The sequence below is a fragment of the Thermobia domestica genome, chromosome 9 (assembly GCF_964235325.1).
Source record: "Thermobia domestica chromosome 9, izTheDome1.hap1.1, whole genome shotgun sequence".
NCBI classification, from domain to species: domain Eukaryota; kingdom Metazoa; phylum Arthropoda; class Insecta; order Zygentoma; family Lepismatidae; genus Thermobia; species Thermobia domestica.
In genome coordinates this window covers 212,888,069-213,016,794 of record NC_137462.1, presented here as the reverse complement: position 1 = coordinate 213,016,794, position 128,726 = coordinate 212,888,069, and the positions used below count along the sequence as shown (strand labels likewise).

General features: G+C 34.7%; 2 protein-coding genes across 6 annotated transcripts; one reads left to right on the top strand and one right to left on the bottom strand.

The window, feature by feature from the left end:
• Positions 1-19,489: 19,489 nt before the first annotated feature.
• On the top strand, positions 19,490-55,573 carry Pex6 (peroxisomal biogenesis factor 6). 3 transcript variants are annotated; one of them, XM_081725829.1, is made up of 12 exons: positions 19,491-19,636; positions 23,556-24,404; positions 27,455-28,773; positions 29,591-29,931; positions 33,353-33,462; positions 36,261-36,425; positions 37,807-37,953; positions 40,182-40,290; positions 46,670-46,786; positions 51,058-51,135; positions 53,574-53,713; positions 54,356-54,542. In XM_081725829.1, exons 3-12 carry the CDS (start codon positions 27,496-27,498, stop codon positions 54,496-54,498), a joined length of 2,628 nt encoding a protein of 875 aa, XP_081581955.1. In that variant the 5' UTR covers positions 19,491-19,636; positions 23,556-24,404; positions 27,455-27,495; the 3' UTR covers positions 54,499-54,542. The 3 variants fall into 3 exon arrangements, with proteins under 3 accessions (XP_081581957.1, XP_081581954.1, XP_081581955.1); XM_081725831.1 differs by lacking the exons at positions 23,556-24,404; positions 54,356-54,542 and adding an exon at positions 55,437-55,573 and having other exon boundaries at positions 19,490-19,636; XM_081725828.1 differs by lacking the exon at positions 23,556-24,404 and having other exon boundaries at positions 19,490-19,636.
• Positions 55,574-55,790: 217 nt separating this feature from the next.
• Positions 55,791-97,697, bottom strand: IFT46 (intraflagellar transport 46). 3 transcript variants are annotated; one of them, XM_081725833.1, is made up of 8 exons: positions 97,369-97,529; positions 92,489-92,671; positions 89,781-89,941; positions 86,612-86,686; positions 81,165-81,393; positions 79,421-79,533; positions 71,445-71,572; positions 55,791-55,926 (listed from the first exon to the last, which is right to left on the bottom strand). In XM_081725833.1, the coding sequence occupies exons 1-8, from the start codon at positions 97,408-97,410 to the stop codon at positions 55,901-55,903; spliced, it is 957 nt and encodes a 318-aa protein (XP_081581959.1). In that variant the 5' UTR covers positions 97,411-97,529; the 3' UTR covers positions 55,791-55,900. The 3 variants fall into 3 exon arrangements, with proteins under 3 accessions (XP_081581959.1, XP_081581960.1, XP_081581958.1); XM_081725834.1 differs by lacking the exons at positions 55,791-55,926; positions 97,369-97,529 and adding exons at positions 59,519-59,827; positions 97,552-97,697; XM_081725832.1 differs by lacking the exon at positions 55,791-55,926 and adding an exon at positions 59,519-59,827 and having other exon boundaries at positions 97,369-97,525.
• Positions 97,698-128,726: the final 31,029 nt, after the last annotated feature.

Genomic DNA, 128,726 nt, shown 5'->3' with positions numbered 1-128,726 from the left:
CGAGGATAAGGTGTCATAATTTATATTTTAATATTATATTATGACGTACTGTTTACACACGAACTCGGAGATGATTGATTTGTTCCTCGTTCTATATATATTTTTTCATATATGGCCATAATACTGTTTTGGTTTATTGGTCACGTTGAAATAGAGGCGCCTTTGGTTTCTTTACGATACATAGCGAAGATGATAACTGTTTTTTCTTTTAATTTGCGGCCTCTGTTGTACTTTCCACGTGCGAGAAAAGTTTCATCTACTTCCACGTTTGTTCGGGGTCTTCCTATTTGGATGTTTTTAAAAAGTAAATTTTAAAAAGAACACTTTCTTAATTTGGACTCTTGAAAGAGGGAGAGGAGGAGTGTTCTAGAACTTTATCTATTCTGGTTTCATGTTACAGAGCCATGCATTACACTGGTATAAAATAATAATTGAGACTTTTTGTTTCAATTTTTCAGCCGACTTCAGAGCTGGAACTGTAACAACACTGATCATGACAGAGGATATAGTAAACAGAATCTATCAACACTGGTAGGACCTCTCCGATATATTTTTCTAGATCCTATTTACACTGTTGAAACAAAGAAGGGGTAAAAATCAAGTGAACTTATTTAAACACTAGGCAATTAGAAATAATATATTTTTACTGTAAATTGTAAAAATAGAAAAATCAAGTGAATTCTTGAGTCAAACATCAGACAATTGGATTGCCAGATTGTCACTATATCTTTTTAAAATATTTATAAAACATGTTTTCCGGAGAATACCATGGAAATTTACTTTGATTATCTGGCGGCTTTAATTCCATGATATTCCATCAAAAACACCAGAAATTTTAATAGTGTGCTAGTTGTATATAATATCTCACCAGAGGCATAAATAAGAAAAAAGAGCCTAGTTCTCGTAAATTTGTTAGGCCAGAAAAAGAATAGAGATCAGTTCTATTTAATTTCGAAAATCAGAATATAAAATTTCTCTTCGGTGCTGAGAACAACTTACCATGCAAAAGCATCCGGTATAGAATTTGTATCCAGCACTAAAGTTGAAAATTTAATTTTCCAGTTTCCGAATTTCAATTCAACGAAATTTGATCCTGCTTCAGATTTCCAGAATTGAACGCCTTCCAAGTTTTATTGAAATTCTATAATTATAAAATGAAATTCGCACCTTTAGTGCTGAAAACAAATTATAAAACAAAAAAAAGATTGTGTGCGTTCTATATTGATTTGGAAAGGCCTTCGTCAGGAAATATGAAGATACCTGAAGAAGTGTCAAAGAAATGCGTAAGGATAATCCAAGATTTGTATATAGAAGCTACAACCCATGTAAGAAGTGATCTGGAATTATCATCTCATATTCCTGTTAGGGTTGGATGACACCAGGACTCGTACCTCTTCAACGTTGCCATTTGTTATAACTCCAGATGTGAGGGATGTAGTAACTTGGTGTTTAATAATTGGCGACGATATTGTACTACGCCATAAAAAGAAGGAAGGAGTAGAAAGGAAGGTAGAGGGTTCGAAGAAGTCTTTGTAAGATCATCATCAGCATCATCATCATAGGTGTTCTCCCATTATTGGCAGGTCATTTGCTGCAGCTCAGAAGTTTCCATGCTCCACTGTCTTCCGCTAACCTCTTCGTCTTCACGTACGATTTTTCTGATTTGATATCGTCCATTAATTGTAGCCTCCTTCGCCTCCTCCCTCTCTTTCCTGCCACCATATTCTCTGGCAAGTCCCTCATGATACAGTTCCTTCTTATCCGATCTCCCAACTAGTTTATCTTCCTCTTTTTAATAATATCTAAGATTGTTCTTTTCTCCCCTACCATTTCTAAAACCCTCTCATTCGTTTTCCGTTCGACCCAGCTAATTTGCCCCATTCTTCTCCACACTCACATTTCGAAAGCTTCTAGTCGTTTTTCATCACTTTTGCTTAATGTCCATGTTTCTAAACCATACAGTACAATACTCCATACGAATCATTTTATGGGTCTTTTCCTCAACTCTTTAGGCCTAAAAATAAGGAGAAAGAAAACTAAATGTCTAGAGTTCAACAAAGAAGAACATGTAGAAGTAAGGCTACAAGAAGAACGATTAAATGAAGTGAAACATTTTAAGTGTTTACGCTCATTTGTTGATAAGAATGGTGCTGTATACGTGAAAATAACACACAGGACGCAAGAGGGATGGAGGAAGTATGTGACGTTCTGTGTGGCTACAGAATCACTGTAAAGAATAAAGAGATGAGTTACGAATCAATAATTATACCAACAACGACATACGAAGCAGAAACGTGACCAATAAAGAAAGCACAGGAAAAAGATTGAATGTTATCGAAATGAGAATGCTGCTCTGGATGTGTGGGATAGCAAGAATAGAAAGAATAAGAAATGTGACAGATAAAAGAAACAACCAAGATTGTAAAGATATTTAACAAGACGCAAGAAAGAAAACTGCAATGGTATGGCCATTTAATCAAAAGAACAAACGATTATGTTGTCAGAAGAATGGTGGACATGGAAGTAGATATAAGAGAGAAGTAAAGGGAGCCCATACGGAAATGGACAGATCTAATTAAGAATGACTTCAGGAGAAAGATCTAATAGTGGAAAAATTCTTGGACAATGTCTTATGGAGATGACTCATCAGAAACTTCGACCCCATATAAGGGGAGGAAAAACGGAGAGATAAAAAAATTATAATTATACCCGTATCATTTTAATGGAAACACCTCATATATCTAGGTTGGAAACGATCAGGCGGCTACCGCAGCGCCGGACTGTTGGTGGTAGTGTGTTAGGGCAAACTTCGTACTAAATGAGGGACAATAGAACGGCAGTGGGCAGTGAACTGAGCAGACAGTGATAATGTAGAATGACCAACCCTTCTGATATCCAAAGATAGAACATTGTTGTCGCTCGGTTAGCTGGTGCAAACGTGATCAAAGTGAAAAAGTGTGTTGGTTATGTGACAACGGACAATATCCAAGGTAATGATGGTCTATAAAACTCAGAGCAAAACCACATCGGCAACAAAGAGAAAAAGTATCCTGCTTAACGTTAAAGCGGATTGCCACTCTGAATCGTCATGTGACTGCAGTGCAAGTGACGAAGGATATGAAGCAGTACTTTCCACTCTCTGTATTGACAATCACAGTGCTCCACGAGTTACAGTCATGGACATACGGATCCGGGTTGCAGGGATAAAACTGCTGATAAAGAACCATAACGCTTTAGGATGGTGCCAACAGTGCCGTGGATACAACATGGACCGTTGATGAATGGAAACGTATAGTATGGTCAGATGCGTCATTCAAATCACGATCAATACTTGGGCATAACAGAATCCCAAAGATCCGTATGCTCCATATATCTCCGCCCAACCGTGAAACATGACAATGACTCTGTGGGCCGCAACATCCTGGTTCTCAGTAGGCCCTTTGCTGACGCTTAGAGCTAGCGTCACTGCTTGTGATTATGTAGCCTTTGGAGACCATGTGCACCCTATGGTCTAAATGTTTCCGGGGAACGATGTAATGTTCTAGGATAATAATGCGTCTGCTCACACAGCTAGAATTGTCGCGTCGTCGTCGTCTTCCCTGTCCCGTCCGATCCCCAGATCTGAACGTAATTGAACATCTGTGATAAATTTCGGAGACACTAATCCTGTGGATATTTCCACCTCCACCCTCTTTCACGAAATTGAATAATGCACCGCACAATGAATGCTGTAATATTCCACTTGCTATTATTTACAATGTCTATAACTCCATTCCACGTATGAAAGCTGACCTGAGGGCGAAAAGTGATCCAATATCATAATAATATAGAAAGTTGCATCTTTTCAGGTATTTCCATTAAACTGATAAGTGTTCATATATATAAAATTCAACTGGTAAGATTTTGCTACGTATCTGAAAGGGAAAAAATATATCTCGAATTAGTGATTTAGTTTTCCTGTTGCAATCTCTAATAAATAGTATTATGATTCAAGTGTTATAATGGACTTGAGACAACTCCGGCCACTATAAATATTTATTGAACTTCTTTAAATGTTTCTACACGATATAATTGAAGCCAGCTTATATCATTTGTGGTAATTGCGTATATATCTGTAAATCTATTTGTTCTACGATCATTTTCGTAATTTCTTCAGTTTTAATACAATTTGGTATGTGCCTTCCTCCAAATTTAAGAAATAAATATATTGTTTGGAATTGAAATCCATCAAGAACACGGAGGGACTGTACATACTGTAGCCTACGTACTGTGATAAGAACCCAATTTTTCAGCATAATCTATGTAAAAAATCATTCATTTTTTTTAACAATCTAATGTATAGTTTTAGTGCATGTAATTTAGTGTGAATATTCTGACTATTTCATTCCTCGCTGTCGAATTCGCTCAAGGACAAGAAAGTAAGTCAGGTAAGTTCTCCCAAACTTTGTGCATAAGATGAGTTTTCTCAGATAGCCCTTGGCAAAATTATTCTATTTTGATGTATCATAGCATATATTTCTTTGAGGCTTCCCAACCTAAATCTGTCCAGAATGAAAGAGTAAATTCATCTCTCCTCGATTGTAAAAATATGTTCAACACTAATTTTTCAATTTAATATAATATGGTACATATTTTCTTTAAGAATTTCAAATTATTTCAATTCTATGGAATCAAAACCCATCAAAAATGAGGATGTCAATTTACCATTCCTCAATTTTCTAACAAGGAACGTCTGCGAACCGTGACAGCTAGATATTTATGAAAATTGGTACTCTGACTAATTGTGTGTCGCTAATCATCGTGGTGATATTTGGTGCAGAAATGGCTTGTTTACCCGCTATGTATAATACATATACCAAGCAGTGATCGGGTGAGTCTGTGCCGAGTCATATCCCAAAAACGCCAAGAAAAGGCAGAAAATGAAAAATGTGTGCAGGTAACCTAATACTTACACATGACCAAGAACACGGCAGCAGCGTTGCCACCCCAACACAAACTTAGTATTTTCAAATAGAACGCATACTATTTTATGCCATTAAAAAGATTAGCATAAAACGCGAAAGAAAATAAGCAAAAGATGGATTATCAGTGTTGCCAAAGAAGGGAGATATGAGGCTCTAAATTTGAGAAATTATGGTGCCCGTACAAAGAATCGAAGAAATGTACAAGAATACAAGAGTTTAGAGAGAACAAATGTACAATAAGAAGTAAACCACATCATGTACAGCATCCAGTGACTAATGGTCTTGATACAGAAGTCACTCAAAAATGAACACATGTTAGAGTAGCCGTAGAAAGAAGTTCTGTGTGACATAATGCGGAAATGTGAACAACAAGTTTTCCTGTAGCGCAGCAATTCTAAAGATATTTGTGTGTAATCGATGTCTCAAACCTTTCCCGAGAGCTATAAAATGAAATGTCGTGGAGTTGCAATACTGCATAAAATTCTGCATGCCTTCAACCAACGGAAACGACGGCACAGAGCCTGAAAAGAATACAGAAAAGCTGTGGCACGAAAGGTAACAAATCTGTTACAAGAAAGTACGTCAAAATCGATTCAAGTTTCTGACAACTACACATGATAATCTCTAAACAAGTCTTGGGAATATCTTCGAGTGTTTTCAAAACTGGCTTCAGAATTTGGTCCTCCAAGGAAGGGCGCCGATCCTGGGGGGCCCGGGCCCCCCAAAGCTCATATGGGCCCCCATATTGTATTTATTAATATACAATATTTGGCATAATTTGAATGCAATTTGTCTTAAAATCCTCATATATATACCTTCTGCATCTGGATGGGCCTCCCCAAATTTACAGTGTAATCGGCGCCCTTGCCTCCAAGTACCATCTGGAGTCTTCTGGCCTTGGTAGATCGATCTTACGCTTATCAGCGTTTCCCAAATTGCTATTTGGTAATGGGATCTCTTTATATGTTGTTTCAGAGCATCACTAGTTGGAAGTAATCTCTCCAGGCTGAATTTTCCTAAAAATAGGAGCCTAGACCATACGTTGATAATGCATTGCTGGAACCTTTTCGAGATATAAGAGTGGCATAACATTATTGAGAACTAATTCTAAAAAACAAATAATTTATTCTCTTGTGTAGAGATTTCTTAAGCATATGGTTTCCTTCTATTACGTTTCTTATTATAGATTTATTGTATTTAGCAACTGTACACAATCTTAATAACAGCCAAGTGTTTCTTCTGTAAATAAGATTTAACCGTTTGAAACAGGCATATGTTATTTTATGCTTTTCACTTACCGCCAGGCCCGTGCTGGCCCACCGGGACACCGGGACGTGTCCCGGTGCGCCCTCCGAAACATAACAGTATAAATAAATGTACAAGGTTTAGTAATAAATTCTTACAATTTTATTGGTAAAGAACCCGTGAAAGGTGCAGTGGCCCTTTACATTAGGCGCCCTTGCGAGTCCACATCAAAGGTGAACGATTTTATTTACTCTTCTGTATATCAGAGTTCTGTACAATAAATACATAGTTACTATTGGTAAAGAATTCGTGAAAGGTACAGTGCGCCTTCTACATAAGGCGCCCTACGAAACATCACATTATAGATGTGTGGTTTTAGTTATCTTGTATACGAGCTTTGTATAATAAATTCAAATAGTGATTTTTAATAAAGAAGCTGTAAGAAGACAAGGCGCCCTCTACATGAGATGCCCTGCGAAATATCACATTTTTTAAATTTTTTTTTTAAATATTCTTCTGTATTCCAGTTTTGTATTATAAATGCATACAGTTGCTATCGGCAGAGAACAGGTAAAGAGTATAATCACTTGAAAAAATATTATAAAGTTATGTAGCTATAAAACGAAACAATGTAATACCTCAAGAATAGTTCGGATAGTCAAACGTAAGAAGCATTCATGAAATACTACATTGACACTAGTCTCTAATTTACGATTTTTACGGCATCGAAGCTTGCACAGTCTTAATATGCATCCATATATCCGAACATATTGATTGTTCCTGTGTGTTTTAAAGCAGTGTTCGGATAATCAGCACCTATTGTATTTCTAAGATCTGTGAAATGTGGTCTTCCTGTCACCACGGCATGGTGCGTCCTCAGGTTGTGGATCGAGGAGAAGGCCTCTAGATATAGAGGTTAGCTGCGAATATACTGAAGAAGTAATCGCGGACAGACAAGGGGTGATCCTCCAGCTTGGGGATTTGGTGTGGCGCTAACAACTCATCCTGTAGAAAAAAAGCTGGTTCAGATATATTCGCAGAATCCTCGGATCAGAACTGATAACTTGGCAGGAACTCAGAAAAGTAAAATCGACATGAGAATTGGAACATGGATGATAAGAAGTCTCTATAAAGCAGGCGCGTTAAAATGTGTAACGAATGAGTTTAGAAATGGGACCTAGTGGGATATCAGAAAGTTAGATGAGAAGGAAATGGAGGAGTCAAGTCAGGAAATTTTACGTTCTTTTACGGGGAACGAATTAAAAATTTCCAATTAGGTTCAGGGTTTTTCGTTCACAAATATCAGCAATATATAATACGTAATATCAGCAATTACATGGGTTGAATTTGTTAATGATAGATTTTCTTTTACTTCTCTTAAGGGTCGGTGGTGTAATATTATTGTTTTAAATGTACATACCCCAACAGAAAATAAGGATGACAATAAAAAAAAGCGTTTATGAAAGAATATAACGGTTATTTGATCATCTCATGCAATACCATATGAAAATTCTGTTAGGTATTTTCAATGCAAAGGTAGGACGAGAGAGTATTTTCAAACCGATTATAGGGAATAAATGTCTGCATAAGGAAGGTTGTGAAAACGGCGTTAGACTCGTGAACTTTGCAAATCCAGAAACATTATCGTGATGATTACAAAATTCCCACATCGCGACGTTCATAAATATACTTGGACCTCACCAGACGGGAAAACACATAATCAAATTGATCACGTTTTAGTAGATAGAAGAAAACAGTCTAGCACAACTGATGTTCGGTCGTTCAGAGGAGTTTATTATAATAAGAGAGACTATTGTTGAATAAGGGAAATATTCAATATCTGAAAACGGAGCGGTTTAATTTAAAGAAATTAGAGGAGAGTCAGGTGAGAGGGGAGCCAGATTGAAGTGTCGAATAGATTCTCGGTTTTAGAAGGTTCGGAGTGCACTAGTGTTCAGGATACTTGGTAGAAATTAGAGATAACATTAAGATTTCAGCAAAAGAAATATTGGAACACGCAGAAATACGTAGAACAAAGCATGGTTCAACCAGGAATGCACTAAAGTAGCAGAAAAGAGAAAACAGAAGAAATAGCGTTGGCTACAAAATCCGAACGAAACAACTACATAAAATTACACTGTCATCTGGCGGAAGACTTCCAAAACTTTTAGAACAAAGAAACTCGATTTTTGAAGGCTAAAATTAATTAACTTGAAAATAATAGTAAAAATAAAAAACATTCGGGACATGTATAAATGCATTAACGGACTTCAGAAATTCTATCAATTTCGTGCTTATATATTAAATAAAGCTCAAGGAACAGTTTTCACTGATCAGGATAGCATCTTAAATAGATGGAAAGATTTCTTTGACGATTTGCTTAACACATAACCAAAAACTAATGTGCATGGAGAAAGTGAAATGCACACAGCATAACCGTATATTCCGGAACCTAACTAGACAGAAATAGAAATCGCTATTTGAAAAATAAAGAAACACTCATCTCCGGGTGTAGACGAAATTCTGGTTGACTTAATTTCAGCTGGAGGAGAAAAATTGTAGAGCAAGATACACAAACTCATTCTCCTTATTTGGAACAAGGAGGAATTACCACAAGAGTGAAAAAAATCAATCATTGTTCCAGTTTAAAAGAAAAGCAACAAAACTGATTTAATAATTATTGAGGCATTTCTCTTCTGTCAACATCCAATAAATCCTCTTAAACATGCTATTAGCAAGATTAACTCCATACAGAGATGTAATTATTGGAGAATTTCAGAGCGGATGTAGGTAAAATTGACCAACTATCAACCAGATATTTACCATTCGACAATACTTGAAAAGAAATGGGAATCAATATCCTGGCAAATCAATTACTGACTAGACTCGAGTAGGAGGGAAACATTGTACAACATTTGGAATACCGAAAAAGGTAGATTAATTAAGATGTGTTTAAATGAATCCAAAAGTGAGGTTCGAGTAGAGAAATTCTTGTTCACGAGCTTTCACGTTGAGAATGGCCTGACACAAGGAGATGCGTTGTTGCCATTATTATTTAACTCTGTTCTGGAGAACACCAAGGAAAATCAAAGACAGCAATCAGGTCTTAGAGCTAAATTGTATTTACCAGGTTATGGTGTATGCTGATGAGGTAAATTTAATAGGGATGATAGAACAATAGAAAGGAATGTAGAAATCTTAATTAAGCTTGCAGGGATATGGGCTTAGAAGTAAATGCAGAGAAAACTAAATAAATGGTAGTTTGTCGGGATTGTAATACTGCATTTTATGAATGCGTTAAAATACCAAATAATATTTTCTTTCGACAAAGTGGATACTTTCAAATATCCAGAATCATTATTAATAGACCAAAACCATAATCACTAGAAAATTTGGTGTCAACTGAAAGCAGGGATTTCGTGATATTATTCAGTTAAAAATCTTTTGTTGTCGCGAATTCTGTTGAGGAAAATTTGTAGCTTAAAATTTAAAACGATAATCATGCCTGTTGTGCTGTATGATTGCGAAACATGGTCTGAGGGAAAATCGCAGACTCTGAGGGACTCTGAGGGAAAACCGCAGACTGAAAGCATTTGAAAACAAGATTCTTAAACCAGTATTCAAACTCTAAGAGAAACTGCAATGGGAAATGGCGGAAACTTCATAACGAGAAACTGCATAACTTTATACCGTTTACAAAAACATTGTTAGGGTCATCAAGTCTAGGAGGCTGAAATGGGCAAGTTATGTAGCCAGAATGGAGGAAATTAGAAACGCTTTCAAAGAAATTAGAAACTGGAAATCCAAATAGGAAAACGAAAATTAGAAAGACCGAGGCGCAGATGGGAGGACAATATTAAAATGGTTTTCCCAGAGATTGAAATATAAAGTAGAAACTGGGTCCAGTAAGAGAGCTTTTGTAAACGCGGCACTGAACCTCCTGTGTCCATAGGCCATAGAGCTATATTAAGTTGTTGATACATTTAGCTTCTTTTTATTTGAGAGAAATGTTATTAGGGGAACTAAAAAGTTTTTCTCTAGTAAAGAGACTTTCGATTCAAGGTGACCACAAATTAGCTATTTACGTTAATACGAAAACAAATTTGGTGGTGATTTTGATATAGAAAGGCATCCACACTTTCTTTCAAAGTATATATATGACAGGGGCTGACAAAAAAATCTACAAACACTTCATACAGGACACGTAAGTTTGGCCCTCCACTGTACAACACGTGTTGCGGTTGCCGATCGTTTGTTGTTTTCAATGTGTCATGTGGACCTTCCTCCTCCGTCAGCAGTAACCAGTTTACGTGTGAGTGTCGTGGTGTGAAAGTGGTGCGGTAAAATGGGCGACCTGACAGACTTCCAAAGAGGCATGATCGTTGGTGCCCGTCTGGTTGGAGCTTCAGTGGCAACAGTGGCGAACATTGTGGGGGTATCAAAAGGCACTGAGTCCAATGTCACGAGGGCATACACAATTCATGGGCAAACGACGTCTGCAAAGCACAACAGTGGTCGAAACACAATCCTGTCAGATAGGGACCGGAGGGTATTAAAATGGATTGTAGCAGCTAAAAAGAAGACCACTGCAATGAAAACTACGTCTGAACTCAATTCCGGCCTACAGAACCCGGTTTCATCGAAAAGAGTACGACGGAAACTTCATAAAATGAAAACTCATGGCAAAGCCGCTATCGCCAAACCCCTGGTCACAGCAGTAAATGCGAAGAGACGTATCCAGTGGTACAAGGACCACAAGGCATGGACTCATGAGCAGTGGAAACACGTAATGGGTCCGATGAATAGACCTTCACCTTGTTTTCAACAACCGGTCGTGTTTACGTGTGGAGAGCACCGTCGAAGGCCTATGATACAGACTGTCTGCTCCCAACTGTAAAGCATGAGGATGGTTCTGTTACAGTATGGACAATCATATCGTGGTTTTCTGCAGGTCCATCAAAGCCCTGCATGGAATGATGAATGCTAAGTCTTATGAGGCCATTTAGGGGAACAAGTTCTACCCATGGCCCAAATATTGTTCCCTGATGGTGATGGCATCTACCAAGATGATTTGGCACCCTGTTACGCTGCAAAAACGGTGAAATCATGGTTTGAGGATCATGACCAGGAGCTATTACACCTCCCCTGGGTCCCACAATCACCAGATCTGAACATCATTGAGGCATTGTGGTCTGAGTTAGAAAGGCGTGTTCGGTCTCAGTACCCTCCATCAGCATCCCTTAAGAAACTGGAGCATGTTTTGAAGGAACAATGGTACAAAATTCCACACACCACGATTCAGGAGCTGTATACGTCCATTCCACGTCAGATCCAAGCTGTTTTGGACGCAAAAGGAGGCCCCACACCATACTAGGTCTGATTTTCACACTTTTGCAAACGTTTAAGATTTTTGTCTAACCCCTTTATATATATATATATACAGGGTGCGAATTACCGGGGGGATGAGGGGGATTTCCCCCCTCAATCACATTTTGTTCCCCCCCAAAGAAGTCAGCTGAAGTATCCCCACCGGGGATGCTCGCTTTCCCCCTCAAACTATGCTTAGTATAACTCCAAATTTCACTGATTTTTGTTATTTCTTGTAAATTTAATCTTCTAGCTGTATTTCGAAATGATCGATGTAAACTGTTCAGTTTTGGTCATTTCTACTTACCACCTAATTACCCACTATTTTCAACGTTGTTTAGTAGAACTATATTATTATGACTATGGTTGTTACTTGCAACTGTACCTTCGTACCCTTCAGTTCGTCATCGTTTGTGAATTTGAATGTACTAATTTCGTATAACAAAGCCACATATAGATTTATAAATGTTCTTAGCGGTTGGCCAAGAAGAAGTAAACAAATAGCTTCTTCTACCATACTTGGCGAAGTTCGGATATGGCATATTCATCCTCTATATTTGTATCGATTATCATCTTATTTTAATTTTTGTTATAACATGTTATTTCATTTTCCAGCGTACTCTTTGTTAGCACATGGTTTTCATTCCCTAGTAGGTTGTGTGTATGCAACTCAAAAGTTGCATTTAATTTGTGATAATTAGCATAGTAATCACTGCTTTTACAGTTTACGGAAATGAACTTTTGAAACTGTACTCAAAATCTGAAATATAGGTATTCTCTCGTAAGTATATGTTAACGTACACGCTGGGGGATACGCTCTTAGTGAGCAGACATGTTAATGAAGGTGATTTTTAGGTGAATAAGTGAATAATTCAAGATTTCTTTCAGCATTTGTTAATACGATTGGTTCTCCGTGTCATTGTCCGTGTCTGTGTAAGCATTTCAATTGGAGCGGGTTTTTTAAAGTTAACTCTTAATTTTTCCATCTTTTTGCTGTACAGTTTGCTGTCCACGCAATTAATGTTGTCTGAAAAACTTCAGTGTAATGTTTTACTTTATTTGAATAACGTAGCCCATAGTGAATCAACTCATCTTCAACCTAACAGTAAAGTAATTTTTAAGTGTTGACTTTCCGTGCCCATCACGGAATCGATATTTGGAGAAAAAAAAAGTCGTGATGAGCACAGCTTTAGGGGGAAGTAGAAGCACAAGCTCGAAATTTGAATTGAGAGATTTTAAATATTTGGCCTTCGATTTGACCTTGATGTGAGAAATCGGGACCAGCAACAATCCATTTCTTATTTGATAGGCTAATATCTAGATTTTCTTTAAAAAAAAAAAAAAAAATGTCCGGTTTAACTGATAATTTTAGTGGTTTTCACAAGACTGAAGTAGGTTTCTTTTCGCAACCTGTATGTATTAATGCAAAGTGGAAGCTTTCAATATGAGTGGAAAAATTAACATATGCTTGTGATCATGGTTATCGCTCGAGCCAAATTATTAACTAAATAAACCTTAGAGAGCTACGGGGACAAGAGTGAGTACAACATTAAAACACGTTCAGAAAGGTTTAGTGGGGTGTGTGTATGTCAGACAATATATATGTGCATAGTTATTGTCGGTAAATTTATTAAATTAATAAATCTCTTATTTATTACAGATGTCACACACACACACACACACATACATATATATATGGGGGGGGTAAGGCATTTATTGTCTCATTTTGAAATTTGAACCTTCAGACTATGTCCTTTGGCCTAATTTTATCCCCCCCAATATAGATTATCTAATTCGCACACTGTATATATATATATATATATATATATATATATATATATATATATATATATATATATATATATATATATATATATATATATATATATATATATATATATATTCCCGTTTGTATTGGCGCCCTTTTAGTAGAGTTGTCCACCGCCCTCATTAGTATCCCAGCACGGCCCTGCTTACCGCTACAGTAAAATTATTAAGAGGGAAAGGTGGTAATATATATATAAAGAGGATTTATTCATAATTCTCTCTTGAAGGCAATTTTGAAATTTAGTTCCTGCTCTATTTCGTTCAATACAGTACATAAATCGAAGGACTTGTAGAAAAAAAAAAGATTTTTGTCAAAACAGGATTTTTTTTTCAGAAAAATGAGTAGAAAGCCGCGTGTTTGTGATATTTTACAAGGTATCAGAGACACGCATAAAGAAACAGATTTGCAGAATTTCTCATACTGTGTACTAGAGAAAACTCTCTTTTCATTCTTCAGAGAAATGTGTTTAGACAAGGGTTGTTTTTCAAAATGGATATTTTTAATTAGATTGTAGACGGAGCTGCAAATATCTACCGTTTGTGGGAAGGTAACTCTTGGGCCGCCCCCGTGAGGTGATCAGTTTCGCACACGACAGAATAAAGTCGCTTATAACTCAGGCACTGTTAGTCCTATTTACAGGCACTATTTACACTAATGTAGATATACATGTTTTGAAAGAGTATAAAATAACGAAAAACTTTTAGAGGAAACATTTTTCCGAATTCGATCTTGTAAAGAATCTGTGGCTAAAAAGCTGACGTCACGCGGAACCAATACTGAGTAAATATGAAAATAACAAGAAAACCATTATGTTTAGCTCAAAATTGCACTAAACTTAAATTGCAGAAGATAGACAAACAAACTAAAAAAATGGGATGTTCTAGCTCGAATGGTTACTGATGTATAGTGAATAACAGAAACGCTAATATATCGGCTTAGTAGTAGCCAAAATATTAGTCGTTTTCCTCCTCCCCCTCCACTCCCGTGAGGTGTTTTTTTTCTGGCATCCGGCATTTTTGTGATCAATAGAGTCCAGATTTTTATGTAATATCAACCCCCTAAATATGTACATAAACATGTAACAAAATCGCTTAAAAATGTAAGAAATATGTAATATTATATATGTTTCTACATACTCTTTTTTAATAGTGTACAAATTTTACAATATCGGCATTTGAAAGCATCTGTTTACATTCATGTAAATAAGTTAATCCAATAATCGAGATTTGAAAGCAATTAGATACAACCATAAGTAATTACATAAGAATTGTAAAATAACAATGATTATTAAAAAAACTGTTATAATGAAAATTTCAAATGAAACAGTAAATATCTATTCTTCGGTACTTTGTTCCCATGATGTTCGGCAGGTACTACTAAATCTTCTGCTTTCAAAGGCTCCAACCTGTCATGTTATGTCACTGTCTTGACGTACGGTACAGCATTCATGCTGTTTTATATATATATATATATATATATATATATATATATATATATATATATATATATATATATATATAAACTTATGGACTGTGAGCTGTCTCTTCATACTCCTTGCTCGGTTGCTACATAAATGTTACATATTTATGAAAACGTAATATTAACACGCGTATGAGTATGAGTATGCAATATTTAAACGAATTATGAAAATAAAAAGGAAAATCTACTACACTTTATCCTGCATAATGCAAGTCCCCCAATGAAGTGAAATGCTTGTAACAGCTGAGACAGCCATACGTCACTGACGTGACTGATTGTAGGATAATAAAAATCAGACGCGAATGAAGGAAGATGTGAATCGGCTAGAGAGAAACAGGAAAGCCCCGAGAAAAGCAATGCATACGGCATTTGTACATAAGAAATCTCATGTAATGTGGTGTGGTCCCGTTTCAAATCGAGAACCTTTTACACTAAATGTGCATCCATCACTACGGCCTAATCTTGAAATTAATTATACGCAATATACAAATTTAAATACTAAGAGCAACTTAAGTCGAAATGTATTGTTTTATATATATTTATTTCATGCAGGGTAAAGCAGTCCTATATCTTTTTAACAATACCAGCTGAACTAAGATTGAAGAATATTTCCACTAATGAACATTTTTAATTTGAAAAAAAAAAGTACTTCATGTGCCTGCAGTTCAACTATGTGTTGTTGCACAAGGGGTTACAAGGTACATTTCCAAATGATCAGAAGTAAAATTTTATCGGCGATCGGATAAAATATTCTTGTATGCAGAGAATGATCTTTCCACATCACATGAGGTAACAGGAGCGTATTTCAACAGGGGGATGTAGTTGGGGGAAATATCTTCAGGGGGTTCTTGTTTCACCACTGAGAATCTCACACACTGCCAATAGGCTGTCGTAACCCGGGTTTCTTTCCAGCACTGCATTTAGTTTCTTTCGAACTTTTTCTACTACATCTCCACACACACCTTGCAGCAGTCTCTTTGCATCCTCTATGATTTCCATGGATTCCGGAAGAGGCCGTCCAACAGTCTCTAGCTTTTTAATGATTGTAGGTAGCCAACCAAAATTGCTGTCTATGTATGCGATATCACACGCTACTTTTGAGTCATTAAACAGTTTCTGAGCAATGCCAACTGATACAGCAGACTCCGATGGAAATGAATGAACAACAGGCTTATTTTTTTGAAAATGTTCATTGTAGAAATGAACTGCCTGTTTCCAAGTGCCCCATCGCGTTAGCACAGGCTCCGGAGGAAGTGGCACGCCTGACAGTTGATCTCTGTAAACTTGAACACGTTGTGGCGCCTTAACAAACATTTTTTTTCGTGAAAGTTACTAGTTGATCAGCAACACGCTGAAGAGCATGGGCCATACAGGTGAAATGAATTAAGTGAGGGTAAAAAAAAACTGTAAGTGCTCTAGCCGCTTTTAACATGTACGCTGCGCTGTCTGTATAGAGAACAAGGACTTTTTCTTCCTGAACTACTCCCGGCCACAACACTTTAAGACCATCGTTTACAAAGCAAGCAATCGTGGAATGATTCGTGCGTTCCAGCAATTTAATCACAATAAGATAGGATTTAGATGGAGAACCTTCACTTAACTTTCCAATCACTAAATTTGCTACATAACGTTCCAAAACGTCTGTTGTTTCGTCTACAGAAATCCAAATATATGAACTACCTATTTCTGCCCTAATGGTATCTATATCTTCCGTATAACAAACTTTGAGATAACACTTTTGAAGAGTGGATTCATCAGGATTTCGACGCCCGCAATACTTCTCCAGAAAAGCACGGTATTTTGGCACTTGAACTTTGTTCCAAGGAATGTTTGATACTATCATTGCTTGGCACAAGTCTTTAAAAAACTCACTCACTGAAGTATCTTGATGCATTTGTGTCAAGAGTACTTGTTTTTTGGAACATCCAATTTCTTTTTATCACACACTTGGCACAACACCACTTTACTGTCCTTAGTAAACGCATCATCGATAGTTACCCACAACCGCAATTTCGCGGATAAAGTTGAGGCAACCGGGGCCATTTCTAACTTCGACGGTCAATACAGAACACGTGGGTTTTGCAACTGCAATACTAGAGTACTGTCCTCCTGTCATTCAGTTGAACAAGCAAAGTTCTTTGAAAGCTTAGGTTATCTGCTATGATATTGCCATTGTCGCCAGCTTCTTGGAACGAACTCTTGCAGTAAATTCCTGGAAACACACTAGTATACAGTTTTAACTTGAATTGCAGGATTTGCTTTCATCTTTTTTTCCGTCCGACCTCCGATAACAATCAAATAGACTTCATTTTAGGAATTTCCTAGCCAGACGCCTGATCTGTCTTCCTCCAGAGTTAAGAATAAAGGGCGCTGCTAATGTACCCCGGAGAGAGGATTTTTACTTGTTTCTTCTTATATTTATTTTGTTATCGGCGAAATTTCTGCGAAACATGGTTTAACAAATAAAAAAAGAGAGAGATATTTCTCTTTTGTTAAAGAAACGAAAAGATAGACATGACAACATTGAATCTATATGCAAACCTTGCCCAGTTGGAGAGTTTATTATTTTTATTTTAAATTAAAATTTCAGTAAACGCAAAATTTTAAGACAGTTTTATGTAAAATAAAAATATGTAGAAACCATAGAAATATGTAATATGAAACTTGAGTTGAAGCACCCTACAGGTGTGAGTCACAAACATTTAACCCTTTCGGCATCTTATCGTACAATTTGTACGATACGGGTGTTTCATGGTACATTGCGTTATAACTCTCCTATTTGAGCTTTTTCGTCCGTTTTTTTTTTTCAAGTCCACAGGCATTGTAGAAGACGTTACGTATGGTTTCACACCTTCCTGCGTCGAGACATAGGAGGTGATGACGTCATAATTTTAAACAATATATTTTCTTTTATTAAGCCTTTGTTCATTATTTTTTGGCGGGCTTATTTTTGCACGTAGAAGATTGAAATTTTGCACAAATATTCAGTCCACCCAGTAGTATTTATCAATTTTCTTCAGATTTCTGCGTTAGCAGAAGGGGAGCCCAGGGGGACAAAAAGGTAATATATATATATATATATATATATATATATATATATATATATATATATATATATATATATATATAACCAAAAAACCCTTTTTCATTATTTTTACGCCTCAGATACATGATGGAGACACGTAAATGGTACCGTCTGAAAGGCAGTTCTATTCTGAAGAGAATGATGTGCAAACCATGATCCTAGGATAATTAGGGATGCCTCGGGGAATTTTTTCAAAATATCCTTCTGTATACAGGAATATGGGACATTGCTGGTATATATATATTTTTTGGCGGGCTTACTTTTGCACCTAGAAGATTGAAATTGTGCACAAACATTCAGTCCACCGAGTAGCATTTAACATATTTTTCTCAGATCCCTGTGTTAAAACAGGGGGGTCCAGAGGGGCAAAAAGTTGAAAAAGGGATATTTTTACAAAAATCCCTTTCTTCGGGATTTTCCTGCCTTAGATACATGACGGAGACATGTGAATGGTACCGTCTGAAAGGCAGTTCTATTCTGAAGAGAATGATTGGCGGATTATAGTCCTAGGATAAATAGAGATGTCTCGGGAAATTTTTTACCTGAGATCATGGTGTTTTACGGTAATTTGGGGCATTGTGGGGATTCTTGATAAAATTTCTCCCGCCCTTACTATTCAAGACAGAAACTTGAAATTTGGCACACACAGTCAGCCTACCGAGTACTATTTATCAGATTTTTGAAATCTCTACGTTCACACAGGGCCGTTCCAGAGGGCCTCAAAGTGTGAAAAAATTCCCGCCCGAAATTTTCCCTTTGACATCACTTTTCCCTCTCCAGGTATATGATATGGGCATGTAAGTGATATTGAAAGCCTGCTCCATTCTGAAGAGATTGAGGTATGAACCATGATACTAGGATAAATAGTGACGATGCAGTAGCTTGACTGAAAGTCTAAAAAATACCCAAAAAACCCAAGATCCAGAAAGAGTTAAGGATTTGACGAACCTACATATGAAGGATAAATATGTAATTACAGACAAATCCGGACATTAGTGTTCAGTAATGGGCATATCTTGAAAAAATATCGGATGACACCGATTCCTAGACTAATATATTTCATATGTAATTATATGACTATGCCTTTGTTCCTCTGTCAATGAAGTTTAGCTCTGTAGAGGACTATTAGAAATAAATAGATAAACACTAATAAGAATTTTTTTCTCTTCGATTCTAGATTCTTTTCTTTTTTGAGGTACGCTACTCTCAAACTTACGTCTACATTGCAGTCTCTTTTAAAAGCTAAATTTCGCTCTTTTTTTTAATGTTTATATTGTGCATTTCAAAATAATTTAATATTTTAAAATAATAAAACTAATCCATGACCATATTTCTTATCGTACTTTGAAAAAATTGCTGACAGCGTAATACAGTAAAAAGCTGAAAACAAAAGCCAAATATCGCAAATTAAGAGCTAAGATTTGTAGCGTTGACGCAAACCACATGGAATGAAACGCAAGGTATGTAATAATTCTCCGCGAAGTACGGTAAATTTTATGCTTGTATTCGATCCTCCCGGTGTTAATAATTTCCAACCCTGGCATGACTTTCATCCCAGAGCAGTGCAAGGCAAAACCAAATTCAAAGAGTGCAAATGATCAAAATGAACTCCGTAGTTACGTCTGTCGTATATTAAGCTTAAAGACATCTCAGTTAGAGAAGTTACAGGTAAGATAGATACTCAGCGCCAAAACACACATTTATAAGGAATAATTTCCATAACTATAATATATAGAAGTACCGTAATCATGAAATACTAAGAAAGAGAATAATTAGTAAATTTACGCGATATTTCACAGAAGAATAGATACCATCCATTCAAGTGTTACACTCAATCGGTAGAGACGAAGGGTATTATTTACTTTCTCCCCCAAATTGCTTGGTAATGATTCTGGCTCACTTGGTAGTGATTATGGTTCGTTATTTGAAACTGTGATTTATATAAACACAATGTGGACGTATGGCATAAAAACTACAATTCATAAACCACGAACCAACTTGTGTTAGGTTTCTACTAAAAAGTACGAATCCTATCTAAACCAAGTCAGGGCAGGAGCGCGGCAGGGTGAGCCTAAGCGTAAGCGAGACGGTGCGTCCCTATGGAGCAGGCGCGACAGTGGGTATATGCATAAAGGAGAACAGTGGAAGAACACTTCATGGTAATAGTTAAGAACAGCTACTTCTCATCTCCCGTGCACGAGGATACATATTACTGTTGCACTACCTAAACACTCTAAGTACAAGGGCAAGAACTCAGTATATTACCTACTTTTTAACATCCTAGATAGTCAATGAATAATTCCTGAAAGTATGGCGTTTCTCGTCCTTCCCTAAATGGGAAGTACGTCTCCTTAACTATAACCCACTTCATGTGTCTTAAAATGCATTGTTAATGTCTTACACAGCTTTGGTGCAGATACTAAGTGTCATACGTCCACACTGTAATTCGAACAACAATGACTGAGCCAGAGTCATAACCTAATATTTTGGGGAAGAAACTAAATAATATTTCTTAGGAATATTATTTAATGGAAACGAATTGAAACTACAGAAAAGAACAGAAACATATAACCAAACCTAATCAAATCTAATCTAATTTAGTGCCTTTTGGTACTTTTTGATGGCATTTAGTATCTCCTCCAAAGCTGTGCAACACATAAGCTATGCATCTTATATATAGTTTTTCCACTATCTTCGTTTATGCATATATCCACCAGCGCTGACGCGCCTGCTCCCTAAGGACGCATCTCCTGGATTTCACTTGGGGCCCCCTACTGCGCTCCTACCTGACTCGGTTAGATAGCATTCATGGTTTTTAGTGGTCACCTAGCACAAGTTGGTTTATGATTTATGCACTAGTTTTTATGGCATAGTTCACATTGTATTTGGAATAATAATGACTACCAAGTGAGCCAGGGTTACAAGCTAGTACTCTGGGGAGAAACTAATTTTTTTTCTTCGATTTTTGTGTGGTCCGGTGATACAGCAGTAATGTGAAAAATGTACACCAACCTGTAGTATATGAACTAACTAACTTTAAGGCCTATGGAACCCGGAGGTTCAATGCCGCGTTCACGAAAGCTCTCCACTGGCTTCTATTCTTAGCCAACTGGATCCAGTTTCTATTTTGTATTCCTATCTGCGAGATCCATCTTAATATTATCCTCCCATCTGCACCTAGGTCTTTCTAATGATCGTTTTCCTGTTGGTTTTCCAGTTAAGACTTTGAAAGCGTTTCAACTTCCTTCTCTTCTCACTACATGACCTGCCCACCTAAGCCTCCTAGACTTGATGACCCTAACAATGTTTGGTAAACCGTATAAATTATGTAGTTTCCGCCATTCCCCATTCCCGGTTCTCTTGGGCCTGAATATTCGTCTCATGATCTTATTAAATAATTTCAGTCTATGTTCTTCCTTCCGAGTAAGCGACCATGTTTCGCAACCTTACAGAACATCAGGCTTCATTTTAGTTTTATATGTTTTAAGCTTCAAATTCCTCGACAGACGGCTTCAAATTCCTCCAGAATTCGCGACGATAAGAGACTTTGAACTAAATAATAACATGAATTCGCTTCTTTTAGTCGACATGTAATTTCTTCGTGAATATGGTTTTCGTGTGTTAATATTGATCCTAGATATTTGAAAGTATCCACTTGATCAAAAGTATTATTCGATATTTCAACGCATCCATAATTTGCCGTATTATGATTCCGACGAACTTCCATGTATTTAGTTTTCTCTGCATTCACTTTTAAACCCATGTCCCTGCAAGCGTTTAATAAGACTTGTGCAGTTACTTCTATTGTTGTATCCTGATGAACCCCATTCAATTCTAGGCCCTGGTTGCTATCTTTAATTTTCCTTATAGCATATTCCAGAACAAAGTTGAATAATAATGGCGACAATGCATCTCCTTGTTGCAGGCCATTCCCGACGTGAAGGCTCGTGAACAAAATTTAACTATCCGGGCTTTGCTTTGGGATTCATTTAAACGTATCTTAATTAATTAATTAGCTTTCTCAGTATTCCAAGTTCTGTAAGAATGTTGTACAATGCTTCTCTCCTAACCGAGTCGTAAGCTTTTCTAAAATCAATAAATAGTTGATGTACCGGAATATTGTATTCCCAATTCTTTTCGAGTATTTGTCGAATAGTAAATATTTGGTCGATAGTTGATCGATTTCGTTTAAATCAGCACTGATAATCTCCAATAATTTCATGTGCGTATGGGGTTAATCTTGCTAATAGAATGTTCGGAAGGATTTTATAGGACGTTGGCAAAAGAGAAATGCCTCGATAATTATTACAGTCAGTTTTGTCGCCTTTCTTGTGAATTGGAACAATGATAGATTCTTTCCATTCTTGTGGCAATTCTTCCTTGTTCCATATAAGGAGAATGAGTTTGTGTATATTGTTCCACAATTTGTGCCTCCAGCTAAAATTAACTCGGCCGAAGTTTTTTTTTTAATTTCTTTATACCGATTTCTACTTCTATTCAGTTAGGATCTGGGATATACGGTTCTACGGTGTGTATTTCCCTTTCTGCACCCACACTAGTTTTTGGCTGCGTGTTAAGCAATTCGTCAAACAAATCTTTCCATCTATTTAAGATGATATCTGTGTCAGTGAGAACTGTTCCGTCAGCTTTCTTTAATATATAAGCACGAGGTTGATAGCGTTTCTTTAATTCTTTGATCCCTTATACATGTCCCAAATGTTTTTATTTTTACTATTATCTTCAAGTTCCTTAATTTTAGCTTTCAGAAAATCGCGTTTCTTTGTTCTAAAAGTTTTGGAAGTTTCCCTCCTGATATCTGCGAAATTTTGTGTAGTCATTTCATTCGGATTTTGTAGCCAGTGTAATTTTTCCTGTTTTCTCTTCTCTGCTAGTTTAATGCATTCTTGGTCGAACCATGGTTTGTTCCTACGTATTTCCGCGTGTCCCAATTTTTCTTTTGCTGAAATTTTAATGCTATCTCTAATTTCAATCCAGGTATCCTCAACGCTAGTGCACTCCGAATCTTCTAAAGCCGAGAATCTATTTGAAACTTCAATCTGGCATTCCTCTCTTACCTAGCTCTCTTCTAATTTCTTTAAATTAAATCTTTCCGTTTTCGGACAACAGCCCTTCTAAACGACCGGACATCAATTATGCTAGATTGCCTTCTTCTATCTACTAAAACGTGATCAATTTGATTAGTGTTTTTCCGTCTGGTGCTGTCCAAGTGTATTTATGAACGTCGCGATGTGGGAATTTTGTACTCTTCTGGATTAGGTTTTTGGATGTTGCAAAATTCACGAGTCGAAAACCATTGTCATTGCTTTCCTTATGTAGACTTTCGTTTCCTATAATCGGTTTGAAAATATCCTCTCGTTCTACCTTCGCATTGAAATCTCCTAATAGGGTTTTCATATGGTATAGCGGGAGTTGGTCAAGTATCCGTTCCACTTCTTCGTAAAAACTGTCTTTTATATCGTCATCCTTCTCTTCTATTGAAGCATGTACATTTAGAACAATAATATCACACCACCGACCCTTAAGGGTAGTATATGGCCACTACAAAATAATATTGCATCTATTTCAGCTTAGAACAGTTCAAATCAGTAAGGCCGTGCAGCAGCACAGAGGTGAATCTTACGTTGGAGAGCAGGCGCATTAGCAACGATGGATATGCGTGTAAAGGAAGACAAGTGAGAAAACCATGCATCAACCTGTTCTAGGTAGTGACTAAAAGTGAACATTGCATCTCTTCCAGTTCAGAGCAGGGCAAAGTTAGTATACCCGCGCGAGGTGTGCATTGTCCGCTCGCCACAAGAAAATCTGTGACGCAGTTATATCATGTTTTCGAGCTGTCAATTTTACTCGTACAGGACATCATGTAATGAACATGCTAGTTTCGAAGCAGGTTCCGGGTTGGCAGTGTATGAATAGTTATTAAGATTAAAAAAAAAAAAAAAAGAAAGAAACTAAGGTTAAGTTCCTCAGATTGCCCTCCAAAATTGATAGAACTATACGATATCTAAGCATCAGACAAACTAAAGGCACTGATTACTTTTTGTTTAATTTTTAAATATTAAATGTTAGTGCGTGTTGTGAAGTATGTGATCCTTATTTCATTAAAATAATTTTTAAACTGTAATTGCATTCAGTACTTGGAGTGGCCTTGTCGTATGTATATGTGGACACTGATCGAGCTTATCAGTGTCTTAATCCGAAGTGTGTTAAGTAGAAAAGAAAATTCCAAAACTATTTAGTGCGACGACTAGGCGTGGTAAATTGAGATCGAAACTGGCAGATGGGATTTTTATGCGTATTACAGTTTGTGACGGGTGCGAAATTAGTGAAAATAAGACAGACAGCTAAGGAAGTGGTACTTTGACATTACTACAAAATCATGGAGTGCTTCCACTAGGGAAATTGTGTAAATCTTGTGGTAAGGAAGGTGCTTTCTTAATAGAAAGGAATGGGTTTCTTTGCCAGGGTAAGGTTGCTTAAGGGTATGACAAAGTAGAGTAGGGATATCTTAGTTTCTCTCCCAATCTTAGTAGTAGAAGTAGTAGTGGTGGTGTATGTATGTACACTCATGTTAAAAATGATTGTCGCACATCTATATCTGTAATCTTGTAAGAACATAGTTTGATAATGATTTTACAGGGTACTTTTAATACTGATACTATGTTTATAATCAGGAAATGTATATTTGTAGTAAATTTCATAGGAAAAGAATTATAAATATGGAAATTAGAGTGAGTAAAACAAAATGTTGCTAAATGGTCAAGAAAGTGTTATTTTCGTTTTATTGTTCTTGTTTACTGCTTTTTTGACACGAAATTTGCTACATACATGTCTTTGCCGATTATACACATACTAACATTATAAGAAATACCGGGCGAATTCATTATCAAATTATATTCCTACAACAACATATTTATGGACATGTGACAATAATTTTGGACATGAGTGTACGTGTGGAGATTTCATATCGTTGTGCTATTTGTATTCTTGGTTCCTTATTTTGTGGGAGGGAGTAACTTCGTACATTGTTGGTTGCCAACACGTCATGTTACCACTTTTTCATAATAAGGTACCGATAATACATATACCACAACGATATGGGATCTCCACATATGCTACAATAGCTACACCAGCGTTGTAAAGTAGGAGTATTACCTAATTTATTATAAAAGTCAGGTGATTTAAGTCTTGATTTTAATCGTGATTTAAATCAGACTGATATAAGTCAATCCACCCTGGCTGTAATATTTTGTATCAACCTTACATGTGCAAAATTTTAGAATAACTTATGCCAATCTTTTTTGTGCTGAATTACAGAAGCATTTCCATATGCTAAAAGTCTGTTTTAATATATTTTATGATTTAATCTTTGTTACCGTAATAATATTATCCCGGTTGAAACGGTGAAACTACAAAGGTCTTCTTTTAGCAAATTATCAGTCAATGCAATTGCAATGTAAACGCAGTCAAGATTCAGCCAATTTTGGCCTTACACAATTGCAGTGATAACCGAAATTAAATTGGCTTCCCTGCCTATTTGTTTTCTTTACCCCACAAATTCACGTAACACTACATATCATAACTCAAAGCATCGGATACATCATGCTTCTTTACTTCCTTTCATTTTATAAAAGGTCACAAAACGTAATTCACTATTAAATACTTGATTAAATTACATAAACATATTTTCTCTGTAAAGAAAACCGTAACTAGTAACTACATTATCCCTCAGTTACGTAAGCAACAATCAAGATTTCCATTTTCTTATTTTTCCGGCAGTTACTATTTTAGTTGACGCTTTCCGCCATTCATCTATATAATTCACATTCCCAACACCAGTTCCCATCTAGGCTTCTTTTTTTTCTTTCTTCCGTAATTGAAGCCGGAATATATTAGATATCGTCTTTATACAAAGAAGAAGCGATTGTTAATGTCCATAATTTTGATAAAGTTAACCTATAAATATAGAGTATTAATTTATATTGACTTAAATTGTGCACTTTTAATTCATTTATAAGTAAACAAGAACCAGATATAGTGTATACTGGGTACTTTTTATAGTGAGTTTTCACTATTTGTTTAATTACTGGAATACATAGATTCTTATAATTAATTCATTGCCACTAAATACTATATCGTATTCTGTGATTAGCTAAACACATAACACAGTTTAAAAAACATCCTGAAAGGCAATCGATGATTTTGCCTGAAGTATCAATAGACATTTAAGGGTAAATATTAATAATCACAAGAACACGTCCTGACGAGGTTAATATTGTGTTTCTTGTGTGTAATTGTCATTTATGAACTGATCTTAGTTTTAGCTGAAATGCTTACTGTTATGGTTACCAGCTATCCAAATTTGTTATCTTCTCTATGAATATTCAAGTTTTAAATTATGTTAAAGTAAGTTATCTTTCTTTTTCTAATTTTACATTAAATTTTATCTTTAGATCTATGTTGTTTAACTTCTCTAGGGAACATATAATTGTTATTAACATGTCGGAAATTATTAGTGTGATTTATTTCTTCTGTATGTAGTATTTGAGATTCGAAATGCTTTGCCAAAAATGTTGATCATCAGAGGAGACAAGGGACTGCTGCTAGCCATTGATAATTTCTCTTGCTGTTTATAATACGACCTCAATAATAAAGTATTTGGTTTCCAGACATAATTCTGAAAGTTTTGTGGTTTCATATACAGTACTTATAACTCTGAAAATTTGTTGAATTTTAATGAATTTTTGTACAATACATTGCCAGATTCTTATGCACAAACTTATACATATCAATAATCTCGGAGGGAGAGGGGGGGGGGGGCATCTTGACATTATTTTAATAAGTAAGCAAGTTCATTTGTTTTACTCATGGCGAACTACAACCTACAACCGTATGTTTAAACTTCTTTGTGTTAATTGTATTATATTTTGCTATTAACTATTTGGTCAAGGATACTTGGGATAACTTTTACGAAAAGTAATGGGCATTAAAGGTTCTCTTATGTTATGTATTTTAAGCAAACCATAAATATTGGGTAATGAGGATGTTACGTATCTGTAAATGTTTTGCTGCTTCTCTTCTATCAACCAGGATTCTTCAATAACTATTTCCTAATAATTTTCGATAACAGATCTTGATTGTCTTGATATGTTCCTTTCAACCTTTGACAACAGTTTGTCTTTAGGTGTTTCTAATCATAATAGTAAATTTATTGCTTTTCATTTGAAATATCAACCTTCATTTTGAGGTAATAAATAGCCATAATGCACTAGTCCAGATGAATGTCCGCACGAATCTGAAATTAGAGTACTTTCAGGAAATAATGCCCACTTCGTTGGATCACTTATAGATAAGTAATACATTTGAATTTGAATTATGTACGAGTTCTCTGTAGTCTCAGTCTAATTTTTATGATCCTGTTGTTGAGTAATAAAAATTAATTACTGGTATTTTTTTTTATTTCTCCAGCTAAAGTGACTAAACCTGAATGGATTATGTTGTGAGTCACAATGGAAAGTAACAATAAATCCTGCTCTCTCGCTACAACAGAAAATGACTGTTGTTGTATGGTAAAACATTTACTTGGAACATTGAACTTTACAACTAAAGTGGTATATCGAAGATTTTCTCAAATGTTTTTCGCTATGTTCTCTCTGTACTTATCGGCAAATTATTGTCGCAGAAGCCGAAGAGTCAGACTTAAAATTCGGTGTGTGCCAGAAGATATTCTGTTTCATTTGTTAGAACACTCCAGTGTAAAAAATGGTGAAATAATTGATGTGCAAAATACAATTGCAGTGAATAAAAAAGTTATTCATTACCTATCTGTGTTAGACTATACGTGGGTAAGGATAAGTGCGTCTGATGGTAAAGACAATTGTGAACAGAGTAGAGTTCAAGGACCAAATAGCTTTGTAATAGTTAAGGTTGTCGGAATTGCAGACTTGGCAGAGAACGTTGCTGTTCTAAGTGACGGTTTGTTTCATAATATGAGGAAATCGATTTTTAATAGCAGTGAGATAAATAACGATTTTCAGGTTGCAATTTCTGCGGTGCCTGCTTCAGAAGTTGACAATAAAATTACATCTTTTATTCCACAAGTTGCAACTAGGTGTACTGTATCTTTACTTCCGGTAGTTCATAATGTTTATAGTGAAATAACGGATTTAATACTTCATAAGTATTTTGAACAACCACGATACGTGTGTTTAGATTATTTATATTATATGGATGTGGAACGCGATGTTCCTGAGGTGTTCTATGCAAGTTGGAACAAGAATGTAACAAAGATATACTTCAAAGTAACTAATATTGAAGGACTTCCATATAATTGGAGAAAACTCACTGCTGGTTATTTTGTTCAAAAGGGATTAACAACATTGTTTCAAGTTGATCGTACTCAGGACTACAAGCCATCACGTTTGTATCTAAGTGTTGGAAAGCTTTCATTTTTATGTGGTCAAAATATTGAAAACTTTATGCTGAGAACATGTCCTACTGGGCTGGAGTGCACTCACAAAGAACTTGTAACATCTATAGAACCATTTGTTAAGCAAACTAGACGTAGTTCACACCTGAAACCTTTTTTTATTGTGTGTGGACCTAAAGGGTGTGGAAAGTACTTGCTAGTGGAGAGCATTGCTCTAGAATTTGGATTTAATTTATGGGCTGTGAACTGTTTGGAACTGATTGGTGACACGAGTGGCTATTGTGAAGCGAAAGTAAAATATATTCTACACAAACTTCCACACTATGCGCCTTGTATACTTTTGCTGAAAAACTTGGAGGTAAGTTTTTAAATAAATGATAATATTTATTTAAGTTAAACAGATTTACTGGTAATACGTCTACTAAATCTTATCCTAAATGTTTTCGACAGAAACGCCTGTTTTCTTCTGTACGCCAAAGTTACGTTCTAAAGGCTCGTGATTCTCACATCTTTAGTATATGTAATAACATCTTGTAATTAATTACAGGCACTCAGGACTGTTGTAAGATGGAAACAGCAACTTTGACCTATTGAAAAAGAAAGGCAGTTTTTCGAAACCGTTTAGGACAAGTTCAAGAAGACGCAATTCTGACAAGTGTGTCTATTTAATTAACAATATACGTAAATGCTTTTCGTTAAATAATTATTCGTTTAAATTTACGAACCCCGTAAATAAATAAATAAAAAGAAAAGAAAAACGAAAACCTAATAATTCAGTTTTGTAAACATTTTTACTGTAAACACGTAGAATGTGCCAATAAATGCGTACCTTAAAATGCATAATCGTGTATTTCAGCAGTCCACCCATCTGGTGCGTACTCGACTAAACTATAATGAAATAGAGAAACACGTGCTTCTAGAATTCATATAAAGATCAATTTAATTCTCTTGTCGTAAAATAGTGAAAAAGAAAGAAAGAAAGAAAAAGGAAACACTAAAAGCAACATATTTAAAACAGGTGACTATTTACAGAAACATTTGTAAACTATTTAGTGAAGTGTTTCTGCTAGCTGCTGTAATTCATAAAATAATTATTCATTGCTGTGTTTTTGAAGATTGCTTTTATGTTGTGATTATCCCCTGTTTTTAAGGAGAAAATGAACATTTCTTTGTAGTTTTTGGGCAGAGATAAAGATGGTCATGAAGACAGCAGAGTAATATCATCATTTGAAGAAGAATTGTTGAAGTTATATTCTAATATAAAAGCAAGCCCTCCAGTCATAATTGTAGGCAGCACGACAAAAGAACGTCAAGTTGTCGCTTCATTAGTCAACTTGTCCGTTCATACTATAAGGATTAACAAGCCCAATGAAGAGGAAAGAAGCCAACTTTTGAACTGGGTTATTAAATTTAGAGGACTAAAAATAAGCACAGATGTTTCCATTAGTTTTTTGGCACAACAAACTTCTGGCTTTGTATTGGGTGATATGCAGGCGTTAGTTTCTCATGCATTGAGGTAAGTATCCAGCACAATATACCATATTAATGATATAACCTGTGACAAGAAATACTTTGTATCTGGAGTACAGAAGTAACTGTAATTTATAAGCTAAGTTAACCTTACATTGGTGTTTATTTACAATAGTTTATTCCATTTACAATAGTCATTTCCATTTAATATCATTTGCATTCGATGTATTTTAAGATTAGTTTCAAATTCTGCCAGTAGTCAGGTCATTTCTTTGTTAAGCTATACATTAATTACTTGTTTTTAGTGTTGCAAAAGCTCGCATTGAAAACGAATTAGTTCAGTTCAAACTCACTTTTCGTTTTTTTTTTTTTTTTTTTTTTTTTTTTTTTTTTTTTTTTGTTTTTTTAAAGTGACCTGATGTGATATGAACATCTGAACTAAGAGTTGGTGGACAATATTGAACGATTAACTTTTATTTCTACTTCAGAAAATGAAGTCCAAATCGTATGATATGTTGATATCGTCTCTTCTTGTACTGGTATCGTTCAGATACTCTGTTCTTGATCTTCATCCATGTTTTGAACTTTTGTATTATATTTGACAAATTGAAAAAACAACTGATTTTATATCACACCAACTCCACTATAGACGCAAATTTGATGATATACAAAAAATGAAAAATGCAGGATTAGATGGAAATTTGAACATGAGTCTCCGGTCATGTATTGTTCCATTCTTGATGTAGGTGCTCAGTTACTCAGAGCACATGGACTGCACCACAACTGTTGTACTTAGGTAACTCAGTGCCCATATGTAGAACACCACCAACATCAAGAGTGGAAGAATGTATGACTATTCAGCGAGCGGACTTGTAGTGTAGAGGTTAACACATCGGCATGGTAAGCTAGAGACCCAGGTTCAAATTTCGATTCAGCCGTGTATTCTTCTCTCTTTGTAGGTATATATTTTAATTCACTTCCTATAGAGGAATTATGAAATTCGTTATTTCCTCAAACTTATTAACTGTAGGAGCCGCGGTGGATCAGAGGTAGGACATTCACCTCTGGTGCGTGGGGTCCTTGGTTCGATCCCAGCTCGCACCAAGTGAACTATGTGGTTCATGGGTTTTCTCGGGGTTCTCCCGTTTCTTCTCACTTTCTTCATTCTACCCTTTCATTCATTTCTCATCATCACCTTCTCCTTTAGCCCACCCGGCATAATCGTGGGACATGTAACTCAAAGATTTCATTTCATTTATATATATATATATATATATATATATATATATATATATATTATTAACTGTAATATAAATTCAGCCGTCAAAGGTGTTCCGTGTACAACAGGAGTTGTGGTCTGAATGGCTGGAGACGAACACCAAGCGTGGAACAAAGTATGGCTATTCGAGAGCGAGTTGGGTAGTGTAGTGGTAAGCCGGAGACCAGGATTCGTTTCCCGGTCTAGTCGTGCACTTTTCACTCTTTTTACATTTGTGAATTTCTGCTCCTAGAAATATTCTCTCTATTTTGGTTCGTTCTAAGTGATAAGTTAAATCTTACCTCTCTCTCTCTAATGTGAACATAATGCATTGGTTTTCGTTGGCTTCGTTTAATACATTTGTGTTTTTTTCTTTTTTTCCTTGAAATTGTATAGATAGCAGTGTTTTGCAATACGCACCCTAAAGCGTTTAAATTCATATTTTTGAAAGTGTATATTTTTGATCCAGATTGTGTACTGCTATTGATACGCTCTTTGATCTGAGTGATCCTTTCATTGTATAATACATGCCTAGTTTGCATATCTTTCGTAGTTTCACTTCTATCATCCGGGAATATCGTGCTTGACAAATATCTAAATGACTTCAATTTTTATTTGTCTCAATAGGAGAGAATTTTTGTTATACCTGTCCGTGTCTACGGTTCGTTGATTTGGAGACTAGCATCCACTTGACCACTGAGGCTTGTGAGATATGGGACTACCATGTAAGTTCCTAATGGGAATCGAATTTAGGTCTTTTGTGCCGAAACTGAAGAAGATATAATGAAATTATTAGGATGTTTACATAGATGATAGGTAATGTATTCTAGATTTACAGTCAAATAAGAGAATTTTTCTTTCACCATTTTTTTTAGATGTTGTAATATTTAATTCGAAGATTTTAACACCCATCCCTCCCTCGTTTTTCCCTTCGAGGTAACATTATATATATATATATATATATATATATATATATATATATATATATATATATATATATATATATATAACTCTCTCTCTCTCTCTCTCTCTATATATATATATATATATATATATATATATATATATATATATATATATACATAGATAGATAGATAGATAGATATAGATATATAATTCACAATTTATATGCAAAGATTGCTAAAGAAATTACAATTTGCATTGCCAAAGAAACTGAAATTAAAAATTCAGGGCAAACTTCCTGGACTTTCAAGTTTATCGGAAAGAAAGAAATTTCATACATGACTTTACAGGAATGGATGATACACAATACGTAGATTTCTTTGCTCACTTAATAAATCAACACTAACATTGCAAAATCGATCAAGACCAAAATTACATGAAAAGTTCTTTGATGCTTATCACATTGTAGAAAATTATTTCAACAAATAAAAATATCAGTTTACTAAGGGCCGCGGTGGCTCAGGGGTAGAGCATTCACCTCTGGTGCATGGGGTCCCGGGTTCAAACCCTGCTCCCGCCAGGTGAACTTTGTGGTGGACAAACACCGTGTGCGTGGGTTTTCCCGGGGTTCTCCCGTTTTCTCACACTTTTTTCTTTCCACCATTCCATTCATTGCTCATCATCACCGTCTCCTTTAGCCTAGCCGGCATAACCGTGGGACGTAAACTTTAACTTCCAAATTCCATCATTAGTTTACTCTTAAACTTGATAAGGAAGGCAAAAGTTGGAATGATTATCTTACGTAGCATTACTAATGTGTTATATAAACTATACAAAGAGTATTGACATCAAACTAGATACAATACATCAAAATACTGAGAAGAGTTTCACAAATTATAGATAATCATTCAGTGAATACAGCAGGTGAATCAGCCACTTACGGTTGTTGTTGATCTAAAGCGGAAAGAAATATGGCAGAATTCAAGAACGGAAAGGAAAGTTAAATAGAATAATCCCTTATTTCTGAATTATCTAAACATTATGAAGAAAGAAAATATTCGTAAACAAACGGAAATTACGTCGTCACTAGAATTAATTGTCGACCTTTTACGTTGTTGTGTGCTGTATTTTACTTGAGTTACAATGATAAAAAGGTTTTTATTTACTATTTATTATTTTTCTTCTATTTCTTCTGGTTTATTATATTTCTGAAAAATATTCCAGTGATAAAATTTTTCTTGTGCTGAGGATTAGTAAAGTATCGTTATATAATGTATTATATAATATTAGTTGATTTTGTTTCCAGGAATAGATTCAAAACTGCACGGTCGTGTTGTGAGGAAAAATGCAGAAGCAATTTGTTAACATTTGAAACTGAATTCTATGTAACGATGAAGGATTTTGAAAATTCCCTTGGTAAGTAACGGTGTACATAACATATATCAGATTTTTAAACTAGTGTAATTTCTGTTAGTTGCTGTATAAAAGAAAATGCAAGAATGTACGAAACAGAAGAGTAAGTCTGTAGGCTTTTATAAAACCAACTTCAAACATCTCACATATACTACGTGGGTAAAGTGATCAGTGTGAGAACGTTTATGTGACACACATGCAGTTGGTATTTGAGTGCCTCCCACACTCTGGACATCATTTCGATATAATTGATGTAATAGGTGCAGCAATCTTCTTCAAGTGAGATAACCTCTAGATAGCGATCCGAGGACACATGATCTTGTGCATTGTCTCACGAAAGAAATGGGATGGAGTGATCGAAGGACCTTGGAATCACAGAAACAGAGCCATTGTTCGGACCCTGACAATGAGAAATTTAATTCGATCATTTCAAACCAACCAATGGAAATATATATATCATGTTGCCGAAAAATGTTCCGTCCCTCCTGGAGAATATCAAAGTATGCATGTCTTGTCACAGTTTCTTCTTCAGAAAGAATGACATACAAACTTCCTGATTGGATATTACAAAGAAGACGTAACTTTTGGAGAGTTTGTTTAGTATTGCATTGTTTCATGTACCTTTTCTATCCTCCAAATACAGACATTATATGTGTCCATTTTACTGGGGAAGTGTTGATTAATTACGAAAACTAATACAGTACAGAAAATCTATTATTTGTTGCTCGTTCCTGCATTTCGACAGCAAAGTTGGTGTGTAGCACATCATCTTCAAGTCCGCAACACCTGTAGAAAAAACGGCTTCATGTACGATTGCTTTCTTAACACCTTTCATAATGTTGGGGTGTCGTTGTTAATTCACGGCTAGCCCGTCGTGCTAAGTTTTTAGGGCGCTCGTAAGACTGACTCGTTTGACTATATCGTCTATCATAACCGATCCTTCCATAGTTTTGCCTTTACACAAGCATACTACCACTTAATGTTGTCATATGGTGGATTACTTCCAAATTCAAACCGGAACTCTGTTTGACCTGTAACAATCGGTTTGTTTTTCGGAAACTACAGTATACAGAAAGCTTTCTGCTTATGAGCTGCATGACGTTGTCGCGTGGCAGGATGAGGAGATAACTATTTTAACTTATACCGAATTAGAAACATATTGTATAATTTGTACAGCATAAATTTAAAGAGAGATTGCAGACAGACAGAATTTGAATTTAAATTTCAGGTTTACCTGTGTGTGTATTCATACTGCCAAATAATATCGGTTACATATGCTTGTACGAAAGGAATAGCGGATAGTCTTTTTTTTTTAAATAATAATAATAATAATAATCGGCTTGTGTTTTTCGCGAGAATTCAGCGAAGATGCTTAGATTCAGTCCTATTTGAACAGTTGCTGTGGTGAATTGTGAAGTTCTAGCTTGAACTATGTTGATGAAAAGAGCACTTGGAATGAATACAAATACAATATAATTATAACACATTCACATGAAGACTATCATTGTGATGTGTGACTTCGAAAATGAGTGGTACTGTTCTATGAATTTTTGCGTTTTATATATATATATTTTTTTTCGTTTTATGAATTTTCTCCATTAGTATAGGAGTGTTATGCAACGTTATAAGCGTACTTCGTGGATAATTTGCATTTGGCGGAAAAGCTGTTAGTTCATACAAAGAGGGCAAGAATATATTTTTATTTATCGGATCATATCGAATATTTTCACATCAGATATCGTGTATATCAATGTAAAGTTATATCTACTGAATGCTAATTTTAGTTCTTCAAATAGAAAATGTACAAAAATTTCTCATATGGAGAAAGAAATTCCAGTTGGTCTGAAAAACTGAAGATATGGGCATTCCAGTTATGCTTCTTGGTTTGTTGTTATATTTCTTAATTTTTATTCATGTATTAGCAGCAAATCTGTTTGTTTCGTGAGAAAAGGCAAATGTATATATGGCTTAAAGTATCCATCCTTAATTGATTGATATGTAGCTGAACTACCATATAGATAAGTTGATGTGCCTATATATAAAGTTAATAGCAAATACTGACGGCCGGGCTCACCAAGTCTATTAGTGCATAGCCGGCTGCGAGACGGTCTCAACAATTGATGGCTTTTTCTTTTGATTATAGATTTCCGTCAAATAAAATAACTTAGAAAGCTGAAGAAACAATCTTTCGAGTGCTATATTATACATATATGTTGTAAAAATAGTGTGTCACTCTGTTAATGTTATATCTATTGTGTTGCCAAAATGTCTTGTGCCGTGGCAAAAATGCGAACTAAAGTTCACACCCACGCGTTGAGCCAATAAGGGTTCAGCTGTTAGTAACCGAGAGAAAGGGAGTGGAATTTCGTCAGCCGATAGCAGCGCTTACAATGGAAGATTACGGATCAAGTCAATGTGGTATATCTTTAACAAAAGTACTGTGTATAAACCTTATTACCATACTTTCCATGGCTATAACTCTGTAAGGATGAGTTTGTCAACTTGTTTAAATGTTAAATTTTTGTCTTATTGTTATGTAAAGAAATTGTGAAACCTAATAAATTCGATTAATTATATTTTTATTTCAATGTCAATATATAGATCTTATTCCAATCTCGTGTTTGCTTAATAACTGTAAAACTTATTTTGAATGGCTGAATCAGAGAAAAAGTAGAGTTTATTTATACATATATTTTACAAATGTTTTAGATCCCTTGTTACATATCATTTCGTGAATATGAATAAAGACTTGGTAGTGATGATGCAATCTCGCATTGATTTCTGTAATATTTTATTTGTAGATATAATGCACGCTTCGTATTCAGATGCCATTGGTGCACCCAGGATACCTAAAGTATCTTGGAGCGATGTGGGGGGTCTGCAGAGAGTTAAAGAAGAAATTTTACGCACAATTTACATGCCATTGCAATATCCAGAATTAGCAGAAAGTGGATTAAAGAGATCAGGTAAATATATTAATACATTTTGTAAGCATTGAATATATTCGCGCTCAGTGGTAAGTTCGAAACTAAATTATCTAGTTAAGTTTAAAACAGGAAACAAGTATGAATTGATACAACATACTTTTATTTTAATATGTGGGAGAATATTACGTTAAATATAAATATGTTGATTAGAAGGGCTTACCCCTATATATTACAGTCAATTTGGATTACTTTGTTCTTCATCTCCGGAAACATAGTTATAAATGCGGAAGTCAGCAAAAGAAAGCAACAATATATAACAGCATTGTTGAGATATAATTATAGTGAAGATCTATATAGATGATAAAATGTTAAAAACGTTAACATGTGTATATGGTCTTACTTCTCATTCCAACTTTCTGAGAGGATATAAGGATGATTATGAAAAATAGGTACTTACGGAACTAACGAAGAGGGTTCCGGAAAAATCAATAGAGTTGTACGCTCTTTTGCATTCCAAAACAGCGCAATTTTACAGAAATAACAAAAAATTTGAGGAATACTATGAAGATACATGAAGATTTTTTTTTACATAATTGACAATAGATTTACTTTGGATATCTCTTGGGATAAAATGTATGATGAACTTTGATGTAAAAGAAGAAGTAGGAAATAATAATCGTAAATATTTTTGATAAAAACGTAATGTACTGAAGGCTTTGAAGCCTACTATAACTAGAGGTTCAGTATGATCCAATACAAAGAGCTAGGTATCAGTATGACATTACTAGCACGATAACTCGCAGGATGTTTTCCTCAGTGCTTCCTATCTCTTCAAAAGATCTAGACGATATTGTAGTCAAGAGCACGAAACAATGAGTTGCATATAAACAAGTCATGACGGTAATGAGGCCAGGCCAAGGTAATGATTTGATTGATTACTTAAAGTAAGATGTTCTCTGCCTTCACTTTTCTTTTAAGATATTTATAATGGAAGTATCATTTATCGTGAATATAGAAGTTATTGATGCAAAAAATTATGTTTGAGGAGAAAGAAAACCTGTTTTAATTCGACTCATATTATTTAAAACAAATTCTTACTTTCCTTGTAGCCACGAAGTATCATTCTTAGGTAAAGTGCATGAAGGAACCATAGTTTGTTTCCTTTCAAAACTTTATTCTAACAGCGTTCCATCTATAGGGATAAGTAAACTTTTTAAAATAAAGTAAAGTACTGGTATTTACAATTTTTCTGTATAAAATTCATTTGCTTCATCGTAAATATAACAAGTGAATACTTTCGTATGTTAATGGAAAAAAAAAAAGTAACTTGTGAGTAATTTTTGAAGATCTTTGTCATCAGTCTTCAAACGCTATGTAAACTGTTGTGTAAATATTCGTTTATATTATACTTTCTGCATAGGTATTCTCTTATTTGGCCCCCCTGGAACAGGGAAAACTTTATTAGCGAAAGCTGTTGCTACAGAATGCGGATTGAATTTCTTATCTGTCAAAGGACCTGAACTTCTTAATATGTATGTAGGACAGAGTGAAGAAAATGTCAGGGAAGGTAAGTGAGATTCCTTTTGCAATAATATTTACGTAGGTTTCAGCTTATCCATCCTCATTCCAACTGCAGTTTTGGAAATGAAAATTTACTTCTTTGCCTTTCAAACCTTGAAACAAAGTTTTAACATGTTTTAACTTAGTGTGTGAGTCACCATTCAGAGTCAAAGAAGGATAAGGGATAACAGATGATGGAAAATTATGTGCAGTTAAAATCAATAGAAAGAACAAAAAGATAAACGCAAGATTGAAATCTGCAACTACATATTATTATTGTCAATAAATAAGAAGGTAAAAAGAACTGCTCTCGTGGTTGCCCGAGCGGTGGACGCTCGGGACTCAGGTTCAATTTCCGGTGGGAGCTTATGTAGTTCGAATTCCAAGCTATAGGTCCACGTCCCATATAGCCTCGGTGCTGAAAGGGACATTAAACTCCAATCCAACCAAAGAAGATAAAGATCAATTTCAGCAGCGATAAAATAAAATTTTCAACCATTAACAATGCACATGTTTAATTCTGAATATCGTTTACTGACATGTAAATTATACTGTGTAATCAATTACATATTTTATGCATTTTCTGAATTGTCCTTATGGGCGCACTCGATGCCGCAGCAGTTGGAATATATAATGCCGTCGTTTAAAACTAATAATGCAATAAAATGAAATATTTAGACGAAGGTCCCATGGGTATCCCCTGTGGGCTAAAGGAGGCAAATTATAGTTGCAGTTAGATGATTATAGAGGTATTGGTGGAATGAGATACGGGCGGAAGCTGGATAACTCCAAGAAAACTCATCACAAACCCGCATCGTCTGAAATTTAATCAGTATCCCCTCGCACCACAGATTGACTTTGTAGTACTAAGATATTGTGGCCTTTAGTGTTGAGTTGAAATATGTAAGTTTCATGCAAATGATTTTGTACTGAAATTCAAGTGTGTCTGGCGCCTGAAAACTCTGAAATTATGCTTAAATTCTTCATTGGATGTTGGAAACTTATTAGTTATTTGGATTTGCAATACTCAGTATCCAAATCATTGAATGAAAATTAATTGTATTTATAGTATGATCGAATCCAGAACCTTAAAGTAAATGTTCTAGACATAGACAGCGAGGCAACCAGGCTAGTTGTCGCCCGGGGCAAGAACTCGCCTTAGCGCCCCCTCTCCTGACCAACCAAACCAAAACGCTCACCGAACACACCTGATATTGGCATCACAGTAATTCTCCTATTCCATTTTTTCTTCAAGTGACAAAGCTTGATTTCAAAATTCCAGTACATAATTTAATTTTTAGTACAAGAGAAAACACCAAATTAATTAGTGTTTGATTACCAAATAATTTGAGATTAGCATGCTTGACATATTCTTATAATCTTATCATAATAACTACAAATCACGATGTTTTTGGAATTGTATCGGGATATGCATATGTGTAGAATGAATCAACAATCTGTTGCTTTAGAATAGAATATTTAATTATGACAAATAGTCAAGCTGTTGTCTCGAGTATTATACTCGAACATTTCGCAAATCTCTTAAAACGATAAAAACAGGCTGGAACTAAAATTTAACTTTGCAGGCTCTTTCGGCTGCAAAGCTTTTTACAATGTCCTCAAAAGATATTTTAAAGCTAACTTATGCTCTATGGATATGATCCTAAGGTTTGTGAGTCGTTGTTGTCCTGTTAAGTTTCTGAGGTATTTTATATGATCTTTAGTTTGCTAAAACTCTTTTCGTTGTCTTATAGTGAAAATAAATATTTGCTCAGTTTTGCGTCCTCCAATCCGGCGCCCGGGGCACAAGCTCCGTTTGCCCCCTTCCCCCCGCACTTCGTTACGTCATAGATATAGGTCAAAATTGTATTGTCTGGAATATATTTTAAAAAATAAAATATTTACATATTATTTATTTATTCATTTATTTAGTATTTATACTAAAATTTAATCAATGATGTTTCAGTACTTATTGTTAAAATGTTAGGTGTATTTTGTCAGGATTTTCAAAGGTTTTAATGATAATGATTATTATTTTGTTTTTATATGAGTATTAATACATTTATTTGAATGTATTGCTTATTTTTTACTGTTTATTTGGAATTTATTTTTCTTACGTTTCCTTTACCTAAGTTTAAAGGTGAATAGTCAGTCGGGATGCTTATGTTAATGTTCTTTTCTGTGTATTCTATACTTTCGAGTGTTTCAGTGTGTGTTACGTTTCCTCTTTTCTAGTTTTCGAAAGATCACGAAGTGCAGCACCATGTGTTATTTTCTTCGACGAGTTGGACTCCTTAGCACCCAATCGTGGAAAAAGTGGTGATTCTGGTGGAGTAATGGATAGGTAATTCTCACGTGTAATGAATATGAAGTAAAAGGTTATTTAAAAGATACCCATAAACAAAGTTGCGTCCGTTTTGTTGATGTAATTTTTTATGTTTATTTTGAGGCCAAAAAGTAGTATTCAGCCTAGTTAAAGAATCAAATGAACACCTCTTTTTTGATCTGTTCTGTGTTCATTGAATTGCACTCTGTAGTTGTGTTTTCTTTTTCAAGCATTTAATACATGATCATATGTTCAATTGTCATGCTTAAACATGCGGCTACAATTGCTTATTTCATTAGATTTGCCAGTTTGTAGTCATTTAATTTCATCACATACATGATTATCATGTATAGTCTACGAAAATGTGGAGATATCTGAAACAAGGATTTGTAACGTTTTTCGTAAGATACACGTTTACATCTCTAAATACGGATCTTGGAGTTTGATTAAAAATGGATGAGTATAATTTATTCATTCAGAAACAGTTTTGAAAAGAGTTAAAACTGTTTCAAAATAATTCCATACAACGAAAGAAAAATATTATCAGAAACAAATGAAGAGTAGAAAATAATAGTAATCATCATCAGTATTCTTCCATCATTGGCAGGTCGCTTACTGCAAATCTGAGGCTGTTGAAATTTACGCCTCTTTGCTTTTATATGGGAAAGTATTGTCTATAATATCAATCAGACTGATTATAGGAACGAGATCTAATCAGTATCCCCTCGCACCACAGATTGACGCTATATAACTGAGACATCGTGGTCTTTAATGTTGAGTTGAAATATGTAAGTTTCGCGCAAATGATTTTGTAGTAAAATTCAAATGTGTCTGGTGTCTGAAAACTCTGAAGTTAGGTGTAAATTCTTCATTGGATGTTGGAAACCTATTAGTTGTTGGAATTCGCAGTACTTACTTTTCTTTGAAATGAACTGAATTTTTGGATTTTACTGATCTCTTCTTGAAAGCTATTTAAATGCTCCATACTTCGTGAAAATTAAATTCTGGGACATAGAATGTTAATATTTATAATCTAAATTTAATTTAAGTAATACTAAATTATATATAAGCAGCTGTAATCATCCGTCGTTGCCAGGTTTTAATTCAGAATCTGAATAGAAAGAGAGGAAGAAGAATGTCCCCACAATCATTCTATTGCCCAGGTATTTATCTTCTGCTATTGTATAAGCCAGCATAACTAATCTGTAATGTTGGTGACTTACAGGCCAAGCATTCGTAGAAACAACCAGAAACGTACATACATTTTAACTCCCAGTAAATACCACTTCCCTGAGCTGAAAATTGAAGAGAGAAAAGAGCGGCTTCGTACGCGATTAAATTTGGTGAGGATCTAGCAGTGTTCAAAATTTGATGGCTTTAAGTGACTCCTTTCTATCACGAAAGTTGATGACAGACACACATGTTATATATATATATATATACTTTTTATTTATTTTTATTTTTATTTTTATTTTTTTTGTTTTGTTTTGGCCCACCACAACAAAACGAACTTTGTATCGTATTTTCAGCAGCGAAGAACAACATTACTGTTGTTATTATTAGTTAGTTACTTTTATTTTATTCTTTTATAGGAAATAATAAGACTTTTTGTGTGTGTGTGTATAACAAATAAGTATAAACATGAAAAGTAAAGTAAGGAATAAATAATATCAATTATATTTTTAAAAAGTTGTAACTGTGGCATTCTACAGGTTGTTTTAGCTCGTAGTTGCTTGTGAATGTGTCCATATGAAGTTTCTATTTTTAATATTTTTTATTTAGCATTGAATCCAGAGCGACTTCAAGAAACGGGAAACTGAAATTATGCAGTCCACGAAGTGAACCTCCATTGTTACGATGAAAACAAAATAGGTTTAATTTTACGCACATGTTCGTTTCCTATTCGTACCCAATTGTACTCTGATATAGTTCGTTTTCCATTTTTCAAACTTTGTACAGCTAACACTAATTTTCTTTCGACATTTCAATGTAAAATAGGAGAGTGTTACAAACTGCATTATATTTCTGGGTCAATGCTATAAAACAAATACGAAAAATAGGAGGGCAGAAAAGAGTTCTGCTAAGGCTACGTGTTTTAGCTAATATTCTAGTTTGCGGAAAGTGAGCTCGAGTTTTGGATTTCGAGAGTCCATCTAGTCACTTTCTTTGCAGATAGAATTGTCGTAGAAATATGACTTCTGTCGTTTAATCTCCAGCCAGTTTCAAATAATTTAGTTTGTAGTCCGTAGTATATTGTGTCCTTGAGAATCTAACAGACACCTAAAGAAACTCGTTTTCGAGGGGATTAATCTGTACTTAAGTGTATGTAATATCGAAAGAAAGGGTCTGTTATAAAGTAAAGACAATGCTATAGTGTGTTCTATTCCAAAAATAGCCCATTTCGGTAATAAATTATGATCATATATGCATCGTGTTTTCCGATACAATTTTTCGTTCGCATCGCAATTCTAGGATCTTGTGCAGCAAAGTGCAGTTCGATACCGCTTAAATAAACTGCAAAGCATACAATGGCGGCGATTGGATGTTAAAAGTGGAGGGGGGCAAGACATAATCTGAATATTTGTATATCAATGTTAGTTTTCCTGGTTGTTTCTCACACTTTGTTTGACGAAAGGTTGTATGACTAATAGAATACCATATTTTTCAGTTAAAATACCGTATATCATATTTCATATTTTAAGTAAATTGACAAGAGCAACGCAAGTTGGTACAAGCCCTTTATACTCGTAAATAACGAAAATGTAAGAACAGATTTGATTCCTTTCTCATGAACGGCTTAAAATTCTGTCCGGAAAATTGTGTGATAAGATTATTTAATAAATTTGCAAAACAAATAAATAGAAAAGATAATATTAATCATAGCAATGAATAATGAGGCATGTTTTGTAGACGTTATATTGAAACTGGGGATTAATGAACAACTTATTTTTTTTAATTCCACACATGCAACTAGTGGATGTTATTACTCTTAGAAAATGAAAGACATTAAATACTACAAGCATATGCTACAACATTTAAAGAAATACGCAATTGCAATATTCATTGATTTGATTTGCAATTTAAACACAATTCCTGTAGCTTTTTTAACTTCACGAAAAGACAAATGACCAATACGTACTCACGCAATGGCAAATATTAAATAGCTCAATCTTTTCTATGAACCAATAATTCATACAAGAACTGTACATTTTTCAAATAAAACTATATACATTAGGGGGTCACTTCAAAAAAAGTGGGGGCAGCTGTCCCCTCTTGCCTCTCGTAATCGCCGCCACTCTAAGCATAGATGGAAATTCCAGGAAACTCACATTAAAATTCCAGTACATTTGAGATCATCTAAAAAAAAAAAAGTATTTTCCCCATATAAATCGCTGGGGCAAAAACAAAGCTGGCACGGTATTCAATACTCTTTAAGAGCTTCCACGCACTGCAGTTCTTTGCTAATGTCTTCGTTTTGACGTAAGAATTATCTCCTTTAATATCATCCATCAGTCACAAACGTATTTCGCATCCCCTTTTCTTAAGTCATCTATTAATCCTCCCTGTATGTTCCTAATAGAAGCAAGCTTTTCTCAGATAATATCCTGACCAGATTTTCTCGTTTTAACTCTAATATTGTTGTTTCTCTAACCCCTGCTAAGACTTTCTCATTGGTGTCCCCTCGTGCTCAAGTGCTTAACGCTTGTGTTTGTTACGTGCTTGGTTCCGGGTTTGATCTCTGGTGGAGTACCACTTCGGGTACAAACCTTACTAGTGCTTCAGGTATCACTTTAAGAGAATGTCTTATATAGCCTACCTAGGTGGCCTAAAGAAACATCAATCAACTTTCCTATTGGATTTTCGTTACATCTAGGTATTTTTTTTTTTATTATTATTATTTTTTAAAAATATAATCACATTTCTGTGCTCCCAGTCATTTTAATCGCTCATCCATAGTGTGATACACCTCTGCCGCTTGCAAAAGATTGCACGTTATTTATTAGCCTGTGGCTCCTTATACCAGGAGCCGTAGTGAAGTGCGTGCAGCAGTGCAATACCACTGAAACTGAACGCTATTGGGAAGAGTATATTAAAAAAGAATGGCCATTTTGCAGGCAAAGTTCACCTATGATAGGACCGTGAAACTGTCAAGATAATTGTTTTACATTGGGAGACGAGTGTTCATGCCGTAATGACAAATTACACCTAACAAGGGTTAATGGGGAAACATTCACTCACAAAAGACACGCTTAAGAGGAATCCAGTTAAGTAACGAATGGAGAGCTGTGTGAACTCAAGAACCCCTTCCCCTTCCTATAAAAGGAGAGAGTCCGGAGGGTCCATGCGTCTCCAGCTAGGTTAGCAGAACCACCTTCAACGTCGGCATATTGCTGAACGAAAGATCAACTGCCAGAAACTTAGATAGGAGGTGACAATCTTAAGTATGTGATTACTGACAGTCATCAAATGTGGTCTATTACCTTCTTTCCGAGCGACGCAAAGGGCCGTAGGGAATTTGTCTTCCAGTGCAGGGTAGATTTTCTGAAGTTCATAATTCTTGCGTGAGATTGTGCTTCGAAATTGGTGACTCGTAAGGTTAACAAAAATGTAAAAATGTATATGGGACTCTAGTTATTTTTGACACAGTTATTCCACGTTTGTAGAAACAGGACAGCACAAATATGTATTCACATGGTTAAAGCATAAAGTCACATCGCTCAAACATCCTTCCACTTTTTCCACCAAATGGAGCATGAAACAGACATCTAGGCTATCCCTTTTACTGGTATTTCGGCAAAGAGCACTAACGTTATTCTTTTGGACTTTTACGTCTTTTGACTTCTAAACCTACGGCTCACATTCGTGTTCGAACTGTTCGTGATTTATGGAAATATTGTAGACAGGAGTAGGAAGAAATACTACTCATCCTCATTCTACAGCAGATTTTTTTTTTTTTTTTTTTTTTTTTTTTTTAACAATGGAAATGATGTTAAGCGATTTTTCAAATGCCGGTGACCCAGTCGAACAACGATATCATCATTTCCATTATGAAAAACTGCGCTGGAAAATCGGCATGAGTATTCCCCTCTATTCCCTCAGTGCTATTTCAGACTTGTTTGCATGTATCTCCAACAAATTTTTGTACTACAAGACTTGTACTCTTCTGTAAAACGACCCTTGAACTTCAGAAGAAGAGAGAAAGAAAGGCGAAACGTACAAGGGCCAAAAAAGTTAATATATCCATCATCCTGTAGAATTAAATATTAAGTTTCATTATTATTGAAACCACCAGTCCGGAGTTCAATTCCTAGTGGGGACACTCAGTCAAAAAGGTATAACAGCTTATTTAGACCAGCCATCTTAAATGAAGTTTCTCCTGGGTTTTCCTCATTCACACCAAACAAATGTCGGGATATTACCGAACGTACAGTTCCCAGGATACTTTCTTCTTTCCCCACTTTGCTGCTCGCCGAGGAACGTCATCCCTCATATATAAATGCCATAGATATCGATAATACACAGAAATTTCTATAAATAAATAAATTATTGAAACCATATTATTATTTTGTTATCTACTTGATATTTTCAGTTATGCATCGTAAAAGTCTTGAAACTATATTACATTACAATATAAGGCTTTTGTTTTCTGGTTGATATCTTGTAAACGGTTCGACCTTAGAACCGGAATAACCAAAAATGAAACTGGACTATCATTTAACAATCAACTAAAATTTTCAATGAAAATAGTATTTTTCTCAGGCGTTTTCTTAAAGCATCGACTGCAGCTTATAATCACATCAATCCAGTTGTCAGTTCTGTCGTGCGTAAAATATGAAAGGGAAGTGTTAGTTTGTGTACAGTTACGATGAACCAAAATGGTAGGAAGTTTTTATTTATGTCATCATTATGCTATTCACATGTAGAATAGTAGTACTGTTTATTATCTCAAATTTGTCACCGTAGAGTATGTGTGTATCAACCTGAAATATTTTGAGTAATTTCAGCAAAAGTTCACAGAGGTCCTATGAAAATTGAGGTATTTAAAAGTGCAATTTTTGTTACTGATGCTTGGAAGGTATTTGTGTTTCCATTTCTAGAAGAAATGTTTTTGTTTGATATTTATACCGTCGTAATTAGGGATTGCAATCGATGCTTGAACAAAACGCTGCTGAGGAAGATTGGAGTCTCCATTGAAAATTTCGGCAGGTATTAAATGATAGACATATATCAAGGTAAGTCGAAGTTAATGTTTGTAATCATGCGTCAGTTTAGTTCTTAAGTTGAAAATATAATTCTTTGTGTTAGAAAGGACGAACTTGAGATAATAGATATAACTTGTAGTTTGTATTGTAAATCTTGTAATTATATGATATTTCGTTGTTTTGTTTTCCCGTAGAGTTGTCTCGCAATTGTTAGCAGAAATGGATGGGCTCCAAAAATCATCTCAGGTGTTCATAATAGGAGCAACAAATAGACCAGATCTCATTGACCCTGCTTTATTACGACCTGGAAGGTAAATTTGGTTTCGTATTACTAGATTAAGTAAAACTTTATTATTCTTTGTTTTACCAAATAATTTTATTAATCTTAGAAATAAAAGAACTGATCACATTAAATTCTAAAAGAAATTTTTATTAAAGGGTACTAGAGACCATAAATGTATTGTTTAATACTTTTGATTTATCTACCCATTTACGTAAAGGGATGCATCACGAGAATAAAACAAAAATAGGTAGAACTGGAGAATTTGTATTGACTCCATGTATAGACATTGCCATTAATGATAAACATTGTTAAATATTACAGCCAACTAAAGAATATATATATATATATATATATATATATATATATATATATATATATATATATATATATGTATATATATTCGAAGTATCATATTACTCAGATACCCTCCAAAAAGTTCTGCAGCATGTTCCCATAGCATGTCACTTTACATAGCATGACTAACATAGCTTCCCCGGCCTTATCCTCAAGAAAATATGGAACTGCCACCAACAATACTGTTGCCACAGTACATGACAATCTTAAGGTTGTATTGAGGAGTTTTGTACAGAATTCGAGGATTGGTCTGACTAGTAACGGAAATGCTGTTTATTCACACAGCCATTCAGATATAAATCCGCCTTATCAGACATCATTTTCTAACAGGCCATCATCTCGATTTCTGAAAAAATATTTTACAAAGGCTTTTCTGTGATTTTCATCAATATGCTATAGCTGGGTTGCACAGTTTGTAACTTGTACAGTTGATAGTATAGTTTTTAAAAAAATCGACGCTTTGACACTTTGGATATGTGCAGTATTCTTGCATGGCGACGAGCTAATCTTTGAGGGTTTTGCTGCAGTCTGGCACACAAGGTTGATATTTTCTTGTGTACGCACTATCCTTGAAGGCCATTCATACTTCTTGTCAATGACAGAATCAGTTTCTTTCCACTGTTTCATCCACCTGGTAATCGCTTTTCTGTTTGGCACAGGAAAATGCCCAGTCATGCTAACTCCACAGCTCCCGCTAAACGGCAACAATACTCTTCCCGCAAACAAAGGCTTTGAATACGCATGTCCAATAGCCAATGGGATGGCGAATTAAATGGAAGACTTGTGTTACATAGATGGGTACTACCACAAACTTCCGTGTGGCTGTGTTCCCAGCTGGTCGTAGTCTATTTTCCGTGACGCACCTTGTATAGTAGAAACACACTTTCATTTACTTGTAGCTGACCCGCGCAACGAGTACTCAATTAGTACTTGAAAGTGTATCCCCGTGTCCTAACTTACTTTATACAATTCGTGACGCGGGTACGGGGGATTGTGAAACATGGATATTTAGGTACAACGTATGCTACTTCATATGTAATTCCTTGAACCGCTTCCGAGAGGGCTCATAATTTTGAAAGCAAAGTGTTTCAAAACGTTATGTTTCGCATTTTTGGCGATTTGTAACTATGAAAGGAGGCGCTTTCCAACCCATGCTTATTAGAACTGCTTTCTTTCGTTTGACATAATGAACCAACTCCTAAATTTATGATATTGAGTTCAATACACTCTGTATATGGAGCTTAACTACACTACCATCATATCGTGTGTGTTTTTTCTCAGTTCCGTACACAATTAAAGACATCTTCATGACGCTTGTAACCTGTAGGAGAGTGTTTCTGATATGATGGTAGACAAAGTCGCTTTCTTAATAATTTGTTAGTTTTTGTTTGAACTATTAAAATATGCAGTATATGAATCAAGACATTTATAATATGAAGTCAAAACCTTAGAATGTTTAAACTCTGTACGATAAAAGACATTTTTTTTTATGTTGTATTAGATAGTTGTGTAGAACAAACCTTTTTAAATGCAAATCAAGCCATATGCAATACAACCAATCGAAAGAACAATGGTTGTCGTATTCATATTTGTAGGCTTTGTAAACAGAGAGTAAAACGTTTATTTTTTCCTGGTAAAAGCGTAGGAAATAAATTGTGTTTATTTAAGTTTATAAAGTATGCATTCGTAAGATCTAGCTCATATCACCAGGAAATAAAAACATAAAGCATTAGCAGAGTTAAAAGGAAAGTAAAGCATCATTAGTTTTAATTGTTAACTGAACCTTGGGAACCAGAATTACACTGTAATTTATGAGATAGCCATTACAATTAATGTGTCTGGCATAACGGCAACACCAATGGAGGTGGACGATTATATACATATATATATATAATGCAGTATTATGTTAGAATTGTGTCTTTGTTCTGTCTCTTTTATCTTTTGTAACGTTACTGTCCTTAATAATCGTGAGGCTTGTTTAACGATTAAAGTGTGCGTAGTATACGTATTTTTCTAAGGACATTTGGCTAGAGGACACTATTTGGGATGCGTTTTGTATTTTAATAGGTTTTTAATGTGTAAGTTTCTTCATATATGTTTTCTTTGTATATATGTTTTCCACATAACTCTTATCTTCGTACTGTTCACCTTATTTACTCTGGTAATACGGTTCCTTCTAATGTGAAATATAGTGGTACTTGTATGTAATTTTGAGCAGCTGCAATAATAGCCTCTTATTGATTTTATTTGTCTTTTATTTATTTTATGTTATTTTTTATTTATAACTTTAAAGTTGTAGAAAAACGGGTTTTGTTTGTATGTTTAACAGTCACTCCATCTTCGTGAGGGTGATAGGTTAGAGGTGTTATTTATAGATGAATCCTTAACATGTTTTTCGATATATATTCGTAAATCCCTTTTGATCATGTCTCCATAGCTTTTCTAAAAAATGCATTTATTTCGTAAACCCTCTGTTTTACTCCACATTTACGTAATACCTCTTTGAGTGATAACATTTTTCCAAAGTTTTGTAGACTTCTTATCTTGACTGCTGGTGACCAAGACTTCAAAGGGAAGCCAAAAACTTGGAAATTAAGTACTATTCAGGAATTAGAATGACTGACTTCCGATTGGTGTAGGATATGGGAACTGGGCACAATCCTCACAAATATGACATAGACCGTTATGTAGTTAAGAGATATAGCATGTGCAAATAATGTTAGATTATAATGTAAGTTAAAATGATTATAATGGAAAGTAGGTTATAAAGATAGAGATTATGAAGATATAGATTATAAAGATTTCGATGGAAGATAGATTGAAGATATTGCTGTGTAAAACAAGATCAGTGTATTCGTGGAGTACGATTGGTATAGAAAACTGTGTTACAATAAGCCACAGATCAAGAATAAAGATATAGAAGAATTCAAGTGTTGCATCTTTGTGTTGGATTTTTTATTGTTTTAACAAAACAATATTGATAATAAAACTCCTTACAGTATGATTTTTTTTTATCAGTCATATTCTGAAATACGACCATATTTTGTTCACAGTCATTTCGATATAGGATCTTTCAATTACGTTGAGAAAACTACAAGGTATTCATTCACATTATATCGTGATCTCATGGCGGGTGACAGGAATAATAGTAACAAAGTATTAAAAGGCAAAATAAAAGGACATAGCCTGGTCGATCACTTAAAAAGCCTGGTATCAATGGTATAGCTTCCATTTATAGCCATGGTAGATAGAAGCGGTAATATTGACGAGGCTTTTTAAGCAAAATGTGAGTCTTGCTTGTATCATCGCCCCTATGCTGTGTTCTTTTATAATACTTCTAATCCTCGGTTCCTATTGATTTCTGTCACCCGCTGATAAAACATGCTGGCTCTGAAACGTGTTGAGGTTATTTTAGATAATGTAAATGGTAAGTATATTTTTTTTTTCAATACATTCGTAGAATCATTTATCGTGTTCTTTCAAATAACGGCTGATCTTATCAAATTGTTTTACGAAGTATGTTTCAGTAATTTTATAATTTTACTTACTTTAGCTATTTGATTGTTCTAATGTATCAGTAAGATGACTTAATATGTAAAATTGGAAGTAAAACATTGATAGATAAATTTTAATCATGTATAAATAATGTAATGACTGACTTGTAATGCTTTTTTTTCTAAAAAAAAAAAGCTTGTATTTCAATTGCACTAGCGGCCAATCTTTTTCAGGGCAGATGGCTTAATAAGAAAATTAACCGCTAGTTCAATTGATATATAGACTAAAAACACACACACATACACACATTGAAGGAACATTACAGATGAGTCAGTATATTATTTATGTTAAAATGTGTTCCATACACTCAATAAGTAATTTAAGTATGTAGTTTACAATATTGATGTGATAAAGAACAGGTTTGATCAGTTGATATTTTCTTTGTAATAGGTTTGATAAGTTGCTGTACGTTGGTATAAGTGAAGACCGGAAAACTCAGAGTAGCATTATGAAAGCTCTCACAAGAAAGTAAGTATATAATTGACGTAAACTGAACTGTAAAATTTATCTATATTCTTAGTAACAACTGGAATACGATTACTATAACACGACTCCAGGTTTGAGGTAAAGAAAGTCTATCAATAATACAACCGTTTATCGACAAGAACCTAAGCACGATGTTGCAAGCAATACGAGCAGTGAGGGCTGATTCTACTGAGAGATAATATTGGATAGCGAAAATTCTTGTTTGACGAAAGAGAATATCCATAACGTCAATTATCAGCCACAATGCGAAGCAGGATTAACAGACTTTCTCGAGATAATATTTTAAGAGAGCTACTTCAACTGATATACTAGACTAGACTCACTACTCGCTTTAAAAGTGATTTGAAACTGTAAGTATTTTAAGACTAAGAACATGACCCACCGTCTTGACGTACCCATCTGAGTTGCTGGTAGATGCGTTCTCACTGTTTACGTGTTCCCTACTCACTAGCATAGCGTGAATCTTTCGAATTGCTACAAAGAAATCTTATTATAGGAAATAATATTTCTTGGTAATACGAAGTCTTTCTAGCTCATTAATCATTAGAAGATAAGATATATATTTTTGAATGCTTGAGAAGAATATCCAAGGTTACTCAGAAATCAGTTACTAATGTTTTGAAAGATTGTTTTAACGATTTAAATATTAAAATTTCTATTTAATTATGCTTAGTTTCAATATTTCATCGGTATTCATAATGGCATCAGCTTTAACTATTCTGACAGACAGCATGCGTTGATTGACGTTTGGCAACAGGAACAGAAATCAATAGAACAAAATTCTAATTAACCTTTGATTTGCCTTGGTGAAATTAAGTAAAAAGTAAGGAAATTAATTTAGGGGGCTGAGTTTTGGAGAATTCGAACCTTATCGATCTCTCGACTTCTTGACTTACAAGCAGCGAGTCATTTATTGGATCTCGCACGTGCCTATACAGTATTGTACGAATAGTTTAAAAGTTCACAGTCCTCAATACAGTGATCAAATATTTCTGTTTCAAATCACAGTAGATAGTCATTGGAAACAGAGGTTACATTTAAACAGTGGATAACTTACGCCAGTAAACCACCAAACAACGTGACTTACGCTTAAGAACACACAATTCCGTAGTCTGATCCATTTTCCGATATCTAAGGGTAAGACAATGTTAAACTAAAATTCTATAGTTTTATTTACGAATCTACTTTTTATTTATTCATTTTTGTAAATTCAAAACTTTATATTACCAGATTAGAAAACAATCATATTTCTTTAGAAATAGTTTCAGAGCACATTTCCTAAAACTTGATAGGAAATTTTCGAAGGAATGTGAAAAAATACTTTGTAGTCTCGCAGTGCTAGTGGCGCAGCGATTCTTTTGCAAAGTAGTGTTGTTAAAAAGTGCATTTGGACAATGATTAGTGTGTGTGTGTGTGACAATGATTAGTTTAACATTGAGATTATATGATACGCGAACCTAAGACTAACAAAGCCTAATTCACATATACTCCCGCTGAAGATAATTCTCTCGTGTAAACACTAACCATATAGGTACGACGCAGCTCTCACCATAGTTTCTAATATTGTATTATACATACAGTTAAATAACTCATTCGTGGCTAAATGGTTAGCCTTTCTTCTTTCTGGGAGAAGTTCAATTCCATTTCAGGGGAGAACGTGGTTCGGATCCCACGTTAAAGACCCCAAAATAGTTTTGTGTTAGTGCGGTATGGTGACAATAGCAGTCAAAAGTAGTAAAATTAGGTATTGAATCAGTGATCAGTGCTTTATTGTAGGAAAAGTTAAAGCTATGTTCATCACATCGTGTGTAATCACTAGAGGAACCAACTTTATGCTTTATACAACTGTATATTATGCTTTATTTTTCCTTGCGTTATGCTTTTTCCTAAATTATGACTTAAAATGCTCTTCCTTGAATTATACTTCATTTTTACCCATTTCTATTACATATTGGTTTTATTTTACTATTATTTTTTTAAATTACACAAGCACTAAAAATATATATGAAGCTATTAATTTTTCCCACTAAAATTACATCAATACAGTGCATCAAGGTGCGGAGTGAGGAGGAATTCGAACTTTCCGCGTAGAGGCAACTGGCAGTTTATTTCCATCGTTTGCGACATTGATAATAGCCTTTGCTGATAATTTCTTTTCTTTGGTACAACATATATTAACATATTTTTCTTTGTTGTACACATACACAGGGTAATGGAAGAAAAAGCATTAAGCATTATGTTTTATGCTTTATTTCTGTTTTATGCTTATAAAATTAGCAAATTTGGATATGTAAAGTGGTCAAAATCACATATATGGTACCAACCATAGGTAGAAAATTCTAATATGCTTTTACTGCTTTTTATGCTTTATGGTTGCTCTAGTAATCACTATCAGTTATGTGTACTATTCATCTTTGCAGATTCAATTTTGCGGAAGATTTCTGCATGGAAGAACTGGTAGAACAGTTGCCTATGAATTTAAGTGGAGCTGATATGTACTCTCTCTGTTCAAATGCCATGCTTAATGCAATAAAGAGGAGAGTTCTTCAAATTGAAAATGGTAAGAGTTTAGTACAGAAACAATTTTACTTACAAAGATCCTTAATAATGTTAATCTGATAGCTGTACAGGTTACAATCAAGCTATTTGTTTCAAGTTTTGAGGGATTCTGAGAATCTGAGGAGAGTAATTCTGAGAATATCTCTGAATTACTTGAACCGCTGCGTCATTTATGTTTTTCCTATGAATTCTCAGAAGAATATAATAGACGTACTAATCTATTTAATTTCGAGTTTTAAGTATTGAAGCTATACTTTTTCCGAATACAAGAAAAACATGAATTAAGCAGATGTTTAAGACGTAATTCCGAATATAGACCTGCACGAATAATCAAGTAAAGAGATTTGTAAAATAAAGCAGGAAAATAATACTCCACAACGCACCACATTGATGACAATATTCGCTCTTTTAGATAAATTAATACGTTAAAATGCATACATTAACGGAAATATTATTTGCTTTAAATACGACTACTCAATTTAAATATATCTGGATCGAAATTCTCTCATAATTAGCAATCAAATTACTTTTTTTAATTATTAGTGCAACTGTCTTGCTTATAAGTGCAATTAATTAATTGTACTATTAATTTGTTGTTAGTGTTCATAAGCTTTCAGTGACTATTGTACTTTTCTTCCAATAGGAATATCAGAGGACAGAGTATCACCAGTTCAAGTTGAAATGATAGATTTTAGAAATGCACTTAAACGCCTAGTTCCATCTGTGCCTGTAGATGATCTTGTGTATTACAAACAACTGAGAGCTCAGTTGGAAAAAAGTAAATAATTCAGATGTATAAGGGATGTACAAATAAATTTTTTATATTTGTATTCAGTCAACATTTTATTAATGTAAATAATAATTAAAAACATTGACTTCACAATACAACGCAACTACGACTAGTAATTATTTCAAGGTTTTGTATATTTATGCAAGGGTAAGTATTGTCTTTATATTCGAGACTGCAATAAATTGTATTATCCCTAAAGTTGACTTGAGCCGCTCTGGTAATTTTCCATCATTGTTACCTAAATCTGAAAGTTAACTTGAAAGTTTAATATCATCAAATTGTGAGAAAAAATGCAAATGTTGTATTTTGCAGAAGAAAAAATGCATTTGATGGTATTAAGAATGAAGATAGTAACTACTTTCAGCATTTACTCGTATAATATACATTATTATTGAGAAAATCGTATAATTTTATATCGACAAGGAGCAGAGGGTTAAGTTAAAAGTTTTAATTGACAGAAACAAAAGGAACTTCGTAATATTATGGTAGACCTGAAAATCGCCACAATTTCGAGCCACTGTCAGCTATTTATCACTGGACTTCCAAAAGAAAACTTTCTGAGAATCTTAATCATGTCCCTAACTTATTTTTGGCCAATTTCGGCTGAATTCCTTTTCTGTAATAAAAAGTTATTGTTTGAACAATTTACTTGAATAAACGAATAATTATTTGCATACTAAATACAAGGGGTATTCAATAAGTTTTGCACAAATGGTTCATGATATTATTAATTGAAATATGTTGATGAAATTATAGGTGAACATACTTTGATCCTTCGGCTATGAGATATTTATCCATCCACTGTAACGCATCTCGTCCAGCGTTCCTTCCATGTCTTGAATGCACTTTGGTAAAATTCAAATGGGTGACTTTTACACCATTGTCTCATACAAGAAATGAGGGCCTTGTCACTGTCGAATGTTTCTCTTTGCAGATGAACTTTGAGACGACCAAACAAGTAAAAATCCGAAGGAGCCAAGTCCAGACTATAGAGAGGCTGACTTCCCATTTTATTTTCATAATTTTCTGCAGTGTTACCATGACTGTTTGAGACTTGGCAATGTCGTAATGGAGTTTGATGACCTTACTTTGGAGCTCCGGTCTCTCGGTCTGGAGAGCACATCGTACCTTATGCAGTGACAAACAATAACTGTCTCCTTTGTTAATTGTGGAGTCATGTTTCAAGAGGTCTAAATGATACGGCAGTGATCGCAGAAAAAGGACCATAATTTTCTAGCGTCATTTGGAAAGTCTAGTTTTTTAAAACCCTGCAACCAATGTTGGATACTGGCGCGGTCGAATGTGTGAGCCCCATAAACAACTTTCTATGAATTGATGTGGTTGATTATGACGGATTTTGACAGGAATTCCACTACAACCGTTGTCGGGTCCTGATGTCTACTTCAGTGTCCATTGTGATTTACCTGTGAACAATAGGAACAACAATTACCATTTTAAAGCCAAGGCTAAAATTTCATCATTATATTGAAATTAATAAAAATATTATACCCATATGTGCAAAATTTATTGAATGCCCTTTGTATTTGATTACTCAAATAATTTTAACTGTACTAATTACACATGGTTAGTTATTTTTTAAATATTTTTTTTTTATTGTGTGAGAAACTTGTATTCAGACATTTCACATTTTCCAAAAGTTATAATTTTTGTGCTTTTCCTAAGAACTGGAAGCTTTACTCTGGTGCTCAAGATTCCGAAAATATTTACAAACCATCTTTATGGTTATTAAGTGGATATATTCCCTAAATTTTATATTGTTTTTTTCATCTACATGAGCATAATGTACTACCACCACCTACAAGCTGTTAAATATAAATAGCCGTTGATTAACTGGCTATAATCATATACGTGAATTTGAAGAAATATGCATTTTTACAGAGTAAAGTCACAATTAAAACGATGTAAAAGTAATTTAAACCAGTGACTTTCGTTTCAGTGTGAAACTATAGTACTTCCAAACTATAGGAAGTCAATACTCAAACTTTTTTTCTGAAGTAGTACGTCTACTCGCTGCAGTAGATTAGTAAGATCGAAGATAAAACCTGTTCCTCGGACGCTGACTCCATATGAGAAAGCCATTACTTGCTGCTTTTGTTCAATGCTGATAAAGGTTGAAATTGGAAATCGTTGATTTGAACCTCATCCGGTTTGAATAAATGGTTAGGGAAAGAGATATAACCTACTCTCTAGAAGCTGAATCGACTGCAACTCGATATATCGTGCCGTTTTTCTCTACGGAAATCGGTATTGAAACCGGAAGTAGTAGTAAATTAGAACCACTTACGTTTATGGTAGAGTGTTGCGAGTTGTGAAGGTATGTTCTCTGGACACCCTGAATGGTTTGCAGAAAACCGCTAATCGCTATCTAATGCCACTTGGACCATGAAGATTAATGTTAAAACCGGAAATAGTTGATTTTTATCACTTCTAGTTTGAGTAGAGGGTAACGGAGGAAATGGAACATATTTTTGGGACGCTGAATCAATTGCAAAAATCGCCTCTCGATATCATTTACTGTTTTGCTCTGTGGAAATCAGTATTGAAACCGGAAGTACTATTAAATTTGAACCGCGGTTTGATCAAGTGTTGGGGATAGTCATAGTACTGCCTTGTGACGCTGAATCGTTTGCAAAAAAAAGGTTTTTCGCTATCTATTACCGTTTTCGTTTTATGGTGATAAACGTTGAAACCAGAAATGACTATTTAAATCACATCCGGTTTGAGTAGTGAGTGGAATATGTGTAACCTATTCTTGGAACGCTAAATCGATTGCACAAAACCACATCTCAATATCTTTTACCGTTTTTGTTGTGGACATCAGTATTGAAACCGGAAGTAATATTACATTAAAACCACTTCCGAGTTTGGTAGTATGTTCAGGACAGTTATGGTACATTGCCTTGGTACGCTGAATCGTTTGCAGAAAATAGCTTTTTGCTATCTGTTCCCGTTTTATTTTTATGCCAATAAATGTTGAAACCGAAAATGACTAATGTGAGCCACTTTCGGTTTGAGTAGAGAGTTAATGAAGATGGAACCTGAATCGATTGAAATAATAATAATAATAATAATAATAATAATAATAATAATAATAATAATAATAAAGCCGCATCTCGATATCTTACCGTTTTTGCTCTGACACTTGTCGACAGACGGACTGACAAAGCTGTTTTATAATACTTCCGACACCTATGCGTAACATAGTTTGAAAGCCTAAAAATTGAATATAAATATTACCTTAATGTATGAACAAAGGTAGTACTCCCTCTGAGCAAGCTTTAAGTAACTATAATGATTGTGACTGAGTACTAAAGAGTAATTGAGTGACCACTTGACTTCTTTGGAAGTTATTTAGGTATTTTTGTATGTATACAGTATTATAACAATGAATATATTCTACCTGTGAAGAAAAAAAAAATCGATTTGAATGTTGCGTAGAAACGAATTATTGAATTCGAGTTAAATACTTACGAATGCAGGAAAGTGATTCTATAAAATTTGATTTTAGTAGTAATACCATTAATATTACAAGGAAACTTACTGTTCCTATGACAGAATTACATGCTATCACCAGGCAGGTGAGTACTTCAATTTTTATCAAATATTTCTTACCAAGAAATTATTTACAAACTGACATAATATATAACTTTAGTTTTTACTCCACAACAATACCTTATACAATTGAACATTGTAACTATTCCAGTTAAATAAATTTTTCTTCCACCTGTTGCGTGTTGAGTAGACAGCTTGTTCTCGATAGCAAGGCTTGAGGAACATATTGAACGAAATTTATTCAGATCACTCAGCTATAGATCTGATGTTGGCTACAGATTGAAATCCGAAATGTAGATTGAAGTTATATAAAAATTTGATACATGAACAGTAATTACAGTTAATATGAAAGAACTGACCAAGCCGATAGTGGAATATCAATTTTGTTTTCGTTGTTAATAGATCCCCCAATCTAACGTAGAATCACCTCAGTACAAGCTTTATTTGGTACGCACATGTGAATGCGCACCAGATTGGCGTCATTTCCGTAAATTGTTGGAATCTCATGCTCGTAGATCGGCCGCATGATCTGCTCCTGAAAATACTGCAGATTTATTTTGCAGTTCTTCGCCACCCTACGAATCTTCAGTTTACCTCGGTAACAGTAGCCAGTAACGACCATGAACCCTTTTGGGAAGGATTCTTTACAGACACGGACCCACCTTCTGAAGTTCTTGGTGCCTTTCTCTCGGTACATGATGGCTCTCGGTTTGCCGCAGTCGGAAAGGTAAACCCATGCTTCATCGAGCGTTACGACGTACATCCACCTTTGTTTTGCTAGATGCCGTTCGTACAGCTTCCGGACGTTACTTTCGTTCCTTTTGGTGGGCACCCGTGAGAAGATGGCCGCGAGTTTTCATGACTTTTTCCAGCTTGAGTTGATGGTGTAACGTTCGGCTCACAGTCCCCAAAGACACGTCAAGACGATTAACCATACACCTTTGTGTTGACGGATTTTCTTGCATTGCCATTTTGCGAAGTTTCCTCTGCATGGTGAAGCTTCGTTGCCCTTGTACTTTTTAATAACATTTTTTATTCCACTTAAACTGATGTTGCAACCATTCTTCTTGCACTGTTTTCTAATGACAGAAACACTAAAGTGGGCGTCATAAAGAGCCGCAACATAGCCTTCCCAAAACCGGCTTAGTTTGGGCGGCATTTTGGTCACAGAGCGGAAACCCACACACTTGGAAACAAATTTAACACAACACTCACAGCAATGGTCCTGTTTTGTGCGTTATTGTCATTCGCGCGGAAAAACAACTCCGTTCCCAAGAAGCCACTGCACAACACTGTAGGACGCCATGAGCCAGGTCGGGTGAGTACATTCTGCCCAGCAGGGGAAAGGAACGAAATCGGCCAAACATAGGCTGAACAACCTCAGTATACTACAGAGGAAAGCAAAAGTAATACAATGAGAGAAAGTATTATCAAATAATAAAGTTATATTACAATATTAAATAATATATATATTTTTCTTTAACTGTACATAATATTTACAATGTGGACGGACATTAAATGTGACAAAGACAAAATGTGTTTTAGCATTTACAACTTTGTTATTGTTGAAAGTGAAATCACAGTCATCTTGACTAGACTGGTGGTTTGTTCTACTCAATTTTCAAGTCTCTTCTTCTCTATGATCTTCCATAAGGTGACTAAAATGTTGTGAGTTTTTAATAGCTGAGTACAAAGTGAACAGCACATGAAGTGATTGTATTTTTGATTCGTATACCGGGATATCAAACAGACCTACAAAAAATATAAATACAATTAAGCATTAAAAGAATTTACCTAAATCAAAATACAATTTATAATGTACGTAATTAACCACTCTATTGAAACTTAAAGCATGAAAGAAAGAAAAGGGGGCAGGGGAGCCAAAAGTTAAATTATATTTATACTTGACAAATATAAATGCCAAAATTATCGCAGAAGTTTCAAACTAGCAGCATGTAGATTGAACTACAGATAATTTGTGTACTATGTTAAATTGGATTTTTCAGACGAACTAATAAAAAATGAATAAATATTTTTAACAGATCAGCTGTCTCCTAACACAGTTCACCACATAGACTACATTCATATACAGTAATTACAACCAGAATTTAAGCTCTGGTAGGTATACTACAAGTAAAAAATATTTTTTAAATCACAATTTGCTTACATAAAATTTATATTCGCACAAAATTATTTTTGTCATTTCTAGTAAACATTAGGCATAGACGTGTAAGTAATTTAAAAGCAATTAAAATAAAAACTTACATTAGTTTAGACTCCAACTTAATCCCTACTTATAGGATCAAATGACTACTTATATTTATTCCTTAAATATTTTCACGGAACTACTACTGGGCTATGACTTCAACAACTAATCAATAAATAAACACATCGTTATATAATAACATTATACACCAATTACGTTTTTAAGTAAATTCGAAAGAATGGCGAGTTTGTCTATCCAATCTACTAAATATAAAGAATCATCAGACACACATACTTGAATGCATTTTACGCTTAAGTATCTTTTAAGATCAAATGCGCATATGTATATTAAAATTCAAACTCAAATATGTCTGATAGACAAAAGAATGAAGTTGAATCGCGGAAAAGGAAATGTACACAAGATATTGAGAAATCTGAGCACTAGCCAAACGCTTTACTATAGACAGTTGAATATTTCTGTTTCGTAATTCTTGTATGTATAGGGTTTTCATCAAGTCTGGATGGATTTAATTTGCTTATAATTTTCATAAAAATGCTCATAATGAAATCAAATAAAGTGCAAACGGTAGCGGAAGGATTAAATTTTTAGTTGGCAACACTGTTAGATAAGCGGCAACTCTGAACACGTTGAGAGAGGGAGAGGGAGGGCAAGGCCAATTCTGGTGTGTCGAAAGTTCACCAAAGAGTTCAAAAAGCCGGCACCGACTGAGAGTGCAATCCGAAAGTGGCATGCTAAGTTCTTGGAGACAGGAAGCGTCCTGGACCGTCCTCGAAGTGGGAGGCCGCCAACATCGCCTGCAACAGTGAGCAGGGCAAGGGAAAGCATCATCAACAGCCCACAGAAGTCGATTCCTAGACGGTCCTACGCGAATGTGTGGACGTAAATGGCTCCCAGTTGGAGGTGTGACGGTGAATGAACTGAGCTGGTGCAGATTACAGGTAAAAATTTAATCCTTCCGCTATCGTTTGCACTTTATTTGATTTCAATATGAGCATTTTTATGTAAATTATAAGCGAATTAAATCCGTCCATACTTTATGAAAACCCTGTATATTAACTTGAATTAAAGTTACTTAATGCGTAATATGAAAATCTGCGATCTTGTATCAGAAGAACGGTAAAAGAAAGGAAATAAAAGTAGTATTGTCTTTTCAATAAGACAATTGCTGATAAAATTTTGAAGTACTGATGAACTAGGAAAATGGGATTTCAAATGTGGAAGTGAGGTGAGCGAACCTATCAATAATGCACGGGTGAATACAATTTCAATTCACAAAATTACGTTTACCAAAGGATCACTTGCTAGAATTCCAGAAGAATATAGCTGATTCTTAATATCTCCATGTCCTGAAACAACTGCTCATGAATAGAACAGGTTATAACTGTATTATTTTTCTGGAGGAGGGAGGATATAAATCAGTATCATATTTTTCCCTCCTTTTGAGCTATTAACGGTACATTGAACAGAGCAACAAATAAGGGACACTTGCTCAGTCCGAAACCAAGTATTAACACGAAAATGGTACATAACTGTTAGAAATCGGTTTTGGATCTTGGAACGGGACCAAAGTTAATAAAGAACGAAGTTCCTAATTCAGTCACAAGGTACCGGTAGCGAAAAAAAAATTCTCTTATGCCAAGATCGACGAAGACACACACGTTCCAGTTATTTAAATGAAGCAGTTGTCAGGCAGCATTCCTCAACGACACGCTTAAACGAAGAAAGACAAAATCCAAGCTCAAAGGATCTCCTTATCGGTGACCTTAACACCATGCCAAATTTAGAGTATTGCTCTGAAGTCTATGAGGAGTTTTGAAGAAAGAAAAAAATGTCGACAATACTGAGTTTCGCTTGTTCAGTTCAACAATCAAAATATGAGTTAAATCCTGTCATATCATATGATCATGATGGAATGGTAATAATTCGATTTTTAATTGTTATTGCGTTCAACTAGACTTAACAATTTTTAAATTTCAATAGGATCGTTTTTGCTTTGTATGAACGGGACGGATCCTTGGCTCTTTAAGGAGCAGAAAAAAAAAAAAAAAAGATTCCGAACGAGCTAGATTTTTGTGGACCTTTGGTTACACGTTCACGGAATAATCTGAAAAACACATTTAATTTGAGCAGTAGGGTTTTTATTTTATAGCAGGGAGAATTTAAGTTTTTCGCAATTATCTCGAAAGTTATCAATTTTTCGAAGAAAATAGTTATGAGGAAAATTGTAACTTATAAAATTCTATACAAAAAGGTTCTTAGACATTTTTCTCCCCGAATCAGTAGATTCAAAGATATTGACTGAATTATGTCTGAAGAGAAACAGGGTGAATTTTATAACTTGACACTGCAAAATATCTGGAAACAAGCAACGGACGGAAGAAATGTTAAAGAAATGATATATATATTGGAAGGAAAAATGTACCTGTAATAAGAAAAGCACGCTTCCGTCTCTCAGCTGGGAGTGGAGTGCGGAACAACCTCAAAACTTAAATGGGGACTCCCATTTTTTATTGCAGATTCGGATTCTACGAGAAGCAATAAGTAGATTGTATTCGAAACATTTTTCTCGATTCGTGACAGACGACACTAATCAGTGAAAACTAGTTTCACTACGGTTTCTTCAATTGGATGTCTCCTAGCCCAGGAAAATTAGAAAATGAAAATTTTTCAGTTTAAGGTCCCACGATTATGCCCTTTAAGCTGAGGGAGACGATGATTACGGCAAATGAATGATGACTGAAAAATGATGGAATGAGAATGTGGGGGAAACGGGAGTACCTCGAGAAAACCCACGGACACGATGTTGTTTACCACAAACTTACTTGGCTGGGGATCTAACCAGGGATCTCATTCACCAGAGGTAAAAGCTCTACCATTAAGCCACCGTGCTCCCCCGCCCCTTCCCAAGCAAAATTGGAAAGAAAGATCGGCAAACCTTCGAAAAAAATCCTCTGTCAAAATATATATAAAGAACTGAGTAGTATAAATAACGATGAAGCTTGTTCTTTCAATTCACGCGCGAGTTGACATGCACTTCTTTGCTATATTTGAGCTTAAATGTCACGTGGATTGTTACTAATCAGCTTAAAAACCCCGAAACTATCGATTTGGTACTAGTCTATGTCATTTTGGACATTTTATTTTTCATCCCTTCTCATCCTCCATGCAGAAAGGGCTGAACTTTGTCTTAAACGGTATCAGGACACCAGGAGTGTCATTATTCACTCTAGCGACCCCAAAAGTTCAGGAATTCAATTAAAATAAATAAATACGTTGTTTTTGATTATCTTCACATCACATCCTTTTTACTCCCTTCGGTGCTAGAGGTGTCTTACCCACACAGTATTTTTTTCAGAATGTAAATTACAGGTATATGTTCCCTTGTTTTCAAGTTTACAAACCGAGATCTTCCTAACATGAAGAAGTGAGATATTCTATTTTGGGCATACATCTTGAATCACTTCTTCCCCTTCGAAACCCCTCCTCTTGCCTTAGGATACGCATCAAAACGTTCTAAACAGCCTAGGTCTCTTCTAAACTTCGGTCTCTTCGATATAATTTCTTAGAAGTATGCCAAACAGAAGGTGAATTTTCCCCTCCAAAGTATCATCGTTTTACATCTAAAGTTTTTTCCGTCTTTTTCAGATATTGCAGTCTCAAGTTAGAAAACTCAGACTAACTCAGGCAATATCACTGTAACTATTGATGACCTTTTCTGTGTAGAATTTTATAAGCTATAATTTTTCTCAACTATTTTCCTCGAAAAACTGGTAATTTTCCACATAATTACAAGAAATCCCCCATTTCACCCCTCCCCTCCACAAAATACAGCTCAAATTAAGGGTATTTTCCGGAATATGTTGAAGACGTCAAAATAAAGGTTTCTACGAAAATCCAGCTTGTTCGGATTTTTTTTCGAAGTTAACATCTAATCTTACAACTAGACTAATATAGATGTTATCAAAAGAAATATAAACACCTGTAGTTTGCAACATTCAAGGCGTGTAAAATGGTAACATTGAGGATGCGTACGCAGGCCTGGTCGTTATTAGTAGCGTGTTGGGTGATCATCTGCAGTATGCCAAGCGATGTAGAATGGAGATTTGTGTTAAAGCGGACAGACAGTGGTAATGCAAAATGGAAAATCTCTGTTTCAAAAAGGCTAAATTGTGGGTTGCGGCTAATTCGCAGAAATGTATCTAAGGTAGCCAGTATGTTAGGTGTGTCGCTAGAAAGTGTTCAATGTAATGACGACGTACAGAACACGGGAAAATAAGATTGGCAAAGAGTAATGTTGGACGCAATAGGGATCGCGGAGCATTGAAATATATTGTCACCAAGGACCGTAAAACGAATGCGCCGAAACGGAACAGCTTATTGCGACAATTATAGTCCGACGCGAGTTTTATACCCTGAACATTTGCGATAGAGTTGCAATTTCCAAAGCTATGATTACTGATTAACTCCAAGAAAATAATGCAGAGAACATGCTTAGTGGACTGCGATGATTGAAGACACGTAAAATACTCCTTCTAACCTCATTTCCAACAAAAGTGTATTATGCATGGCGGAAACCTAAAGAAGCTTATACTCCGAACTGTCTCCTCCTTACCGTTCGCGGCTCTGTGATACTGTAGGCCGCTATTTCCTGCTATTCCGTGGGTCCTGTGATAACACTCACTTGACGAATTTACAGCCAGTAATTACGTGAATATTTAAGGTGATCCCATGGATTCTATGGTTTAGATTTTGTTTCCAGCTAACAACACAATTTTTAAAGATAACAATTCACACTGCTGCAACTGCTGAGGCGTGGTTTCATGATCATCGGGTTTCCTATAACACCTCCTTTGGTCTCCTCAATACCCAGGCCTCAACATTATTGAACTCAAGTGGTCAGTTATAAAGTTCAAAATCCGGAGTCAGCATCTGACGGAACTGAGTGCTGCACTGCATGAGGAATGGCAAAATATTTCTCTGAAAACCATTCACGATTTACATGCCTCCATTTCACGAAGAATTAATATGGTAACTTCACAGAGTCCTTTAGGTGTTTCCATTATTTTGGTATCTGCATATGAACAGTAAAACATGCTACTTATATAGAGCACATACTCGTATTGCCGATGCCTGTAGTATGTAAAAGGCATAACCAATTATAACTAACTAACTAACTCTATGGCATATGGAACCCGGAGGTTCAACGCCGCGTTCACAAAAGCTCTCCACTGATTTCTATCCTCAGCCAATTGGATCCAGTTTCTGGCATAACCAATTATACTGAACGAAAGTCTACATAAGGAAAGTAATGACAACGGCGTTAGACTCGTGAACTTTGCAACACCCAGAAACCTTATCATGAAGAATAGAAAATTCCCACGTTACGACATTCATAAATATACTTGCACCTTATCATATGGAAAAACACACAATCAAATTGGTCACGTTTAGGCAGACAGAAGAAGGCAGTCTAGCATAATTGATATTTGGTTGTTTCAAGGAGCTGACTGTGACACTTGCCTACTGCTTGATAGCAGTGATTATAAGAAAGAGATTATTGTTGAAAAAGGGAGTATTCAACATCTGAAAACGGAGAGATTTACTTTAACTCTTTCACTGCCACCTTGATTTCAGTACCCCGACTCCATGTGCCACCTACACTTTTGCAACATTTAGTCTTTTGCAACAAAGTAGCTTCATCTAACAGAAACCAAGCACACTATAGAGAATGACCAGGCAAACACTGTGTGTCACCAGAGTATAAAAGCTCTATAGCTGCGTCCCACTTTACAGAGAATGTCTACAATGAGAACTACCTCTTGACGCCAAATGGCGTTAATGGCACACAGCAATAAGTATGAATGACACCATATGGCGTCAAGTAGCAGCGAACGAGTTAAAGAAATCAGAGGGGTGACAGGCGAGAGAAAATATCAGATTGAAGTGTCGAATTGATTCTCGGTTTTAGTATGCTTGAAATAGATAGCGTTGAGGACTTTGAGTTAAAAATAGCATTAAAATTTCAGCAAAAGAAAAATTGGGATACGCGGAAGTAACAAACCATGGTTCGACCAGGAATGCACTAAACTAGTAAAGAGAAAACAGGCAAAACTGCATTGGTTACAAAATCCGATCTATATAAGTGCACAAAATTTCGTTGACATCAGGCAAGCTAAAATTACTGAACTTGAAGATAATAGTAAAAGCAAAAATATCCGGACCATGTACAAATGCATCAACGAAATTAAGAAAGGCTATGAACCTTGTTCGTATATACTAAAGAAAGCGGACGTCACAATTCTGACAAATACGGATACTATTTAAAATAAATGGAAAGATTTATTTGACAATTTGCTCAACACTCAGCCAAAACATAGGTTCCTGGAAAAAGTGAAATGTATACAACACAACCGTATATACCAGAGCCAAACCAGACAGAAATTGTTATAAAGAAATTGGAGGAACACAAATCTCTCGGTATAGACGAAAATCTGCTGAGTAACAAGCTGGAAGGGAAAAATATGAAATGAGATACACACACTCATTCTCTTCATCTGGAGCAAGAAGGGATTAGAATTACCACAAGCGCAGAAATAATCATTGTTCCGATTTAAAAGAAAGGAGACAAAAGTGATTTAATAATTATCTACGCATCTCTCTCAACATTCTATAGAACTTTCTCAAACATTGTATTAGCAAGACTGACTCTGTATGTAAATGAAATTAAATCGCTTATTTCAGAAATCCGCTAAATGCACTTTCTGAAACACTAGGGAAAACGAAAAAGACATTCTATCTCTAATAACAAATTTTAGGGTTCCACAAAATTTGGAGTATTAGTTAATTTGCTCGCGAATTGGATGATATCTGTAACTAGATTATAATAGTTATTCCGTAATTAATAAAAAATTATATAAAAATTTCAGTTAACGGGTTTCTGCAATAAAACTAGCTGTGTCGGAAGAAAACGTAAAGTTTGTAAGCAAAACAACAACATTTTGTAATGCATTTTGTTTTAAAAAGAAAAACACAAAGTTATTAACTAAACCTATGTATTTGAGCATCAAATGAAAAGTCGGAACATGATTAGAATAGGAAAACCCATAGTAACAACGGTAATCACATTATCAGTGTTCTACAAAAAACATCAGAATTCCCTTCTAAACTACTATGTCTGTGTGTCTGGAACTACTGATCTTCATATTTCTTACCTATGTTACACATAGCTTCTGCAGTTGGCCACTGAAGGACGTTGTTGTAGAAATCTTCATAAACTGTAGTGTGGTCACTCTGCTTAACAAGGTCGTCAATTTCTTTCTTATTGACAGGTACCTTTTAGTAGGGTAAGCTCTTGGTGTTGGCAGATCAGAAACGTTCTTGTACTGTTTTAAGGTGAATGTTAAGGACATGAACCCATCAATGAACTGCTTAACAGTCACCTTTCCTTTGTTGGCCGTATTGAATCCAAACTGTTTGTACGATGACACTTTAAATGGAGCTTTTTTGTCCTTAAACATAGCTCTTCTTAAAGTTTCATCAGAGTTCACATTTTTCTTATAAAACTGAGGCCACCAATTCTTGAAGTTGAAGATATTCTCGCTGGCTATTTGATAGGCGGAGAAACGTCCAGTTGTACTGGCTTTAAGAATGAACTCTGCGTACTGGTCTGGCGTGTACACTCTCTCTACTTTTCGTAAAACATGTTTTATTAATCCATAATCCCTATCATAGGGTAGAAATGAATGTCCTCTTACTGGAAAATAGTGTGTGACAGTTTCACAGACTCCCCTATCACAAAGGTTCATTAAGAACCGCACAACAGTGTGGTTCTTATTTTGGCTAAATGGGCTGTCGCTTGTATTCTCCCCCCTTTTCATATAATATTTCATTGGTATTTATCTTCACTGCTGATACCACGTTTCATTTTTGCTGGAGGTTCATCGTCATAACTATTACTAGACATTGCAACCAAAGAACGGGAAAAAATCTGTGCAATGGATATTATAACAGCACTACTCTAACCAGTACACAACAATCCTTAACGATGACTGCTGGAAAATGTCAACAAAGGAAGTGCACTGAAACCAAAACGCAACAAATGTCGCTAGCAGTGTAGCGTTGCCAAGAGAGATGAACATTATATTTACTGCGGAAACACGTTATGTGATATCACTTGACAGGTTTCTGCACTAAATGCCATGTTCGGTTTTAATAATAACCCATTTGAAGTCCTGGCAGGCGACTGGTTTCTGCACTAAAATGTGTGTTTAGAGTATGGGTAACTTATTCTGTAAAGTCATTTTGTGAAAAAATATCGGTTAACCAGCAACCAGATATTTACCATTACAAAATTACCGCAGGAAATAGGAATACCTCGGTACATCGATTATTTACTGTTTTCAGAAGGGCCCACGACTCGGTTAGGAGGGAAATATTGTACAACACTTACCAAATTTGGCATTTTGAAAACGCTACTTAGATTAACTGAGATATGTATAAACGGATCCCAAAGTAAAGTCCGAGTAGGAAAATACTTGTCCACGAGCTTCCACGTCGAGAATGGCTTGAGACGAGGATATTCGTTGTCGCCATTATTATTGTATTTTTTTCTGAAATACGGTATAAGGAAAATCAAAAATAGAAAACAGGGCCTAGAGCTGAATGGCACTCACCATGTTATGGCTTATGCTGTTAACGTAAATATGATGATATGAGGACAATAAAAAGAAGTGCAGAGGTTTTATTACAGCCTGCAGGAATGTGGGTTTAGAAGAAAGAAAAGAAAAAAAAAAAAGGAAATTCCCCAAATAGTGCAAGTTATGGATAAGTTAACAATACTTTCGACGAAATGGATACTTTCAAATGTCTAAGATCAACATTAACAGACCAAAACTATATCCACAAAGAAATTAAATGTAGACTGTAAGTAGGTAATTCGTGTTATTGTTCAGTCCAAACTGTTTTGTCTTCTCGAACTCTGTTGAAGAATTTAAACTTTAAAATACGACAATTATGCCTACTTTCCTGTATGGGTGCGAAACATGGTCGCTTAATCTGAAGGAAGAACGCAAACTGAAAGTATTTGAAAATGAAATCCTGAGGCGAATATTCGGACCCAAGGAGAACTGCATAACGAGAAAGGGCATAATTTATACCGTTTACCTAACATTGTTAGAGTCATTAAGTCTAGCAGACTCACATTGGCAGACTATGTAGATAGAATGGAAGAAAATAGAAAAACATAAAATTTTAACTGAAAATCCAATTGGACACGGAGCATTAGGAAGACGTAGGCGCAGATAGGAGGACAATATTAAGATGGATCTCGCAGCAGAAACTGGATCTAATTGAGTAAGAACATAAGTAAATGGAAAGTTTTTGTGAGTACGGCATTGAATCTTCGGGTTACACAGTTATAGAGTTAGTTTCTGCACCCCTATTTCTATTGAGTACAAAAACAAGGATTAGAAAAAAAAAAAAAAAAAGGAAAGACGCCGGTCAACCATGTAACAAAGGATACTGAACTGAATTTACTGAAATGAACATAACCTCCATTTAAAGCTGAAATTTTGGGCTAGACGTATCTTTTCTCACATCATACCCTAATAGGGAGCTAATAGCTGATATTTTATAGCGATAACAATAAACCACTGGTAATAGAAATTCTGTATAATTAATCTTTATTTTAATTAAGGCAAATTTTGTCTATTGAACAACGAACTTCTCGTTGATTTACGATTTCAGTACAAAAGTAACCAAGAAAGTTCTGTCGCTTTTTCACCCACCACCTTCGAACATCGATGCCACCTAAGACGTACTCGGAAGATCAAAAATAGTCCCCATCAGCATCGACAACCTTCCGCCAACGTTCTGGAAGGCCATTGATTCCATCGCGGTAGAATTTGGTGGGCTGTGAAGTGAAGAAGGTATCAAGTGCATTTAGCAGCTCTACTAGGGATTTGAACTGGCGTCCTCTAAAGTGATTGTCCAAGGAATGGAATAAGTGACAATCGGACGGTGCAATGTCCGGGGAGTATGGCGGATACAATAGTGTTTCCCATCCAAGGCGTAGAATGGTGTCCTGGGTCATCCTAGCCATGTGGTTCTTAGCGTTGTCCTGTAACAGGAGGACCCCTTTGCGATTCACAAGTGCTGGCTCCAGAGTTTTGAGTTTTTGTTGAACACGGCTCAACTGCTCACAGTACACAGTTGCATTCATGCTCTTACCAGATGATAGCAGTTTCCGATGCACGATGCCCCGAGCAGTCCACCAAATACACAGGAGGACCTTTTTCTAGTGCAGTGCTGGTTTCGGCTGTTTTGGAACCGGTTTATGGGTGCTAACCAATGATGACGGTGCCGTGGAGCTTCGTATGACACACACATCTCATCACATGTCAGCACCCTGTCCAGAAATGGCTCCTTCCTCAGCGAGACAGCAAAGAAACATAGGTGTCTGCTTGTGTTGCCTTCTGGCTCGGAGTCAAACCATGTTACAACCATCGAACCAACTTGTAGTGCTTCCGAATGGTTTCTCCACTCAGACTGAATTATAGTCCCAGTTTCTTACATGTCTGGCCACTATTCACCTCAATTACTGCCTAAAGATCTTCATTTTGTACATGTGTTGGTCTTCCGGCACGTGGTGTGTCTTCGAGTGTTTCGTCACCGTTCTTAAACTTGTTAAACCACCGCTGCAGCGGCGTTTGACTCCAGTTTGAACTCGTACAACATACACGCCCTTAAGATGCTCTGTGGAGGTCCCATGTTCACTCTGTCCTTACGCACGTTCACGGTGTAACTAAACTACCACAACCAGGTAGTATGTTGGATATACTCAAATCAACAACTGACCTTCATCTTATCTCCATTCGCATTCAACTCAAGGTTTCCCGGTACACTGAACACAGACTTCCACAAAAAGCGACAGAACTTTCTTGGTTACTTTTATAAATATAAGAATTACAACTCCTTAGGTTTGATAAAATTTATACATCTTACTTTATAAATCGAGAGTTTCAACCTAGTTAGCTCATCTTGTTTACGATCTTTTCAGTTGTGATGCAATATCCGTGTTTGTTCAGATCAGATCAATTGCTTGTATCGTACAGTATTGAATTTACCGTAAGAGAAGTTACTTACTACATATTATTTCTATATATCTTCCCAAATCACAATCAAGGTCGGCGGTAGGTAATCCAACTTCTTTCAACTGTTCCTCAAACTCCGCAGGCCACTCCTGCATTAAGTTGTCAATATCTGGCATTGGCCTGAAAAGAATCAACAAATTTATTCTAATAAATAAAATTAAGAATAAAATATAGAATTTTAATTTTATAAAATCACGCTACAAGTGTGGAGATATTTTGCTATTTACTATTAAAAACATTTCCATGTGTCAGTGTAAATGCATTATCACAGAATTAAAGAAATTTTGCATGTGTACATGTGGAGGGGAAGGGGGTAGAAAATACGTACATCAACAAAGATTAAGGAAGCACAAGTTTATTGAAAGGGCAAGTCTACGTATCTTATTATTAAAAATCATAGAATCCTTCGTTTAGTCTTTTTATTGTTTTATTATTGTTATTTATAATAAATTTCCAGGAAATCTGGCAACTGCCGCCAACTCAACATATTTAACTTAACCAGATCTATCTATATAAAATTCAAGCTCTATGCTCATATATTTGAATAGTGTAACCAGTAAAAGTCAGGGTAATTATAAAAGAATCCTAGCCGAGAATGTGCTAGTTATTCTGTACCTCATCGCGCTTGGCAATTACATTTCCTTACTACGAGTTTACGATTATTTCATATTTTGACTTACTTGGAGACCTCTTTCATCTCTGATACTACTGAAGATAGACCGAACGTGGGTATTAATTCAAATAATTTTTTGTAATTCAAATTTGCATTATATATTAGTTCAAATTCCATGAAAATTTGGCGCGGGCGGGTTGGACAGTTATCTTCACGATTTTACACGGAATGTTCTAACAATTAACCAAATAATGCCTAAACAATGATTTATTTAGAATACGTTACCATTTGACAACATAGGTCCACAGGTACTGAGAACAAATTAAAGTATGAAGGAAATATTTAGATTCTATTGTAAAGAATGTGTAATTAAATTTTCGGCCGTTAGCTACGACCTTCAACTAGATTTGTTTTATAGGGAGAGTTAAAAAAAAGTGATAGATTGGTCACAAGTTAACTAAAGTTAACCGAAAATCTGGCTTTATATTCACAAAAGAAGCCTAAAGTAAATGTAGCTTAACTACAACACCTCCCTGGCCCACTTAATTCCCAGACTTCTGATCGGTTCTGAGTACAGACACCGGGGCACATATCCTCCAACTTTGCTCACGGAACTGAGTGCTGCACTGCATGAGGAATGTTACAATATTTCTCTGAAAGCAATTCATGACTTATATGCCTCCATTCCACGACGAATCAGAGCGGTACTGCAGGCTAAGGGAAGTCCACTCCGTAAGCAGGTAAGGTGAGCTGTATTTTCTTCAGATGTTTCCATTAACGATGGCTCACTGGTAGAGCGCTCACCTATGATACAAAAGGTTCTTCGTTGGATTCAATGGCATTCTTACAGTTGGCTTATATCCATTTTTATTTAATTTTAATTTCATTCAATTTCATGTGCATTTGAATAAAAAGCTTTGGTCAATATCATTTTAAATTTTGTACGTAAAAAACAAACAAAAAAACAAAGGAAACCACAACACAGTATTCTTTATCATTGTTTCCTTATTCAACGTAAGATAACTTTCTTCATTTTCTTACCTTTCGTTGGAAGAATAAAGCGGTATTTTCTTTTGTATACGAGGACAATGATAGACCGCCACCTAATTGTCTATTCTCACGCGACCACACACACGCACGGAGGACGTTGGCGAAGACGAGACGCACAACCGTGAAGTTTTTAGCATCATATTGTTAAAAGACAGAAAAATGGTAAAATCTACCCGAATTGAATAAAATCGGTATGGGAAATGATTCCTGCGAATCTGTTAAAAACACGTCTGGGTTTCTTCGTTTTCAAACCGAAGTCAGATAAGATTTCTGCACATCCATGTGAGCCTCTTCAAAAGCACGGACAAGACGAAATGTCTCCAACAGAAATTTCAGAAAATTTTATCGAGAAAGTGCGAAATTTAAAGAAATCATGTATTTCGAAACACAGACATTCGAGCACCGTAAATTGGCGGATACAAGCTAATAAAATTGAAGACACAACAAAATAATTTGACGAATGAGAGGAGGAGGATATCGAAGAACAGTTAGAGGCATGTCCAAACTACCGAAAAAATTGGTAACTCAAAATTTCAAGTCAGTCAGAATCCATCACTCCATATTGATAGTTATATACTATATTTATGCCCGTTCAACCTTCATACAGAACATTAACATTTACACCATACAAACACACACACACAAAAAGTGAAACAAACAAACAAACAAACAAACAGAAAAACGCGAAGCTAAACACCAAAGTTAGTCCAGTGGATTGTGTCACCAACACTGATAGTACAAATATTGATACATAAATTTTCTTTTTTCGAACTACGGACTACGAACAATCTTCTTAAAGTATATTTTTGTGCGTAATATACAGGGTGCGGAAAAAGTCCCGGAACGATCCGATATCTCGCGAAGTATAAACATCAGCAAACCAAAATGACACGTGTTAAATAGTTTTGAAAAACCTATTTAATGATATCAAATGCAACCTTCTATCCCCACCCCGTTCGAGGGTACGGGGGTATCTTTAACCCTTTGGGGATCCTATGGTACAATTTTGTACCATACGCGTTTTTCATGGTACATTGCGTTATTTCTCTTCTATTTGAGCTTTTTCGTCCGGTTTTTTTTTTTTTGTTTTGTTTTTTTTGTTTTTGTTTTCCAAGTCCAGAGGCCTTGTAGAAGACATTACGTATGGTTTCAGACCTTCCTGCGTCTAGACATAGGAGGTGATGACGTCATAAGTCAAAAATTTATTTTCTCATTTTCTAAGCCTATGTTCAATATTTTTTGGCGGGCTTATTTTTCCACGTAGAAGATTGAAATTTTGCACAAACATTCAGTCCACTGAGTAGTATTTACCAGATTTTTTGTTCCGATGTCAGTGCTAAAATAGGGGGGGAACCAGAGGGGCAAAGGGGTGAAAAAAGGGATATTTTTACCCCCAAAATCCCGTTTCTCGTCATTTTCCCGCCTCACATACATGATGGGGACACGTGAGTCATACCGTCTGAAAGGCAGTTCCATTCTGAAGAGAATGACGATCGAATCATTGTCCTAGAGTAATTAGGGACGTCTCAGGGATTTTTTGAAAAATATACTTCTATATAGGGAAAAATGGGACATGGTGGGTATATTTTTTTTGGCGGGCTTACTTTTGCACCTAGAAGATTGAAATTGTGCACAAACATTCAGCCTACCTAGTAGTATTTATCAGATTTTTTTCAGATCTCTGCGTTAAAACAGGGGGTCCAGAGGGGGAAAAAGCTGAAAAAAGGGATTTTTAGACAAAAAATCCCGTTTTTCAGGATTTTCCCGTCTCACATACATGATGGAGACGCATGAGTCATACCGTCTGAAAGGCAGTTCCATTCTGAAGAGAATGACGGTCGAAATATTATTCTAGGGTAATTAGGGACGTCTCAGTGATTTTTTTCAAAATATACTTCTGTATAGGGTAACATGGGGAAATTTCTGAATTTTTTTTTCTGGCAGGCTTATTTTTGCACCTAGAAGATTGAAATTGTGTACAAACATTCAGTCCACCGAGTAGTATTTAACAGATTTTCTTTCAGATTTCTGCGTTAAAACAGGGGGGTCCAGAGGAGCTAAAAGTTGAAAAAAGGGAAATTTAGACCAAAAAATCCCTTTTTTCTGCAATTTCCCGCCTTAGATACATGATGGAGACATGTGAATGGTACCGCCTGAAAGGCAGTTCTATTCAGAAGAGAATATGGGCGATACATGACCCTAGGGTAATTAAAGATGTCTCAGGATTTTTTTCCCCTGAGATCATAGTGTTTTGTGGTAATTTGGGGCATGGTGGGAAATTTTGATAAAATTTCTCCCTCCCTTACTATTTAAGATAGAAACTTGAAATTTGGCACACACATTCAGTATACCAAGTACTATTTCTCAGATTTTTTTTAGATGGGTACGTTGACACAGGGGGGGGGTCCAGGGGGGCCAAAGTTCGAGAAAAAAAATTCCCTCCGAAACTTTCACTTTGACATTTTTTCCCGCTTCTGGTATATGATATGAGCATGCAAGTGGTACCATTTGAAAGCCAGCTCTATTCTGAAGAGAATGAGGTATGAACCATGATCCTAGGATAAATAGTGTCGATACAGTAGCTGCTTGACTGAAAGTCTAAAAAATAGCTCAAAAAGCCAGGATCCGGAAAGGGTTAAAATTTTAAATGGGAACCCCTATTTCTTATTGCACATTTGGATTCTCCAGAAAAAGTGACAGTGATTTGATCCAAAATTGAAAACAGTGACTTCGCAGATGGTGCTTGAATCGACACACAAGAAAAGTTGGTGTCCCAAAACGTTACGAAAATGCTAATTGTCTGTCCCGTGCTCTGTGGCCGTACGGTTAGCGTATTGGATTGCGGAGTGTGGGGTTCTGAGTTCGATCCCCGTTCAAGGCAAACTTTTTTCTTTTATTTCCCCAAATAAGTTCCATACGTTTTAACTTCAATAAGTACTTTTTTGAAGTTACATAGAATACAAATTTTGACAATTGTTTTGAAAACTAGCTTTATGAAGTAGTTCTTAGTAATGGGGTTAGAGTTTATGTGGTTATTTACAACAAGAATAAATATAGACAAATTTTTATCGAAGTTTAAATGTATGAATTCATTATTTGGGTATTAAAAATCACATAAAAATATTACTGTACGCGGGAATCGAACTCACAGCCTCTGATTCCGCAGTCCAGTACGCAAACCGTATGGCCACAGTTTACGATACTGAGAGGCAACATTTTCATAACGTTTTGACGCTCACTTTTTTTGTGTGTCGATTCAAATGCCGTCCGTGAAGGCACTGGTTTCATTTTTGGGTCAATTCACTGTCACTTTTTTTTCGAGAATCCAAATGTGGAATAAAAAGTGTGGGGTTAAAATTTTAAAGTTACTCCCCATACCCTCCAACAGGTTGGGGATAGGGCTTTGCGTTTGGTATCACTGTATAACTTTTTCAAAACTATTTTACACATATTATTTTTATTTTGCTGATCTTTATATTTCGCGAGATATTGAACCGTTCGGAACTTTTTCCGCACCCTGTATATTTATACACACACACCACACACACACACACACACACACATATATATATATATATATATATATATATATATATATATATATATATACTAGCATCAATTACCCGCTTCACTGGGTTAAATTAAGAAAAAATAATAATATGTTCCGTTAGTCAGTCACTTTTTACTATTACTGAAGCACTCGTTCATATCGGTCATTTTCGATGATTTTTATATATCCCCCTCCCCATGTTGCGGGGCACGACATCGGAAGTGTCATTGTCCATCTCAGCGACACCGAAAACTATGAATTCGACACTGATACTTCTCATTTTGATCATTTTTAAATATCTCCCTCCTCCCCCAAGTTGCGGGGCTGAATTTGGATTTAAACAGCATCAGAAGTGGCACTGTTCATCTTGGTGACCCCGAAAACTGAATTCGACACCCTGAATATCGGTCATTTTCGATCATTTTTAAATGTCTCTCCCCTCCCCCACCTTTAAGTTACACCGTTAAAGTGATATGACAAAAACCATCTCAGGTTTAAACTTCATCCAGGTTGTAAATTTGATCGAGATCGGTACAGTGGTTCAAGAGTTATTAAGTTTCATTTATTTTTAGATATCTCCCCCTCTAATCATCCTTCCCTAAGTTCTACCGTCAAAGTGAAATGATAAAAAACATCTCAGACCCGAACTTCATCTATGTTAAAATTTTGATAAAGGTTCATCGTTTGGTTCAAGAGTTATTAAGTTTTATTTACTTTTTAACTCCTCTCTCCCCTCCCCTACGTTCTATCGTTAAAGTAAATAGATAAATACCATCCCAGGCCCGAGCCTCATCTATGTTGAAAATTTGATCGAGATCGGTCGGGTAATTCAAGAGTTACTAAATTTTATTTATTTTTATAGATCTCTCCCCTCCCCTTCCCCTTTCCTAAGTTCAACCGTAAAAGTGATATGATAAAAACCACTCCAGGTCCGAACCTCATCTATGCTGAAAATTTGGTTAAGATCGGTCGGATGGTTTAACCGTGATGAAGTCACAAACACAGTCACTTTTATTTTTATTTTTATTTTTTTTCCACATATATCTCCCCCCTTCTCCTACGTTGCACCGTCAAAGTTAAATGACGTAAACATTCCAGGCCCGAACCTTAGCTATGTTGAAAGTTGATCGGGATCGGTCAGGTGGTTCAAGAGTTATTAAATTTTATTCATTTTCATATATTTCCCCTCCTCCCCTCCCTAAGATCTACCGTCACAGTGAAAAAAATGAAATCTAAGTTTTACGTCCCACGCTTATGCCGGTAGGCTAAAGGAGACGGTGATGATGAGAGATGAATGAAAATGGTGGAATGAAGAAAGTGGGAGGAAACGGGAGAGCTCCGAGAAAACCCACGAGCACGGTGTTTGTCCACCACAAAGTCCACACGGCGCGAGCTGGGATCGAACCAGGGACCCCAAGCACCGGAGGTGAACGCTCTACCACTGAGCCACCGCGCCCCCACTATCGTCAAAGTGAAATGATAAAAGATTTCCCAGGTCCGAACCTCATCTGTATTGAAATTTGATTGAGATCGATCGGGTGGTTCAAGAGTTATTAACTCACGAACATAGTCACTTTCATTTTTAAATATATTTATTTTAGTATATCTCCCCCTCCTTCTCTACGTTGCTCCATCAAAGTGAAATGATAAAAAAACATCCCAGGCCCGAACCTTACCTGTGTTGAAGGTTCGATCGAGATCAGTCGTTTGGTTCAAGAGTTATTAATTGTTATTTTTTTTTTTTATAATTCCCCTCCCCCCTAAGGTCTACCGTCAAAGTGAATAGCTAAAACACTCCCGAGCCAGAACGGTATTTATGTCAGAGATTTGAGCGAGATTGGTCGAGCGGTTCAAGAGATTAAGAGTCACAAACATAGTCACTTTCAGTAGATATACAGACGTGCATCTATCAAGTATATCATTTTAATTTATTAAGATAATGAATTTATTTGCTTTGGTTTGTTCCGAGCTTAAGGTATAAGTGAAAATAAATTAAGAACAGATAAGGAAGAAACTAAGTTAATACCTGTGTGAATAACAATCCGGACTCGAAAACTTCCTCATTGCACTTACGTTTAATTCAGTTACGATTTTTTCAAAAAAAAAAAAAAAAAAAAAAAAAAAAAAAAAAAAAAAAAAAGGAAGAGCAGTTATAGCCAGACCATAGACTATCAGATAAATAGGGCCTGAATATTTAAAAACATGCCAACGCATCTTTTGACAGTTAATGTATATTTTAAGAATATTGCATATTTTTGCACATATTTGAAGTAACGAATCATTTTGACATTCTTAACGTCCCGAATCGGAATGTTTGTGTACCAAGAAAGAATACAAATATTCAGTACAGTTCTAATTTTCTTTAATATGTCACATAATTCAATTATTACGTTAAAACATCTTTGTAGATTCAAACTGTTTATCTTCTATTGGTAACTATGACGACTATACTACATAAGATAGCCCCTTATACCGTATATGCATTTGTTAACAGTTTCACTTTCATCACGTCAACTATTTTTAAAATGAAAGCCTTTTGTTACAAAGTGTATTATAAACATTGATAGATATATAAAAGCAAAAATGAATGAGACATTTTACACTTATTCGTTTATGGAACACTGAACTTAACTGCCTTTGCAATTAATGAACTTAAAAAATCGATATTACACGATCAATGGTAGGAACAGAAATCAGAGTAATTGGAGACAAAAACTTGTACTTATATTCACAAAAGAATTGTATTAACACTTACTTGCTGTAATGTACAGTTGGTGGCGGCTTGGCTCTGTGCAGATCACTTATATCTTTAATCCATTTATCAATTGATTTCGTGTTCTTTTCTGCACTTTCAATCTTTTTCACTACCTACAATAATAAAACATTAAAGGTTATAGACAATAGATAAGTAAGAATCTTTTCTCGATAAATATATATATATATATATATATATATCTAAGCATGGTCAATAATAATAATAACTACTTCTCTTACTTCTCGGGAATATTTCTTTCTCTCCTTTGCTTCCTTTTCGAAATGGAAAATTACATAGATGTTTCAGACAAACGATAGAAAATTCGTAAGGTACACTGTTTTACGATTATACTAACAAAAGTTACTACAGGAGAGGAGTAAATGGAGAAACAGAGGCAAACGGATGGAAAAGAAAAGCTTAGACGAATTACTAATGTTATAGAAAAGTGGTAGAAAAAGTACATGTAAGTAGTAAAATAACATATATAAAAAAATAAATAAAATTGATTCAGAACGGTGTAATGGGTAAAGTGTATTAATATATTACAATAACGGAACGGGTAGTATAGTGGGATTAGAGTTATAGTGTATTGTCTGTTATATGGAGACAATTAGCCAAATGATCCATGGCATTTTATTTAGATGTGACAGACAGAATAAAAGAGGTTGAATAAAAATAATTAGAAAATGCATAATGTAATTAATTAATACTTTGAATAAAAGAAACAATTACGTACAAGTCCAATATATAAATACATTATTAAAAGAAAGAAGCATACAATAACTACAAAAGCATGTAAATTGCTAATAGATAATTTTGACTTGTTATACTATACCATACATTAGTTATACTTTCTTTCTGAGTTTATACTTAATGTCCTGACGACAGCTGCTCAGAGACTTCATATTGAAGCTCTGAATGGAACGAAGTGAATCCCAAATGGTGGAAGCCGAATGAATGATCGTTGAATGATCCTTGGTTTATAAAATCTGTTTTTTTTTATACCCGTAAATGTCCTTGTTTGTCACAACTAGTTGGCACTATATTTTTGAATCTTAAAAAGTTTAAATTATAGTTTTTTGATAAATATTATTCTTATGTATACAAATATAAAGGTTATTTTTGTTTTTTTGTTTAGTTTTGGAAAAGCCGTGTATTTGCCCACCAGAACGTCACCAGATATTTTGTTTTTTCAGATCACAGATGCACATATTGAGGTCAGCTAGGTGTTATGTTATAGTTTGTTGTGGGAAAGTTTATTTTCCAGTTCACACAACCTTGGTTTCATGTTATTCTTATTTTTAAATGCTTCAACTATTCTCTCACCTTCCACGTACCAAATATTTGCACTAAAAATATTATTTTAATTGTTCATTTTGTTCCATGTTGATTAAAAAAAAAAAAAACTTTATGCACTATTAAGTAATAATTTATTTATTATGTAATAGAAAGAAAGCAGATAGGAAAAATGGGACATATAATCTTTATTGATATACATGAAGCGGATTAAACCTCAGAACCATATAATCTTCACTGGCATTACAGAAATTACGAAACTGAAAAGAATAGAAAATATAAAGGGATACAAAACTAAATGTATTAAGTGATTATTAGTTTATATCTTTACACAATTACTTTGATAACGGCTCATCATTTAGTTCTACCTTTCAGCTGTTTCCTAAATTGTCTGATAAATAGTTCCTGGTTCATTTCACATCACTAAACACTTGCACCAAGTACTTACTATTGACTTCGCTGAGGACTGTTTGGCTACAGCTCGTAGTTGAAGATCTAAGACGGCCGAATCACTTTGCTTTGCGCATGGTTCATCTAAAACAGTTAATCCAATATTATCTTGTTTGCCATCTGGGCGTGGCACTTTTAGAAATGCATCTATATCACCAACAGCTGGTATAAAATCGGGAATAAATGGCTTTAATTTGTATTCAAGCTCAATCGTTTGAGGTGTATACCTGTTAAAAAAATCAACAATAAAATTATTCATTCAACAACGAGGAATAATTCAATAATCAATAAAAGTTAAAAAGAAAATTCCATGGAGATTACTATATGATTACTTGTGTGCGAGACATTCCAGAGGTAAGTCATACCATAATTATTATAGAATAATATTTAAGACAAAGAAAAGTGATATACTATATCTTTTTTATTTTGAATGTTATTATCGTTATAGTAATACCGCATTCTTACTCTCATACCGTCATAACTAAAATGAACGGAAATTGCTCTCGTGGAAGAACAACTATAACCAAGCCATCGATTATCAGATAAATAGGGCCCGGATATTTAAAAAAAAATGCATATGTAAATGCATATTTTGAAAGTTAGTGTATATTCGAAGAATATTCGCACATTTCTGCATATATTTGAAATCATTTTAATATTCTTAACGTCCTGAATCGGTACTTTTGTGTATATTGAATAACCATTAATCGTGTTTTTCCTGATCTCTGAGTAATGAATAGAGCAGAGTTTTCAAGCATCAAGATATCGATTTCATTTATAAAAGCGCTGCTAGAAAAAGTTTCTGCATATTACTACTAACATTGGCGCTAGTGTTCCGCTATTAATTTGGCAGAATAGACCCTTTTTATGTTTAAATTGTCTTTGATTGTTTGTTTAAGCTTAATCATTTATTTTTCACTGCAGTTTGACAGCTTGAAGAAATACAGTTCAGTTCAGTTAAGTTCAGAAACCGCTTTCCGGAATGTGTCAACAGCTGCTTCAGGCGTCACAAATCGCTCATCACGCATCTTATTTTTTATGTGTGGGAACAAAAAACACATATGTGGAACCTTTGTAGTGGTGAAGAATAATGCGACAATTTGATTTGTTTTACCCAATTCACTAATGGCCTCTGGCAAATATGCGCGTTTTATACGCTAATTTTACGTAGCGTCCTTTGAAAAAATATTCCGATTGTAGTTATAATTAATTTATGTAGGTTTTATGATTCTTTAAAGTTCTATTACTGCTTCTGACATACGTGAATGCACTTTTCGATTTATGTTTGTTTCTGCCACAAGATAATTTACATTGTTTAGAGTATAGTAGACCACACGCGTACAAGTAAGCTTATAATTTATAGAGCATTACACACTAAAACTGAAAATAAAGGCAATATTTGTAAGCTTTAACAAGTGGGTGAGCTTTTTCACTCTTTGTAAGTTGTTTAACAAGTGTTGTTTGTGTACTGTAACTTACTTTAATCAAAATTCCTTTATCCAGAAAATGTGAGTGTAATACCGCTTAATACGTTTCTTCGCGTTCAACAATACGAATTTACATGAAAATATGTACACATACCTTTGATGATTTCCATTATTACAAATCTACAATGGAGTTACATTATTTTCGATCGCTTCGCTGTAACTTCGTCAGCACGAAGCAGTCAAAAATATTACAGATTCTAATTGTGAAAAATTATAAAAGTCATATGTATGTAGAAACGTCCTGTGGTATTCAGTAGTAATTCCTAAAAATTTAATAATTACTATGTCTATAAAGAGGAATACTGAAACAATTAGCGTTTCTATCCCCTGTCCATCTAATGAAACGAGCGTAATCAGTAAGACTCTACACATGTAAATGATACCTACTTGGCAGCAAACTTTCTACATAATAAGATGTGTGATACTTAAGTAGATACCTTTATAAAATAACAGTTTTAGCACAAATCAATTAATTTGTAACTTTGACCCTCATATTACTAATTCGCTAGGGCATTCAGAATAAAAAAATACTACGATACTGTACACGCCTGTTTCTTTATCTTCACTTATTCTTATTTATAACTACTTACAACATAGAGTATTCATTGAAAATATTAAATGGAAGGAATAAGTTACTTTCTGAAAACTATTTTGTATGTTAAATACATTTTGTGATTAAATAAAAAAATTATTTAGAAAAAAAAATAGAGTATTTCGATTGTTTGTTTAATATATTTTCGTTTCACTCTCACAGATTTAAAATATGTAGGAAGCTGGTGTATTTACCATTTTAAAGGGTAATTTTTTATTGGGTTGACAACACTAATCACCTGGTATTGTTGTAAGATATGTGACCAGCTTTTCTTTCCCTTTATATTTCAGGCAATACGTTTGACTACTCTCCTAGTTTAAAAGTTATAAAAGATGAACACGATAAATTGAACACACTATATATACATACAGAGCGTTCAAAAAGTCTTTATACACCTGAATTGTCACATATTCAAAGCAACGAGAAAATTATTTTACTCAAAATTTTATGGCATAAAAGCACTATGTACAGGGAGTAGCATATACACACTCATTTTAACACACATTTTCACAGCAAATGTTGGAAATGTCTCCCATGAGCCTCCAAACATGCTTGCACACGTTTCTTCTTGTTCTCAAATACTCTCACAAGTTGTTCATGTGGAATGCTATGAGCAAAATCTCGAATAGCTGTTTCGAGTTCTTGTAGCGTGTGAGGGTTCCCTTTATAAACAGAATTCTTTGCATAACCCCAGAAGTAAAAACATTATCCAAAACATCGTCAGACTTGTCCATAACAAACCGTGTAAACCATTCACAATACTGCACTCGTTTTACACTATCGGGAGGAAGTAACTGTTGCACCGCTCTCGCCTTATACGGGATAAGACGCAGTTTCTTACGAACCGCCTTTTGTGCCGTACCAACACTTATTGCTTCTTCCTGGGCAAGTTTTCGAAGTGGTTTATGGGGACTACGTTGCATTGCATCCGATATGTGTAGCATTTTTCTTCATCGAGCACTGACGGTCTACCACTTTGATCATAGTCCATTACCGTTCCAATGTCTCTAAATTTATCGATCAGTGCCCTTACAGTGTGACGATTCGGAACAGGTGTATCCGGAAACCTAGCTGCAAACTTATCTTTGACTGTCTGTTTGTACTCACCTTGTTCACGGAACACATGTTCAACCAGGAATATTCGTTGTTCCAAAGTTAACACCACTGTTTCAGAGACCGCTAACTAGATACAACAATCACTTCAACGTCACTTTGCCGACTGGAATCTAAGAAAGGAACTTCACGCAAGGCGATAATATAGCAGTGTTGCAAACCTTCGCATAAAATTTTATTTCATGTGACTTTGAATGCGACTTTGACTTGCCACGATTCAGGTGTATAGAGACTTTTTGAACGCTCTGTATATATATTCTGAAGTGTAATAAAAGCCATTCTATAATTTGTCAATCGGTGAGATTTTTTGTAGTAGTGACGTCTCTGGTCACCAGTGCACGTGTGTCATACGGGAAAAAAAGGAAAATATACCATATACAGCTAAGATTCAATTTATTATCTGACCAGTGTTAACAAGAAATAGATGTTAATTTTGAGGGTAAAAAGGATAGTGTAGGTGGAGTTGGAAGAAAGAAAGAAAGAAAGAAAGAAAAAACAATTCAGTGAATAAAAGAGCCTTTACTTGAATGAATGTACAAAGGCTTTGAGCGCGTTTACTATATATTTTCAGGCTTCCAAACTGTGTTATGCATAAGGAAGAGAAGTCTTATATAGCGAAAAGTGACTTTTTGGAATTTATCCAGTGTCCCAAGAATAGGTTCGACCGCCATTCTTCATTCTCTATTCAAACAGGAAATGATAGAAATCAATCATTCTCGTTTTTAATTGTTGATCGCCGTAGAACAAAAACCGTAATAGATGTCAACAAGCGTTTTTTTTTTTTAAATCATACTAAGGTCCGAAATATAGATTCTTTCTTCCCTTGTCTCTCTACTAGAAATAGAAGTGGCAGAAATCTACTACCACTTCCGGTTTCAATATAATTTTCGTAGAGTAAGAGCAGTAGAGATCGCGAGAAATGGGTTTCAGATATGGATTCAGCGTCATAAAAATGAGGGCATCTCGATTTCTGTCCCTCTATTCAAACCGGAAGTGCTCAAAATTATGATTCTGATTTCAACACTGATTCGCCATAGTGAAAAAACGGTTTATACAATGAGAATGTGAATTCAGTAATCCTAAAAAAGATTTCATCTCCGACTCTATTGAAACTGGAAATTGTAGAAATCTACGACGTATTGCCACATCCGGTTTTAATATTGATTCCAATGTAGCAAAAATGGTAACAGGAGGCGATAAATGATGATATGGATTCAGGATTCCACGGATAGATTTCATCTCACCTCTTATCCTTCTACTCACTGGCGTCGTTAACTTTTTAAATCTAGGAGGGGGGGGGGCTCGGATGAATCAAAATCAAAATCCTCTTTCGGACAAAAGTTATATATACACATACTAATACAGTTTCTTTAAATATAGTTGACTAAAATCTGGGGGGACGTGTCCCCCGAGCCCCCGCTTTCGTCGCTCGTGTTCTACTGAAACCAGAAGTAGTAAGGACGTCAATTTCCGGTTTCAATATTGATCTACATAGTAATAACTGAAGAATAGCGAGAAACTATTTCTAACATGGATTTACGTAGCATCCAAAGAACATGTTCCATATATATATATATATATATATGTGTGTGTGTGTGTGTGTGTGTTCTAAAATTGGCGCCCACAGACAACAGAGCGCTATTCTACAAGTCAAAATAAAGACAAAATGCTACATAACGAAATAACCTAAATACCCTCCGGGGCCTCCTTCAACCGCTATGGGAAATCGGAAATTCACTATGTGGCAACGTCGCAAATTAAGTTGGAATTATTAGCATTGTTCTAGGAATCAATCAAATACTTACATCGATTGTTACGCTAATAGGCGGTTCTAGTGTTTACATCTATCGAATTTAATTGCTATCTAGAGAGAATTAATGTAACTATTTAATGAATTGGTAGATTTACTCTATGTTTTTTTATCTGCGATGTTGCCACATAGTGCAATTCGCGTCCTCATACGAGGACCCGAAAGGTATACAAGGTATACAATTATATATATTTTTGCCTTATTTTGACTTGTAGAATAGTGTTCTGTAGTCCGTGAACGCCATTTTTAGAACAACCGATACATAACAGAATTCTGTAGTCCTATTTCAGTAACCAGAACTCGGAATCAACGAAACTCACTTGTTCATTTAAAATTGTTAATACGATATTGTAATTTCTTTTATTACAATTCAACTTTAAATACAGAAAAGTTACTTTTTGAACAGCTATAATAAAACCACACATATATGCTATGCAACTCACCGTGTGATAAACTGGAATAAATCTTTAATTTCTGTAGATACTGGTAAATGTTCATACTCAGCTGGATCATACGTTCTGAAATTAAAAATATTGCAATTAAAGTCACTCTCTTTGCAATAAGAAATACACATAATAAGAATCGATACTAAAATGGTTACCACAAATACTCCGAAGATGGGTTATTTCTTCACATCTCGTGTTTTCAATTAATGCTAAATATTACATAAACCATGTTCCTATAAAGAGACTTGGCTATGTAACCGATATAGAGAAAAATAAAATAAATTCGTTTTTCACATTGGAACATTGAATTGTCTGTAAAATTTATGGGCATTTCGAGATATATTGTAAATTAATTATGTATTTAAAACTCCCTGCATTGCATACAAATTAAAATAAATTGAGTCCAAATTCGTATTCTTCCTAGTACATAGAGATAAACTTACTCTACACACGGCAATACACTGTGATTAAGGGGTTTTGATTAAATTTGTCTTCATTGGCAAAGATACGGTGGGCAATGTCGCCCGCTCCCCAAAGCATCACCCAACTAGTCCATCTTTCACTAGCCCTAAACTAGTCCACCCTGGAAGAGAGGTACTACACTACTACAAGAGAGAAAAAAATGTACCATCTTCATTCAGAAATAAGGACATGACCATATCTTGGGGCATACCAAGGTTTGTTTCCGCAGTTAAGGTAGGATGAGAAGGCCAATGACTTTGGTGTCACAATAAACCATAACTTTTCATCATATTGCATTTTGGAAGGGTCCGTACAATAGGGATTCGTATAACCCAAAGGCCGCATAAGTTTGGCGGTTGACTTCACTAGTGAAAAATTGTTCACTTTTCGGTGAAAAATATGTCACGGAATAGTCAAGAAACTGAAGCTGTATCCATCCATAAAATTGCACTCATCTATCCAAATCATCCTTACTGAAGTGATGCAAGAGTTACAACTTGAAGGATGTCACTTGTTACGCTGCATAACGCAAATAACATTGATTTACTTGACCGCCCACACTTTGCAGATGATTGGTGGGAGAGTATTTTGTTACTTAAGTATCGTTTACAACACCATGTCGACGCTGTCTCATATGTTTGGTTTTTAGCTCATTGGCTGACCCAACATTTCATGTCTTCTTAAATTTCGCTATTAGTTGATTAAATATCATATGAAATTGTACGGATGCTCTCTTTGCAATACTCTGTGGCCTTCCTGCAACTACCAGACCTTATCCGGAGGATTAGATAATCTCTATGCGTTAATCCTTCGTCAGCGTCATTATGTCTCTCTAGCTGACACAATAGAATATAATAATTTCCTACGTATGGCAACTTTTGAATCGCCCTGTATTTTAAATAAGGTTATACTATGAATTACATAATCTAAAAAACGAAATAAAACTTAATCATTAATTACTTAAAAGTTTAGTGAGAAAGATAGGCATATTGCGGCACACAGAGACAACATCTTCTTATCCATACAACCAAGTTTCTCCAATGAGAGATATTACGTGCTTGTGCTACGAGAAAATGGTACTTTTCCAAGTCAACTGTGCACCAAAGTTTTAAAGAAATATTGTACTGTGGTTCCAAAAATTTTGAGAAACACTGTTGCAGATACCAGCAAAATCAGTATTTATTATTTGGATTTCTGTATATAAATAAGGGAGAAAACTTACGGATTCAATATTACAATAAATTTATATATATATATATATTACTAGCTAAACCTGCGCTCTCTACACAGCGCATCATTCGCATATGTGCATGAATCTCCTTGCCATTCCTCCACATCTGTAGGCCTACATGTCCCTTTACAAAAGTTAAAGACGTCGTAATAAAAATCGGCAAATCATACTATAAAGGGGAGATTTTTTCGATTATTTTTTCAATATCTCGGACCGTTTGTAAGATTTGAGCCTACTTCCGGTTGAAGTTTCTAATTCACGTATGACAAGTGTATTCTTTCTTCTTGCATGCAGTATGTAATAAGCAAATACATTACATACACAATTAATTATAATGTTAGTTATATATGGTGTTCATTGGGCAAAATACTCCAAACAATAAATGTTCAACTTAGACTGGAGAAATGGTTACCCTTCGTTTTTTATTATAATTTGGCCATAAAATAAACGCACGAGATATGCAACCCCTGTATACAATTATGTGGTGTTGGAATGTATAACGCGTAGGATATGATTTTTTTTTTTTAATTTCAACACTTCCAGTGTACCCGTAAAAATGTAATAAAGAAATAATGGTCGTGTTTTATAAATATTCAATTAGAACTGGACAATCTACGCAAAATTTGCAATCGATCAGTGAAAACGTCATATTTCTAGAGCCTGTAGTTTCCGAGTTCTCATTGTTGAAAGGATTGACCACAAACATATAAACGTCCACAAACGTATAGTTTACAAGAACTCCAAAGATGGCAGCACAATTCATTTGCTTTGATTTTGGAGAAGACTTATTAAAATACAAAGGCTTTGAACAATAGTTTAGAAAAATAAACTTTGTGAAAAAAAAATCTATTTAAATAATTTATTTAAAGTACACATACTTTAAAATATTTGTCTTTTTTAAACGTGAAATCACAAATAACCGTAAATCAAAGGCTTGAAATCAAAAGTTACAGGTTGAAGCTCAAGCCCTATTACTGCTATTGTAGCATTTTAATATATATATATTAGTTCATGGGAATATCAAATGACATTAAGCATTGTAAAACTAATGAATACTTAAGAGCTCAATCGTTGTTCTCGACTTTGTTTGTTTGTAGTTTAGCGTCCTTTTCAACACTGAAGCTATGAGACATGCATCTATAATTTAAGATCAAATTCGGACTGTAAAAACGCGTTCAAACTTTTTAATGATCTCTCACCGGCAATCAAATCCGGGACCACATGCATTAAAGGCGCATGTGATAGCCACTATATCAATGGTGAGGGCTTCCCGCTTTTCGATGCGGAAGACTTCGATTTCATTAGCCGTGGAAATGTGTGAGATTTGGACTCCACGTTTAACTTACCTCCGCTTCCATATAGCTTTATGTGAAAGAGATCTTAACTAAAACAAACAATGTACAAGTATTTCTGACATGTTTTTATAACTAACTCTCATTCATTATTCATCCATTGACTTCTTATTGTACCAACCCTTCAACAGTAGCTGCTTGCACATCATCATCATCGTCGTCGTCATCGTCATCATCATCTTCACTATTTTCAGACTGATCGGATGCATCGTGTTCAAGACTTTTGCTCAGTTGAGATTTATGTCCTTGTAAAGTTGCTCCGTTGCCTGACGGTCCTGCCACCTTTAAAAATAATAAGCTTTTTTTAACACTGTTAAAGCAATATTCCTGAAAATTATTACTAACTTCCAAGTACTGTTCAACAAGTTAATTATATTCAGAGTTGATTCAAAAGTTGTATGAATTTACTATACGTTTTAATGTTGCGTAAACAATGAACTTCTTAATCCTCAACCTTTTTGTACGTTACAGTTACACTGCATTTTATATTTTCATTTCGTGTCCCTAGCCAAGCATTACATACTCATCACTTAACTCTATGACAAATAAAAACCCACATTATGTGAATGGTGTTCTTCTAGTGTATGTTCTTCATTTACTTCGTATTTTTTTTTTTTTTTTTTTTTTTTAACTCTCCAGGTTTGAAGGCCTCTCAATGCAGACGATGACAGTGGAATAAAAAGACTTTTTGGGAAAATAATGAAATTTTTTTATCTATTTATTTTATTTTTATATTTTATTTTATTCGTTTTTCTATTGTATTTTCCTCAATGCTGCCACTTTTCCTTTCTTAAGGTACATTCTACAATTATATGGTATCCTAAGGTACATCTATATATATATATATATATATATATATATATATATATATATATATATATATATATATATATAATAAAATGGTATCCACATGTTCGAGATAGAATCTTTGAGAATAACATAAAATAACTTTTCTCCTGGAATTTTAAAGAATTCTATAAATGTACATTGTTTGGCCTATACTTATATACACTGTGATTGTAGTTCCTGAAATATGTGATTAAATGAAGTTTTTACTTTATTTATTATTTTAGTTTAACGTTCCACAATTAATCAATGAGGCTATGGAAAACAGTGATGATGAGATGGATGATAATAGTGGAATGACGAAAGTGAGACGAAGCGGAACGCCGAGAAAAACCACGCACACGGTGTTTGTCCATCATTAAATCCACTTAGTAGGAGCTGGAATAGAACTAGGGACCCTCACGCACCAGAGGTAAACGCACTATCACTACGACAACGCGGACCCAACTTAAGTTTTAGTTGATACTTAAATGGTAAATGAAAATTCCGAGGAACCATTAAATTTTTTGTACAGTTATTATGTAGACATTATTTATTACTTTTACCGAAGTTTTTTTTGTCATTGTGGATTATTGCAATAGTTCTACAAACTATCTGGTGGAACTAGAGAATTCACTTCCGCACTCATCATTCGCCTTTATCTTTCGAACCAAATAACTAATTTTCCTTCATTTGAATTTTTTTTTTCATTTTCTCTTCTTACTTTTTTTATATATATATATATAATGGGAAAAGTGAGTTGAAACGAATATTATTTTTTCATTCAAACTTAAATTTTGAAAGAAGTCCCATATTTCCCTGGCAAAAAGGCCGTGAATATATATTTTTAAACACATCTCTAATGCAAATGGAGACTACAAAGAACTGCTTTTTCCGCGATTTCCATAAAATGAGTTAAAGAAATCTGAATCAAGATAAATAATCGAAGATTACATCTAATTTTTTCCAAACTGACACATTATTACCAGTTTCTTATATTCTGTTAAGTCTTATATTACAAGACTTATTTTCTACCAATAACAATGTTGCACCAATATATAAGACTGTTGAAGAACTATAACTAACTAACTAACTCCATGGCCTATGGAACCCGGAGGTTCAATGCCGCGTTCACAAAAGCTCTCCACTGACTTCTAACCCTTAGCTAACTGCATCCAGTTTCTACTTTGTATTACAATCTCTGCGAGATCCAACTTAATATTGTCCTCCCATTTGCGCCTAGGTCTTCCTAATGGTCGTTTTCCGATTGGTCTGCCAGTCAAGACTTTGAAAGCGTTTCTACTTTCTTCCATTCTAGCTACATGACCCGCCCACCTAAGCCTCCTAGACTTGACGACCCCAACAATGTTGGGTAAACCGTATAAATTATGTATTTCCTCATTATGAAGGTTTCGCCATTCCCCATTCCCGTTCCTCTTGGGTCCGAATATTTGTCTCAGTATCTTGTTGTCAAATACTTTCAGTCTATGTTCTTCCCTCAGAGTAAGCGACTATGTTTCGCAACCATGGTTACACTAATTAAAATATTTATCCCCGGTGCACAGGATGACAGGTTTGATTTCAGTTTACACGTTCTTTGTGATGGACGAACACCTTCACCTTGAAGGGTATATTTTAAAGTTCTTCCTGCCTTTCGTTTTGTCATTGTATCACATATTTTATAATTCTCTTGCATTAGTTCTTAGGGATGTCACTATAACACGCTAAACTACAGATTGAATTTCATACGCATTAAGTCAGGTGTTTCTGTTCATTAGTGTTTACAATTTTACAATTTACACAGTTTGGACTTGGATTTTGAACAATCTACCTCTTGAAGTCTGTACGGATTATAAGACATGTAATATTTGTTAAATGAATTAAACATTTAAATCATCCTCTGAAAGCAAATCAGAAATTCGCTGAACACTTTTAAATCAATAAATGACGGAACATTCATAAAATAGAATAACATGTTCATTATAAAATAAAGTCTTTGCTTACTTTACTTGGCTCAGGTTCATCATAATCATCATCACTTTTGCCATCACTCATTGCAACTGTTGGATTTTCTGGAAATTTGTACAAATCTCGTGCCTTACTACTGCTTGGTGGCGGACTCTTCACTTCCTCTGCGTCAGGCACATCTATACTCTCATCATAAAGAATTGGTGGAGATCCTAAATCCTACACAAGAAACAAAATATGTTCATGACTACCAATATTATATCGTTTTTGGTTTTAAATTACTACAGACAAAAGTGTCAGTTTAAATGTAGATTATAATTATTGTGTCTACCTAAGAATAATATCCTACTAGAAATGCAGGAAATTGATAAAGTTTAAAATCAATTCGTTGGTTTCAGAATTTAAAAGATATGCACCTAAATTGTACGTGCAACTGTGTAACAACTCCCCTGTATTGAATGCTCAGATGACTAAGTCAAAAGGGACGTCTTACTACGAACTTAATACCAAATAACAAGGTTAAAACAAAATCTTATCGCAAACTATTTAATAATTAAATGAAATTATAAAGCAAAATTAGAATATGATACTCGAAACCTTTCGGTTACTCCTAATATAGATATTGCTGAAGAGCCAAAGCTGGTATCGAACTCGTGATTCACAGATGACATTGCATTCAAGCAGAAAGGCAACGAGACTTGCAATCTGTAATGTTCAGAAGAACGCGTTCCTTACTCTTCTGGAACTTCGTTAAGTTTTCGTTCAATTCGTCACTACCCGATAAGGAAACATAATTTCGTATTTAAAATTTGGTTTGTGTGTTTTCCCTATCCCCTTCAATGAAGGAAAAAGAAAAAAAAAGTAATGTGATAAAAGGTGATAAATATAACTAACCATCGTTCTTCACAACGGACTAATTTACGACTGAAGAGGAAGCTGAAGACAGAACCCCACATGGAAAACTAAAAACGAAATATCCACACGATATTCAACGAGGGGATGCACACGTTTGGTCGTTATTTCTGTCTGTATGTGATACGATAATTGGAGGGAGTAAATGTTATACGCTCACCATTGAGTATCCTATCATTATGTGTATGATATTCTAGTATTATGTGCATAGGAATTTCTGCAAATTTTCATTGTCGGTAACTTTGACTGTGCGTTGGCCTTTAAATGTATTGTTGCTATCGTTACCATTGCAACGAGAGTGCTTGTACATTAAGAGTTCTATGTTATGTTGTAGGCGCACTGCTGATTAACTGTTGAGAATGTATCCTTGTTATCGTACTATTATATGGAGTATTATACTGAGAACTTTCTGGCACTTTTCACTTGTGATAACTTTAATTTTGTTGTGGCCTCTAAAGATTATCATGGCAACAAGAGTTGGTCAGTTATCAACGAATGATATGTAAGTCAATATATAATTTATTCCTTCGATAGTGGCACATTCTGCTTGTTTTGTAAATCATACAAGAGTTATTGGCTTGAGGATTAAATCAAATCGGGAGACAGGATAAAATTTAAAAACCGTGACAAACGAGAGTTCCCGCATAATATAGGAAAGTTGACAACCTAGCTTATATCAAAGGGAAATACATTTATATAAATTTTAGTGAAATTTTAATAATAGTAATGGTAAATATTTATTTAAAGATTTAGTAATAAACATAACTGTACTGTCTATAGCGTTATCACAAACCATACACGTAACATTAGATTACTACAAGAACTTACCGAATGTATCAGGGCAGCTAGTTTTAAAATCATAACTTTTATATATGCGTTCAATTTGCTTTACGAACATTCTAGCACATCCTAACGTATTTTAAAATTTCTAAAATTTTCTAGAATTTTTTTTTTTTTTTAATTCTAGTCTTAAACCACTGAAAATAAACAATAAGAGGAATATTTTCTTCCAGAACATTATGGAATGTGCTAGAATATTATAGAATGTTTTGGCACACTACAATGCTTAAGTACATCCTTCATTTATAGAAATTTCTATAGTATTATTATAAAAAGATTGTATAATATCCTAGAACAATTTCAAAATATTCTAATTTTATCAATGATGACTTTCCAAACCTTCTGAGGAGGCCTTTTATTTATTAAGACACAAAGTACTACAATTAAACTATATGGCTTCTAAAACTTGAACTGTGTTTTTTTTTTTTTTTCCCAGCCGTAGTAAGAAAAATGAGATTGGAGGAGGTACAATTCAGATCACCCCCCCCCCTCCTCTGAACACACCGAAAAATTGCATCTACGAAATTCTGACCATTGGATCCAGCTGGACATTGGCAACTTGGTTTAATTCACGTATCAATATCATACACGAGAATGATGCTTCGAAATTTTGATTGAGTTGGAGCATTCACAACGTAGTTATGGCGTGTTAAATATGGGCTTCCTGAATTGCGCACTTTTTTTTTTTTTTTTTTTTTGAATAACTTTCAAAAGTTGTACCTACATTGACATATGCTTAAGTGCTAATCAGTATCATATTCTGAATCAGCGTCAAGAGTTGTCTAAATACCTTAAAAAATACTAGGCAAGCTTGGCAACTTTTCACTTCCTAGGTTTGCAAAGGTAAGTGTGCTCTTTCTGAGAGGCCATATTAATGCAACCAAAGAAGGTTTTAAACTGAAATTTGGCACATAATCCTCACAGATAATATAGAACTTCCCATCAAATTTCATTAACTTTGGAAATGATCGAGCTAGGACTATTTCACGCAAGTATATCTTTTCAAATGCAAAGTATGGTTACGTAGCTAATCTATTGCAACAAAAACGGATTACATTGGGCTTACACCTTTACTTTCTACTATGTGGTCGAAACTATGTTGCCTTGCGTTGCAAAAATAAGTTGTAAAGAGAGATCGAGATGACTTGTAGAATAATTTTTTTTGTATATTTCTGGTGAAGGTCTTACACTTGATCAATATAGTTTTCAGTGCAAAATGGCATACAGATTTAAGAATACGGGTCAAATTGATACAATTTTCAAACTCATATTTCTTCGTAGAAATAATATCCTAATGCCATACACACGCCAATTACTCCACTTGGCATAGGTATAGGAGCGCCACCAGAAACAATTGTTCAAAAATTATAATCACTTCTACGCTCTTTTCTTGGTGTCCACTGACTCCAAACGGGATTATAATATGCCTGTGAAGTTACATACCAGAAAAGCCTTAAGTGCGAAATGCACTCATCAATCTGTACTAAGCAGTCACTAAAGCTAGCAACTGTTTTGGATACAGGTCAAGCTGGAGGGCCCGCGGGTGTGCATTCGTTGCGAATAAGGGAGTTAGCGACGGTGAGTATGAGCGTAAATATACAGATGTGCAAAAAGCACGCAACAACTTATGCTAGGTGGACACTACTATGCAACTGCACTGTAACTGCATACTAACGAAAGAAGGAAGTTGTTTACGGTTGGCACCTTGGGTAAACTGCTGTATCGCCGGGTCAATTTTTGAAAATTTACCGGATAAATTGGAGATTTGATTTTGGTTTATGAGCAAGAGTGAGTGAAAGTGAGAGAGGGGAATAGTTGCAGTTAAGAAAATACTTGTTGTTGTTGTTTATGTTGTAAGTGGCACTATATGTGGAGGTGGAAGGAACTAATTGGCAGACACTTGTTATGATTTATGGGAAAGGCAGTGTGGAAGTGATGCGTAAATGACAAGATTGTCGCATATCGTGTTTGAGTTTTATCGAGTTGTACAAAAATAAGGACGTCAGTTGTTAAAATTGTGTGAAAAATACAGTCTACTAAACAGGCGAACAATTTGTTGAAACGAATTGAAACTACAGAAAAGTAGAGGAATATCTAACCAAACCTAATCTAATCTAATTTAGTACATTTTGGTACTTTTTTTTGGATGGATTCCCCAAAGCTGTGCAACACATAAGCCATGCATTTTATGACGTATATCCACCGCCGCTGACGCGCCTGTTTCCTACGCACGCACCACCTCGCTGCCGCTCGGGCTCCCTTGCTGCGCTTCTGGCTTGACGCAGTTAGATAGCATTCGTTTTTCAGTGGCTCCCTAGCACAAAAGTTGGTTCGTTTTATGCCATACGTCCATGTATTCCGTACAATAATCACTACCACGTGAACCTGGGTTACAATCTAGTATTTTGGGGGAGACACTAAATAATATTCATTTTCATGTGATCAGGCGATACAACAGTAATTCCCAGATTATTTTACCTGCACGTAAAAAAAAAAAAAAAAAAAAAAAAAAAAACAGAGAGGGGCCAAAACTAGGTAGAAAAATAATAATGTTTACAGGAGAATCAGTTTATGTTATGGAAGGCTAATTGAAATAATAAAACTAACCTAACCCAACCAAAACTAGGCAATAGGCTATTTAAAAAATATTTTTTCTAAAAAAAAAAAAAGAAAAAGAAAAAATCCTGCTCAGGCTGACTGCACAAATTCTTGGGCGCTGCGACTAATATGGGCCTCTACATACCGAGAAGCTTAAGGAAAGACATAAGTTATATTGACATGACAAACCTAACCTAACCTTACCTAACCAAAATCAATTAATTTTAAAAAGAAAAACTATATTGAAAAAAAAATGTTGCCCCCTCGGGCCGACATATACAAAAAGCTGTATTCTTAACCTGCATTTAAAATGCTCTTTCGACTATTTCTAAAGCTTTCTTAAATAAATAATCGCTTATTCAATCACAGACGATACAATATTCAATACACATATCTAAATAAAGAATGTCTTCAAAAATAAATATTTATTCTTATGTTGCTTTAAGTTCCTCAGTACTATCTTGTGCATTTTGCGTTCAATCAACTTATATGTAATTATAAACTTTAAGTTACGATTAGTAGAATCTATCCAAAATTGCATATATAGTTGATAGGGTATACCCCACCTTAACAGGTGATGAGCCACCACTTTTTGGTGATGATGTCATATTTGTAACAAACAATATTATAGCGGCTCACTGGAACAAAACACTATCACCAATAATACTGACAAAAATCGATATTCGCTAGTTTTCACGCAATATGGTTTACCATAACAACCATTATATGTAAACAAACAAATAACATACCTCATTTCTATAGCAACTATTTTCCGTTTGCCTCTTGTTCACATTCCAGAGAAACAGTAGTACCAAGTAGATTTCTATTTAAAGACAAATCTTGGCTCTTGAAGCTTTACTTACGACGCAAAAGTTAAGGCATATGTTTGGATTGCTTTTCGGGGACATTTATTTACCAACGCTGAAGATTTCATAGGTGGCCCAGCGAAAAATTTTCCTTCTGGAGCTACCAAATGTGTGCAGGTTTACTTTTAGCACACCATTAGAAATAATTATTGAAAAATAATTCTTTCATGAATTTCCTTCTTGACGTCTCTAGCGTTATAAGACATGTAGATATCTCACTTGGCATTGATAAAATTCATGGAGGACATCAGATGTAATTGTTGAAAATTTCTATTCTTGTACGATTTGCATATTCATGCGGCTTCCGGATGTGTAGCATAAATACTACTGTGAAAACACAATCTAACCTGTGCTAGATGCCCACTGAAAAGCACGAATGCTATCTAACAAAGTCAGGGAAAAGCCAAGCTGATGGGCCCGCACGAGATGCGTACGAAGGTGGGTATAGGTGTAAGCGAGGGTAATAAAAAGAATTAAGTTATGGCAATGATACGGCCCTATGCGTAAACGTCGCCAACACGTAGTGGCACACTTGCCGGTAAATGACGATCTTCGATATAGCGACGCGTCGATGGATTGCCGCTGGCACTGGCAGGAGCGTGTCATCGAGTCGAAACAGATATCTAGAGTCGGAGTGTTGAAGTTACCACCGCGTAGCAGCGAGGACTTAATTTTCATCCGTGCTCCTTCGATTCGTTGTGGAAAATCGCGAGCTATCGCCAGTCATGCTTACTTGCAGTTATTATATATATATATATATATATATATATATATATATATATATATATATATATATATATATATATATATATATATATAGATAGATAGATAGATATAGATATAGATATAGATATATTCCCTGATGAATTGTGCCTAAAGTGAGCTCCGGGGTCAAGAGTAACCTCTGCCTCTACATCATGAAGTGAAAAATCTTGAGTGCGTATAATTGTATGAATTTAGATGGCAATTGTTGCCGATCATTAGAAAGTGAATATGAAACTATGAAATAAAGTAAATACACGCGCGTCATTTAGATATAAAAATACACGTCGAACGCATTTTATCTGATCCCAAATGGTTATCGTCAAATATACGCGGTTAAAGAAGCTTTCTGATTGACCAAATTGAAAAGACCTCAATGATTTATCCCTCAAGAGGGTAGGTTTTCTTTATCGCCTCCGTGGCGAAGTCTGAGGAACGTGCGCGTAGTAATCATAAGGTTGGTGGTTCGCGCCCACCCGGGAGAATTTTTTTCAGTGTTTTATAGACTCATCTGAATATAAACAATTCACACACATATATAAACAATTCACACATTTAAAATATTTTCGGGAATTAATTTTTGTGGTTCATTGGCGTTTCGTCGCGTTTCTGCCACTGGTGGACCGCAGGTGATATAATTTTCAAAACAGAAGTGAGGTCGCTGCGGGGCCGCCAATTTTTGGCGAGAAGTCGCTAGTTGCCCATCGGTGGTCCTTCTACATAAAATACAGCTTCTGTACCCTGTGCAGAAAGAAACGTAGCCCATGGTAAATATCATCTAGTTTCATCTTTCACATACACTCACTTATTTTATCCGTTGTAAAGCAGTTGTAATGATTTTACACTAGTAATCCTACACTTATAAACGTAAAATATAGCTATGTTATTTTGTAACTAATTCTGTCAGCTGTAGAAATTTGCTTCTCATAAAAATGTCTTTTCGTGAAAAATATTGAACTTTACATGTAAATCTTCCAAAATATGGTGTACCAGAACTACATCAGCATCAGAAAATTTCCCCATGAGAAATGTCTGTTTGTGCTGAGTGTGGGTTATCAGTATTTACGCAGTATTATTTTAACCCATTCTCCTTTAATCATCACTATTGTAAAGTATCCAAAATCCTTACATGTATTTTGTAAATTTATTTTGCTTCGTGTAAAACAAAAAAGAAATATTCAAACTGTTTAAAAAAATAAAAACAAATAACGTAGGCATTAAACCACAAGTATAAATAGTTTTCCTATACAAAAATAACGAAGTAAAACATTTCATAAGGAGACCTGATCTAAGGTCTACGCTACAACCAAAAAGCATCTAAATCCCGAAAAGGGGTTGTGCTGGTTGAAAACAAAAAGTAAACTAAACAGTTGTAATTAAAATCACATAGTAAAAAAAAAAAACATCAATTAAAAATTATCAAAACTAAACTACCTGTAAGTATTACATCTATTTACAATGTTGGATAATCATAATAATTAAGTTTCTGTGCCATTACAATTTAATAAATTTTTATAGTTAAAACCATTTCAAGTTCTAATAGCTTATAGTATAATATCAAAAATATCCCAAAAATTAATTATTTCATTTCTTATCCTAAAATAATTAATTAAATTCATACTTAAGTTTTCTAAATACACCTACCCTCAAGTAAAAAAAGTTTCTAAAATACTAAATCATTCCAGTTAAAAATTTGTAACACACATTACTATTTACAACATAAAAGTGAGGGGGAACACGGATGGACGCTCTTATCCCACTTCCAAAAATATATATGGCGCTCCGCACTTCCTAAAATAATACAATGTGCAAAGATAGGCAAGGGGAACGGCGTGACGCCATGCTTCCCCCTACCTTTTCAGATCAATTTTTACCTATATATATATATATATATATATATATATATATATATATATATATATATATATATATATATCGTAATCCTAATACGGACAGGACACCTTTAATTTAACAGGGAAGTGACATGACATAACTACACTGAGTTTACATTCATATGAAGTACAATATATATCCTAATCCTAACTATATATAAAACTACATGAACTGACATAAAATAACGGGTTCTCCCGGTTGACGTGAAAAGCTGAAATTTGGGATAATTGTAGCTTTCCGGAACTAACTCACAGGAAAATTTAACAACTGTCAAGAAATAAAATTTGGGAAATATTCTCTATGACTGGAATGTATACTTCTGCAAATTTATTTGGCTTTACTTGTCATCTTTTATGGTTAAAATTATCAAAGAATAAACTAATTGTCGCATTATCTACACGTAATTGGTTTTTGTCGTAATTTATCTTCTTTGGTGAAACTTTATTGCATGATATGATTTTAGGAATAGAATAATAGGTCAGTTCTCTTTTACCGAACATGAGGGACTTCGATACACTACTCTTAAATTTTAAGTAGAGTACATAGAAACATTCCTTAAATTTCCAATTTTAAAAAAGTAAAAACTCCAAAAGTGCGGTCTTCATGTTCTTCATGTTTGGACATCATTTTGAAAGTCCCACTAGGTGTAAATGGAACGTAACGCCATGTGTTCTCCTTTTCGATCATCTGTTGTATTGTAGCTCAATTACCATCTTATTAAAAATACACCTTCCAAAGAAAATAATATTTTTGTCCTCTCGCCTGTAAATCTACAAAAAATGGAGCTACGTTCCTCTGTTTCTCATGCGACGAAATGTTCTCTAGGATACAGATACGTAATTTTCTAAATTTAGTTTGTTCATCTTTTATCCTTCTACTGATAAAAAATGCCCCAAAAAAATATAAGTAAGGAACACGAGAAACTTTGAATTTTGGCTAGAAATCAGAATTAGCTTAGGTGGAATTTTGAATGTGGTGCACAATGTCTACTAAGATGAGGCTTCACTACAACATAAAATCTTATAGATGAGGACATTAATTTCTTCTGTTGAATAGGAAATGGGTATAATGGAAATACCTCTGGAAATTTCGGAAAGTATACGTTGGTCCTTAAACTTTGGAAATTGTCAAAACTAAAATTTGGCAAGTGATCTCTGTTATTAAGGTATTTGTTTCTGTAAATTTGATTTGTTTCTGCTTCCTTTTATGGATAAAAATATTTTACAAATTCTAATTTGTGTGGTTTGTGACCTAATTTATCCTCTAAGATGTAGTTTTATTGTAACATATGGTCATGTGAACAAATACATTGTCTAATTTTGTTTCATTAGACATGTGTACCTTGAGGCGCTATTCTTAAATTTTAGTAGGGGGATTTATCAAGAGGAAAACTTGGTGATTATTCTCTGCGACTTTAATATATATATTGGTAAGTCATGCTCTTCCTCTTTGATTCCTTGCATAGGTAAAACATTACCAATAATTTAAATTTGGGGGATTTTGACCTCATCTAAGATGTAAGAGACTTTATTATATCATATAATTATATGGACAAGTAGTCTAAGGTTATTGCCGACAATTTATCTTTTATGAAATCTGATTGGTTGTTACTTGCTTCCAACTCCTAATTTTGTTTTTGAGATCTGATAGGTAATTATTGTAACCTGTTGATATACAAAAACAATTTTATACGTTGAACCTTAGAATTGTAGTTACAACCCAAAATGTAAATTCATTGGTGTATAAATTCAGAACTTCGAACCTGATAGGTAATTATTGAAACCGATTGATATGAAACAATAAAAATTTCACACTTTGAGCTTTAGTTATAATAAATAGTTTAAGGTCATTAGTGGAAAGTTATTCAATCTGATTAGCTGATCACTTCCAAATCTTTGTTTAAATCTTTCCAAAATATATTTTAATAATTTTTCGATCACTGTTTCAAAACTTTTTAGTTTGAAAATTTTTGAACTTTAGTATTGTAGTTACTACTCATTGTTATAGTCTAAGACCATTGGGGAACATTTTATGACTTGAATTATGATAGGTAATTATTAAAACTTATGCAGCAATTTCACACTTTGAACCTTAGAGTTTATAGTTATGTCTCATAGTCTAAGATCGTAGATGTAGAATAGTTGTAATTGAAAACCTTTATAAATCAAATTGTTGAAAATTGAATAAAGTTTCACGGTTAACCGTGAAACGCTTTATTATCACAATATTTCTGCTTGTCAATATTTGTTTTTGTTAAAGAATGTAGTGGAACTTTTAAACTGAAAGTTTTTGTAATTCCTGATAAATAATTATTAAATCTGATTAATATGCAACAATAATTTTACTTTAATTACAACTCATAGTCGACGGCCATTGGTGGAAAATTATTCTTGGTGCAATCTGATCGGCTGATCACTTTCAAGGCTTTGTTTAAAATTTTTCAAATTGTTTTTGAAAAGTTTTGCTTAAAAGTTTTAGTGATATTTTTGGCAACTGATTGAATTTTCTAAATTTTTGATTTGAAATCTCTTTAACCTTAGGATTGTAGTTGTGACTTATAGTCTGTCATTCACGAATATTTTTAGAACTTGAAACCTGATAGTTAATGATTAAAACTGATTGATGTGCCTTGAAAGTGAAAATTTTACACTTTTAACGTTAGTCACAACTTATAATCTAAGTCATTAAAGCTATTCTTAACCCTTGTGTATTAGCGTAAAGAATGTAGCATAGGAGACACGGTGGGGTCCCTTTGAGACTCCAATTAAATATAAGTAATTATTAGTGTTCTGCACAGAAACTCTATACAGGTACATTTCAAAACAATATTTTATGGCATTGCACTCCAACTCAGACACCTTTGACACCACTAATATCATCGTCATCAGAAATAAAGAACAAATACTTTACGACCTCGTCACCAGATGACATGCACAACTACAGCCCAGAATAGTCAAATTATGTTATTTTATTTGTGTTGTTGGTGAAGGTAACGGGCTTTAGCCCTTTGAAACTAAGAAGCTAAGCACTTTGTTATTCACAAACTATTGAAAAATATAAGCAGCTGTTTAAAATAGGCTTCAAGATATCTAGTGCTTCAAACTGTAACTTTAAGAAAGAGAGAGACAAGGTCACAAACAATGTAGGGTAATACACGAAAACTTATTTTCTTACTACACACCAAACTTACTTTATTTTGTCAATAATGAAGTAATTTTCTGGAACAATTTCTGAAGTAGTTAGTTCTGCCTGCTTTTGAGCATTATGTAAATTACTAATTTTGCTCGTTTGGTAAGAAAAAAAGAAAGAAAATGTGATTACTTATATGAGTATTACCTGGGGTCCTTTTATAACCCCAATAATAAAAACATTTTTTTACATAATAGAAAGACAATGGCAAACGATAGCTTGTGTTCAATATATTAAACATACATTCTGGATAAAATACAAGAACAAACTTTTAAATACTCGCGTTCTCTTAAGAGATGTACTACATTAAATACTCAGGGGTCCCAAAAAGAACGTATGGTAGTACACAAAGGTTAATGCAATTTAATTGGTTGATTACTTTCAAATTTTAATTTTCTTTTTTTAAATTTTTGAAATGTTTTGTTTAAGATTTTTCCATCATGCTTTTAAGAGGTTTTAGTTTGACATTTTTTGAACCTTAAGATTGTAATTACGGTTCATAGTCTAGAATCATTGGTGAAAGAATTTTAGGACATCAAACCTGATGATTAATTATTAAACAATAGCAACATTTGGATATTTTTAAACTTTAGGGACAAATCATAGTTTAAGATCATTAGTAGAAAGTTATCCTTATTACAATTTGAATGGCTGATCACTTTCAATTTTAAAGAATTAGTTTTAAAAATTTTGATCGCTGTTTTAATTTTCTTGTTTGAACATCTTTGTTTAAAATTGTCCAAACGATAGCCTCAGGATCTTAATCTCAGTATGAGCGCATCAGCAAAGAAATCGTGACGAAGGCTATGCCTATGCAAAAGAGTAAGCAAGAACTAATGACACTGGTAGGCAACACCTCAATGAAGCAAGTGGTGGAACTCTATAACTAGTGAAGAAATCCTACAACGACTTTTCTTAGTACCGTGCAATATACAGGGTGGCCCAAAAGTGGGTATACACCCCTGCATTGATCAAGTATAGCATTCTAGCTTATAAGTTTATTTGCTTCGGCTCTTCCGAGCTTAAGATATAAGTAAAAATACATTAAGAACAAATAATAAAGAAACTAAGTCTACCTGATGGATAACAATAAGAAATGATATAAAAAACAATGAGTTCATCAGTACGGGACTGTATACTTTTGTGCCACCCTGTAGAATAAGAACAGTGAATCTGTCCTTTTTTACAACCGATAGCATACTCTACAAACCTGTTATGTCAAAATTTATGATATTGGCGACTGTACAATCCGTAATACCATCATCCGTAATACCGTAATATCATCCGTAATACTACGATGCCGTGATAATTACACAACTAGAACAGAACAAAGGCCTAGAGTTGTTATGCCCTTCGCCTGTAAGAGTACATACTGACTAAATCGTCATTCTCAAACAATAGCGTTTCATTTAATCAATGATACAATAAAGAAGCGCTGTCTAACAGTACCAAATATCATGAGCAGAAAGGTCGTATGCAATCATACGGTTCATCCCAAACGTTTATCCTTTTGCTGACGAACAAATGACTGCAAGAAATGAATGGCGTTCATTTCTACCAAAGCCTGCGAACAAATGAAGCCCGCAACATTTAATTTTGAAGAAGGGGGCAATCGCATGAGCACAATGCTGACTGGTAGTCTACCATTGATCTCTTGTACTGTAATCTTACATCCGGCGAATGTGATTCCAAATTCAAAGCACCACAAGCATGTGAAGCAGATACTAGGGCGTTCTTTCAAGTTACTCACAGGTGTCAGTTATTTTTCGTTTAGAGGATATCGATGAATTGGTTATTGCTTCATAATTCAGTTGTCTAACTAAATTGGATATTTATATGTACAGGAAAATAATCAGAAAATCATACAGATTGAACATTTTCACTGATACTGTTTATTGCGCTATAAAATACTTTATAACTAGATGATTACGAAGTTCATGCTTTTTTATATCCAATACATAGTTACTTCATTTTCAATAGACAGATACTTTACACAACATAGTATCTAACAATTATTACTGAAGTATTACTCAGCAATAAAATCAATGCAATAAATTTATTAAACCACTTAAATATGTAACTAGTGTTACTTTCCTTAGCAGTGTAACAGAATCAGTGTCTATGAACGTACGTACTCATTCAAGATTTGCAGGTGTTTTAAAAGCTGCAATGTACGCTACACGTATAAGCACACGAAGCCAGTTGTGATAGTAGTTTTGTTTAGTACCTTTACGTAAAGGGGCATTGTTTGCAGCCTGACTTAATATACTATTAATGTCCTCATGTTTGAGTGACCAAGCGATCTTACGAAGCGAATTTGAAAAAGCAACCTACATAAATATATGCAAGCCGTCATAGATTTGATAACAATGCGCTAAGGGAGAGGTCGAGAAAATTTACCAATGACAAAACGTTTCTCTAAGTAAATATAATTAAATTTTCTACTGACTTCCATACTAGCGTGTACAAGCATAAGCTGATATTCATGTTCAGTAGCTTTCTGAGAATTCTCCAGTACTACCATCGAACTACTTTACACAGAAACATTATTATTTCACAATAGTATTTTTGCACTTACCCTCGTTTTGTTAGTCAATGGAATACACATATAAATTGTTTATAGGCCCTATTAGTCCAGGTGAACAGTCATGATCCAGTGAAATGTTTTGAACAATGAACTAACATTTAAATCGCCAAATTAACAGATTCTATAGCACACTAATGATAAGTTAGTTCCTAGTAGGAGTGTAATGTGATTTTAGCACAATTTAATTTGATTAAATTTTATAACTAAAACTCATTATCAAAATAAACTTCCCCAAATTATCCTTGTGCGAAAACATTAAAAGAGGATTCTAGCACAATTTTATTTGACTATGTTTTTATATCTAAATCTAGAGCTCAAACGAGGTTAAATTAAGGGATTCTAGCACAATTTCATTTAGCCAACTCTTTTGCCTGATGATGTATTCATTTAAAGACGCACTTCTACATTTGTTCTTTTATATATACACTTAAAGAAATAAAAGATGTTGCATCATGTATGTATTGTTTTGTATGTTGTTGGAAGTACGCCAAGTGAGAACTCTCACTAGCTTATACACAGTGTACCGGTAATAAAAATGTCCGTCCTAGTGTCTATCTGTGGATTTTTATTTCAAGCTTTCACGAATGGAAATTTCTGAACACAGAATATAAATGCTAATCAATCTGCTGTACAGTTTCATGTCTGATACAATTAGCCAACAAGAGTTGCTAGTAAATACTTTCTTATCAAATCTTACTAAAATCTTTTTAAGAAGATATCGCTTTAAAACTTATAGCCTTGGATTAGCTTATTAGAGGTAAATATTATAATTTCTCAAGTGCATTCGCAACTCTGATATTTCTACTCTATCACCTCCAACTAATTTAAAAATCTGAGTTTCTAATTAACAAATTTCAAAAATTTAAACTTCTGATTTTTAGTCAATAAGTTTACTCTAGTATTTTCACCCTCAATAATCTCAACTAAATTAAAAATCAAATGCATCAGCTCCTAATTAACATAATTTAAAAATTCAGACGCGGTATGAATACTTATTTCTTAAACCATTTTTCGACATTATCTCAGTGTACTTTAAGGATAAAATTTATAAAAAGAATAAATTTCTCAGCTATATAGTAAGACATTTAAAAAAAATCTATTGGAGATGAATGCTAATCTTTTAGACAGTTTTCCTAGTGTATCACTGACACTGTAATCTAAGGATAAAATTACAAAATCAAACAATCCGACGTTTCGGCTACTATAAACATAAAAATGCTTTAAAAAATTGTACATGTTAATTAAAAGTGAGTACGTGGAACTTTCTATCAGTAGCATTCAAATTGGAAATAAAATGATTTCTTAAACTGTCCATTGATCTCTTCAAAGAGAATAAACAGCCATTTATTTCGAATACAATTTGTATGTTATCTTTTTTGTACGTCTTTCATGATAATATTGGAACTATTGGAAAGAATAAATTTCTTCTGAGGTTCCATAATTAATATTTCTAATCTTGTTTAAAAAGATAATATGCTTTGCCAGGATTTATGATGTAAAAAGTCTTTAAAACCATTTCATTTTGCATGCAATAATAACGGAAAAGATAAGGCTTATTAAGTTTGAGCCGTTAATAAAACTTAGTCATTTTTAATAACAAATAACTTTTAGGTACCTTAGCCAATAAAAATCAATACATATAAACCTATTACAATATAACTCACTTCAAATTCTTCAATTACTTTCTTATTTTTTGAATGTATGTACAATTGTTTTGGCCAATTAATATTTCAAAACAAATTGTTATCATCTACAACAATTTTTATGTTGTTTAATTTACAGGTACGTTAGATACGTTCTTCTACTGCAATTAATCGCATACATTGGTCTATTTTAAATTAATTTATCTGTATCGTAGTGCATTTCTGTATTTCCACATATTATTCTCTTAACAGTGTAAACCTTAAACATCCTAAATTAATCTTTCTATGCTTCATCTGTAGTTTCTAAGTTTCTATTTTCTTTTAGAAAAACACCTCATTCTGAGCATTGTTATATATATATATATATATATATATATATATATATATATATATATATATATATATATATATATAAAACTTTATAATGATAAAATTTGCTACTATCTTTACTTTGATTTAAACTTCTACCAGTCTGAAACGTGACAATTACAAATTCAGGCATATCAAATTGTCTCGAGTTAAATTTAGTAGTTATATCAAATCAAAGAATGAAACAAATACTACTTCATGAATATATTGATACATGCTAAACTAATATATAGTTTTTGGCTCCATCACTATACTCAATTTCAATTTACACTTCTATTTAGACTAATATTCTACTGTGGGTGTTCTATTCATACTCTTTATTTTTATTTTCTCATCGTGAGGTGCGCTTGTACCTTCTCTTGTCCATGTCAACTTATATAGAACACCACTAGTATTATTAGCAATTTTAAACGCAATTCTCAATCACCCTTTCTACATAACCTCCTTAATCACTTAAAAATTCTGGTATTAATCTTAATGGAAATAGAACTAAAATACTTTCTTAAGCCAAGCGTATCATCCGTTTAGAAACGAGCTTGTTTTAAGAATGATGCTTCTTGTTTAGATACTTCTAAGTTCTTATTGTTGATGTTATTATTGGTAATTCAATCTTATGTTCTTGAAGTCCATGTTTTCCAGAAGTCCATGCTTATGGTTATATATGGTTTAAGGTGTTTCCTAATTTCCATTTCTGATAGGAAGAATGGAAAGAAATTATCAACAGGTTTTATTGCATTGTTTGCGCCAAATATTCCTTCACCTTGAACACTTACAACTTCAAATTTCATACAACAATCTGCTCTGTGAAGGCGAATAAAACCTTCACCCAGATTAAAATCAAACTCAATATCTTTTGTTCTTTCATTTGCTGTACAACATTCTAACTCATCTTTCAATATTATCCGTTTATTATAGAGAAAAAAGTTATGTTTGTGAAAGTATAGTTGTAGTTGTTCCACCAGAATCAATCAAATTATCATACTCATCTGTTATTTTTATTTCAATTTCATTAATTTTATATCTGGTTATAGGAAAAAATAAGAGATAAAAGGTTTACATACAATTCTATGTTTAAACTTTGCATGTATCGTAAATGATTCTATAATTCCTTTTTCTTTATGGGTATATTAACAAACATTCTATCAGCTACATTGCAATGAATATTGCTTGTGTCAAAAGATATAAATTTTGGTAGTTTGTCTCCAACATGTAATTTATTCTTTTCTACAACTTTTCCACGCTCAAAACTGATAGGAGTCCCTACATTCCAATTGCTATATCTTCACTGAATGTTTCTATTTTTATTCTATAGATGCAAAGTTACGATTTTCTAATAGTGTAGTGTTTATAGATTTTTATCGTAAATAATCGTTAGGACCTTTTAAATTATATTTTTATTCTAAAATAACAACTTCTCTACGTAACCATACGTAAATTGATTTCTTCCTTGTTTTATATTTGGAGCTGTAAACACCTACCAATTCTATACATAAATCATAATTTCTATTGCCTAATTTATAGCGAAGCCTATTCTTTAATATTCAAGTATCACAGTAAATGTTATACTCTGATATTTTGTTATACAATAAATGAGTGAGTTTAATTTACCTAAATATATTCTAAGAGAAAAGTAATAAAATTAATAGAAGACCTGTGTGAAAATTATAAAACAATTTAGGAGAGCAAAAGAAGAAATTATGATTTGATAAATAAATTTATTATAATTTTATCACTTTATCAGTATTATTATCTGTAACAACTGGTTTTATTAATGTATTTATTCCTGTCACTGTTTATTTGAATATAGCATCTATAGCTACAGGAAACGCTGTAATAACCGATTTATCGTCTAAATTAAACTTATTAAGAAGAAAAATGAATATAAAACGATTGTGAATTGTATTAACTCATTAAAAACAATTAGAGATCATTACAACATTAAATGGGGATATGAATGAAGAATATGTTAACATTTTGTCATTAAAATTTTAAAAAGCACTCAAAAATTATCCTTATAATAAATGAATAAGCTTAAGAAAATTATTAATTAGAATATAAAAGAAATGATTCAAGAAAGTTTAGTTAGAAAGAAAAATTGTGATTTGTTACCTGATGATATGCGATGTCTTATTAAAGGTCCACTTCGATATTGAAAAGTTTTCTCATATTGAATATCCTATTACAGCCAGACTGGTTAAGCAATAAATATTTTTATATATATTCCAAAAACATGAATCAACCTAAATACCAACAACTACAACAGCGACTTAAAGAAGCAGAAGTAAAATTTAAAGATAAAATAGCAACAGTTTTATCCAGTAATGATTCCATTATTCCGATTGATGGATGCAAATATTATTCTATTACTGTGTTTGATAATTTTATTTTAAAGAACCAGAACAACATTAGAGATTATTTTACAAGAAGGACATGTAATCATTTAGATTGTTTCTATCTTGTACAAACGCATTCAAAAATACAAACAATTAGTGAGAGATAGAGTAGTGCTAATTTCTTATATATATTTCGACAAGATGATACTAATTAAACATGTGTGTAATAAGTTTGTAGAAGGAGATATGTCTTAAGATAAATTTAAAGAGATGTGCTTTACTTGTTGGAAAAATGATTATAGTTCTATAGCAATTGATATGACAAAAAGATAAATATATGAAAAGTATAGGAACAAGATTAAAGTCTTTATAACCATCTAACATATAGTTATGTTGTGTAAGTTCATATTTATCTCTTTCATAATGATGGAAGAATTTCTTCAAATACTCAATCTTAAAATTTTTCCGTGTTAGGCTTTTTAAAGTTTGTTAGAAACAAATATAGTCCAGGCTTATTAATAAAAATTGTGTAAGATTGTATATTCAAAAGGGAGCCAGAGTTACTCGCCCCCTTTAGATCATTGTATCTTTTTTATATTTTTGCTCAATATTACTTTGAAGGTCTTGTTTTGTCATATTCTAAAATTTCTCTTCTTTACTCTTAAACCTTGGATCCGGAAATCTCGAGGATAAGCCCCAAATTTTCACATTATGATTTTTCATCATTTTTTCTTATTATTTAGTCTACCGTGGTTATTTTGAAATTTACCTGCTAATTTGGCGGGTAAAATTTCATTATATTTTTCTTATCTTCTTCATCGGCATGTTCTCTTGTTGGTTTTTCTATGTCTTTATATACTAAAAGTTCAGCAACATCTTTACTTTTAAATCACATATTACCTTTCTTATCTGCAACTGTTGTAAGTTCGTGCTCTTCGATTTTTATGGTAATTTCCATAAAACTTACGACTAACGTACAAATGTACAAACATAATGCGTTCAACATTAACTTTTAATATACACACATTAATGTTGAAAGGTTTTCTTTATAATAAATGAATGAGAAAGAAATTGAGAGGAATATTAAGTTGAAAGAGTTCCTTATTAAAGGTTTTAAAACTTGGAAGAAAGAAAAACAAGAAATATATGATAAATACAAGAAACAAGAACAACCATAATAGATATTATCGTTTTAGGAAACGAGATTAAAGATGTAACAGAACAAAACGAAAATCTATTAACAGAACTCTTTTTCCTGCTATATATAAAAGTGCGAGTGTAGGTTCTAATTTATTTAGAACATCTCCAATGTATGAAAAGGTAAATGATAGACCTATGCCTGTGACAGAAGAAATAAATCATACGAGGAAACAAACTAAAAATAATGTTGAAGGGGTAATAGAAGCAATTAGAAAAGATTCTGAATAGCAAACATCAAAAGTAACAATTTTAGGAGAGTTAGCAACACATTATTTGAATTCAAGAGATTATAAAGATAAAGATTCAATTTTTGAAATTTATACTGATCTAAATTATAAAAGACAAGCCAAAATTTAGTAATTTAGAAATGAATTTTACTGTTAATGATATCAATTGGTGGTGAAAATATAAAGAAACAACAGGACTAAGGGAGTTATTAACGAGAAATAACCCACAAGACTATACAGAAGATTATGAAAATGAGTATTTTGGCAAAATAATGAAATCTGATGCAATTTTTCAAAATAACGATCAAAAAACTTTTCTAGAGGTAAAAAATATAATGATATTATAAAATTGCTAGGGGATGAACATTATAAACCAGTGTTTGATAAAGAAATCACTTAAATCTGAAAAAGAAAAGAGATCGCCTAAGACTGAAAGAGGAGTTAAACAATACACAGAATTACCTAAAGTATACTTATGTATGGGTAAATGATGAACGGAAGTTAAGAGATAGGTTAATTGTAATCGATGGAGAAGAAAAGCTAATAATAATAATCTTTATTGTGAAGCATTAGAAGTTGACGATAAGACATATTATCAGCACCTCGAGCTGTGTTTTGACGATATCTGAGTACTTCCAAGGTGTCGTGAGGATTTATGGGAGAAAGTAATGAATTGTCGGAACGAAGTTGCATGGGAACTGTAGTCTGAAATCTTACCTGCGTAGTGTCGCCAGCAACAGAAATGTGACGATAGTTGGGTGCGTGAAGATAGGAGATGAACTTGAAGTAGAGATGTCTATGAAGTATTTAGCAAAGGTGCTACCCTGGAGAAAGTCAGTATCTAGTGCGGCACCATCAATCTAAAGTGGGCATTGAGGTCCATGCCTTTGAAATGTGAGCCGTTTGAAAATGTTCCAGAATTGAGTTGGATTTTTCTCATTGAGCAATTCTAATGTGTTAGTATTTTTGCTAGCTAGAGTGTAGCTAGCACCCATTGAAAGAGCTGTATCTTCTACTAGGGAAAAAGGTGAAGAAATCCTGGAGTACAAGAAATTTTTGGTGAGCGACAAGATAATAATTTGAGAGCCTATTACTATGATTATAAGCAGAAGTAGTAGCAGTTCGGAAAGCTGGTTGGATTTGCATCTTCGGAGGTAAAGATGAGTAAAATGAGGATGAGGTACTGAGAAAATTACTCAAAACAAAGGAAACGTTTAATAAGATGAATGATGAGTTATAATCTTCTGTTTAGGGGCGACTCTAAACGCAATAGAATACATGAGAAGGTCCTGTTATAACAAGAGGGTTTACTGTGCATGATATGAAGGTGAGATATGGGCCAGGATTTTCGACGTCCTTAGAATGCCGACGATACTATAGTCGAGATGATCTGAAGGAACTGTATACTTGTACAACGCAAAAGCAGGGAGTAAAGTGTAGGCTTGTGGTGATGAGTTTGCATGTATGGAGCGTCGCTGTCAAAGAAGAGAGCATGCTCACTGTTATAATGCTGATTGATGTATTTGAAACGAAAAACTTTATAGATGGTACAGAAGGCGAAAAAGATGATGTGGCCGTACAGTTCACGTGTTGTATTCGGTAAGTGAAGGCAAAAGACTGATCGAACACCATGTCTTTCGATTATTAACAACTTTTCGAAATATTTTGCACTTGCTAACATCCATGCGGTGAAATCATAAATAAGAAGGAACGATGAAAACTTTATACGTGTTTATGAGTGTGAAGACATGGAGACCCCATGTTGTACCAGTGAGACTTTTAGGCAAATTCAGTCTGTTATTGACCTACTTACGATGGTAGGGAGAGGTGAATGCCATGAAGAATAGTGATCAAATGTGATCTTTTCTGAGGTTGCTGTTTTAGAGTGGTTATTACAGTGTAGTTAACGGTAATGACAAGACGAGCTGGGTTTTGGTGAACTTCATCGCCATTTCCGTGGAATGAAGACTATGGCTTGAGTATTTGTAACATTTATCATTAAGTGCTACAGCCGATACCCGTTGCTAAATCTACGAATATCTTCATTCAAAACTCGAGCTCCTCCGTGGCTCAACGGTTAGCGTACACGCCCTTGGCGTGGTAGACCCGGGTTCGATTCCCGGCGGGAGCTCATGTGGTTCGGATTCCACGTTAATCAGTAGGTCCACGTCTCATATAGCCTCGCTGCTAAAAGGGACGCTAAACTGAAATTCAACTCAACTCAACTCTTCATTCAAAACAGTATTAATTTGAGATGTAGTCTTTGTCAAGGTTAGGGAAGCAGCGTCGTCGGTATACTGGAAAATGTAGGCATTACGAGATAATCATGGCATGTCAGTGATATAGAGCAGGTATAAACGTGGGTACAAGACAGAACTTTGAGGAATACCCCTATCTACCCCAGCATTGAATGATATGCTGAAGTTGATGTAAATATGAGACAGATGGTTGGAAAGGAAATTATAGATGAAATGAATATATGCTATAGGAAGACAGAAAGGGAGAAGTTTGGAAAGAAGTGTCATATGCCATACTTTATCAAATATCTATTCGAGTTCGAATAAAACTAAACAGAAAGGCTTTGAAGAGTTACAATGATTGATGATCATGTTGGTAATGTGAGACAAAACTGTTTACTAATACTACAGCCTAGTCGGAAAACAGCTTGATGTAAAGGAATCAAATTTCTAGCTGTTACGTAAGTGTGAAATCGGTTGACAAGGAAACGCAAAAAAAAAAAAAAAAATTATGCTAAAAGTGATGTTATTAAATAGGTCGTTATGATACTGTATTGAGGATTGTAAGGTTTAGCAAACATAAGAATTTCGGAAGTTTTCCAGTGAGTGGGAAAATAAGGTGTGCGTAGAATAAATGTGAAAATAGAAGCTAGATGGTATAGTGAGACGAAAGTGCTTCCTTTATGTGGCGGTAAGTTACGAAATCCAGATCAGTAACAGTGTTACGTTTAGGAGTCCTTACAGATTTGATATCTATTACAATGATACAGTGGTACAGTGAGAGGATGATGAGGTGGAGTATGACACGTGCTCGATTGAAATTCTGCTGAATTATTGGTGAATAGTTTTGCGATGTTCAATTTCGAAGGAAATACAAGACATCCGACTGCAAGTATAAAAGAAAGAATCTTAATATTTCCATAATCGATATTGTAGAAGATTGATTATATTACTTACCTAGGTACATTTAAGAACTTTGTCGAGTAATACAAATCTTTCTGTGAAATCTAAAAATGCTTCTTTATTTAAGTATATCATGTGGTAATCCTAACCATTACCTCAAACTATCGGAAAGTCATCCCTATTTCGTAAGGTGCCATGAAGAACCAGATGCAAATCCACATTGATGAAACATCCTCCCACTCCCTCTGGTGCAACAAGACATGAAGCAAGAAACAGAAATCCATGCTATTTCCTTGAATGACATTTCTATCATAAGCTCTAAATCAACCCAATTTATTTCTGTACATTTGAACTCTTAAAATGATGTATAAAACGTCACTTCCTATGGAAAACCTATAGGGAGGAATGGCATGAAATTCTTGTGCGTGTGTTCCAATATCGTTTGTTTCAGTGGAAGTTGTGATGTTGGGTAATAGTCTATCGGTCAGATATAATCCGAACAACTTTGTCTATATTATAAAATTGAAGGGACTATGTTTGTAACTCTTAATCTCTTAAACCACGGGACCGATTTCGATCAAATTTTTGACGAAGATGCGATTCTGCCCTTGGAGTATTTTTAGCTATTCACTTTGATGGTAAAGCTTGGGGGAGGGGATGGAGGCGAGTTATAAAAATAAACATAACTTAATAACTGTTGAACCAAACGACAAATCTGGATCAAACTTTCCACATAGAATCACTTATTATATCACTTTTAATTATATTATTATATCACTTTTTTATTATATCACTTTTACGGCAGAACTTAGGGAGGGGGAGAGGAGGGGAGAGGCCTGTAAAAATCAATAAAAGTTAATAACTCTGAAACCACCTGACCGATCTCGATCAAATTTTCAACATAGATGAAGTTCGGGCCTGGAATTTTTAAATATTTTACTTTGGCGGTAAAAACTAGGGGAGGGGGAGATTTACATATACAAACAAATAAAACTTAACTCTTAAACCACCCAACAGATGTCGATCAAATTTTCAACATAGATGACGTTTGGGTCTGGGATGGAATTTATCTATTAACTTTGACGGTAGAACTTAGGGGAGAGGGAGGGAGGAGTTAAAAATAAATAAAACTTAATAACTCTTGAACCAAACGATCAATCTCAATCAAATTTTTAACATAGATGAGGTTGGGCCTAAGATGTTTCTTATCATTTCAATTTGACGATAGAACTTAGAGGAGGGGAATAGGGGAGATATATAAAAATATATAAAACAAATAACTCTTGAACCGCCGGACCGATTTGGATTAAATTCACAACCTAGATTAAGTTTAAATCTGAGATGTATTTTGTCGTATCACTTTGACGGTGTTACTTAAAGATGGGAGAGGGGAGAGACATTTTAAAACAATCGAAAATGAGCGATATTAGCGTCGAATTCATAGTTTTCGGGGTCGCTGAGATAAACAATGACACTTCCGACGCCGTGCTCCGCAAAATGGGAAGAGGAGGGATATATATATATATATATATATATATATATATATATATATATATATATATATATATATATATATATATATATATATATATAATCGTAAATGACCGATGTCTAAGGGCGCTTTAGTAATAATAAAAAGTGACTGACTAACGGACATTACTACTGTATCGCCGGACCAATTTGAAAATCAAAAAAGTACCAAAATGTACTGCATTCGGTTATATTTGGTTGGATTACATTAAGTTACGTTAGGTTACGTTATTAGGCGTGTAGTTTTACTGTACGGATCCATAGTATAAGTAGTAGTAGGAGTAGCAGTAGAAGTATTAGTATTAGTATTAGTAGTAGTAGTAGTAGTAGTAGTAGTAGTAGGAACGGGTTAGAAGCCCTTCAGGGATTTGTTGGGTTCTGGTCTCGACATGTCATGGGCAAATTTAAAGATTTGCCCAAATTTTTCTGTGCATTTTACAGTCTATGGATCTGTATAATAAAACAAGTGTACCTCTCCGCGAAATAGTACATCCGCCTCCACATACAGTGCCGCTTACAACATCAAAAACAATCAGCAAATACAACCACTTTCTTAACTTTTACTATTCCCCATACCTGACTTTCACTAATTCTTCCTCACAAACTTAAATAAATTCTGCAATTCACCCGGTAAATTTCTTAAAACTGGTCCAGCGATACAGCAGTTAAACCGACTAACGGAACATATAACTATTTTTGTTAATTTAACCCAGCGAAGCGGGTAATTGATGCTAGTATACTATTTTAAAGAATTAAGAAAGTATTTCAAAAGAAAGAATGATTTTGTCCGCTTATTGCATAAAGCTTTCCAAGATCGATATAACTATTTTTGACATACGCCTGATTTACTGGTGTTCGGATTGTCTATCGCAAACTTTTAGTTTTGAAGCAGTATTGTTGATAGCGTTTTTATCTATGATGTTAATGTCTGCTGCTGTATCTTCTTTCTTCTTCTTGGTAATGTTTGAAATAAACACCAATCTGGAATGTGTAATGCATACCCCTTTGTTCTATAATTATTGAAAGGATATTAGCACGTTACACGCACACATTGCCTCCTGAAAGACAAATTTAAAGGTGCACGCTGGAAGGAAGGAGAATATACAGTACTTCCCCCACTAATAAGAAAATAGTTAATTGTATGTTCGTATAGTTGTTAACTGAACAAAAGTGGGAACTTATTAAATCCAATATCTATAAGTAAAATGATCTATAGCACGAGAGGTAATCTAGGATCTACAATAGCCAAATAATAGAGTTAAATCGGGTATTATCAACTTTATATAACAGCACTTGAACAATATAATTAATTTAAAAAATTATGATGGTACAAACGATAACGCAAAATGAATTGGATCAAGATCAAAAGTTACAATTAGAACTCAACTATAAAAATCATAAATCAATGTCGCCCAGTGATAACAAATGCAAATACATGCACCATGTTAAATCGCGTACTAGGTCCCAACGAGAAAATCCAATAAATACACTACTTACAGCAGGCACGTAGCCAAGGGGTGGGTCCGGGGGTCCGGACCCCCCCTTCGGATCAAGAAATGAAAAATATTAAGGAAGGATAAAACAAAAAGATCCGAGAAAAAGATGAATCAGCGTCAAAAATATAAAGCTATAGCAAGCGTTTGGTTACTTTGGTTACAGCTAACGTTAAAGCTACAAGCATTTCGTTACTCTTTCTTATCTTTCTTATTAGGAGCTTTGTGTGGAGGAAACGGGGGGGGGGGGAGAATCAAGTTGAAAATGGATATTATTGTAACGAAGCATTCCGAATTCCATCTATCTCTATGGATAACAGACTCAGGTAAAACTTAAGAAATGCCCGCAATCACCAATAATATGAACCATTTTGGATTTAACGGCAGCACTAATCCATTTCATAGGATGTCTTTACTCCCGAAAGAGATCTCGTTGTTATAGTTGATGGCATTAAATGAAGATTAAAAAAAAAGAAGAAAGAAGGCAAGTAGAACCGAGTTCGAATGACCTCGAAATCTTTTTCAATACTTTTTAATATTCTTTTAGTCAAGATTTCTTCATAATTTTTTATTAAAATACTTACTAACATATCCTCATTTTATTGTCCTAAAAGACCAATATGGGCATGTTGCCAGTAAAATAGTGTAGATTGATAGATCCCCTGGTGTGTAACCACAGTACCTCGTCACGGACCCTCTAACCTATTGCGAAATCCTGGCTACGTGCCTGCTTACAGTGAGTGGTACTATTCAGTAGGGTGGAGTGAAATAGTGGTCAATTTTTTTTTTTTTTTGTTGGTATTAATGGGAATACAATACCCCGGTACATCAACTATTTATTGATTTTAGAAAGGCGTACGACTCGGTTAGGAGAGAAACATTATACAACGTTCTTACAGAGCTTGGAATACCGAGAAAGCTATTTAGATTAATTAAGATATGTTTAAGTGAATCCCAAAGTAAAGTCCGGGTAGGAAAATTTTTGTCCACGAGCTTCCACGTCGAAAATGGCCTGAAACAAGGAGATGCGTTGTCGCCATTATTATTTAACTTTGTGCTGGAATACGCCATAAGGAAAATCAAAGATAGCAACCAGGGCCTAGAGTTGAACGGCATTCACCAGGTTATGGCATATGCTGATGATGTAAATTTAATAGGGGATGATAGGAGAACAGTAGAAATAAATGCAGAGATATTATTAAACGCTTGCAGGGACATGGGTTTAGAAGTAAATGCAGAGAAAACTAAATACATGGAAGTGCGTCGGGACCGTAATACTGCAAATTGTGGAGGCGTTAAAATATTAAATAATACTTTTGATAAAGTGAATACTTTCAAATATTTAGGATCAATATTAACAGACGAAAATCATATTCACGAAGAAATTAAATGTCGACTAAAAGCAGGGAATTCGTGTTACTATTCGGTTCAAAAACTGTTGTCGTCGCGAATTCTGTCGAGGAATTTGAAGCTTAAAATATATAAAACGATAATCATGCCTGTTGTTCTGTATGGTTGCGAAACATGGTCGCTTACTCTGAGGGAAGAACATAGACTGAAAGTATTTGAGAACAGGATCCTGAGAAGAATATTCGGACCCAAGAGGAACGAGAATTGGGAATGGCGGAAGCTTCATAACGAGGAACTACATAGTTTATACGGTTTACCCAACATTGTTAGGGTCGTCAAGTCTAGGAGGCTTAGGTGGGCAGGTCATGTAGCTAGAATGGAAGAAAGTAGAAACGCTTTCAAAGTCTTGACTGGTAGACCCATAGGAAAACGACCATTAGGAAGACCTAGGCGCAGATGGGAGGATAATATTAAGATGGATCTCGCAGAGATAGGGATACAAAGTAGAAACTGGATGCAATTAGCTAAGAATAGAAGTCAGTGGAGAGCTTTTGTGAACGCGGCACTGAACCTCCGGGTTCCATAGGCCATAGAGTTAGTTAGTTAGTTAGTTATTAATTTTTCTAATAGGGCGGAAAAGTTGCCTTACCATTAGAGTACTGTGTCACAAACATATTAGTCTCGTTAATTAATTCCTTTGGGAGCCACACGGGACTTGAAGTTTAACTAAAATCCAATATTTTTAACCGTATTGGTAAAAAAGACAAAACTATTTTTTTCTGTATTAATTTTTCTAATAAAGCGGAAAAGTTGCCTTACCATTAGAGTACTGAGCCACAGAAATATTAGTCTCTTGAGTCATTTCCTTTGGGTGCTATACGGACTTGAAGTTTGGCTGAAATATGTATTCTTAACAGTATTGTGAAATGAGGCATTTTTTTCTATACGGAAAAGTTGTTATACAACAGTGTTCTATCACACAACCTCACTCCGCTGAGTCAGTTTCTTTTAGTGCTATAGATATAGAGGGCTCGACAAGTTAGTTGTAACGTACTTACATTTTTACATTATACATGAATGGAAAAATTAAACTAAAGTATCTTACATACACGCTATATTCGAATACAGCATCTTTATAATTATTGCAAATATTACAGAAGTTTCATAACCTCAACTTTTTTGTTTCTTATCTTAGTTTGAAAATCAGTTGGAAAATTTTTATAAACATATATATCAACAAACATAAAAAAGACCACTACTTTGTAAATAAAATTGGACTATATTTATGTAGTCTGTATTCCCCTACGTATATTCGACAACGAGCCCGTATATTCGACAACGGGCATCATTGATAAATATATTAATAATATTAGACAAGTTAGTGAGGCGATTTTTCGTTCTTGTCTGTTTGAATATAAGTTAAGAAAGCTTTATAATATGATATGTGAGAAAGAGATGAGAAAAATATATCACTCAGTACAAACATATGACTTAGGTTTGTGTGTAGTGTATGTTACAATAGACATCTACACACAATTTCTAGATTAATTATAAATATAAGAAAAGTCCTGTAATGACATGAACATTTTTGATCTCAGTTTGAATAAAACCAAGGAAATCTAAATATACAAATAATATGTGAAAACATGACAAAACATATTACTTTCTATTCTTGAAAATGAGCTAGGGAAACTTCATATCAAAATAATATGTGGAGATACATGTCAACATACATTACACTGTAGGAAACTCTGACTTTGTGTTGAAGACAGGCATACGGCTTCTGGACTCGAGTCTTGCCCTCATGTATCCATCTCGTACACTTATACCACAAACAGAAGATGATACTTCTGTCACCAATTTTACACATCGTTCTACACCTTGGCTATGGCATGGAAAATTCGGAATTTCAATATTTGTGGTATCACCTTGAATGACTCTATAAATATCCGCATCAGTGAGATCCATAATAAATGGAAGAAAAGTTATAGCCAAATCTGTCCAGTTTATCAGCTGTGTGTAGTCTTCAGCTTACAAATTGAGTAATGGAATGTCGTAATTTCTGATTCCATTCATTTGCGAGGTTTTCGCCTTAAGGACTCGTCGTAAGTCCTGTTCTCTGATATGTTTCTTCTCATCTGTCAACATAGAGAGGAGAATGTTTTCAGGATGTGCAAAGTATCCATTTCTTTGAAGTACAGGATCAATGACAGCCTTGTACTTTTCAGGAAGGAAGCACGATAACTGGATCACTTTGAAGAAATGTCTTGATCCACCTATGCAAAAAGGTTTCTGTTTTATGCTGAACCAGACTGGCGCATACACTTTTACAACATACTGAGAGACCACTTTTAATACTTCTGAAGGGTTTGGTGTAGCTACATACAATCGAAGAATTCTGTTTGCTGTAGTAAACCACCTGGCGTGCGAAATGTTTCCTAGATAGCGTTTTGCCATAAAATCAGGAAAATGTCCATTTCAAACAGCTCTAACAGCCCTGCAAATCTCATACAAATACTTCTGATCCGCACTGAGATCATTATAATTCTCGAAATCTGAAAGATGGCTCTCAATTACATCATAGTCCACAACTGGTTGGTCTTCACAATTTGATAATGATCTTCCAATCTGTCCAGAAAATGCATAATGACTTGTTGTCTTACCATCAATTGAGTCTATCAAATGTTTTAAAGAGAGCTCATTTACATGCAGCAGACAAACCAACCATTGCAAAGGTCTCTGAACAGACTCTTCTAAACGTCGTATTATTCCACCCTTTCTGCCAGTATTTGTAGCAGTCCCGTCACATCCTATAGCTCGAAGCCTTTCCAGATTTAACATCTTTCTTTTGAAAATATTGTAAAATTCTTTCAGTCTATGTATGGTAGAGCAATTATCGTACACGAGAATTTGGACTTTCCCATCACCTTTTATTATAAAAGATCTTAATACAGATATATATTACCATAAGTAGTTCCTCTAATAATTTTAGGTAAGAAAGTGGAAGGAACCCAATGACCAGGCGTTGTAGGGCTTTGTAGGTGAGGTTTCTCTCTTTGACCAGGCGTCGTGAGAGGGGATAAGTTTTGGGTGATTATGTGTCTCTCTCGGTGACCGGGCGTCGTGAGAGAGAAAGGGAACGCAATGATCGGGCGCCTTAGGGCTTTAGATGGTTTGATCAACCTGGATAGATTGATGCTTGTTGCGGAGTGCTCCTGTCTTTTATCCTAAAATGTCGGCTACCTTCGGTGATCTCCGTCCTGCCGACTGCTGGCGATTGTGGGCGACTCATCTTCGGTACTGTCGTCTGTGTTGTATTTGTTTACAGTCAAAACGTGTAGTACACACATGGTTATCGCATGATATGAACCTTACAATATTCAGTCATTTCATTATGTCAGCGTGAACTGATTATATGCACTATAACTAGTTTTTGGCTTTGTTGAAATTCCAGTTTAATAAAAGATGTGAAATTTTTCACTTTCAACGAATATTTGAAATATTTTCAGTCTACATATTGTAAAATGCTTTGGCAGAATAAAAACACATACTCTCCATTCCAATTCTTTTTAGTTCAAGTTTATAAGAATTATTTGGCAGAATATCAACCATTCCTCCTTGCTCGCCAACCTAAAATTCGGAAAATTTTGCGGAAGGAAAGGGTTAACCATGCTGGTGGCACCCAAAGATATTAGATTTCAACAAAAATAAATATTGATTTTTAAAATACTTACTAAGGAGCAACAATCCCGCACTATTAGAGTACCGATGTGCAAACTTTAATTTTTCACTCCATCCTACTATTCAGCCGGTTCGCACCGGTTCGCTAGAACCGGTTGTTAAATTATTTCGAGTTCGCAGAACCGTTTGTTATACCCAGACATAACCACACACGTACACGTATGACCTAGCCAGCCATGAGTGATGCAAAAAGCCATACAAATTTGTGAAAACACCTCTGTACTTTTCCTGCTCGCTTGCATTGTTGTGAAAACAAACAAGTTTGATTTGTTTCTATTCAATGGGTAGATAGAAATTTGAATATGAACTCCGGGATACTGGATGGAATCTCTGAGTGTAACAAATGAGATACGTATCTAATACCTATTACGTGTGTTACCTGCCTATTTTTGAATGACTCCGAATTCTTCATTCGTTTCGGAGATATGCCTTCGAAGCAGGGTGTACGAAATAAAATCTTTTCATTGATTGCCTGTTATCCTTAGACTCATACTATCATTCCTCAAATTATGGCCCTTTCGTGATATGACATCCTGCATATATATATATATATATATATATATATATATATATATATATATATATATATATATATATATATATATATATATATATATATATATATATATATATATGGAATATATATGGAGAGAGAGAGAGAGAACCTGTTGTTAAAAAATTAGAATAGCACCACTGCTTACAGTTCATTATTCCAATTATAATCCAAGGCATTTACAGTAATAAACTTTCAATTCCACAAACATCATATGCACTTCCAACACTTAATTTAATTTGGTAAATAAATTAGGTTCAAAAGATTCAATTTTGGCACCAAAGTTTGTTTTCTTTTCTTTTTCTTTTTCTTTTTTCTTTTCTTTCTTTTTTTTTATTCTTCCAAGTTGATTGTTGCCTGTGATCTGACGATCCCAGCTAGCGCTGCACGTGAACAAAATTTTAATTCCAAAAAGTACCACCACAGGTCGTAGAGAGCCATAAATTTTCTTGAAATAAATTTAATTCCCAAATAGCATATTATTATCACAACTACGCAGAAAACTTATTATTTCATTTATTAACAGAAAAAGCAAGGCTAATTTTAATTATAATTATCATCATCGAAAATTCACAACCTTAGCTATTTAATAAAATGTTGCAAATGAGAAACCAGGAATGAAGAGTCCGAGTGCTGTTTCATTCAGCTTCTAAAATGGAATGAGCTTTATCCGTGTAGTCTTTGATTTTTGGAATTTCCTTACGTTAGAAAGATACGTTTGTTAAAATGTAAGTTCTTCCTTTTATGAAAACACTGAAAATTTTGACATTGACTATTGCTGTTGTTTTTGATTGCTGAAAAATATTGATAGGGGTCTATGTGAATATTGATTTCTTTCTTCTTAAAATGAAATTAAATTCAATATTTCTGTTTTACATCCCACGATTATGTTTTGTAGGCTTGGATGATTGATGGAAGTGAATGATTGTCAAAGAATTAATGGAATGAAAATGCGTAAAGAAACGGGAGAACCCTAAGAAAATCCTCTGACATGATATTATCCAACATAAGCACACATTGGATTGAACCAAGCGGGGTAGAATCTATGTATAAAAAAAAAGAAAAAGAAAAAAAACCCAGTGGTCACTGATAGAAAAGAATAGAGAGAACTAATCAAAACAAGCTGACAAAAGAGAAACAATTATTACAAATGTATTAAAGGAAATCATGCCACTTGTTTTGTATGGTTGCGAAACATTGCCGCTTACTCTAAGGGAAGAACGTAGGTTGAAAGTACTTGAGAACAAGATCCTGAGACGAATATCGAACCCAAGAGAAAGGGGAATGGTGGCAACTTTATAACGAGGAACTACATAATTTATACCGTTTACTAAACATTGTTAGGGTCATCAAATCTAGGAGAATCAGGTGGGCAGGTCATTTAGTCGGACGGAATGCTTTCAAAGTTTTAACTGGAGATCAAATCATTAGGAAGACCTAAGCGCAGATGCGAGGACAATGTTAAGATGGATCTCGTAGAAATAGAAATACAAAGTAGAAACTGGATCCAGTTTGCTAAAAGAAGTCTATGGAGAGCTTTTGTGAATACGGCATTGAACCTTGGGATTCCATATGCCATAGCCTTAGTTAGCTAATTAGTTAGCATTAAAAGATATTCATTACTGCACTTGAGCTCCCTCCTGTTTAAGCGGTTAGCGTATGCATCTTGTGCGTCGTAGACCCGTGTTCGATTTCAGGTGGGAGCTCATGCAATTCAGATCCCACGTTAAGCTGTAGGTCCACGTCTCACATAGCTTCGCTGCTGAACAGAACGCCAAACTCAAAATCTAATCTAATCAAAATTACAGCACTTTCCTTGCTGAGTGCTATTTTGTGAAGTACAAGTGCTTTATTTGTTTTAATGAAGCATTTACATATTTGAATTAGAGTCTATTTCCCTTTTGGCTTTAATCTTTATAACACATATCACTGCAATTAAACTGAAGGACATGGTTGCTGATACAAGAGGTCCCTGCTTCGATGCTAGACCGTATAAGTTTATGGTGGACAACATCGTTTCCATGAGCCTTAGTGTTTCTCCCACATTCTCATTTCACCAATTCTATAATAATTAATCACTTTCCGTAATCATTCGTCTCCTTTAGCCTTCGTGGCATAATCATGGGATATAAACCTTGAAAAAATACACATATTTTTTACTACTAAAAATGTCATATGCATCATATGTTTCAGATTTTCATTTTATGCATCATGCGCTGTTATGACCGATAAAAAAAACAAATTATTGTCAGATTTTTGTAATATATATTACAAAAATCTGACAATTTATTTTTATCGGAAGGTTATCATGGTTAATTAAAAAAAAATCGAATAAATTTTAAATGTTTTCTGTCATAAACTTTAAAGAAATAAAATGTGAGTTCTGGCTTCATTATTCTAAACTTAAATGTTCACTTTCGCACATATTTTGTAACCTCCTTCTTAGACAAGAACACAATTCTTGTATAAAATTTAAATTTTTCCAGCTGACAAGTTATCATTATTACCCTGAATAAAGAAAGAGGTGGTACGTTTAAGGTCTCTTACACAATTGTGAATTGTATCGTGTTTTATTTGCTAAATATAGCTTCCTCCAGAGACGGAAGGCTGAAAAATGAAAATAACAAATTAATCAACATGGAAAAGCAAGAGTAACCAGAGCGCTCGTGTTTTCCTTCACAGCTGGCTTGTAATTAAGGAAGAAAATCTGACATACGGACGCTCAATTAAGCAATTAGACTCGAAGCTTCCGGCTTAACTTGAAGCAGGATGTGAATATTGAAACAACGAATCAATCCGGGAGGCATGGAGTGTTACTGTTATTATGTGCGCTCTTCACTATCTTTCTTTCTCCCGAATTAAGACCCTACATATTCATGAGTTTTCAATTAAATGTATAATTTCGCAATCTCTGATGCTGGATAATATTTGCCCTACAGAATCGTATTCCATGTTTTGGTTGTGTGTCAGTATATGGAAAATTCTAAAGGGTTTTGTGTCAATATATATATACTTCGACATTATTGACAATGATCTGGAAGTTACTCGATTCTGTGAAGGCTTTCAAAGAAAAACTTCGTTCGATTCACATTTTTGCTTTCATTAATGGAAGTTATTCTGCTCATTGCTATTTCTTTTTTACTCCTTCTTCTTCTTCTTCTTTTTATTTTCTTAAAATAAAATATATTATGAAATATTTAAGTGATATGACTATTAAGCACTTCACTCATTTATATATAGGTCTATACCAGTGAAGTATTTAATAGTCATGTCATGTCATACACACAGAATACTAATAAATTATTCCGACAAACTGAAAGAAGTAATTTCTCATATAAAAATAAGGTAAAACTTTCATATGGACCTGTGGGAGGAAATGAACAGTTTCAGAGCCAGATAAATCCAAAATTGCGGGAAAGCTACATTACAGAGCTCGTTACTACGAATTTAAGAAACCTGGGAGTGGCGGTGCATATTAGCGTAAAGTAAGTCACACATACCGCATCCAAAACATGTATTTTTAGCAATATGTAACAGGGTACTCTAGCGTGCTATTCCCTTAAATGCATAATTCCCAGAAACGCTCCGAATAAAATCCACAGATATGCTCTGACTTCAAGGGGGTCCAAAGTAGGGGTGTTCCAAGAACCGGTTAACCGGTTTCGGTTCGGTTTGTAGTCTAAACCGAATCAATCGGTTTGGACTTCAAACAGGTCAGGTTCGGTTTGGGAACGGTTCGGTTCGGTACGGTTTAGAAACGGTTCGGTTCGGTTTGGGAAAGGTTCGGTTCGGTTCGGTTTGGAAACCGTTCGGTTTGGAAATGGTTCGGTTCGGTTTTGAAACGGTTCGGTTTGTAGAATGGTTCGGTTCGGTTTAAGAACTGTTGGGCCCTTTTTGAGGACTGTTTTGCTCTGATTCAGTTCAATATTTGAAATCGACAGAAATGCAGTTTGCATTATTAGCAACCGTCTACTCAGACATTATAATAAGGGTGAATGTTACGTTTTTCGGTATAACTTTATTCAGATTAAAATTATTTCGATATTACTGAAACAATTTAGGGGTCGTACTTGTGTGGGTACTCTTACTGATGCTTTGGAGTTTGGAATAAAACTTTTAATATCAGTTGGAAGACAACTATATGGCATGGGCGGATTTAGGAGATACAGTGGTAGGCCAAAGTAGACAAAAGGTAAGCTTTGACAGTAGTGTACACAAAATACTCTGGCAGAAAGTCGGAAGGTTAAAGAATGTCAGCTCCTTGGTTCTTCGTGTTTTGAATAACGCGTAGTAGATCTATTTTGTCATGGTTTATTTCAAGTTTTTTTAAACATGAAAAACCGTGGTGTTGGAGGTCCTTACTCCTGCCGAAACATTCCGGATTTACTACTGTCAAGGCTTATCTTTTGTCTATCTTGAAACCACGTGCGTCTCTGGCGGGGGGGGACGAGGGGGAGGTGTCCCTCTAATATTTTGAAGTACAAAATATTCAATATTTTATTCTAATTTAATTTATATACTAACGACTTTGGAATATAATATTCTGGCTGTGAAACGATTATAACAGAGTTCTTGATATACCGTACTTCAGGGACCTGTGAAGGTAAACAGAAAGGAAAGAAATGGAATCAAAGATAATACACAGATTGGGCTAGGTTAGCATTTAAATCACTTTCTTTGATGTCCCTCCCCCCAAATTGTACATGCCAGAGACTCCAGTGCTTGAAACCACTTTGAAGTTAGATCATATCTGAGAATTCTGTTAGGAGCAGGTTTGAGAATTATGCATTCTAAGGAATTCCTTGCACATTCTAAACTATGCACTTTTGGATGGTGTATGTGTGAGTTACTTTACGTTGATATGAATAGCTTTTACATGTTTTCTCAAATTCCAAATAACGGAATGTAGTTTTTCAATGATTTTAGACGGTCCTTTGCTCTGAAACTATCCATCGCTTTCTCCTACTCACAGGTCTATACGAACTTTTCTTCTCATTTTAATATGAATAACCACCTTTTTCAGTTTGTCTGCATAATTCGTTACAACC

Bases quoted from the DNA above. Each gene is read 5' to 3' on its own strand.
- IFT46 (XM_081725832.1), bottom strand. From the start codon at position 97,410: ATGACATCATCACCAAAAAGTGGTGGCTCATCACCTGTTAAG. The intron at 89,942-92,488 runs GTAAGCAAAGAC...TTATTTTTAAAG, and splicing joins ATGAACCTGAGCCAAGTAAA to GTGGCAGGACCGTCAGGCAA. The intron at 81,394-86,611 runs GTGAGTTGCATA...TTTTTTTAACAG, and splicing joins TTATTCCAGTTTATCACACG to GTATACACCTCAAACGATTG.
- Pex6 (XM_081725828.1), top strand. From the start codon at position 27,496: ATGGAAAGTAACAATAAATCCTGCTCTCTCGCTACAACAGAAAATGAC. The intron at 33,463-36,260 runs GTAAGTAACGGT...TTTTATTTGTAG, and splicing joins GGATTTTGAAAATTCCCTTG to ATATAATGCACGCTTCGTAT. The intron at 36,426-37,806 runs GTAAATATATTA...CTTTCTGCATAG, and splicing joins AAGTGGATTAAAGAGATCAG to GTATTCTCTTATTTGGCCCC.